The sequence below is a fragment of the Ictalurus punctatus genome, chromosome 12, assembly GCF_001660625.3.
Source record: "Ictalurus punctatus breed USDA103 chromosome 12, Coco_2.0, whole genome shotgun sequence".
Classification (NCBI taxonomy): Eukaryota; Metazoa; Chordata; class Actinopteri; order Siluriformes; family Ictaluridae; genus Ictalurus; species Ictalurus punctatus.
The window spans coordinates 11496635-11640813 of NC_030427.2; the positions used below are offsets into that span (position 1 = coordinate 11496635).

At 38.7% G+C, this 144179-nt stretch overlaps 3 protein-coding genes across 5 annotated transcripts; 1 reads left to right on the top strand and 2 right to left on the bottom strand.

The window, feature by feature from the left end:
- Positions 1 to 26524: 26524 nt before the first annotated feature.
- Positions 26525 to 48602, top strand: cyth4b (cytohesin 4b). Of its 2 annotated transcripts, XM_053684804.1 has the most exons (14): positions 26525 to 26696; positions 32005 to 32115; positions 32730 to 32812; positions 33752 to 33816; positions 34007 to 34073; positions 36388 to 36506; positions 40570 to 40650; positions 41010 to 41122; positions 41275 to 41423; positions 41882 to 41993; positions 42902 to 42978; positions 43073 to 43144; positions 44534 to 44688; positions 47168 to 48602. In XM_053684804.1, the coding sequence occupies exons 2-14, from the start codon at positions 32079 to 32081 to the stop codon at positions 47247 to 47249; spliced, it is 1212 nt and encodes a 403-aa protein (XP_053540779.1). In that variant the 5' UTR covers positions 26525 to 26696; positions 32005 to 32078; the 3' UTR covers positions 47250 to 48602. The 2 variants fall into 2 exon arrangements, with proteins under 2 accessions (XP_053540779.1, XP_017337980.1); XM_017482491.3 differs by lacking the exon at positions 32005 to 32115.
- Positions 48603 to 52978: 4376 nt separating this feature from the next.
- LOC108273086 (protein FAM83F) lies at positions 52979 to 69023 on the bottom strand. The gene is made up of 5 exons (XM_017482081.3): positions 68424 to 69023; positions 59949 to 60116; positions 59553 to 59674; positions 56719 to 57440; positions 52979 to 56085 (listed from the first exon to the last, which is right to left on the bottom strand). The coding sequence occupies exons 1-5, from the start codon at positions 68883 to 68885 to the stop codon at positions 56039 to 56041; spliced, it is 1521 nt and encodes a 506-aa protein (XP_017337570.1). The 5' UTR covers positions 68886 to 69023; the 3' UTR covers positions 52979 to 56038.
- Positions 69024 to 71007: 1984 nt separating this feature from the next.
- On the bottom strand, positions 71008 to 91603 carry grap2b (GRB2 related adaptor protein 2b). Of its 2 annotated transcripts, XM_017482082.3 has the most exons (11): positions 91444 to 91603; positions 88755 to 88853; positions 88142 to 88233; positions 86364 to 86483; positions 78586 to 78745; positions 76283 to 76357; positions 75139 to 75180; positions 74862 to 74936; positions 71913 to 71960; positions 71749 to 71826; positions 71008 to 71483 (listed from the first exon to the last, which is right to left on the bottom strand). In XM_017482082.3, the coding sequence occupies exons 2-11, from the start codon at positions 88830 to 88832 to the stop codon at positions 71307 to 71309; spliced, it is 945 nt and encodes a 314-aa protein (XP_017337571.1). In that variant the 5' UTR covers positions 88833 to 88853; positions 91444 to 91603; the 3' UTR covers positions 71008 to 71306. The 2 variants fall into 2 exon arrangements, with proteins under 2 accessions (XP_017337571.1, XP_017337572.1); XM_017482083.3 differs by lacking the exon at positions 71913 to 71960.
- Between the last annotated feature and the right edge of the window lie 52576 nt (positions 91604 to 144179).

Genomic DNA, 144179 nt, shown 5'->3' on the forward strand with positions numbered 1-144179 from the left:
AGTCATCACTGAGTGACACTGATTACTCTCAGAGGTTTCGTCCTTGAACAAAACCCCCGAATTTTCAGCCACCACTGAAACGGTTTCCTGTCATAGGATTAATCCTACGCATGTTGGGGATACAAACGCCCTTATCATTGTAGAATCCCTTATAACCCCTAGAAAAGTTGTCCTCTGCATGGAAGAAAGCATACTTTTCTTGAGGTTCAACCTGAGCCCCAAACTCTAAATGTGGGTGAGAATTATATATGCACATATTTCTATGTGCATATATGCATCTTTTAGATTAGAGTCCTTGAACTGAATCTGTGGAATGATAAGTTTGAGTGTCAGAATCTTGAACCTGTCTGAAGAGTATGGTTCAGATGATGCAGATCTAAAATTGGCCGCATACTCCCATCTTTTTGCGGACCAGGAAATAACGGTTGTTAAAAAAAAAAACATTCTGTTGGAGGGAAAGCATCAGATTTTTGTTGCCCTGTGACAGCTTGCTGACCAGAAAAGACTGAAAACTTGGGACGGCCTTGGCTAGGGGAGGCCCTTCAGTAGTACTGCCCTAACAACCTCATGTCCCATGATACGTCCCTCTTCTTGGTCTGCTGAGTGAGACCCATTGCCACATAGGCCTTGCCCACCAACGCCAAGGTGGCCTTACATGGCTTGGATGGCAAACGCCTCGTCCACCTTCGGCATAGACAAATAATCAGATGCCACAGGGTATAAATACGGCTAGTGTATGGTTTTCCCCAGAAACATGAAAGCTCATCATGCAGTTCTGGAAAAAGGAAGTTTTCTGCAGTATGAGGGGAATTTAACATGTAACATTTTAATTTTATTCTGCTGAAATGAATGAAATGACTCAAAAAATATTAGTTCATTTTCCTGAATGATTTCTGATCCGAGTCTGTAAAATGATCTAAACTTCCCATCACTAATTGTAAGGCGTTCACAATGCGCACTGTCAGACCTCTCGAGAGCTGCCCTGGCATGCTCCACCCATAGACACTTCACACAGAAAGTGTGTCCCAGCCCACCACACTCTCCATCAAACCCCCAACATGCCCCCCCCGAGAGGTGAAATGGGAGCAAGGCGTGACACACTTCCTGAATGCGCTCTCACTTGCAATTTTCTATCTTTTTTTAAAGGGTCAGAAAAGTAAAAAGATTTTTCTTTCTTTTTTATGAAAAGATAGCGAGGAAATGAAGAGTCTTTTTGCGAGCGTTACACAAACGACCGACATACACTCTCGCTGAAGATAATAAAGCTGACGGCTCGGTTCACCGGTGCCATTTCTATATCACGCGACACGCTTAACTTCCACGTCACCTGATCATGGCAGGCATGATGTTACACAATCATGATGTTTTCACAATACGTGACACTCACGCAACGTTCAATTACCTTTGAAAGGGAACAGACTAGACTAGTGGAACACAGTTCCTTTTTTAGCATATCACTTTTGATTCCTGGAAAAAAAACCCCCACAAAATTTCCTCCTTCTGTTCCTCTGTACAATAAGAGTCTATCAGACCTTTCTTCTGAGGCTTCTTTATCTTCTTTTAGCCCTTGTCATCTTTAATGAACTTGACATTTGTAACCTGCGCCTCTCTGTCCTCTCTGCTTCTCTTCATTAAGCAGAGCATGCGAGTACAAAGACCTGGCTGTAGAGTGGGCTACATTTGTTTGTTTCCCACTACTGCACACAACACTAAATCACTCGTACACACTCTGTTCCATTCTGATTATATATATATATATATATATATATATATATATATATATATATATATATATATATATATATATATATATATATATATATAATATATATATATATATATATATATATATATATATATATATATATATATATATATATATATATATACTCTCTGAATCTCTCATTTAGATCAGCATGCAACAGCTCTCATTCCATCTGCTCCGGGTTGCATGTGGATTTGATCCAGATTGGTCGGCTAATAACCTCGTCAAAGACATGCTACACAAAACACTTAAGATGTTTCAGGGACGCAGTATTGGGATTTTAGTACAAATAAATTGGTAGTGAACACATGTTGGTAGTGTGCACATAAATCTCTGATGCTGTGCCTATAGCACATTTGTAACTTCAAACATGTTTCAATTTGAAACAGGAAAATGAAAGATTTTCATGCCTTTATATTTTATGCTTATAGAAAAAAACCCTTGGAACAATAAGGGTTCAAAATGATTTTGAAATGGAGTTTGAATTAATGTAGCTGAAGTTGAGGAACTGTCTGAATCAGAATTCATACACCATGCTGATAGTTCTGCCATTTCTACAGCATACATTTTTCCAGTGCTTCCAATGACATAAGAGTAGGGGTCATATTTAATTAAAAAAATGTAGGGTTTAGGCCGCACCCACCTCAGGTTCAGCGCTGCATTCAAGCCATGTCGGAATTACCGTAATTACTAGATGACAACCTGGACGTTCTACTCGGAACTGTTCACGCCCTCAAACTCAGAATTGCACGTTTCTATTTGCCAAAGTGGATCCATGTGAAATTATGTCTTTGACAACATCAAAATACATAATTATTTTATTTTCAGATGAATCTTGCATTATTAAGACATTAATAATACTCAGTTATATTAATTAATACACAGAAATATTATGCGATAACTACTTAACTGTCACGTTACCTGGAAGGAGGCAAGCGCGGACCGAGGATAAGCAGATAGGAGAGCGAGTTATGAAGCGTGGAGCACAAAGTCCGAGGCAAACACAATAATCCAAAACGTAAATCCAGAATCGTAGTTGAGAACGAGGCGGAAGTTCCAAAACCAATGAAGATACAATGTTTCGTAGAGAGCGTGGTAACAAGCCAAGGTAGAGAAAGCTTTAGCGTTACTTTGTGCCGCGTTGTTGTTAATAGGGTCTTAAATACTCTTGGGCGGTGCGCAGGTGTTTGCACTCAGTATTCCGGCGAACTTGGGCGCGGGTGTGGCTGAGATGTGTAGTCTGCATCGGCACAGCGGCCGCGAGTTCGCCGTGGTGTAACAGAGCCCCCCCCAAAGGGCTCACTCCAGGAGCTGACTTCTTCCGAGGCCGTCCTCTCCACCGGGGTGCCGGTCTGTCTGGTTGAGCCGCGTGGAAGTTGTCACGCTGCGTGGATGGGATCCAGCATTGCTCCTCTGGGCGGTAACCTTCCCAATCTACCAGATACTCAAGCCCCCCTCTCCTGCGTCTGGAGTCCACGATCTCCTGCACATGGTAGGCTGGGTGACCTTCAATCTCTAACGGGTCAGGCGGGGTATTCTCCGGAACCACCATGGCTAAAGGGCCCGGTGTGACTGGCTTGAGGAGGGAGACATGGAATGAGGGGGCGATGCGGCTGTGTTTGGGGAGGTCTAGGTGGTACGTAACCTCAATTACCCATTTCAGGATCCGGAAAGGGCCGGCATACTTGGGTTCCAATTTGCTGCTTGAGAGAGGTGTTTTGAGGTTCCTTTGTAGAAAGCCATACCCTGTCCCCTGGCTGATAATCAGGGTGCGCTCCGCGATGCCTGTCCGCTTTCCGCTTGGCGATGCGAGAGGTTCATACCAGTTGTCGATGTGCGTGCTCCCAGATCTGCTCGCTGTGGCGAAACCACTCATCCACGGCCGGGGAGTCAGTGGTGGCGGGATTCCAGGGGAAGAGCGGCGGTTGGTAACGCAAGATGCACTGGAACGGGGTTAGTTGGGTGGCGGAGTGTCGCAACGAGTTCTGGGCATACTCCGCCCACGGGAGGAAGTGAGTCCAGTCCTCTGGGTTGGTGGCGCAGAACGTTCGGAGGAATCGGAGGATCTCCTGATTGGCCCTCTCTGCCTGGCCGTTGGCCTGTGGGTGGTAACTGGAGGTGAGGTTAACAGTGACCCCCAATTTCTCCATGAAGCTGGCCCAGACTCAAGACGTGAACTGGGGCCCCCTCTGGACTGATGACATACCCCAGAAACTTGATGTTGCGTCGATGAAATTCGCACTTCTCGGCCTTCACATACAGCTGGTGTTCCATCAGATGTGCCAGCACTGGCGGACCTGCTTAATGTGCTCCTTCAGGGACGTCGAGTAGATCAATATGTCATCGATATAAGCGACGACGCAGTGCCCCAGTAGATCCCTCAGGACGTTGTTGATCAGGTTTTGGAACACTGAGGGAGCGTTCGCAAGCCCATACAGCATGACCAAGTATTCGTAGTGCCCGGAAGTGGTGCTAAAGGCCGTCTTCCACTCGTCGCCCTCCCTGATGCGAATTAGGTTGTACGCACTGCGTAAGTCCAGCTTCATGAAGAAGGACGCAGATCTCAGCTGTTCAAGGGTGGTGGGCACTAGTGGCAGGGAGTAACGGTACCTGACGGTCACCTGGTTCAGCCCCCTATAATCAATACACGGTCGCAAGGCCCCCCCCCCTTTCTTCTCCACGAAGAAGAATCCAGCCGAAGCGGGTGACGTGGACGGCCAAATGTAGCCCTGCTGCAGTGCCTCTTGAATATAGGCATCCATGGCCCACTGTTCTGCCTGGGAGAGTGGGTACACCCGACCCCGTGGTGGGCTAGCGCCGGGGAGAAGGTCTATGGCACAATCATATGCCCGATGGGGAGGTAGACGGCTTGCATGCTCCTTGCTGAATACCGTGCGGAGGTCATGATAAGCAAGTGGCACGGTGACCGGGACTGAAGACAGGGGGCTTTCCACTGTAGTGGCAGCTACTGGAGCTGTGGGGCCCATCAGGCAGAAAGGAGACCACCTGGTTATCTGTTTGGTGGTCCAGGATATCTGGGGGTCATGCCGTTCGAGGCACGGTAAACCAAGAATGATGGGGTGACGGGTAGATACCGTGATATATAGGACAATGGTTTCCTGATGGAGGGCACTGGCTTGCATAGTGATTGGGGCCGTGCGACGGGAGATGACCCCGCCTCCTATGGGGGACCCGTCGATAGAATGCACCTCTCGTGGCTGGAGCAGGGCTTGACTGGGGAGGCCGAGGGTGCACGCTGTCTGCTAATCTACAAAGTTCTCCGCTGCCCCCGAATCGATGAGCGCTGAACGCACAAAAGATTTGTCTGACATAATTGGAATGCACTCACCCGTGGACAACGAGGTTGGTTGATGGGGCCCTCCTCCGTTGATCGTGCCTTCCGCTGTGGGCACTATCGAACGAAGTGAGAGCTCTCTCCGCAGTAGAAGCACCGTTCCTCTCAGCGTCGCTTCTCTCTCTCCTCCTCACGGATCCGTGCCCGGCCGAGCTGCATGGGCTCCGTGGGAAGAAGCAGCTCAGTGGGCGTGGGATTCCACATCGTGGGGCAATTAGTGCGGCGAAGGCGGTCCAGCCTTACCGCTAAGTTGATGAGCTCATCGAGGGTCAGTTGTTCACCCCGGCACGCTAGTTCCCGGACCAGCTCGGGGTTGAGACCTCGCCGAAAAGCGGTTTTAATTGCCGGCTCATTCCAACCACTCCGTGCAGCTACGGTGCGGAATTCCAGGGCATAATCCACCACATCGCGAGGACCCTGTGCGTGAGGAGCTCCTGCCCAGTCTCCCAGCCGTCTGGGGAATGATCAAATGCACGTTGGAAGCGCGCGAGAAACTCTGTGAGCGCTGGTCTGACCATTCCTCCTTGCACCCATTCTGCCGTGGCCCACTCCAGGGCGCGACCGGAGAGTAGTTCAATGAAGTGTGCTAACCGGCGCTCCTCCGGCATCTCCGGGTCATTTTCGAAGAACAAGTTACATTGCAACATGAAACCCTTACATCAGTCGGGCTCGCCGGCATAGCGCTCTGGTGTCGGCATGGGCGGATAGTGTACAACCGGCGGGGCTGGGGCGAATGCTGCGTGCGTAGCTGGAGCCTGTGCGCGGAAAAAAGCGGAACGAAAGCTGGCTGCAGCGGGAGCCACGGGTTGCCCCTCGGTGACGCGGAGCTGCTCCAGTTGTTGCGTGAGGCAGTCAATCTGTTCGTCCTTCACGCTTAGCAATAGGTCTTTCTCCCGACACACCTGTGCCCAATCTGGGCTGCCCTCTGCCTCCATGATAGGTGAAGTAATCTGTCACGTTACCTGGAAGGAGGCAAGCGCGGGCCGAGGATAAGCAGATAGGAGAGCGAATCGTGAAGCGTGGAGCACAAAGTCCGAGGCAAACACAATAATCCAAAACGTGAATCCAGAATCGTAGAGAAAGCTTTAGTGTTACTTCGCGCCACGTTGTTGTTAATAGGGTCTTAAATACCCTTGGGCGGCGCGCAGGTGTTTGCACTCAGTATTCCGGCGAACTTGGGCGCGGGTGTGGCTGGGATGTGTAGTCCGCGTCGGCACAGCGGCCACGAGCTCACCGTGGCGTAACACTTAACTACATTTTACTCCTGAAGCTGCCGCCATTTTGAGTGTTTCCGCATGGTGTTGCAGTGGTCAGGTAGTACAAATTGGAGCTCTCAAAAAATTCCTACTTTACAAGTTGTAATTACGAGTTTTATGAGGATGTGAATGGTTTTTACAAGTCAGACTCTCGTAATTATGCTGATTACAACATGTCATGGATGCAGCTTAAATCCAAATACAGATCCATATATGGGGCACTCAATAGATACAGATACATATATTAGAATATTTGTGCTCCTGATTCATTGCTATACTTCTCTACAAGTTTTCCAATTAAAGGCTGAATTTATTCCTTTAAAAAAAATTCAAGAGCTAAATTCCAATAACACAGTTCGAGCAGTTCAAGGAAATGATATATTTAGAACAGAGTTCCTTGAATTGAGGACAGAATTGCACAACTAATTCCCACATAGTTTTTGCAAAAGAAACATAACTCTATCACTGGTAGTTTTCATTTGAAGCACTGCACCTGTGTAAATTTTAACTTTTCTATTTGTTTTCATGTGTCAGTCGGGGAAACCTTCAGATGCTTTTTTTTTTCTTTCTTTCTTTTTTTCTTTTCTTTTCTTTTCTTTTTTCTTTTTTTTTCACATTTTCTTCTATTTGAAGTTTTGAAAATGAAGAATATGAAGTTCTATTTGGGGTGTAATACAATGCCAAAATGTGTTAATTTTTATCATATCGCTGTCCTAAACAGTTCCTCAACCTCAGCTATTTCACTCGAGTTTATAATTGATTTCAAATAGTGGGCTGTTTATTTATTTATTTTTTTATACGTGTCCCTGATATTACATTTAGTTATTAACAAACTTGTAGCTTGATTACAATTGCTGCAATATTCAGGTCCGAACTAAAGATGATCAAAATGGATGCTGTAAGGTCATGCTAATGAACATGTTTTTTCTCCAGCAAGCAATTAATCTGTGTGTTGTGGCGATGGGGGTGGGGGTGGGGAGGGGGTGCGATTGACACGAGTTGTATGCTTCCTTTCGTAAATGTTTTGTACCCAACAATATGTACTTAATTAAAATAATTTAATCTAATCTAATCCAATCTATCTATCTAGCTATCTATCTATCTATCTATCTATCTATATATATATATATCTATATATATATATATATATATATATATATATATATATATATATATATATATATATATATATATATATATGGCACATACTGGATGTACTTGCCTTGTGACAGGAGGTAACTTATTTTAAAAAGTGGGATTCCAAAATATTAAGTTGATTTTTTTTTTGTGTGTGTGCATGAGTTGTGTGTTCACACTGGAATTTAACAACGTGTAGTGCACTATTTTTACCAGGCTGAAGTGTTAGAGCTGTCAAAAAAAAAAAGTGTGGAACACTGGATACTTTTAGCACTCGGTGGTGACAGGCTGTTCTACATGGCTGAAAGTGAAGGAACCATTGGAGGATGCAACAATTTAACATTTCCAATCAAGATGTAAATTACAAATGAACATGAGGGCTTTTAATTTGCTGGGTGCTCTTGTGGAGGTACATTTCTTTACGTTTAGTGCAGGGTATAGGGTAGGGAGTAAGAATATAGGACCTGATTCAGATTTGAGTTTAGTATGTGTACTGAGTGAGTGATTTTTTGTAAACAAAAAAACAAACAAACAAACAAACAAAAAACCCTAATATTTAATCCTGAAATATACTGCATGTTTTGGGAAATAAACATAAAACAATGAAATACAATTTTAGGGTTATATGAAATGTATAGATATAACATGTAAGGAATAAAGCATAACGAGGCATGCTGTTATAGGAAAATAATCAGTGAAGGGGTGGTGTTGTGTAGCCCAGTGTGAAATGGAAGCACCCTGAAGAAGATTATTTTCCAGTAACAGCAAGTCCTGAAGTATTTTATTCATCTTATACCACAACATTTCCCAACAATTACAATTTATAATTATTAATGAATGACATATTGTACTTTAACCACTTATATTATGTCTAATGTTTTGCAATGTCTGCAGCATGTTAGGTCCTGTAATCACTTACATTATAGTAGTCATTCCCTCACCAGCCTCTCTTTTTTCTCTGTCTTAAAATAAATAAGAAAAAATACTCTTATATTACCATGAAACTGCAAGACTCTCCCACTGGAGTTTCCTTCCGTAAATGTTAGATAAGAGTCTCTTTACAGAAAGCTACTCCATATTTTCGCCAACATCTATAAAAATTTTTCTCGGCTACTGTATGTAACAACACATTTTTAACTGGTTTATTATTAATGAGCTTTGATTATTATGGATAGCCTTTGAATTAGCTGTATTAGAAAGATAAAGTAGTAGAACAAGTGCACTGTGATTAGAAATGCAGCTGGAACTGCTGTTATAGAAAATGAATCAACACCTTCTGAACAATCAGATTTAAGAATTCATCAGCTGAATTTGGTCCACTTGAACATAGAGTTCTCCCTGTGGCTGTCCTTCAGGTCCTGTTTGAGGTTCTACAGACTAGCTGAACAGATAACAGAAATTCTGGCAGTTGGGTAGTTTAATTTTAATCTTTCATCCACACGATCTATATTTTAAAATTTTTAAATAAGAGCCCAGAGTTATATTGCTTTATTTCCAGGATCATCCGGGTGCCAGGTTTTAACATGGCTAGGGCTGTTTGATATTTAAGCCACAATCTTATGTGGAATTAAATATGTGCCAAAGGTATAGAACATAACTTTTCAAGAAACAAGAAAAAATATACAATGAGACAGAAGCAAGACACTCTGAAACTGAAAACAATGAACTCAGTGGCATTTAACATGGTCGTCAAGTAAACAGATTTCTTTGTTTTCACTTTTCTAAGCTTCCGTTTTGCTAATCATGCTTTATGAATGCATTGCCAAAGTTTTCATTTACGCTTTCAAAGTTTTTGTTTATGTTCAACTGTCACAAAATGAGGTTTAGGACGGCTGCCATCGCAGTTAAGAACTTTGTTGAAGAGAGATATGCAGATAAATCCAAATTGTAAGACAGAGGCATGGTAACAGGCAGGGGTCAGGCGATCAACATACAGGCATAAGCGAGGCAAGGCAAAAATCAAAGATGAGTAACCAGAACAAGATCAAAAACCATGAGTAAATACGAGGAACAAGGTAACCGCTTGGTAAATGACTGAGACAATGGCAACTGCGCATATTACTTTGCAAACACATTGTGAATGAGCAGTCTATTTTAAAATGTGGTGTGATTGTGAGTGTGATTGGGAACAGGTGTGTCTGACTAGTTGTCCAGAGAAGGTGAACATGTGTGTGTGTGTGTGTGTGTGTGTGTGTGTGGGAAGTGTAGTCCATGTAGTCCATACACTCCCTCCCCCGGCGGTCCTGGTCCTTTGGGCAAAATGTCTTCACGTGAACCGGGAGATGGAGCGACGTCCTCAGCGGAGCTAGAAAGCAGAACAACGTCCTCAACGGAACAGGAAAGCAGAGTGACATCCTCAGCGGAACAGGTAAGCAGAGCGACGTCCTCAGCGGAACAGGTCCTCACCGGAACAGCAGAGCTTGGTTGTCCATGTCAGCAGACTCTGTCATGTGCGGAACTTGGTTGTTCGTGTCAACAGACTCAGACGTGAGCAGAACTTAACTTGAACGTAAGCTTCACTTGATTGGTCGTGACGTCGGGGTCAAGCGTGAGCAGAACCTGGTTGTCTGTATCAGCAGACTCCGGTGTGATCAGAGCTTGGTTGTTCGTGATGTCGGTGTCAAACATGAGCAGAACCTGGTTGTCTGTATCAGCAGACTCCGGTGTGATCAGAGCTTGGTTGTTTGTAACCTCAGCTTCAGGCATGAGCAAAACCTGGTTGTTAATGACTCCGGCATCGACCTAGGACAGGAACTTGGTGTGAGCAGAGCTTGGGTTGGCTGACTCTTCGACTTGGGATGGTAACTTGTCTTGGGAGGCCATCTATTCGACCTGGGACAGGAACGTGGCGTGAGCATACCTTAGGTTGGCCGTTTCTTCGACCTGGGACAATAACGTGTCTTTGGAGGCCGTCTCCTCGACCTGGAACAGGAACTTGGCGTGAGTAGAGCTTGGGTTGGCCGTCTCTTCAACTTGGGTCATGAACTTGACTTGGGAGGTCACCTTGTTGACCTCTAGCAGGAACTTGACCTTATGCTGGAGTTCAGGAGCTGAGACCCCCTCATGGGACTCAGGCTGAACTCGGGGCTGAGGTCGCCACGTTGACCTCTGGCTGGAGCTCTGAGGTCGCCACATTGCCCTCTGGCAGAAGCTCTGGAGCTGAGACCTTCTCATGGATCTCAGGCTGAAACTCTGGGGTTGAGGTTGCCACGTTGACCTCTGGCTGGAGCTCTGAGGTCATCATGTTGACCTCTGGCTGGAGCTCTGAGGTCGTCACGTTGACCTCTGGCTGGAGCTCAGCATGCGAGACCTCCTTGTGGGTCTCAAGCTGGAACTCTGAGGTTGCCACATTGACCTCTGGCTAGAGCTCAGCAGGGACTTTCTTGTGTTGCAGTTTGTGCTTACACTAGCTGCTCTTGAAGCATTCCTTTGAGCAGAAGAATGCTTCCTGGAGACCTAGTTTCTTGCATGTAGGACATTGTAGCGGAGTCTCTTTCCAGCAGCCGCAGTCATGCATCTCGGTGGAACCTCCACCATGTTGGCCGGAACCTGAAGCGGAGCTGTGGAGGCTGCCCTATCAATCCCCTCATAATAGATGTGGAATGGCAGGTCAGCCTTGTTCATCACATTGCAATCGCAGTTATTAACTTTATTGAAGAGAGATATGCACATAAATCCAAATTGTAAGACAGAGGCGTGGTCGAAATAACAGGCAGGGGCCAGGCGATCAACATACGGACATAAATGAGGCTAGGCAAAAATCAAAGACAAGTAACCAGAAACAAGATCAAAAACCATGAGTAAATACGAGGAACAAGGTAACTGCTTGGTAAATGACAGAGACAATGGAAACTGCGCATATTACTTTGCAAGCACATTGTGAATGAGCACTCTATTTTAAAGTGTGGGGTGATTGTGAGTCTGATTGGGAACAGATGTGTCTGATTAGTGGTCCGGAGAAGGTAAACATGTGTGTGTGTGTGTGTGTGTGTGTGTGTGTGTGTGTGTGTGTGTGTGTGTATGTGTGTGTGTAGGAAATGTAGTCTATGGCGGCCATGTTTGTAGGCCACAGTGCAGGATGGGAACTGTAGTCTGGTTTGCTGTGACATTACATCAACCAGTTTATGTTCCCCATTTTGGCACAAACCTCTCGTGTGGGCAGGCTTAAGAGCAAATTCGAGTTTACAAGCTGATGTGAAAATGTAAATAGTCAATCACCAAGCTGGCAAGCATCTCAGAAACAAAGAAAATGTGTTAATAATGAATTTCTTATTGGGCTAAATTAGTACTCAGGTGTCCTCAAGTAAACGTAATGGAGACATTAACATGACTGATTACTAAATGGTTTTATTGTAATGATGGGGATGTAGAGGATAAGCTTAATGTAGGTGTGCAATTAGACTGTACTCCATTCTTCTGTGACTGACTACAGCTTTTATAACAATCGGTAGAAAATCCTGTTTAATGTGTTACATTTTGTTACATGACACAAAAATTGATGCACATGTTCATGACGCATGTTCTATGATCAAACTCATCCTAATTCATAAGCTTTATTAAAAGATACAATTTCCCTGAATAGCTTTTTGACCAAGGTCCTAAAAGTGTCGTATTTTATTACATATTTTGTTATAGACTTTCCCACTCTTTGCCATAACTTCCTTACAAATTTTCTCATTTGTAAGTCGCTTTGGAGAAAAGCGTCTGCTAAATGAATAAATGTGTAAACGTAAAATAAATATGTATGAGGGGGAAGGGCAGTTTTTTGCATGTTGCCACATACATGGTGCTTAAAATGTGTGTTTAGGGTTGTAACCCAGTTTCTTAATATATCATAATACAAATCTTAATACAACTTAATATATCTGGCCATCAGTATAAAATAAAATACCCATAAACCTAAACGAGATTTGGAAATTTTGATAATGCTGTCCTTGAGATATAAGGAGGACTCTGTTGATGGACACAAGCTTCCATACTTGTCCCGAATAAGTATTTGCTTTTATTATGGAAAATAGGACTAGACAACTTAAAACAAACAAACATACAAACAAAAGCTGTTTGACTAGTAAAATTAATAGCAAGCAGGCAGCTCTAATTAATTTTTTTTCAAAATTATATATTTATTTATTTATTTTAGATTTTATTAAATCATTATTTTATTTAAGCCCTATTTCATAACTGACCATCCTCCAACCTCAGAGGAAACCCTGACTCCAACTACTCCCCACCCACCTAAGTTTTAGAATGCTACCTGTCTAATGAGACAACCTCTCAAAGTACACAGGTGACCAAGAGGCAAATCGTCTGTGGCTGTTTTTACTTTAATGTAAAGTGAGCTAGTCCTAATATCCATTAGAGCAGTGATTCAATCCCACCCTCCCACCCTCCTATGGAGAAGTGACGTTTGCTGAAGATATCAATTTGGAAAACAGCCATTCAATTCTGTTGCACTTATCATCTCTTTGCTAAGTCTATTTTCTGCTGGATTTTTCCATCTCCATCAAATTTTTCAGCCCCTTTCTCCCTCTTTCACATGCAGGCCCATTGATGCAGATTGCTTTCAACCAATTGAGCATAAATGTAATATTTCCCACTGATTGTGTTGAGTAGCAACAGATGGGAATGCAAAACAGCTGAATGTGTTTGAAATCTGTCCAGCCTGAATGCATGTCTGTGACTCTTTATGGTCCTGAATGGTTCTGTATGAGGAAATATCACTATAATCTTTAAGGCCAAGCTCCATGTCTGATATTTTGAGGTCTGTCCTTTGTGTGCTGGCACACACACACACACACACACACACACACACACACACACATATATATATATATATATATATATATATATATATATATATATATATATATATATATATATATATGTATGTATTTTTTACTGAAACTGGTCATAAGATTGGAAAAACTTTGCTGTTGTAGCCCATTGGCCGCAAGGTTCGATGTGTTGTGCATTACGAGATGCTTTTCTGCTCACCACGGTTGTAAAGAGTGGTTATGTGAGTCAATTTAAGATTTCTTGTCTGACCTCTCTCATAAACAAGGTGTTTCCACATAAGTACCTCTCATTGGATGTTTTTTGTTTTTCGCACCATGCTGTGTAATCCCTATAGACTTTTTTGTTCAATAATTGCATGAATGAGCAGGTGTACAGGTGATCCTATTAAAGTGGCTGGTCAATATCCATTTTCTGTTGACAAAACCATTTTACTGTATATTTAATAAAATAAAATTTATTTTATATTAATTATTTTATATTAATAACCGTTAATTAGACAAGACAAAAAGCCCTAATCAGTGAATACCTTTAACATCTAAACTGTCTCTGACTTGCAAGCTGTGGAAAATGTCACAGCAAAGGTTTGTCTTCCAAAATGTCACATTATACTTTAATGATTTTTGTCGATAACAGTCATAGTTTAATATGTAAACTATAAAATAAAGTTTATTCTAAACTTTGGCCATCATGAAGCTGAGTACAGAGCCCTGGAGAGGACACAAAAAGTTTTGTTTGTCCGTAGGAGAGCTTGAAAGACACTAGAACTGTGCATTACCTCCTCTAACACTAATTACTGCCATGCTGTACAGGACTCAGCAATTAAGCCACAGAGCTGGTAGCACTGAGAATTATTGGAAATATTGTGCCATACTTCACTAGGAGACAGTTGGAAGCTCTTAGTATGTGTTCACCCATGCATTAGGAGGTGCCCAAGTGGATGTCAATATCCAATGTTCACAGTAGGATACAAAATGCATTTATGAGGTCTGCTAACTGGGATATTTTTCACTATGACAAAACTTCCTAAGAACATTAAATAGGCATGACTTCTTCCATTTCTTCCATTTCCATTAAATAGGCATGACTTCTTCAATTCACTTCTTTGAATGTTCCAACAAAGAACATTTAAAGAAGATACACAGCAAAATCACCATTGTTGATTTAACACCCACAGTGTTGAATTCACACCCTATAGTGTTTATAGAAGTCCATTGGACTCATATAAACACTCTGGGTGTTAATTCATCACTAAGGATTTTACTGTGTGAAGTACACAGTAAGACAGATGCATCATTTGGATGTGTTAGACCAGGGCACAATATAAATCTACAATTCTTCTTTGTGTCCAGACAGTCAATCTGTAGCAACATGCCTGCCTTTATTTCTCACCAGATTTCTGAGAGTGGTAGGATTGAAAATGCAATCAGGTTAATACTGGCTCTCCACAGCCACTTGAATTTGTGCAGTGTCTCCTTCTTCACACCATGCAAGAATTCTCTCATGTCTTCTCAGGCATTTACACTTTCTCGACCCTAAAAAGAGCCTTGAGATGAACCTCAAGTCATTTTTCATCCAGGAGTGCTCCCGTTTTAACCCATTCACCGTTACCATGGCGACCACGCAAAACTATTACTAGAGAAAATGCACACAAAAAGCTTGCAGAAATAATGTGTGATTTGAGCTGCGTTGTTTGGGATGACATAAGTGGCTTGCTCAAACAGCTGAGTGTATCGAGGTTGCCTGATTACAAATGTGACTGCTTGATCATAATTTGCCACCACCCCCCCCAAAAAAAAAACAAAAAAAAAAAACGAGACTTTGATTACTGCAACTTTTCCATTTCATTAATCTTATATGCTTGCATGAAACACCATTTCAAGTGAGTGCAGATGTTGAAAAGCATGGCACACTTTCTAATCAGTCTTCATAAAAGACTAATTCAATCGTTTTGAATCTTTTTATCATTCAGGCTGCTTGCCTGTTTATGAAAAAAAAAAACTGGTGATTAAAATAAATAGGCATTAATGTAATACATCTGAATGAATAAATAAATAAATAAATAAATAAAAATAATTAATTTTGTAGGATTTTGCCTTCTGGATCATTACTGAAAGCTTTTACAAACTCTGCATATCAAGCCGCTTGACATTAGATTGAGAAATACAGACATTTAAGGTCTTCTTTCATTTCAGGTCTGTCAAGTGAGAGCAAAAAAAAAAACAACAACCATGAGGTCACAGTCCTGAAGTGTTTTTCTGTGTAAAGGACTTCAATGGATCTCTATCATGCTCTCAGAATCGGCATTGTTAAGATTGGGGTAATGGGTGGTAAGAGGGGTGGAAGGTGACAGGAGTGGCTATCCATCCATCCATCTTCAACCGTTTACTCCTTTTCAGGGTTACGGGGGAACCTGGAGCCTATCCCAGAAGCATCGGGCACAAGGCGGGGTACACCCTGGACAGGGTGCCAGTCCATCGCAGGGCACAATCACATACACACTCACACACCCATTCATACAATATGGACACTTTAGACACGCCAATCAGCCTACCATGCATGTCCTTGGACTTTGGGAGGAAACCCCCGCAGCACGGGGAGAACATGCAAACTCCGCACACACATGGCTCCGGCGGGAATCGAACCCCAGACCCTGGAGGTGTGAGGACCGTGCTAACCACTAAGCCACCATGCGCCCCCAGGAGTGGCTAGTAATTGTTGATTTGATGGTGCAGGAGGACTCACGATTAATTATGACAGCCTTAAAGCGCACCTATAATGGTTTTGAATTGTGCCTAATTTTGCTTTAAAAGTCTCATACAATAGATTTACAGGCATTCAAAATCAAAAAACACTTTAGTGTGCTCATAATTAAAATTACAGCATTACCTTTTTTTCCAATGTCAAAAACGACTCATTAAATGATCCATACTAAAGGATTCACTGTAAACTTTCAGAGAGCATACTCTGCTCTGATTAGTCAGTTGTCCCAGTCTGTTGTGATTTGTCTGCCGCTGTCAGCGTGTGTCAGAAAAAGGAAACAACCACTACAATGATGAGTTTCAGCTCCATCTGTTCGCAAGCAGCCAATAAAGACCAGAGGTGGGGTTTTTTGTTACAAACCTACGTAGGTTAGTACAGGAAGTAAGTCTGGAATTACTTACGACTCGTTTCAGCTGTTCAGAATCGCTTCCTTCTTTTGGGAGTCAATAACTCTGTTTGTTGTGCACTTTGATTTAGAAACTCTTCAGACTTTTTATATTCACAAACAGCTATATAGCACACTACATGAAAGGTAATATTTGAAAAAAACATAATAGGTGCACTTTTAAAAAATACAATAAAGTACTTTATAAAGTGAATCTAAGCAGTTGAGAGTCAACAAGACTTGAATGAACAAAGCAACTATGTGCAGCAATTTTCAAGGAGAGAACAGAAAGACATAGTCTGGTGTAAAAATCAATGCCATCCTACTTTTTAAATGGCTTCTTTAAACTAAAAATATAGCTCATCATTCTTTCAGATTCACTAATTTTATATCTTGGCTTTATTGAAATTGATGTTATAATTTTAGAAGCAACTGGTACAATTATGATGCTACATTAACAACCTAGCTAGTTATGTAGCTAGCTAGATTACAGTGTAGATTAAACTTCCTAATTACAGCCTTTCTAATTATCATGAAATCAAAGAAGGAACTCGAACTACAATTCCCAGCAGCCACTGCATCACAGTCACATGACCACCTGCACCTGAATCACGTTCCTGTTAATTGAGCACTCATTTATATAGCCACAGTTTGCATTGCATTCTTTGTCTCACGTTAGTCTTTCTTATCCTTTATCTCTGTAGCTGTGTGTTTGTTCATTAATTTATGTTTATCTTTGCCATAGTGTTTTGCCTCTAAGTTATAGTGTCTTTTGTATGTTGTTTGATTCTTTATTAAAATGTTGATATTCTGCACTTGCATCCGTCTCAACTTCCAAGTGTGACAATCATGGAAAAGACTGAAATATGTGGACTACAAGAATAATTTTAGTTCATTTTGATTGTAACTTATATTCAAATGTATTTAAAAAAAGAAATTCAACTGTATTCGATAAAGCGGGGTTGTTCTTGTCATCACCACAATGTGCAAGTGTAACATTTAGAAGTGGTAATATTTATTTAACTGTCTTGACTTTAGTCCCTCCCCTACTCAAAAAACCCCCCATTCGTATACCGAAGATGGGGCATGGTGATCCCTGCCACAAAGGGTCTCTATTAGTGCCTCTGTTAGTGCTGAGAATTTGATGGCTGATAGACATGTTTGGACTCCACCCCACCTGCTTCTATGGATAAGGTGCCATGGGGAGGACCCTTTTTTAAATTTTATTATTTATTTTTTATAAATATAGCTACTTTTTGATAACCTGCTACTGCCATTTTCCTCACAGGCCCAATATCAAAATGGCAACATAGTGTAATGGCATTTCTTTCACTTTGCCCTTAATATGTGTGTGAGAATCCTGGCCCAACTAATTGCCTTCCATCTATCATCACCCACATATCCTGACATAAATAAATGACATTCTGAGGGTCACTACACATGAATAAATTATGAACATTATATATATATATATATATATATATATATATATATATATATATATATATATATATATATATAAAATTACTGATCCTTAGTGAAAATGATCCCATCTGCAGCTATATGATTGATATAAAAAGGCTGACATTATCAAGGGTGGCTGGTATAAATGGGCTAGCAGGGCATTTCAATTTGACATCCAGATTAGAATTTTTGCTGTTAACAAATATGTTAAGGTGGATTTGCTTACATTTTTGTGAAAGATAGCGCAACAGTACCAACAATGATTGTAAGAAAAATACATAGAACAATGGTATGAAGAAGAGGGGCTGGGACTGATTTCTTTTTAGTCCAGAGTGTAGATTAATGTAGCCTGTCAGTGACAGTCACATCAGGTGATTATACTGAATGAAACACCTCATAGATTCAATCTCTATTTAGGCTGATGTTTTACAGCCTTCTTCGTTGACATACCATGTTTTCCCCAAAATCCATTTGGAGGAGAAATTAAAAGTAGACAGATTAATCACACATTGTTCAGTCACAGTATAAATGACAAAAAAGGACAGAGAAAATAGTTACAACTTTTTTTTTATTCAGATGAAACATGTAGCCAGTAGAGCATTATGTACTTGCAGCACTTAAAAAAAAAATAGAAATCTTGAACGCAATCATGAATCATGAAACATGAATACATGTGAATCACTTTACTCCTTTGGCCTAATTAATTCTTGAGAACAGTAAACAAGGATTCCTTGTCATGCATCTCTCCTAACTAGGTCTTATTTATAATAAGCTAATTTATGTCACTGATATCAGGCAGATTTAACTCTGCGGAGAGAAGAATATGCACTATATGTCCAATTTTATTCCCTCCTTTTGAGTGGTTTTGAAACTCTCCTGCTAGAGCATTTACTTCTGATTAAGTTTTATATCTCAAACCAAGGCCTTTTGTGGTTTTTAGAAGGCATCTAAAAATAGCATGCACAAGTGCAGGAAGAAAAGTGTGCACTTACACCGAGAGTGTAGCTCACTTGAGGTTGTTTAAAGATGACAAACAGGACGTTTTTTGGAACCTTTTCATGTGGTAAATGAGCATCTGCTCATGTTCAAATGTGAATTCAGCCTGATTTCAATAAAAAAACAAACATCTACAGGGAACATTCACTACTTTCTGAATAGGTCTCGAATGTAGGACTACAACCACATCTACTGGCAAAGAGTGGAACATACAGTATTCCTGCAGTACAATATACGAACACATGCACACACACACACACACACACACACACACACACACACACACACACACACACACACACACACACACACACACACACACACACACACAGTGTTGTGCACTAGAGTCACCTGACTTGGACTCGAGTCACAAATTTGCTGACTTTCAACTCAACTTGACAAAATCAAAGAAGAATTGACTTTGACAACAGTGACTTGTGACTTCACTTGAACTCTTGCCCTTTGACTTGGAAATACGATGCATTTTCAAATATTACATTTGAAAATTTAAAATTAAACATTTAAATGTGTGCACTGAATCAAATATGCTTTCTCCCAACAAACGATACATTTTCTGCATCAATCTTCATTTCCAATGTTTGACCAGTCGAAAAGCCAATCAACTAGCACTAAACAAGGACAAAGTTGAACAAGCACTCATTCCCCGATGACAGAGGCACTTTGCGATAGCCATACTCCCAAAGAGAGTAGCTTTCACCTACAAAGACTATGTTGTCTGCAACAACAAAAAGGTTTACATGTATAACATATGGTTCAAAAATATCAGAAGCAAAAGTAACAAATTCAAATTTTGTTCAACATTTTAAAGTGACACAAAGCAAATCCCCAAAGCAAACCAAACTGATCTGAGATAGATGGGTATGCTTAGTGAAAACAGACTACACCTGATCTCATGTGAAATTGAACTGAAATATTACATTTTATAACCAAAGTTATGCATCTCTCAAATATCCATATAGTGTATTTCCACTGTGTTCTAAAGTTTGTCTAGAAAGTGATGAACACCACTTAAAAAAGCCTACATGATTCCTGTAAATTTATTATACTAATTATTACTCAGGCATTAAAAAAAAAAAAAAAAAAAAAAAAAAAAAAAAATATATATATATATATATATATATATATATATATATATATATATATATGTGTGTGTGTGTATATATATATATATATATATATATATATATATATATATATATATATATATATTTTTTTTTAAAGCACATTATGACTTGTTTAGCACAAAAAACATAAAGATAATTGGTCAGTCCATCTCAAGTGGTCCAACAATTGTAAAGCTTGACCATTTTTAATTAAAAAATGTTTGTTTTGAGTGATTGCCTCGATGTATTGGCATTGCAAAACCAGAATTTATATATATTTTTTATTTCACTTGTTTTAACCATGATGGCCATATTTGTGTCATGGCACACAACAAATTTTGGTTATACAGCTGTTTATGGAAACCTCAATATCTTGCCTCTGGATGGTCTTATTGGTCTGATCTCTAGAGCACATTACAAGGTACATGAACAGATATAATCATTTTGCACATTCTTGTTTCTTAGACTCAAAATTGCTCACAGTTCCACTATTAGATTCAATTTACAATGGGAAGGGTTTGCGTCTGCATGCACACGATACATACCTAGGTACACCTAAAATAAGACTCGAACCCTTCTCATATTCACCTTCTGCTCTCAAACACAAATGTCTTCTGTCTACAGCAAAAACAAATGAATTAGCCTTGCCATTTTAATAGTTTTTAAGGGACTGTAAATATCAGAGACTTATGCATGTAGAGAAAATTAGCTGTTTAGATTGAGCTACCTGTATTCTCCACCAAATGTGTAGCAGAGACTAGCAGATCAGTTCAGAAGGGGAAATTTGGCCAATTTAGTATTTCTGATCAACCATTCGTCCAGCCATAAGTTGAAATTAGTGTATTTATTAATAATGCATTAGATATTACCTCTCTGGCCACCAGATATAATATCCTAAATATAGTGAAACATTATTTAAAGAGAATTGAAGCAAGATTGGCAATTCAAGGCAATAGACTTTAAACACATGTTGGCTCGAATTTAGCCTATTACCCAAAAACATTTAAAACTCAACTTAGAAGCCAATACTCACATCTACCTCTGAGCCCAGTTGGAGATAGAAAAAACACACCAGCCGTGAGTGAGAAGAAGCAAGGGTCCAGCTTTATTGTTCCATTCCACCACACGAGATCCACACCGATGAGAATTCTCAAAAGTGATCCCAATACCCTGAGCTTAAGCTCCAGTATTTATACTGTATTTACACACTAGATAACCCATAGGTTTCCAGAAAAGGCCTATTTCACTTACCCATAGAATTGAAACCAGGGGTTTTACTTTACACATAAAATCAGAACCCAGGCATTTCCAACAACCCAGGAAACAAAAACCCAGGGTTTCTAGTTACCTAGGTTGTCAAAAACCAAGATTCCCATTTACCTAGGTTTTCAAAAACCAGGATTCTCTTTTACCTAGGTTTTCAAAAACCAGGATTCTCTTTTACCTAGGTTTTCAAAACCCAGGATTCCTATTTCCCTAGGTTAAAAAAATGACGTAAGCAAGACGACTAAACAACCGGGAGGGACCTTGGTCTTATCGTTATCTCGAGAGGGGGGGGCAGCCACCCTTATAACTGGCTTTCTTCATGGTTCTCTAAAAATTAAGGCTTTCCTTGCGAGACGAGAATCTTCACCATCTGAATCATGAGTAAGTTATATTTTCCTTTTTTTCCTGTATTTCTCGTTTATAATTTATTTTCATATTTGCACTATATTTCTTAGTTTATATATATTTATACTACTTGAAAAGCGGTTTACTGTACTTCCAACTTCTTAATATCATTACAGTTCTACTGTCCTGCATATCCTACAATTCTGTTTTTCATAGAGTTTCTCTATTACTATAAGATTCTATTAAAGTTATTCATGTGTGTGTATGAGAAAGAGAGAGTGTGTGCGTATGTTGTGTCTACTTGCCCGCCCTTGACTGTACGAGCATGTGTGTGTGTGTGTGTGTGTGTTTTAGCACTCCTCAGCTCGTACACTTCTTTCGACTATTTCGACTAATAACCCATAAAGATCTTTAAAGTGTTTTACCAATTTATCCACTTATGACTAAAACCGCTTCTGTATGTCTAGGTGCCGGTGCCCGTCGTCAGTCCCTTCTCTCACCGTTACTGGACCTGGATCTGGATCTGGACCTCCCTTATGTTTATTTTATGACATTTTTTATCCACAACACACATAAGACACATATATTTGTGAACAGATGAGACAATCAAATTATTATACCACACAGAAACTAATCTAACACATAAACTCACACACATGCGCACACACACACACACACACACACACACACACACACACACACACTCACACGCACACATAAAAAGGGGTGAAATGGCTTTCAACAGAGTGAATGAACTTCTGAGTTTCTACAATTTCTAGCTAGAATGCTAGAGTTTCTAGCATCTGAGCACTGTATGCTATTTCGCAGACCTTGACCTGAACAAACCATCAACTTATGAAATTTACCTTCGCTTCTTTTAGAAGGGCTTTAAACTTATTACATGCACTAGTTTAGGTAGAGTCTGGAGGAACTGCGCTTGCCTGTTGAGGGGATTTACATTGTGGTGTTGCGGGGATTTCTGCAATTATTATTCGTCAGTGGTCTGGTCTGTGTTTGAGTGGCATCTTGGAAGACCAATCGGAATGAAATGGTGTCTAGTAGGCAGGATGTTTGAAGAACTGTGGAGGCTCTCAGTCTCTGAGCAGACGTGATCTCCCCGCATATGTTGATTGGGGACAGCTTTCCGGCTCTGGAGACTCTCCGCCGGCTTTGTCCCTGCGTTCTATGTTGTTGTTCTTTGGTGAATCTGAGATCTGAGACTGAGAATTTCTTCTATGCCCTAGGATTTGAACTCTTTCTGGCTAGTCCAACCCCAGGATGTTTCCTCCAAACAAATATCATCTTAGGGCAGGATGTAAGCCATATTCTCTGCCTATGATGTTAATCAGTCCATTGTATATTACAGATGGGTGGTTACACACTTTTCATGATGTGTGGATCAAACTTTGTTTTGAAATATAAACATATACGTATAATGACATGACATGACCTGTCACCGTAAAGTGGGCACACACAGAAGCAAGTGCAGGTTAATTAGTTTAATCCAATATGTTCAAAGGATCAGGCAGAACTCAAGGTAAATGGGCAGGCAAGGGACAATCGAACAGCCAACAGTCCAAACTAGGCAAGGCAAAAAGACAAGGTTGTAAACAAGAACAAGGTCAAAACCAGGATAAACAAACACGGTAACAAGGCTTGGTAATGACAGAGACAGAAGACAACCGAGCATATACTTCGCAAAGAGTGAAAGTTTAAAAGTCCTTTTAAATTGTGGTTGTGCTGTAAATTCGATGCAGGGAATTGCGGTCCATGGCGGCCATGTTTGAAGGCCACAGTGCAGTATGGGAAATGGAGTCACTGGTTTGATGTGAGGTCACCAAGTTGACCTCCAACTGGGGCTTTGGGGAGGAGGTCAGGAGTTCAGCAGGTGAGGCCACCTTGTGGGTCTCAGGTTGGAGCCCTGGAGATGAGGTCGCCATGTTGACCTCTGGCTGCAGCTCTGGGGAGGAGGTCATGTTGTAGTAGGTGCTGAACGGCCTCACAGGTTCATTCATGAGATTGGCCCTCCCCAAAAACTCATCCAGGTTGGGGGTGTACTCTGGACTCCCAAACTTCATTATCCATAACCCCACCTACTGAGTTACATTGTGAAGACCCTTGGATTCTGTACAGGACAGATGCTGTGCCCACTGGTGGGCTTGGCCAATGAGCTGGGAGAGTATGAACCCCAGCCACTGCCTCTGTGCCAGGCTCAATAAATATAATTGGCAGTCCAACAGAAAATACTCTGGGTAGCCGAAAAATCCATCATAAGGCTCTGGGGGATCCATGGCATCCCATTGAGGAAGCTTGATAGAGTTGAGTCTCGGTTGGGTGTTCCTAATTACTTTGGCATGATGTCTCCTTCGCTTTCATGCTGCTTCCATGTGATCGGTGAAGTATTCTGTCACGTAAAGGGGGCACAGACAGAAGCAAGTGCAGGTTAATTAGTTTAATCCAATAAGTTCAAGGATCAGACAGAAATCAAGGTACATAAGCAGGATGCAGGCCATGTTTGTAGGCCGTAGTGCAGGATAAGAAATGTAATCACTGGTTTGCTGTGATATGATGCTACCCGAATTTCCTTATCCTTCAGGAAATCACTCAATGAACCTAAGAGTTGCTTGTAGATATATACATTAATAAACCATAATGATTACAGTTTAGGATTATAGACATGGGCAATGCCAGTTTACAGATAATAATAAACAATTTGGAGGTATGTTGCATGAATACAGGCACACTACAGCCTGATTATTACAAATTTTGATTTATAACCCATGTATCAAAGCATGATACATTGAAGCAGGCTTCATGTAACAGAAATCAACTGTCTCTGTTCTGTGGTTTGGTGTGGAGATAAAGGAGGCCTGTGAAATTTCACACTCAGGGGTTCTCTTCTCACCCCAGCATTGACCCCCACCCCACCCCCTCTCCCCTTCTCTATGTTTTATGCCATAAGAGTTAACACAGATCGTGGTGAGCTAGCCTTTTTTCTGGCCATTTTGTCCTGGTGCTTTGTTTAATTTAGCATTGAGAGGGTACATAGTTAATCTAGGTTGTAGTAGGTGAGATAAAGAAATTAGGTCAGAAAAAGGTGTTCTCAGAGTCTGTGTCTTTTATGATGTTGAATGAACATAGAGTCTCTACCCTGTGGTCCAGGATAGGATTTGTTTCTCAACCTGTTTGTGGTATCTTATTGTCATTTATGGCTTTGCTGCAGCATCCTGGCCAGATGGACTCTCTGACAAAGACCGTTAGTGTTATTTTAAGATGGCACTTCTCTGCAACCACATTAGCTGGGCCCCATCCTGTGTCAAAGTCTTTGACGTATGGTTTGAATGTTTGAGGGTGTGGGTTTGGATTGCCCTCAGTCTAATGTGGCTCATTGGAGAGTTAGCCCAAGGCATGAGAAAACTAAGCAGCTGCTTAGGGCCCCGTGGCTGCCAGGGGGCCCCCAAGAACACATGAAATGACAGCTTTATTTATTTATTTATTTATTTATTTATTTAGGATATATTATATCAAACGCAATGTCACAGTTGAGCCTTTATAGACAGTGTTTCTCTTGAGTAATGAAAATGCTGTACTTATTCAAACAACCAGTTCTCTATTTACCCTTAAGATCAGTATTTGTGAGCTGTCTATGGTGTGTGCAGTAGTTCATTGAAGATGGAGGAGGGGTGACATTATGAGGTTTACTGACAGTTTGAGGATCCAACAGAGTTATGAGTCACAAGTTCTTTTAATAATTCTCATTGATTAAATATTTATAAAACCCAGAGACAGACAGAAAGGGTAATCAATAGCAATTGATTTATGAAAAAAAAAAAATATATATGACAAAATATGGAGATATGAGGTTTCTGTCCCAGCAAAAGAGCCATCTGAGGTTACAGTGGACACAGTTGAAACAGGAAACCACTGCTGCCAAATGATTGGTTGATTTGGATAATTGCATGAATATGCAGGTGTACAAGTGTTCCTATTAAAGTATTTGGTGAATGTATATCTGTACGTAACTTTTCCACCAGTAGATGGCAAACTAATCAGCTGCTAAATACACTCAAGATTAAACAAGTGGTTGTAGGAGAACAACACACAATTCTAAAACTCATCTTTCTAAATCTGTACCCACATCCATCCTCCTCCTCCTCCTCCTCCTCCTCTTCCTACTTACCATCTTCATCAATATACTTTTTCACAAATATGTAATATTGGATCATTTTCCTCAATAAATAAATGACCAAGTATAATATTCTTATCTCATTTGTTTAATTGTGATCTCTTTATCTACTTTTAGGACTGATGATGATGGTTTATGTCATATTTCTAAATATAGAAAATTCTAAAGGGTTCACAAACTTTCAAGCATCACAGTAGCAGCCATACACAGGCATCCACTCATCAGTTTCTCTCTTGACATTAATAAGACAAAGAAATGCAGCTTACCATGAAAAGATATTTTAGAAAAAAGTTTATTTAATTTTAGGAACACTGTGACGTTTTATATTAGATAAAAATGTCTATAAATGTTAATAGTTTATGTGCATGATGTTGTTGATGATGACGCTTCAAAATATAATATAGTTTTGATTCACAAATACTCCAAATATTCAGCTACTAGTGAAGTCTCCATTGAGAACAATAACGTCACCCCTGGATGGGGCATGCAGTTTTTTCATTATTAGAGTTGCCAGATAACTGGTTATTTAGTTCATTTTAATGATAATAAGAGGAATCTAGATATAATCTACACTAGATAACGTACATAATTATGGTTCATTCTGGTTGCTTGGGTGGATGTTATAATGAAAGTGGTATTGAAAATTTTCAATCTGGCAACCCAACAGCTTTCATAGAGGAACTAACAGACAGGCGTTTGCGGCAGTAATTCTCATCTTCTCACCCTCAGAGATGACTGAAGCATGCAGTGTTTTGATGTATCGCTAAAATCCTAGAGGATCTGAAATCAGAGTGCTAGGATATTTATATACACGTTTTATAGAAGAGAGCAGTGGGCTGAAAATGGAGAGCTGTCAACTGAGTGAGTAAAAGTTTAAATCTTTGTTTGAGGTTGTGGTAGTGTTTGTAGAGCTTAAACAGGAAATTGACATTATACAGTTGGCCCACCATAATGGTCTCAATCAGTGGAAAAGCTTGAGTAGATATCCATTCATCATGACTTTTTCTCAGCCAATCACACCATTGGATTTAAATGCCAGTGCTGGAGATCTCATGGACGACCAGATTCAGTGCATGAAGGATTTGGTAAAGTTCATATGACTTGTATTAGTCATATTGTATTAGATTTATTTCCTTAGAGAAAGCACAGCATTGTGAACTGCATGCCCAAGAGCTGTTAAAATGGACGACTGTGAGCTTTAAGGTTATTAGGTAATAAATATGTAATTATCTAATTAACTGGCAAATTAGTGTAGATTGTAGATGTTTAAGTGATGAAATCGTATTCAGTTGGTATAACCCTTAATAGGTCAAAATAAATGATCCTGATTACAATACATCATATCATCTAGACCTGCTACTATTTGACATCTGGAAGATACAGGGTAGAAATTAAGGCAAAGGTTATTGGAGCTTACAAGTTATTAGAGAATATCTGTATTTCACACTCAGAAAGACTGATGCAACTGTTATATGTTTGAATATCTTAACCTTTTCAAGTTTACTGTCCACTTTACTTTCAATTTAAGGTTATTATTTTTTTAGGAAAATAGATCACCTCACTTGAGACCACTACTTTAGACCATTATAGCTATTTAACTTAACATCATGATGCTAAGTACATCATGATGCTGATTTCTGGTGCTCAAGGCAATTATCCTTTCTAGTTTCCTTCTAGCTTATTATTTATTTATTTATTTATTTATTTTTACCTTTCTCAGTGCAGCATGTCTCTGGTATATCTCTAGAAACCTTATATACAAAACAACAAATTAAGTTAAAAAACAGTGTTAGATACCAATTAATTTTTTTTTTTTTTTTTGAAGAATAAAAAAAAGGTTTAAATATTTTCAATCATTTATGGTCATCAAAATTAAATGTTTTAAACAATAATGCCAAAATGTCTTGTTAATCAACACTTTGGAAGATTTTTTTATTTTCTGGTATACCATTTTATTGCTTTTTATTCATGGAATTCCTACACATAGAAAATCTATGTACTATATATAATAGAAAAGACATCTAAATAATCTAGTTACTGTATATTTTTAAATAATTTATGCATAAAAGGGTTTAATGTGTGATAATACTTTTGATAATGAACTTGAAATTTGAACTTTTTTATTTTATTATTTATTTATTTATTTATTTTTAGCCCTTTTCATTTTAGTAATTTGTCACTGGTTCTCTGGATAGTTAAGGTAAAGTTAAAGAAAGCAAATGGGTTTGGTGGTATAGTGGCACAGTGGCTATCATTGCTGCCTCTGTAGCTCCCTGGTTCAATTGAGAGGCTATGTTGTTTTATCTGTGTGGAGTTTTACATGTTATGTCCATATTAGTTTCCTCCAGGTTGGCTAGTTTCCCCCAACTTGTTGGTTGGCGACTAAACTTGCCCATAGTTGTGAATGAGTGTGTGAATGTGTGTTTGCAACGAATTGGCATACCATCCAGGGTGTATTCCCACCTCACACCCAGTGTTCCTGTGATAGGCTCCAGATCCACCGCAACCCTGACCAGAAATGTTGCCATATAGAGACATGGGAGTGTTTATTAAAACACAGAATCACTTGATTTAATGGCATGGTGCCTCAGTACTTGAGAATCTGAACTAGTGATCAGCTCAAATCCCAGATTTGCCAAGGAAATGCAGGACTCATGGATTTTTTTTACTGAGCCTTGTTAACCTCCAATGTTCCACTGGAAATGTATCACAAGATATAAGATCTCAAGTTGCTTGGATAAAGCATCTGTCAGATATAGTGCTTGAAGGGATTTTTTTGACTACATTGTCTGGATCCCTGATCAGCCTGATTAGTAGCTGATAAGGTGTATGTAAGCATTGTATGCATTATGACATGGTCCTGCACACTCTCAGAGAAAAGGGGTACGACAGTGTACCATTCCTTGTTTCTGGGGTGATTCCATCAACCATACACCTTTTAATATAGTTTTACTTAGAAAGATCCATAGTGTACCTTATAACGATTTACTGTAAAAGGTTGTTTAGTAATGGTCTAAACTTTTATACATCATATTCCAAAATATACATATCAAAGGTACAATAGGTAAGGGTATCAGCCCAATGATAAGGTAAGGTACAGTTTAGTTCCCATTTTCGGAGTGTACAGAATAGCATCTAGAGCAGGGGTATTCGTGGAGTATTCCAGGGTCCGGATAAACAACTACTATGCAGAATTCTCTAACAATTCTGTTTTTGTTTCAGATTTTTTTTTTCCCAAAACAAGCAATGTTGTTAGTTCAGACACTTTAGCTAAATAATTTAGACAAATCATTGTGATTAGCTGCAACAAGCCACAACAAAGAATTGTTACAGAAGACACAATGGTTAATGTTTTGAAAACTAGAATCATTGAATCTGGGTATTTTTTAAATGTTTATTGGCCAGTATTCAGCTGAAATACTTCCACCAGTTGAAGACCTCTAAACCACTATGCAAGACCTTAAAGCTCATGTACAGATAAAGGAAAAAAACTGCAGAATCTCAATATGGCTTACACTCCTTTGTCTCCTTTGTCTCCTGCACTCTGAATTTCCTAGCATGAATATCTTACTGTAGATCTTTTGCCACTGGTTTGTGGTCACTGACTTTATGGTATTCCAGTTTTGAAGCATACTGACAAAGGGGTGAAGGAATAACAAGTGGGTAAATAATGCAAATTATAATTTAAAAAATATTTGTTCCAAAAATTATTTATGTAAAAGGTTCATTTAAAAAAAAAAAAATCATTTTATTTATTATTTATTTTTTACATACTGTTCACACTCACCTGTTGTCTAAATAGTAGACAAGATACCTTGACAACATAACCACAACCATTTCCTGTTCCACATAATGATAGCTAGTCTGGGCTACAAATAACACAGATACAGTATGACCACAGAAAATATTCAAGAAGTGAATTTGAGTGCATTTATTAATTTTTTTTGCTGCCACATGGCTTTTGGTTGAATTCCTAGTTTGTGTTCTGCATCTTCAAAAAAATTGGCATGTCCAGGAACATAACTAGCTACATTAGAAGAGAAAATATAACGGACATACAGTACCAGCCAATCAGAAGCTGGTGATGTTACACAGCAAGCGAAATGCTTACTATTTATACTATTTGTTCATAAATAACAGGAGCATCAAATTTTGGGTTGGCCATTTCCCTTTTATAACACCAAATTCAGCTGATAAAGGCTTTGTTGAGTCAAATATGGTGTTTTAAATGAGGTAGAATTCTAACCTTTGCAGGACCAAGGATCTGAGGACTCAGGGAGCTAGGTACATAAAAAGATGCCATCTTGCTAACAGGCATATTTTTTTCCCAATAAGTGCTGATACACTGAAAGGACAAAAACATTGCCTTTTTTTGAGAAGACATTTGTCAGCTCCACCCTTTACACACACACACAAACCCAACACATGTGACCACATGCAAACATCTAAACATATTGAATACAGGAAGAGAAAAACATGTATTCGTATGTGTTGAAGATGACTTATTGAGTGTTTACAGACATATGAATCTACAGATATATAATTTTTGGGGCAGCTGATTTTTTTGGTTTAAGGTTCTGTTGTGCCCAAAATGATTAGTTGTGACTCCAAGGTTCCAGTGTTTATCTAGTCCAAAATCATTATTCAGCCATATGAGAGATGGGAAAGTTCCAGAGAACATTTTTATGCCTACATTTGCTAAAACGCTGGTGAAAGTAATAGCTCAGTGGTTAGTGGTTAAGTTTCTGTGGTTGGAAATGACAAAATCTAAGGATTTCCAGAGAACTACTGTTGAGGCTATAAACTTTATAGCTATAGACATGCTATATAACTATAGCTATACGATTTGCATTTGACTTATAAGGTGGATGCCTCGCATAAACAGATTTTCAAAAAGTGTGTTTAATTGTTGATATGGTGAAATTTTCAGTATTTTGACAGGCTTTTTTTTTATTATTATTTTTAGATAAAGCTGTAACTTTAAGATTTTCTGACATGGGAAACTCTTCAGTTTTGAAACTCTTCGACATTATGGTTTTTGCAAAAGAAGGAGAAAAGAGAATCTGTTGAGGGAATGATTGTTTATAGCAAATGTTTTTGTTATGATATTAAGATATGTCTTTCTTAAAAAAGTGCAATACTAAGAGATACCACCTCACATAAAATAAAGTCTTTACTGTCCTTTTGGGTCATTAAAGTACAGTGCTGTGAAAAAGTAGTTGCTCCATCCTGATTTCTTCTGTTTTAGTGTATATCTCATACTGAATAGTTTCAGAAATTAAAACAAAATATAAGATAAAACAAAGACAACCCGAGTAAACACAAAATAAAGTTTTTAAATGATAGTTATTTTTTGAAGCAAAAAAATAAAATTATCCAATACCGTACCATGTGAAAATGTATTTGCCTCTGTAGTTACTAATTCCCCAAATCTAAGAAACTACATTCATAATGAGTTTCAGCTGGACTAGACGCAACCAGGCTTGATTAATTCCAGCCCTATTCAATCAAATTAACACTTAAATATAACTTTTTCAATAGCATGAAGTTGGTTAAAAGGTCTTACCCAGTCATGCACGATGCCAAAATTAAAAGAAAATACAGAAATGATGAGGAAGAGGGTGATTGAAAAACATCAGTCTGGGAAACGTTACAAAGCTATTTCAAAGGCTCTGAGACTCAAAAGAACCACAGTGAGATCCATTATCTCCAAATGGAAAAACTCAGCACAGTAGTGAACCTTCCCACCAAGTCACAAAAGAAGAAGGGCCTACAGGCCCCTCTTGCACCAATAAAGGTCAATGGTGATGACTCCAGTATCAGAAAGACACTGGGCAAAAATGGCATTCAGTGGAAGAGTGGAGAGGCGAAAACCACTGCTAACCCAAAAGAACATTAAGGCTAATCTGAAATTTGCCAAAACACACATTGATGATCCTCAAACCTTTTGGGAGAATGTTCTGTGGGCTGATGAGTCGAAAGTGGAACTGTTTTGAAGACCGGGGTCCTATTATGTCTGGTGTAAACCAAACACAGATTTCCACTAAAAGAACATCATACCTATGGTCAAGCATGGTGGTAGAAGTGTGATGCGTTGGGATGCTTTGCTGCTTCAGGGCCTGAGAAACTTGCAATAATTGAGGGAAACATGAATTCTTCTCTCTACCAGAAAATCCTAAAGGAGAATGTCCGGTCTTCAGTCTGTAAGTTGAAACTCAAGTGACTGGATTCTGCAGCAAGACAATGATCCAAAGCATTGGAGTAAGGCCTAGTCCTAGAAGTAAGTGAAAGACTGATCTCCAGTTATCGGAAGTGTTTGGTTGCAGTTATTTTTGCTAAAGGTGGCACAACCAGATTTTAAGTTTAAGGGGGCAATTAGTTTTTCACATTGGTGATAGGTGTTGGATGACTTTTTATTTTCTTCAATAAAAAAACAAATCAAAACTGTATTGTGTTTACTCCAGTTGCCTCTGTTTTATGTTGTATTTCGTTTGAAGATCTAAAACTAGTTAGTATGGGATATAGACAAAAACAGAAGAAATCAGGATGGGACAAATACTTTTTCACAGCACTGAACCATATGTGTGACAGATTTCAGTACCAGTTACCAGTGCAGATGTTTTAACCAACCAAGAATGATTGCCATATCACAAAAATGAAATAAGTTGAGAAGAATAAATCCACTTGTAGTTTACAGTTTCAGTCTGATATTCAGTTTTCCCAATCATTTTTGGGCAATTAGGATACTCAGATTACATCAGACCTCATTTTAGCTTCAGAATAATACCTTGGAAGCTTAGCAGTGAAAATGGCATTAGCTATATGGCAATGAGGTAATGTATTTGGTGTGTGTGTGTGTGTGTGTGTGTGTGTGTGTCTGTGTGACTATTTTAGTGTCTGCTGATTTCTCGCCAGAGGAACAGCTTGAGATTGAAAACCTAAAGCTGCACAAGCAGGACCTTCTGGCTGACATTCAGGTACTAATGTAACTTGTGGCTTTACTGTTTGCTGGTGCAGTTGTTTCAAGCATAACTAATTACATTACCATAAATCACACGAAGAGAGTATTTGCTACTAATACTTTGGCTTCTATCATACATTGTTTTTCTATGTGTTGCATGAGGAACTACCAGCATTTACTAATAATTTGTTGATTTAAATAAGGCTATTAACTTGTTCATATTTTTGAAATATTTAAAAATATTGCAAGCATGTACAAACAAAAAATAATAAATGCGAGTGGGAAAATAAACCAGTCCCATGCACATGTCTCTAGTTGAGACCAATTATGAACTGGAGTGATGTAGCTGAGGTTGAGGAACTGTCATAGCTAGAATTCCCACACCATGTTGACTGTGGTGGTGTTTCTACTGTACATTTTAAACCTTCCAGTTTAGGGCATGCCCACTTCTGGTTTAAATCTGAATGCAGATACAAATACGGATATTTGGAGCACTAAACATATACATATAACATTGGTAATATCAGTATTTTACACCAGTAGTGTAAAAGTGCAGTGCACAATCACTTAGATGATTGTGTCACGCCACGCGCTTGCTACACCATGTTCATGACCAAACTTGCTGTACTTTCCCCTTGCTGTTTATTTTTTAACAACTGAATAAAAATGTAAAAAGAACATGTGGTTTTATGTCTAAATTGTCAACAAAACCTTTATTTTTGTTGACAATGTTTTTTTTTTCTTGACTTGATAGTTTCTTAAAATCTTTTGTGTTTATTTATTTGTTTATTTATTTATTTATTTTAGTTTTATTTGAGTCTTTTAGTCAGTTCTCATTTCCTCAGTTGCCACAATAACTTGTATCTTGGTATCAACGGTGCTGTTTCCATGCTGCATCTTGTGTGTGTAAGTGAGTGAGTAACAGTGTGTCAACTGTGGTGAAACGTTTTTGCAGAAGCTGAAGTGGGAGATCGAGAGTGTGATGGCCGAAATTCAGGACTTTGAGTCTACAGAAGAGAAGTGAGTGAACATCCAGCCTTCTCTTCTGACATGAAAAAAAAAGAACTCAGGACAAATGTGAATGTTACATCACATATCGTCATAAATAATTTTTGTTATTACATTATGCTTCTCTCACTCGTCAGTTTTTGACACAGTTGTAAATATTCTGAAAGCGGCTCATTTTTCAGTCATTTTTTTTTTATTACAGCAAAATCCACGAGAGAGGTAAGCAGATTTCTAGCGGCAAGAAGAAATTCAACATGGACCCAAAAAAGGTAAATTTTTATCACCACCTAATGTTGACCTTCATCAAGTATAATTGAATGACTGAATGCTTCAGTGACCTTGAGGTACAGATTATCGTAAATGTTACCTCCACTGGGTCTGCAGGGGAAACCAAAGAAATGTTCAACTTTCAGCTTTGACTAGATGACACTTTGATAATGATCTGAGCTTGCAGTCTTGTTTATTTTAAAACAAAAAAGGTTACTCACAAAGGCTTAAAATCCTGGAACATGTAGCCATGGCAAACCACTAGTGTTGATATTTAAAAATGAACTTGCTTTACAGCATGGGTAATAGTATGCTGATAGCAAAAAGGTAGCATCTGAAAGATAGAAACGGAAGAGCCACATCTTATGGTGATTTTTTTTTAATGGTGCTGTGGTTTTTCATTTTGAACAAGTGTGGTTTTCAGAAGGATGACTTTCGCAGCAAAGCTAACTCTGGCAAGCAGAAACAAACAAACTCTTTTTGTGTTATGATTCAATGGGCTAACAATAATTTGTTCAAATTTAAGCCAGAGAATTTAAGCACTGCTTTTTATGATCCTTAATTAGCATTTTTTTAATGTACATGCAGTTCTTCATATATAGTTCCTGAGCTTCTTGTTATTTTTGGAAACAAAGCCAGTGTTGTATCACCTCAAGCAATGGCCTGTGGGATTGTCTGTCTTATGTATTGGTAGCAAATTGCCAAAGACAATGCAGCAAATTTTCTGGACCTTTGAGAGACAACAGAATTCTGTGTCATCACATACACAAACTTCCACTTTTGCTGTATGTGTATGCATTTTTCCAGAGAACAATCAGAGTCACAGGGGACTTAAGAAGATTTAAGGAAGCATAACAGAGTACTTAATTACTGACTTACCAAATGCATAATGCTGGAGTTCCTAGACTCACATTATTATTATTATTATTTTTTTTACTGAATTACATGATTCAGGCTCAGCATGATTGTTGGTGCTACTTCATATGATTTCCTAAGCTTGATCATATGATACCAATCACTAAACATACAGTAAACTAAACCTAGAGTAAACTAAACAGGAAGTATATTATAGTGTGGACATCTAGTTCCTTCAGGATCTTTAAATGTGCTGACCGTGAACAACAGAATTAGTTAAATGATGAGTAGTTAAATCGGCATAAACTGTATGCTCAGAGGAGAAAATCCATCTCTGTTGTGTCCAAGACTTAGAAGATTGCAGAAATTAGGTAGACCACCAACATCTAACTAGGATAAGCAGAGATGGGGGCACACGACTCTAGAGCTTGGGACTCTAGACTTGACTTGGACTCATAGTATAGGACTTGTTACCTGACTCATTAAGAATCATTTTAAGCCCTACAAAATGATTTGTGCCTTTTTGGACTCAGATTCTACAGTCTGGGAATCTGTACTTCCCTCAGATTCTACTGCTTGGGACTCTAGACTCGACTGGACTCTACAATTTGGATTTTTGGACTTGATTCTGCGTGTGCAGCTTGGGGCAATAAACTCAACTTGGCACTACCACTTGGAAATTTTGGACTTGACCCAGACACTACGACTTGAGACTCTGATCTCAACACAGACTCTATGGCTTGAGACTCTGTACTCAATTTTGACTCTATGGCTTAGGACTGTAGATACAGCTCAAACTCTAAAGCTGGAGACTCTAGATTTGACTTGGCTCTACCACATGGAACTCTGGACTTGACCCAGACTTTATAGCTTAGTACTCTGGACTTGACTCAGACTCTACAGCTTGACACTCTGGACTCTGGACTCAACTCGTCTCTATGGCTTGATACTCTGCAGTAAACATGAACTGTACAGCTTGAAACTCTGTACTTAACTTGCATTTTACACTTTGGGACTCTGGACTTCTGAGGAGTTGGGGGTTTCTCTACATCCGACATTGGTTTTATGCAGTGACAGTCATTTCTTTACTCATTAGTATTTAAACTCAGGCCTCTGCAAATATGGTCAATGAGCCATTTTATGTTTTGTGTATCACCACTAATTTTAAAAGTGATCAGGCGGTTATGATCAGTATGTAGTCATTTTGGTTTAATCCAAATCCAATCCCAAACAAGGAGCCAAAAATGCTTTTTTTTTTTTTTTTGACTGGCCAGAAACAAGTGCAATGTAGTTACAGAGAGTGACAACAAAAACGAAGAGCCCAGAGACATCAAAGACAAATTGTACAGATGTTACATCATAGTTTTGGTTGTACAACATAATTTTTGTTGTGCAAAAACAAGCTCAGAGTCAGTATGTCTCAGCATGTTTCAGAACAGGCTTATCTGTCTATTATTGCAGGGGGTCAATTACCTGGTGGAAAATAACCTGCTGGAGTGGAAGCCCCAAAGCATTGCTGAGTTCCTCTATAAAGAAGAAGGTCTCAATAAGACTGCAATAGGAGACTTCCTGGGAGAAAGGTAATGCGTCAACCTTTTATTAATTACAGTATTCACTAGAAAGGCACAAAGAGTATGTTTTTAAATATTTTCCTGGTAGAACCTGTAGCCACATTTTTGTCAACTTCTACCATAAAAATAACTTTCTATAAATATTGTGACTCCTAGAGTTATTGAACATCAGACCTAGTTGTGAAATTAAATTTAGAAAGATTTGTATTTTTTCATAAATAATTGATATATTAAGGTCTGTTATCATCATCATCCTTTTCCGTATCTATAAAAGTACATCTACAAAGTGCATTTCATACATTTTTCCCCAAATGTATTTGATTTGCCCATACGTGTTTATGTCCAATTTTTCTTCTTCAGTTTTGCCCTGGTACTCTCATGGATATCAAACAACTGCAAAAAACAACAACACAGGTTTATCCAAAAAATATATCTTTGTTAAATATACAGTATCTCACAAAAGTGAGTACACCCCTCAAATGTTTGTAAATATTTGATTATATCTTTTCATGTGACAATACTGAAGAAATGACACTTTGCTACAATGTAAAGTAGTGAGTGTACAGCTTGTGTAACAGTGTAAACTTGCTGTCCCCTCAAAATAACTCAACACACAGCCATTAATGTCTAAACTGCTTGCAACAAAAGTGAGTACACCCCTAAGTGAAAATGTCCAAATTGTGCCCAAAGTGTCAATATTTTGTGTGGCCACCATTATTTTCCAGCACTGCCTTAACCCTCTTAGGCAGGGAGCTCACCAGAGCTTCACAGGTTGCCACTGGAGTCCTCTTCCACTCCTCCATGACGACATCACGGAGTTGGTGGATGTTAGAGACCTTGTGCTCCTCCACCTTCCGTTTGAGGATGCCCCACAGATGCTCAATAGGGTTTAGGTCTGGAGGCATGCTTGGCCAGTCCATCACCTTCACCCTCAGCTTCTTTAGCAAGGCAGTGGTCATCTTGGAGGTGTGTTTGGGGTCATTATCATGCTGGAATACATGCTGGGATCATGCTCTGCTTCAGTATGTCACAGTACATGTTGGCATTCATGGTTCCCTCAATGAACTGTAGCTCCCCAGTGCCGGCAGCACTCATGCAGCACCAGACCATGACACTCCCACCACCATGCTTGACTGTAGGCAAGACACACTTGTCTTTGTACTCTTCACCTGGTTGCTGCCACACATGCTTGACACTATCTGAACCAAATAAGTTTATCTTGGTCTCATCAGACCACAGGACATAGTTCCAGTAATCCATGTCCTTAGTCTGCTTGTCTTCAGCCAACTGTTTGCGGGCTTTCTTGTGAATCATCTTTAGAAGAGGCTTCCTTCTGGGATGACCGCCATGCAGACCAATTTGATGCAGTGTGCGGCGTATGGTCTGAGCACTGACAGGCTGACCCCCCACTCCTTCATCCTCTGCAGCAATGCTGGCAGCACTCATACGTCTATTTCCCAAAGGCAACCTCTGGATATGATGCTGAGCACGTGCACTCAACTTCTTTGGTCGACCATGGCGAGGCCTGTTCTGAGTGGAACCTGTCCTGTTAAACCGCTGTATGGTCTTGGCCACCGTGCTGCAGCTCAGTGTCAGGGTCTTGGCAATCTTCTTATAGCCTAGGCCATCTTTATGTAGAGCAACAATTCTTTTTTTCAGATCCTCAGAGAGTTCTTTGCCATGAGGTGCCATGTTGAACTTCCAGTGACCAGTATGAGGGAGTGTGAGAGCGATGACACCAAATTTAACACACCTGCTCCCCATTCACACCTGAGACCTTTTAACACTAACATGTCACATGACACCGGGGAGGGAAAATGGCTAATTGGGCCCAATTCGGAGTGTACTCACTTTCGTTGCAAGCGGTTTAGACATTAATGGCTGTGTGTTGAGTTATTTTGAGGGGAGAGCAAATTTACACTGTTATACAAGCTGTACACTCACTACTTTACATTGTAGCAAAGTGTCATTTCTTCAGTGTTGTCACATGAAAAGATATAATCAAATATTTACAAAAATGTGAGGGGTGCAAGAATTATTCACACCCTTTTAGACAATACTTTGTGCTACCTCCCTTTGCCAAGATAACAGCTCTGAGTCTTCTCCTATAATGCCTGATGAGGTTGGATAATACATGGCGAGGGGATCTGAGACAATTCCTCCATACAGAATCTCTCCAGATCATTCAAATTTCAAGTTCATGCTGGTGGCCTTTCCTCTTTGGTTAACCCCACATGGGGTTCAAATCAGGGGGCTGGGATGGCCATGGCAGGACCTTGATTTTGTGATCAGTAAACCATTTTTGTGTTGATTTTGTTGAATATTTTGGATCATTGTCCTGCTGGAAAATCCAACCATGGCCCATTTTAAGCTTTCTGGCAGAGGCAGTCAGGTTTTCACTTAATATCTGTTGATATTTGATGCCATGAATCCTAACAAAATGTTCAGGTCCTTTGGCAGAAAAACAGCCCCAAAACATTAAAGAGACACATTATATTTAACCGTGGGCATGGGGTACTTTTCCATATGGCTACGTCTCTGTGTGCGCCAAAACCACCTCTGGTGTTTATTACCAAAAATCGTTATTTTGGTTTCATCTGATAATAGAACCCGATCCTTTTTGAATTTCCTGTAGTGTCTAGCAAACTGAAGATGCTTAAGTTTGTTTTTGGATGAGAGTAGAGGCTTTTTTCTTGAAACCCTTCCAAAAAACTTGTGGTGATGTAAGTGACTTCGGATTGTAGTTTTGGAGACTTTCTGATCCCAAGACCTTTTTTGGCCACTCAACCCATCCTCTTCACAGTGTATTGAGACAATATAGACACAAGTCCAGTTTCAGGTTGATTCATAACATTCCCAGTTGACTGGGACTTCTTAATTATTGCCCTGATGGTGGAAATGGGCATTTTCAATGCTTCTGCTATTTTCTTATAGCCACTTCCCATTTTGTGAAGTTCAAAATCCTTTTGCTGAACATTACAGCTATATTCCTTGGTCTTGCCCATTGTTATGAATCACTAAGGGAATTTGGCCTTAAATATGTTGCCTCATATTTATACCCCTGTGAAAGAGGAAGTCATGGTTGAATAATTTCCTGTTTCTAATCACACAGGTATACTAAAAAATTGTAAATAATCATGGGAATATACTTCAAATACATTTTCCTCATATGAATTTACAGGGGTGCCAATAATTGTTGCACACCTATACTTATCAAAGTTTTTTTTTTTATATAAACCTGTGTTGTGCTTGCAATTCTTTGATATCCATGAGAGCAGAGTATTTTTGTGATTTTTTTTAAACAAAAGATTAAAAGGTTAAACAGTAAAGACAATTTTTCACACCATTGCTTGCTTGTATTTGCCAGTTGTGCCAATATTAGTGGAGGACACTGTACTTGCTTCATATGACATTTAGACAAGTCATTGTTTTGAAAAAACAAAAAACAAAACGACAACTATATTTACAAATCTCAAAGTAGTACTACAAGTTATCCCAAAATCTCCATAAATAGGGGACTAATAGCACTGTGCTGGTTGTGCCTTCGTCAGTGGATGTTCATGGATATCCACTTCTCAGTTGGTCAGCAACACTTCCAGTCTTTTTGAATGTGTTAATAAGTTTGGCAACAGTATTGTGTGTGATGTGCTTGCCATGTTTCCTGTTAAAGTCCATCACAACCTTGCGATGTCTTCCCGATCCAGCCATGAGAATGATTTCAATATGTTATTCATTTGTCAAAGGCATTCTTAAAGGCTGTCTGAAAAAATTATATAAACTAAATATGAAAAACGTTGGAAGACATTTTATTAATAATTGTTAATTTCCCTTATGTATGGAGCCTTTTGGCATACCCTGTATATTACAATCTGAGTTCCATTACTTTTTGGCTACATTAGCATCAAGCTCTAAGAACAAATAGAACATTGTTACATTACTACTAATGACAAGTTTCCTACTGTGTTAAGATTTTAGGATTTTTCATGAACTTTGTGTTTGATATTTTGATTTGTGATATGCACAATGTTGCTGGTATGGTGTAAATATGATACAATCTCTTCAACCTCCACAGAGAGGATATGCACCTCCAGATCCTAAAAGCTTTTGTGGAACTTCATGAGTTTTCAGACCTCAACCTTGTCCAAGCACTGAGGTTAGGATCGGATTTTTAATCATTTAAACATGTTGGTTGAATACATTTTATAATTAAAACAAATTATTAGCATTGGCAAATTGTTGTGATACGAGGAATAAAAGATGACAGGGAATGTTATAGGAAAATATTCAACCACTGGATGGTGTGATGTGGCCTGATGCAAAGCAGGTTTACTGTTACCACGCAGAAATAAATTATTTTCTAATAACAACACATCCCAAAGTTTTTCATAGCTCTTATACCTGAGCAATATGCCAAGATTTTACTTATAGTATACTGATAATATTCATATGTTGATATAAAGTCTAAACTTATAATTACATAAGAAACTTATAAAAGACTTCTGTGTCTTTCAGGCAATTCCTGTGGAGTTTCCGCCTTCCTGGTGAGGCGCAAAAGATTGACCGCATGATGGAGGCCTTTGCCACTCGCTACTGTGAATGTAATCCAGACGTCTTCCAGTCCACTGGTGAGCAAAAATCTTTTAAATTTATTTTATATAGGGAATGTGAGTGACAATAAAAGCCCCCGAAAGATCCCAGCATCCATTTTGCTCTAGAGTTTGTATAGTATACCAAAGCGGAAAAAAACTGATCACAAATGTATGTAATCTATTTTCAGACACCTGTTACATCCTCTCATTTGCCATTATCATGCTGAACACCAGCCTGCACAATCCCAACGTGAAGGACAAGACCACGCTAGAGCGCTTCATCAGTATGAACAGAGGCATCAACAATGGCGAAGATCTTCCCAATGAGCTTCTCACGGTCAGAGCCAATCACCCAACCACACTCAGCTCTGTCAGGCCACATACAACTTACATGTAAAAAAAAAAAAAGGAAATGAAAATGATTTAATGAGGAAATGGTAAGGGTGACGGATAACAAAAGATGCAGTTTTGACTAGCAGAAATACTACTTTACCAGTTGTACTCATATTACTGTCTGTGAGTTTTACATGTTCTCACTGTGTCTCCATGGGTTTTCTGACATCAGACTGCCACACGCCACACATATTGACAATATACAGTACTAGATTATTATCTTTTTCGAGATAAACAGCATATTAGTCCCTTATTTTGGTTTTTAACACAATATCATGATATTTTCAGAATGAAAATTTAAGTTCTCACTGAGCATTCAGATTAAGTATTGGAATGAATCTTTGGCATCAGAGAGTTTCTCCATACCCTCTTTTGTTCCTCTTTTGTCACCTCTCCCCACAGAAGCTGTACGAGAGCATACGAAATGAGCCATTCAAAATCCCAGAGGATGATGGGAACGATCTGACACACACTTTTTTCAACCCGGACCGGGAAGGTTGGCTTCTCAAACTGGGTAATTACGTCTAGCTTTTACTTAATATATTACAGGTGCATCTCAAAAAATGATAATATCATGGAAAAGTTTTTTTTCCCCCAATTTACATTTTTTATCTAAAAATAGTTTTTTCACATAATTTCATTCAAAAAGTGGAACTTTCATATATTCTGGATTCATTACACATAAAGTGAAATATTTCAAGCCGTTTTTGTTTTAATCTTGATGATTATGGCTAACAGCTCATGAAAATCAAAAATCCAGTCTCTCAAAATATTTGAATAAAGAATTTATAATACAGAAATCTTGACCTGAGAAGAGCTCTAATCAGCTAATTAAAAGGAGCCCTGACCAAGTATTGTGTGCATAAATTAACATACTTTTCAGAAGGTCGACATTTCTGTATTATAAATTCTTTATTTTTGATTTCCATGAGCTGTACACCGTAATCATCAAGATTAAAACAAAAAAAGGCTTGAAATATTTCACTTTATGTGTAATGAATCCAGAATATATGAAAGTTCCACTTTTTGAATTAAATTACTGGAAAAAATTAACTTTTCCACGATATTCTAATTTTTTGAGTTGCATCTGTATGCTGTAGTTTAGTATGAGTAAAGAAATAACTGTTTATGAGAGTGTATTATGATTATATTATACCACAGCACTGCTGAATTCTCTAATCTGACTGGTCATGTTATGATGTGTTATAAGAGGAATTCTGTAATTTTCCAGGATGACCCTGAAAAGTAATCTTCAGGGTGGAAACAGTAACTAAATTTTTAACATCAGACCACATCACATCACCCTATTGTTGATTATTTTCCTATAACAGAATGTTTACAGTATTTCTTACTTAGCTGTTACATACATACAGTCGAGTTGTGTTGAGCATACTGTGATATATGACTGTGCTTGGGCTGCAGGAGGAAGAGTGAAGACATGGAAGAGGAGATGGTTCATCTTGACTGATAACTGTCTCTACTATTTTGAATACACCGCAGTGAGTAAATATTCATATATGTTTGTTATGGTATCTTCAACATCATCTTAACCTTCATTAAATCCAGAAAACTCATCGAATGTTTGGCTTGTAGGACAAAGAACCGAGGGGGATCATTCCTCTAGAGAACCTCTGCGTCAGAGAAGTCAACTACACACGCAAACCGGTGAGGTCACAGGCAGTTTGAAAGAACAGATATGTTGACATCTTTGCAGTCATGCCTTGGAGGACAGAGAATACTTATGATTAATTGATGAGTCAATCAGTAGTAGTGGTGACTATTTGGGCAGTGCTAGCAAAGTGGTTAAGATGTTCAACTATTCACCAGAAGGTTGTGAGTTCAAATCTCAGCACTGCCAATCTACCACTGTTGTGTCCTTGGCCCAGGCCCTTAACCGTCAACTGCTCAGCTGTATAAATGAGATAAACCTAAGTTGTTTTGGGTAAGGGTGTCTGCCAAATGCTGTAAATGATTAATCAATGAATAATCAATTGCACTTGGAGGAGTGAAGACTCTAGATTCTGGAAACTATTGATGCTTCTGCTTTGTGCTGGAACTTTAGTTATTGCATAACTGTATTTCATGTGTTTGTGTTTCTGTGTGTCTGTAAGGGAAAGTACATCATTTACGTTGAACCTTTTGAGATCTGTGAATCAGACTTTTGCACATATGCCTCCTGTGAAAAATACTCAAAAACCATGGCAATGATTCTGCCAACAATGAAATTACGTTCTCACACTGATTGGTATGAGCCAATAAGCCCTTTTCGGATAGGTATGGAATAAAGCATGAGGAGGACATGATATTATAGGAAAATAGTGAACAACTGGGTAATGTGGTGCATCCTGAGTTGCATCAGAGTTACTGCTATTTTGCAAGTAACAGATTCACCTAAACGAGATAGTTGAATATTGGAAAAATGTGATCTTTTTCCATCCTTGAGGTCTAACTTTTCTTGAGTCTGTGCTTATAATAGCCTCAGATTTCTGTTCCCAGCTGACATGAGTGGAACCTGATGTGGTCTTCTGCTGTTGTAGCCTATCAGCCTCACAGTTTAGCATATTGTGTTCTGAGATGCTTTTCTGTTCACCACGGTTGTAAAGAGTGGTTATTTGAGTTACTGAACACAAGACACTTAGTTGATGTGTAGACAAGCATCAACAAGGCATTACCTGCCATAATGTAACTGTGTGGAACTGCTGCTCAGTGGGTGGTGTTTTTTTTCTGCTCTATTCTGAGCAAACTCGAGAGACTGTTGTGTGTGATTAATCCCAGGATATCAGCAGTTTCTGAATTACTCAAAACAGCCCTTCTGGTACCAACAAGCCACGGTCAAAGTCATGAAGGCCATGATTTCCTCCCACTCTGCTCTTTGACGTGAACAGTAATTGAAGATATAGAGCTGTATTTGCATGACTGTATGAATTGTGGTGCTGCCACATGATTGGATGTTTGGATAACTGCATAATTGAACAGGGATTATTGGTGTTCCTAATAAAATGGTCAGTGAGTGTATTTGTCTCACCATGTATATGTATGTGCATGTGTTTTCAGTACTGTCTGGAGCTGTATAACCCCAACAGTAAGGGACAGAAGATCAAAGCATGCAAGACAGAGACAGACGGAAGGGTGGTGGAAGGGAAACATCAGAGCTACATGATCTGTGCTTCAACAGCTGAAGAAAGAGACGACTGGATCGAAGCTATCAGGTCTCACACCACCTCGATTCATAGTCTTATGCCACTCCTACCTTTAAATTGTGTTATGTTTACTGTATTTACCAGAAGATTCTATTTAAATTGCTCTTTTGTGGAATTTGCGATTGCAGAAATTATGTGAACTCATAAATATGTTCATGAGTTGCGATACAAAGTTGACATTTTAGTTGTATGTAGCTCTCTCTTAGTAATTTACCATCACATCTGAGGAAATATTGGTATCCCTGATACTTTTAGCTAGCTATGTTCATGCTAGCTATCTAAAAAGTTTTGGTTATTAGCTAGCTTATGTGTAGCTTATAATTACTTTAAGGTTTCAAAAGTAAAAAAAAAAAAGTGGCAACAAAATATTCTCCTCAGATGTCACTTTTAGTCAAGAAATGGGGCTGTATCTACTGTATTTACACTGTATTTACAGGAAGCCTCCATTTAAATGGCTGTCCCTTGTGGTATTCAGGACTTCAAGAGTTGAAATTGTTCATGATTTGTGACACAATATTAACGTTTGTTGGTGATTGCTAAGTGGAATTTTAGTTGTATGTAGCATTTCCATAGTAATCTACCAACAAATCAGAGGAAAATATTGATATTCTTGATGCTGTCATGCATTGCTAGCCTTGGTATTAGCCTGCTTATACTCAGTGTAATTTACCTAAAGTATAGAACAATTTTGGTGAAGAATATAAACCTAATTATTATGTGAACATATGAACATTTGGTTTGTTCATTGCTCAGTAATTATAGTACAGTTTTAATTATATTTAATATTTTTAAAAATAATTTACCAACAAATCTGAGGAAAATATTGATATTTCTGATGTTATTAGCTAGCTGCCATGTATTGCTAGGCTCGGTGATTAGCTAGCTTATTCTCAGTAGCTGCGTTTACATGGACAACAATAATCCACTCTTAATCCGATTAAGACCATACTCTAATTAAGAAACTACCATGTAAACAGCAATTTTTATTTACCTTAATCTAATTAAGGTCATAATCGAAGTAAGCAATAATCTAATTAATACATGTGGAATACTCCTGTTTTAGTCGCATTATGGATGTGTAGTAGTGACATGTAAACACCTTAATCACATTATGAAGGTCGTGTGGGAGTTTTCACCGCATTTTGCGACAGGACACGATCACACACGGCAGTTTTATGTTTTACGGCGAACAAGAGAGTTCGGCTGTGTCCCAAATAGCATACTTTCCTACTATAGGCCTGAAGTGGGGAAAAATACATGTATCTCGGCTACTATATAGACGGTAACTACGCGATTTGGGACCCACCGCTTCAAGCAGTTGTCTATTAGCACGTACAGCATGACAAATAATTAACTGCACTTAAAGCGTTCGTAAAATAAATAAATAAATAAAAACACCCAAAACTGTATATGGTCCCATAACGAACACAAACTGTATGTTGATACGTGAAATTCTGGAGGGACGTCGGACGGCGTGGCGCGGTGACGTAATGACGCGGGCTGTTAATCTAATTATGTTCTAAAACATGTAAAACGGGAACATGACAGGAGTATTCTAAAAGCGACTCATGTAAACACCTTAATCACATTATTACCTTACTCAGATTAAGGTCAATAATTAGATTACTGCTGTCCATGTAAACGTAGTCAGTGTATAGTAAAGTACAGAACAACTTGGTTGAAAAATAGAAACCTATTAGTGTAAATCTGTGTGTATTTCACAGTATAGCTATGTATGTTTGGTGTTGGTGTTAGCTAAGCATAATTATAGTGTAATTTTAGTTGTATGTAGGCTTTTCTTAATAATTCACCAGTACATTTGATGTAAATATTGACATTTCTGATGTTTTTAGCTAGCTACATGCTCGCTAGATCTATCTTGAGTTGAAACTGTCCATGAGTTGTGACATAATGTTGATGTTTTTCAATATTTCTATGGATGTTTGGCTGGTTAGTAATTGCTAAGTGCAATTTTAATTCTGCATATCCATTCTTTTAGTAATTTACTAGCACACCTGAGGAAAATTTAGCAATTCCTGATACTTTTAGCTAGCTACATGGTAGCTAGCTAAATTGCGAACTTTGCAATAGTTAGTTAAAGCACAGAACAATTTGGTTGAATAATAGAAACTTATTATTGAGTGTATTCACTGATATGGTATAAACTAGGGTTCAAGTACAGTTTTATTAGTTATCAAAAGCTAATATACAAATTTGACTCAGCTGATACTTAATGTTTCAAAATACATCATTTAATATTGGGACACTTTTTTTTTTCAGCTGTTTGCATGATGCTGACCTTGTAGTTATAGGGATCCCTGAGCCTAGTTTTTAGCATTATTAGCCTTTTAGCTTCAGCCAAAAACTACAGTTGGGTTAAGCTGATGTGTTAAAATTATTTTGGTAATTGTTATTTTGGCTACACTCTGACTTTAATGAATAAAATACTGACACATTGATCTAAGTATTTTCTGTTAATAACCCACAGGGCGAGCATCACAAAGGATCCATTTTATGACCTGGTCTCAGTCAGAAAGAAGAAAGTCATACAGCAAACACCACAGGACTGACCACAACAGTGCATCATGGGATGTGGAATGAGAAGTGACAAACACTGCAGTCTGCATGTAGCAGGAACAGAATGACTAAATGTTTAGTCATTACTCACGTCACTGTGTATAACCAGGAACTGAAGAGAAGCAGTTCTTTTTGTCTCTGCTGTTTGTGTGGAACAAATAGTTTGTAGCATGACCAGCAGTTTTTTAAAGACCTACAATCAAATTGCTTAAAGAGGTCATTTAAAGGCCTTGGGAAAGCAGTTTTGAGATCGAAGTATTATTAATGTACTTTTATATTTTTGGTCTTATGGACCTGCATGGTGTCTTAAGATATTTTGGAATAATAGCCATATTGGATTTTTTGAAATGAATGCTTTCATTGTGGGAAATGAAGCCTCCTCAGCGAGACTGTCAGTGTAGGAAATGTGTTTTTTCTTTACACACACAAGCCAATCTGATGACTTTGTTGAATACTCCAGCACTTAACACTGGCTCATTTAATGGCTCGATGTTTGGATATCACCTCACTTGTCTTGTTGTTTCGGATTAAAAATCAAATTCCTAACAAATCAATGTAAATAGGTGTGATGGTATAGATGTTATTCAAATCATAACACTTATAGTAGGCTCCTAACACACAGACTTGAACTGATTTCATCACTTAGAGCCAAACCCAGAGTTAAGCGCACAGTGAGGATTTAATACAGAAATTACACACATCAGTTTTCAGACCTCAGATGTAACTACTAATGTACAGTAAGTGCTGTTCAGACGTTACACACATGGGGCGGAGTTTGCCTAAAACAGGTGTGTTTCAGTTGTGCCCAATTATGAATTTTAAGCTGAAATTTAAGCTTTAGGCTGTAAATACACTTAAAATGGAATGCCAGTTGAGGTCAATATTAAATACATATATTACATATGTAAATATTGACATAACCTTTGGACTTGTCTCCAGGTCAATCGATAAAAATTTATGAACAATTTCTGCTAGATTTATATTTGTAAAGAATGATAGATCATTTGACATATTGCATGTTTTAAATGTAAGCCAATGGGAAGCTGCCAGCAACGGGTTGAAATGTGGTCGCTTTTTTGGGTCACAGTGAGGAATCCAAATAGTTCAACTTTTTCTGGCCAATCAGGTTAAAAGTTGAGGGGGCAAGCAAGCAAAACAAACATGAAGGACAAACTGCTAGTGGAAAATGCTACGTGAGTTCTTATAAATAAAATTATGTCACGAATAGAAAATATTTCATTGCCAATATTCCAACATTGCAATGAAACATATAAATTAAAAAGAACAACATGTCTATGTTTGGGACATTCACCGGTTTCCAATGTGACATCCCACTTTATCTGTGGCTGCATACAATCAAGTCTTCTCTTGATTTTCCTTTATTTCATCTTTATTTCTTCTTTGTTGTTACTACTAATAATAATCTAATCTAGATAACAAGCTAGCCTAGTTAGTTAGTTGATACTAGCTAGGCCTGGAATGAGCATTGTTATGGTTACACGTCTTATAAACTGCTTTTTTCCGCCCCACAAAACATGCCAGGGCAAGCATTTTTTTGTTTTAAAGAACAAAAAAATGAGGGAAAGCCACCTTATAGTGTTATTTAGTGGACTAAACCTGTAGTGTGCAGAGGCAATAACAGGATTCCTGTGTTTACTCTTTGTTGTGTATATATAGGTTATAATTTATTCATATACACCATATGTGACGTGTATATTAAACCTGAATAAGAGTTTTATTATTTATCAGTAAACAAAGAATATAAATGTAAACTTCGCTGTACATGTACTATTTTATACATCAGATGTACAGTAGTTCTGATTTGCCTGATATATATATATATATATATATATATATATATATATATATATATATATATATATATATATATATATATATATATATATATATATATATATAATTTTATTGTACAACATCTGTAAATATGAGATCAAAGTATTATAGGGAATCACTTGATTATTACTTGTATTATTATTAATAAAGTCTTTGTTTTGTTTAATTGAATCAGTGTCAGTTTCTAGAAAAGTTCATAAAAATTTTGTGAAATGAATTTGACACTTCTTGTGTTTTGCAAAAAAAGGGGAAGTGTAACCTGAGTTCATTTTCCTTCCTCTCTCTCTCTCTCTCTCTCTCTCACTCACTCACTCACTCACTCACTCACTCACTCACACACACACACACACACACACACACACACACACACACACTCACACACACACACACACACACACACACACACACACACACACACACACACACACACACACACACACACACAGAGTTACCAGATTAATACTCTGTGTGTATGTTTATTTCTAATGGTGCTTGATAATGTCTTATAACCTGTAAACTCAGTGCATGTGCACACACTTCACACACCACATGCATTTTCCTCTCTCTCAGACACACACCAACACACACACCAACACACCCAGCTCATTCTCACGACAGTTTTATTTTTAGCCATGACACACTTATCTGTCGCCTCGACCAGTCGGCTTTTGTGTTAGCATTTCTGAAAGGAGTTTGTTTAACCTGAGATAAGCAGCATACTTCATACTACATGAACATCATGTAGATTTTGCCCAAATGTACCTTTTGTTTTGTGGAAGAAGCAAAAACCTGTGCCCCCTACCCAGGAAACCCACTGTTTCATTACCATGATGTACCTAATTAAATAGGTCAGTAGGGTGGCTCATAGCTCCAACATCCATAGTTCTGTCCTGAGCTTGTGTTACTGTCGGGGCAGAGTTTCACATGTACTTCATGTGTCTGCATGACTTTCCTCTGGGTTCTCCAGTTTCCTCCCACTTCCCAAAAATATGCCCGTAGGTGAACTCTTGGTAAACCATTAACTACTCAGCTGTAAAAACAAAAGCCATTCTGGATATCAATGTCTGCCAAATGCTGCGAATAAATAAATTAAGTCCTAAAACTATTCTGTACAGTGTAATATTCTACAGGGTGTCCCAAATGTCTATATACATGGGACTATGTTTGCCAGAACATCAGTGGATGTTCGTGGATGTCTATTGATTCCAGTCTTTCTGAATTTGTTAATAAGTATGGTAGCAGTGTCATGTGTGATGTGCTTGGCAAGTTTCCTGTTAAAGTCCATCAAAACCTTGTGACAGTTTCCCGATCCAGCCATGAGAATGTTTTCAATACATTCTTCTTTTGTCAAAGGCATTCTTAAAGACTATCTGAAAAACATATGTAATATAAACCAAGTATGAAAAGTTTGGAAGACATTTAGATATTTTTTTATTTTATTTTAATTTCCCCTATGTGTGGAGACTTTTGGGATACCCCGTACATATAATAATTTTAGAACTGAGAGTATCTTAACTCTCTTAACTTTTGAGTGCAACACAATGCCACTATGTGTATCTGTATTTGACAGTTCCTCGCCCTTGAGCTGCATCGCTCATGTTCATAACTGGTCTCCAATACAGATGTGTGCAGGAACTTTTTCTGCTTTAAATATTTTCTAACATATTTACTTGGTTCTATCCCCAAAATATCGCCAAACTAGTAGCCCAGTGTAGACTACTAAGGATGAATGAATAAACCTTGGATAACCATCTAGATTTCTGTAAAGCTAGTGTAAAGCAGTGTCTATTCGGTCAGATCTTAAGAATCATAGTGCTGCAAGAGGAAGTCTATACTATGATCAGGGGCTAACGTCTGGGGATAACTGAGTTCTTTATAAAATCTGACACAAAAACGAGAAGCCCTAACTCAATAGCAAAAAGTATTTGTAAAAAAAGTCTTGTTTTTTTTCTTTCTTTTTATGTATTTATTTAATTAATTAATTAATTTTTTTTTTTTTTTTTTGCAGAATTAGCCAAAAATTCAGGAAATAAACTGACATCATCTCTTTTGCTTGGTTTCAGGTTCCTGTTTCACAGACTAATTATATGCCTGTCAGTGCTCACTCTGCTGTTTATATGAAGAACTGCATGGTTATAAATGTCTGAATTGTCTTAGCGAGATACAGTATCTAGATGTAAATATTTGCTGATTCCATTCTGCACACCTAACATTTATAATATTACACAAATAATAAATAAAAGACTGGCATGTATGGTATTCTATACAGTTATGATTGACTCATAGCTTTTCCCTGGTAAATAATGTGAATTGAGTGGGCACGGAGGCTTAGTGGTTAACCTCGCACCACCAGGGTTGGGGATTCGAATCCCCAAATTGGGCCCAAAGTGTCAATATTTTGTGTGGCCACCATTATTTTCCAGCACTGCCTTAACCCTCTTGGGCATGGAGTTCACCAGAGCTTCACAGGTTGCCACTGGAGTCCTCTTCCACTCCTCCATGACGACATCACGGAGCTGGTGGATGTTAGAGACCTTGTGCTCCTCCACGTTCTGTTTGAGGATGCCCCACAGATGCTCAATAGGGTTTAGTCCATCACCTTCACCCTCAGCTTCTGTAGCAAGGCAATGGTCGTCTTGGAGGTGTGTTTGGGGTTGTTATCATGCTGGAATACGGCCCTGCGGCCCAGTCTCCGAAGGTTGAGGGGATCATGCTCTGCTTCAGTATGTCACAGTACATGTTGGCATTCATGGTTCCCTCAAAGAACTATAGCTTCCCAGTGCTGGCAGCACTCATGCAGCCCCAGACCATTACACTCCCACCAGCATGCTTGACTGTAGATAAGACACACATGTCTTTGTACTCCTCACCTGGTTGCTGCCCCACACGCTTGACACCATCTGAACCAAATAAGTTTATCTTGGTCTCATCAGACCACAGGACATGGTTCCAGTAATCCATGTCCTTAGTCTGCTTGCCTTCAGCAAACTGTTTGCGGGCTTTCTTGTACATCATCTTTAGAAGAGGCTTCCTTCTGGGACGACTCTTCACGATGGTCTTGGCCACCGTGCTGCAGCTCAGTACAGCTCTTGGCAATCTTCTTACAGCCTAGGCCATCTTTATGTAGAGCAACAATTGTTTTTTTCAGATCCTCAGAGAGTTCTTTGCCATGAGGTGCCATGTTGAACTTCCAGTGACCAGTATGAGGAAGTGTGAGAGCGATGACACCAAATTTAACACACCTGCTCCCCATTCACACCTGAGACCTTGTAACACTAACAAGTCACATGACACCGGGGAGGGAAAATGGCTAATTTGGCCCAATTTGGACGTTTTCACTTAGGGGTGTACTCACTTTTGTTGCCAATGGTTTTGACATTAATGGCTGTGTGTTGAGTTATTTTGAGGGGACGGCAATTTTACACTGTTACACAAGCTGTACACTCACTACTTTACATTGTAGCAGAGTGTCACTTCTTCAGTGTTGTCACATGAAAAGATATAATCAAATATTTACAAAAATCTGAGGGGTGTACTCACTTTTGTGAGATACTGTATGTCCTTGTGTCTTTTATGTTATTTTAAATATTTAATGTCTACAGGAAGTCAAATTACTTACATATATACTATAGTGCTCGTGGCCCAAAAAGCACGATTCTGATTCTGATCTTGTGCTTTCATGAGTCCTCCATTATAGGTCAGTTTAGTTCAACAACCTTGCATCATCCAAATTTCCTGAAGATCATGGGATGAAGAAAAGTACATTCTCAATTTTCTCATTCTTTACCTTCTGTGATATTGTGATTGATTGACAAGGTCCCTTTAAAAGTACAGCTCAACTTTAAAAAGATTATAGAGTGAAAGTAAATTATATTTAAAAAAATATTTATTTAAGTAAATCATAAGAATGTAGTTTGCATGTTCACCCCGTGCTTCAGGGGGTTCCTTTGGGACCTCCCCCAGTGCAAAGGCACGCGTTGTAGGCTGTAAGATTTAAAATAAAATAAAAATAAAAATAAAAGGCTAAATGGCACTGCAATCATGGAATCACCCTTTCCAAATATCTATAGTCCTTTAAGGCTCATTAAAGCTCACTTTTTCATATCTAATTTTTTTCTATCACTGTTAAATCAGTCATTAATAGCAACCACCCAGCCATTATGATCATGTGTTTTGTGGTTTAGCGAGGGTGCTATTTTACCACTGGGCCCTGTTTCCTGTGTTTCTCTGCTTCCTGTTAAAGAGTTGCTGCAGAATGTGTCCTTTACTCTTCCTTGAATTGCCGTTCCCTTCTGTGGTTAGCGCTGTTGCAACACACCCAGGATACACACGCACATGCCAGTAAACTCAAGAGGAGGAAGTAACACAGTAACACACTCATACTCTTGTTCAGTGTCATATTTTTTTTTTAGTCCACACACACACACACACACACACACACACACACACCCCTACATATATGCACAGACACAAAGTAATCACTAGATGGCAGTACAGCTCTATATCATTTACACAGCACCTTTTTGAACATTGCACCAATCGCATAAAATCTGTTTTAAACATATAATTTGTGTCTATAATAGTTCTTATAAAATACATTCAAATGTAAGTACACTTAGTCCAACAGACTTGCTGTTCCTGAGAATGTACAAGTTAAAAAAGAAAAAAGGAATCCATAACATTTTAGTAGAAGGATTCAGAATAAGAATGATATATATAATTTTTTTTTTATATTATATCACAAATCTTCCCTTAATCCAACTGCAGAAACGTAGCCAATACATGTTTGGTGTGCTATATCTGCTGTTTCATTTCTTATTTATTTATTTATTTTTATTAACAAATGGCTTTAAGTGGGAAGGGAGCAAAGTGGTTAAATGGTTAGCATGTTTGCCTCGCACCTCCTGTGCTGGGGGATCGAATCCCACCTTCGCCCTGTGTACGTGGAGCTTTGGGGGTTTCCTACAGGTACTCTGGTTTCCAACCCCAGTCCAAAGACATGTTGTTGGTTGATTGACATTTCCAAATTGTCTGTAGTGTATGACTGTGTGTGATTGTGCCCTATGATGGGTTGGCACCCCATCCAGGGTTTACCCTGCCTTGTACCTGAGTTTCCAGGGATAGACTCCAGGCGACCTTGTGTAGGACAAGCAATATGGGTGGATGGATTTCTTTAAATGGATTATTTTTTTTACTTTTGTGGAAACAAAAACTATAGCACCACCAACGGTCATAAGTAAAAATACACAGAATAGCTGGGACTTAGAATAATTGGAAAGCTGGGGCTTTCTTTCCAGCCCAGACTGCAGATTTATGTAGCCATTCAGTAAAGACTATGTCAAGTGATTATACTTGGTAAAATTAACAAAAGGCCTAACTAATAGCTAACATTCTTGGGTTTGTGTGCTGTAACCGCCTTCTTCAAAACCCACCAGAGATTTTCTACAGGGTGACTGTGATGGCCCTGTAGAATCTTTCAGGGCTTTTTCTGCAACCAAGCCTTGGTGGAATTTGAGGTATGCTTGGGATCATTGTACTGTTGGAAAGTCCAATAACGCCCAAGCTTCAGCTTCCTCACAGATGGCATGACATTTTCTCCTAGGATTGCCTGATACTTCAGTGAACCCATCTTGTCTCCCACACACTACAGGTTTCCAGTGCCAGAGGATGCAAAGCAGCCCCAGAGCATCACTGAGCCACCACCATGCTTGACTGTGGACAGAGTGTTCTTTCTTCATTCTTCTTCCTCCAGACATACCGCTGATCCATCGTGCTGAAAAGTACCAGTTTGTTTCATCGCTCCACAGAACAGAACCCCAAAACTCAAAACTTCTGTGGCTTATTTATATGATTTTGAGCCGACTTTTCTTGTATTTTTTGGTCAGTAGTGGTGTACGTCTTTGACTTCTGGCATGGAAACCTTCTGCGTTTAGTACGCACATTACTGTGCTCACTGAAAACTCTCTGCCTGTTGTCTCTAAGTCTTGCTATGTGACTTTTGCATTCACTCGAGTGTTTTTCACAACCTGCCTTCTCAGAAATCTGGTTGCAGCCGTTGATAGCTTCCTTTTTCTGAATGTCAAGTGTGGCAGTTCACACTGTCCTATAAGGGGTTTGCACATTGGTGTGATGTTAGCCCAGTTTGTGCTGCTCATATTGGGCCAATGCTGAGGTCAATGTTGCACAGGTATGCAAATAACCCTGGGCCAATATGAGATTTTATGGTTTAGCCCTGGCCCACATTACCCACGGCTTGCCTGTGAAGGACCAATGTGGGCATGCTTGCTGGGACAGCATGATCACGGACTATAAACCCTTTACTTAGCAATAGTACTCATTAGAATACAATTAAGCATTATTGTATTTGTTCTCTGGGAGGAAGGTATGGCCTTACTCTCCCGTGTTAATCATATTAAAGTTAACAAATCGCGGGTGTCTTCATGAGGGCATATTTAGTTCCTCCGTGTCTGTTCAGAAGCTTTATGTCATAGCATGAGCAGCAATTCGAAAGAGTTTCTGAGGCTTGCTTCATGCTTCTCAGGTTCTCTCTGGTTGGTACCTGTTGTGTGGTAAGGCAGAGCTAGCTAGTGGGTGGGAATTTTCAAATTATTTTTAGCCCTCACTCATCATAGTATTGCTAAAGGCCATGTAGGCAGCCATCTTGGACCACTAACATAACTTGGGGCCATTATGCTTTCTAGCACTGGTTGTATAGATGATCTATATAATACAATATTCTGTATTTGACCTAGAAGTGAGATTTGGGAATGTGATGTTTTTAAAACAAAGTTTTTGGGAGATTTGCTAAATTAGTTTGTAAAATGAAACTAGCAAATATTAGCTACACGTTGGCTGATTAGCCTCTGTTGGAGTGAGGGGAAACTTGGATTTCATTTCTTTTTCAAGTGTATTTGTTTCATTCAAGTCTTCAGGAGATGGCACAGCCCTTCTTGCTGTCTTTATGGCTTTCTGGACCTAAAAAAAGAAAAATCACAGTGAGGTTTTAAGGAGTAGAAGAGAGTTACAGTATATAAACATCACTAGTAGTGCTTCAGTGGTAGAGGTAGAGTGGTAGTGGTAGAGTGCTTCAGTGAGCTATCGTATGGTTTTGAGTTTTAATATTTGCCGCCAGAGAGCCATTGCTGGACTTAAAGTTCAGCCAAAAATGACATTTATACAATATAGCTTTCCTTAGCTTAAAAATATTTGCTTGGCCATGATATGGTTGGTGTCTAAAATGGATCAAATTATATTTATTTACAAAATGTACATGTACTATACACAAAATTACTTAGGTATACAATGACTTTTGAAGTGAACTTCATTCTGCTAAGCTGCCAGCAAAAAACTGCTGTTAGCAATATTAGCCAAAATCCAAAGAAGCAAAGTCAAAGAATGGTTGATGAACATCTATATATTTCTCTCTCTTTTTTCCCCCAAAATATCATAATATATGCCAATTTTAATTAATTTTGGAAAATGAATGTCAATTAATTTGGAAATATTAACAGTTTTCAAACATCATGATTAAGCAAAAGTCTAGGCTGAAAGAAAGTACATTAACACAACTCTGAGACTCAATCAGTAACAGTAAATGATTAAATATACCCTGATCTTCACTTTGTGATGACTTGTTCTTTTTATTCTTTGTCTTCTTTTTACGCTTTGTTTTTTCAGACATTGATGTTTCAGCAGTAGGTTCCTCTGGGCTCTCTGCGATGTCCTCTATGGTATTAGTGGGTGGTGTCAGTTTTGTTGTAGCGGATGGACCAGGATCTTCCTTACCCACTTCTCCCCCCACATCCTTACCAGTTCCTTTTTGTTTAGATTTTCGCTGGAAAGTAAATTTTTTCCTTTTCGAAGGTACACATGACAATTTGATACCTTTATTGCCCTTCAGAGACGAGGATGGGGTCTGCTCTTGCAGCATCTCACTGTCTTCTTCCACTGGATTCCCCTCTGCTGCATACTTTTTATTAGATTCTACCATTTTATTGATTAGATCGTCTGGAGAGCTGATGTCATCAGGAAGGTTGCCAAGTGCTAGCAGGTATTTGGGGTTGTGGTACTTGTGGGCAGGCACTTTCAGAGTCCCCTTGTCTCCCAGACTCACTTGGAAGCGGGAGGTGGCTGGCAGCGCGGGCCGTGTCGGTACAGTCACCCGGGTTGATGCTGCTGTATTACGTTTACTGATGCTGAACTCCTTGAAGAGGTTTAGCTCCCGTGAGATGGCATAAAGCTCCCTAAAGTCCCGGTCGAAGAAGTCGACAATTTGTCCTGACATGACGGTGATTATGTTTCTGTCCATACGTGATGAACTCCATGAGAAGCTGGACAATACAAGAGACAGAAAGGACTTAACCATCATGCTGTGTTTATTACTTAGTAATAAGTGTCCCATTGCATGGAACGTGCCCCATTGCATGGTTTTAATTCTGTAACAATGGATTGTAATAGAATCAGTGATGATGTGGTGTGCTATGGCCTGATACAAAGCACCCACTATTACACCACAAAGTGAATTATTTTCCTACAACAGCACATCTGTTTCATTCATATTATTAGGCGCTGACATTACATGTAATCTTCCACTGCAAGGACGATCAGCTGTCCTTCCTGTCTCCCTGTAGTACTGACTTAGGAATCTTACATTACAGACATTGCAGTTTATTGCTCTGGCCACATCTGCAGTCCTAATGCCTCCTTGCAACAGGCCTATGGCATGTTCACGCAGGTGAGCAGGAACCCTAGGCATCTTTCTTCTGCTGTTTTTCAGAGTCAGTAGAAAGGTCTCTTTAGTGTCCTAACTTATTGTAACTGTGATCTTAATTGCCTACCGTCTATAAACTGTTAGTGTCTTAAGGACTGTTACACAGGTACATGTGCAATAATTGTTTAGGATTCATTGAACAAGAATGAAAAACCTTGTTTAAACCCTTCCCAATAATGATCTGTAAAGCTTATTTCGATTTTACAAAATTATCTTTAAAAGACAGTCTCCTGAAAAAGGGATGTTTCTTTTTTTTGCTGAGTATATAATCAGTCTCATCAGCCTATCTTTGTTTCTCACTTTTGAAGTTAATGTTGCTGTAACCCACCTCGTTCAGCCCTTGAATAATAATTAGTTGATTTCCAAGTAGATTCAAAGCAGGAAAAGCAGTTGGTGTTCAGCCTGGAAATGTATTTCTACACATTACCAATAACATGTGCAACACCGAGCAAGGCATTTTATTAATTAACTACTAACTACTAATTAACTACTAATAATCCATGATTTGAATTAATTACTGTTGTGAATGAGCAAAATCATTTAAATAAACCATATAGATTGTTATAATAGATTCTTTCTAAGTTTCTACTGTATTTCCAGGAGAGAGTTGTGCATGCTACATGCCATTTATTTCAGGACATCTTGTGGTACTTAGACATTTATTTAATATGTAAATGCTTCCAGCGTTAATAGGAGGCACACTTGATAGTTGATTGGCGACCAAGCTAAAGTGATTAAACAAGTGGAATCAGGTGTGGCTCCTACTTGGCTGGAATGAAAACCTGCAGCCAGACTAGTTCAGTGTGGATAAGATTGAAAACTTCTGTGCTACAGAATTTCTACCCTTTAGGATAGATATTTACTTTTCATTTCATGAAATTAATGTCTTTCTGTGTGTGTGATTAATTAATGGTAAGACATGTTTGACTGAAGACTGTCAAATAAAATTGACGTTTGCTCATTCCCGTCACTTACCAAATCTGAAAAAGCAATATGGTCCTCTCACATATAAATAGTTCATTCTTGCATTAAAATCATGAAATTGGAAATGGCGTTTCTTGTTTACATTACATATATGATTGTGTTATTTCATGATTGAATGATTCAAAATGTTTACTGAATATTACGCTTTAGGATGAAGAACGTGGAAAAATTTGATGTTTTTTTACATGTATTAATATTATTAACCTCAAAAATAACGATAACCCACACCACATTTAACCACACCCAGCGTTCCAGTAAATATAAACCAAAATTTGCATTCGTAACTCTGCATTAGTGTAAATAAACAAGCCCTTGTGTTGGGTGGTTGACTGCTGGGGGATGCTGTCAACCAACAATATGGTAGAAATCTACCATATAACTGCACTTCTTTCAGGTATAAAGTAACTGTCTATAGTCCAGCTGTATCACTGCACAATTTGTCAGACCCTTCTATTCAGTAGGAACAGAACATCATGGGACAACCACCTTGTTGCTTCACCTTTCAGGAGGACAATTATTTGCAGACTACAGCTCATTTCCATGCACAGCTTGTGTTAACTGCCATTAAGCCCTCATCTGATCATAACGTCACTGTTGGCTGGATATTTTTGTTTGGTGGACTGATTCCTAGCAAACAGAGAGTTGGGTTCTAATGTTTGTAAGGGTTCAACAGAACCAGTTCACTCACCTGTAAGATCCGAACATCACTTTTTCTCCATCTATAAGCATGTATTTGTTGCTCAAACTCCCAGGGACTCTACCAAAGGACAGGTCAAGTCCTACACCTCTCAGCATGCGGGTACGGATATTCTGTAAAGGCAGAGTGGTTTACTTTCTAAATTAATTTGCTCTTAAAGGAAAAGGATCCACTTTGAGGTGGTAACAATAACTGCTTCATCACGTCATCCCATCAGTGATTATTTTCCTAAGACAGCATGCCCTCAGGTGTTTTATAATTTATATATAACATACTGAATCAGTTTCAGGTGTTCACTCATAAGTGACAACAATAATTAACACTACGTTAGAATTAAATATCGGAATTTCAGATTAAAAGATGCTCTTCTGTGCGTATTCTGCTCACCTGGATATGGTGAGGGCTGACCTCCAGCCTTCTGCACATGTCGAGGAAATGTGGCCCTCCCTTACTGTCTAGAATAATGTAGACAGCAACGTTACGCATGGAAGCTGCATCCAGCAGATCTTGTAGGATCTGAAGATCTGTGAGAAGGTCCATCACAATAGCCACAACCTGAGAAATACATGTATACAATAAAAAAAACCCTAAACTTCACAGTTCCTGGGATTTAATAGACCATCTAAGAAATGCACAGAAGTAAGTATTGTAAGTATTTTTTTAGCTCATTAGTTAGCCAAGAAAACATAAAACTGATCAAAATCCCCACTTAACACCTGATAAAACTGCAGCAGCTGGTATTATAACCATAAATGTCCACCATAAAGTTCTGCAAAAAAGGATAATGCAACACATGACTCTACTACCACAGAATTTTAAAATTGTTGGCATAATAAACACACCACAGCTGAGGGTAAAATGGTTAAAAAAAAAAAAAAAAAAAAAATTCTTGTACATCTGTAATCATATACCTTATTATGACAGTGCTTACAACTCTACATTTTCAATAGAATACTACAGAAATGCAAGTCATATATTGTTTAACTTGGGAAACTGCTAGAAGAATGAAGATGAATGAATGAATGTATCAAGAATGTACATCTACACTAACCATCAACCCCAGCACATCACATGACCAAGTCACATGTCTCCCACTTCCGCCCTGTGTGTACGGGAGTTTGCATGTTCTCCATGTGCTTCAGGGGCTTCCTCCAGGTACTCTGGTTTCCTCCCCCAGTCCAAAGTCATGCATTGTAGGCTGATTGGCATCTCTATATTGTTTGCAGTATGTGAATGGGTATGTGATTGTGCTCTGCGATGGGTTGGCACCCCATCCACCTTGTGCCCCGAGTACCTGGGATAGGCTCCAGGCACCCTTGCAACCCTATGTACGATAAGTGGTATAGAAAATGGATGGATGGATTTTTTTTGTTGTGTTTCCTGTAATAAAACCAGCTGCGTGAATGAATGAATAGAAACTACTAGAATAGAGAAATGCATGCCTTGTTGTTTCTGGTTGAAAAACTAGCCAGAATCCAAGTAGAATCAATAGGCTGGTAATTTTTTTTTCAATGATTATTATCTGTGGATATCCTAGTATGTTGGTTAAACGCGGTTTCTGCTTAAATAAAAGTTTAAGAGTTATTTTGCGTGGCAGAATGATAAGCCAACCAACACTCATTCACAGTGAAAGTATTCATGACCTTTCAAACAGAAAGCAAATCAAGTCTGATGAAATCTGATAAGGTTGATCTGATAGGGTAATCTTTTAGCTGAAGTTCTAGTGTTGAGTAACACATCTACACATTAAAAAGAACATAAGGCCACTCAAAAATAAAGCAAAACCTTGACAAGGCTGCAGTTAAGTAGGGAATTGAAAACAACAGGGTGTGCTGTTATGGAAAAGTAATCAGTGACAGGGTGGTGTTTTGTGGCCAACCTCTAAATTCCAATAACAGCACATCTCAAAGTGTTTTGTTCCTCTTACACCACAGAAATATTTATTAATTAAAGAATTATGTCATGCTATCAGATCTGTTTGTAGTCATGATTAATGTTGTGGAACGTCTGTGCAACAAGTTCCTGTTAATACTTCTCATTTGAACAGGGGTTCCCTTTAATCAGCTTTACTTGGACACACAGTAAAAGCACAGTGGTTAAATGCTGTCTTTATATGCTGCCTAATTATCCATTAATTATCTGGCAGATGCTTCAATTTTAGGGCTGTAGAGCTTCGGTCCGGTCTTAGACTCTAGTCTGGTCTCAAACTTTTTTGTACTGAGTTGGACTTGGACTTTGTCTCAGTCAGACTCACTAGATATGTTCTTGGTCTTGACCAAGAGTTTGTAAATAATAACGTTTGTGTTGTCGTTTCTTTGTCTTGGCCTCAAATAGGATTCAATGGTTTTTGGTTCCGATCTTGACTCAGTCTTGCTTTCATTTAGACTTGACTTGATTTTGTGGTGAACCCCTTGACTCAGTTTTGACTATCTTTTTTTAGTCCTGGTCTTGAAAATGGAAGTCTTGACTAAAGTCATACTCAATCAGAGTGAAAAAACATTAATGTAAACACCTCAATTGTAAACCGATTAAGGCCAATAAGATTTAAATTTATGTCTGACTGAACAAGGTAGGTATAACTGTTGTGTATACCATAACTGTTGTGTTTGATTATGTTACCCTATCATAATGTGCATTTGCCTCTCAATGCGCTCCTTTAAAATGATTCACTAAGAAAACACAGTGCATATTACTGATTTTAATATATTTAAATAAATATAAGCTTAGATAGATAGATTGATAAGAGAGCTGAGAGGAGAATAGATAGGCTGGTTCGAGCGGACAGGAAGGCTAACTATTACGATACTAATAACCACTCTTTACAACAATGGTGAGCAGAAAAGCATCTCAGAACACACAACATTGAACCTTGAGGTGCATGGGCTACAACAGCAGACGACCACACAGGGTTCCACTCCTGTGAACCAAAAACAGGAATCTGAGGCTACAGAACAGGAATCTGGGCAACTGAAGATTGGAAAAAATGTCACCTGGTCTAGAATTAGCAAATATATTGGTGTTCTTATTAAAGAGGCCAGTGAGTAAATATTTTTGTTTAAAAATGCGTGGTATACTACAGTACTTGCTGCTACAACTACAAGTACAACTGCTAGTGAAAGAGTGAAAGTACTAGGCAGAAATAATAGTTCATTTCTTCATAAAAATGTATGCTTATTTTTCAGTAAATATAACAGTATTTATGATTTGAAAACTAAAATGAAGTATTATGTAAGCGCATTAATGTATACATCAGCAGAATTTACAACATATACACACAGTTGAAATACTTTTTTTTTTTTAAACATTAAAAAATGTTCTAGTGTGTTTGCTCTTTGACTTTGAATACAAACTTTTATACTTCTACCTTATTTTTTTGCTAGTCAGCTCCCGAGGCAATGTCATTGTATGCACAAATTCGAAGTGTCTAACAGTCTCGACTCATTGATGGCGCTCACACTCTTTTGGACTCGGAATAAACCGGCAAATTATCTATCCCGAAACGATGCTGATTGACAGAACAACGTCTAGTTTCCATCACTCCAAAATAGATGATGACAACTCATCATCTTAAGGCACCATCATAAGGCACTGACTTAAAGTCAGTCAGCTGCAGAAAAGTTGCATTATTGCATTTTGTTCAACGTACCCTATCTCTTTATACATTCAGAGGGTGGGACCCACTTTGAAACGGTAATATTAATTGGTTTCACTACAACTGAATGACAATTCATCTATATCCAAAGGACAAACTTTTCGATTCATTTGTAAGTTATATTTCAGATCAATCAAATAATTCTAAGTTTTAAATCTGTTGTCAATATGTAAATAATATCTAGGTAATAACTCTTCCTTATTCATGGTTGGTAAAGTTTATATGAGCCACAGCAGCAGAATGATTCAGAATCACTTAGAATGACTCATGACAGCACCCAAACTGATATATGAGTATGAATTGTGTTATCAAGGACAACCCAAACAAACAATCTACCCATGCTATTATCTTTCGCACAACAGAAATCTGGCATTTATCACAGGTACCAGGTTCTAACTAGGGTGAGTGCTATCACAAGAAATATCATATTTCTGTGTATCACGAGATGTGTGTGTGTGTGTGTATATATATATATATATATATATACATACATACACACACACACATAGTTTGCTAACAAACTGCTAGCAATACACCAGTGCTATATTTCATAAATTAAAAACCTGTTTGAATGTACAATGTCGCTATCTCAAAAAAGCCTATTATAAAAGCGTATGTTTAAAAGTGAATGTACTTTGATATGGTTTGTGTTGTTCAGTGACATCAATACACCACACACATGCTTTAAACTAAATGGAACTGACATTCCTCTCTGCTGACTAAAACTTGAACTACTTCTTACACTGCTTGTTGATGGACCTGTTTTTTTTTTTTTTCCATGGTAGCGCTGTCAGACAGAAAAATGCCCTGGAGCATGCCAGAATTCGAGCTCACAAACTGTCAAGTCAGTTCATGTCCACATAACACAAGTCCAATTACTTGGTAAGCAGCTACAAGACTACGACTACAACTACAACTACAACCAAAACTACCCTACTATGTTGTTTATTACAAAATTGTACAAAAGCCTCTTTGCGCATACTTGTATATACATATAACAAAAAAACAAAATGAAACAAACAGATCTTTCTGAGAACGACTTTTCCACAAAATCTCTAATATTATCATGTTATTGTTTCAAGTGGAAAAATAGTGGCTGGGAAGTGAAGTTGACGCACGTAGCTGAAAAACAGACAGCTCCTTCATTTAGTCACAGAAATGTCCTGTTCTTCTGTGCATTTGATAGCCATTGTGCATGATAAAGTTACGAACATGCAAAGAGTTGCAGCAGAGATAACAATGTAGCATGTTTAAAACAGTAGCAGATTACACAGGCAAAGCATTTTCAGTGCAGTCGAGCCCATTGAACCAAGAAATGGAGGTAGCTGTAGTATGATTTAGGGCAAGTCCACTGACACCATAACAACACTACTGAGCAGCTGGTTAAGGGTGTTGTTCAAAGGGTTCTTGTCACAAATCAACCACACCCTTAAGACACTTCAGTGCATCAGAACGAGGAAGCACAAGTGCTTTTCTCTTTAGGCTTTTCCAATAAAACTTATTTAAGGCAGACATTCTTAACATCAGCCACGACTGAGTTGCGTTTTGTTTTTTGTTAGACTCCAGTGCCTCTGAATTTGAGTAAAAATTTAACTTACAGTTACATTTCCCTCCAAAAATATTGGAACGGCAAGGCCAATTTTTTTTTTTTTTTTGCTGTAGACTACATTTGGGTTTGATCATGGAAATATGATTATGAGAAGAGAGTTTAGAATTTCATCTCTTATTTCCTGGTATTTATATGTAGATGTGTTAAACGGCATAGAACATAATACATTTTGTATTAGACCACTCAATTTGTGAGCAAAAATACAGGAACATGTGACTGACAGGAGTTTCTTGTTACCCACGTGTATCCTCTTAGATTGTTTGTTTAAATAATAAATAGCTCTGAACATTTGCTCTTGGTTTTAGCCTTCAGTTTCACAACCTCCACAGGGCATCACAATCCACTGTTTGAAGAAGACTTTGAGAGCGGAAATATAGAAGACAAACCACAAGATGCAAACCACTCATCAGCAGTAAGAATCCGAAAGCCAGATTGGAATTCGCAAAGAAATACACAGATGAGCCACAAAAGTTCTGGAACAATGATTAACCTCAAACAAAGAGAGGGAAAGGCCAAGTGTGGAGAAAGAAAGGATCTGCTCATGATCCAAAACATACAAGCTCATCTGTGAAACATGGTGAAGGTAGTGTCATGGCATGGGCTTGCATGATTGCTTCTGGACTCATTAATCTTTATTGATGATGTAACTAATGATGGTTGCAGGTGAATGAATTCAGAAGTTTACAGGAACATTTTGTCTCCCAATTTACAGAGAAATACATCCAAATTAATGAGGTGGGATTTTATCATGCAGCATGACAATGATCCAAAACATACTGCCAACTCAACAAAGGACTTAATCGGGTGGAAAACATGGAAGGTTTTAGATTGGGCAAGTCAATCAGCAGACCTTAATTCAATAGAGAAGCATTTCACATCCTGAAGAGGAGAAAATCTTCCCAAATCTCCCCCCACAAACAAGCTGCGGTAAAAGCCTTGAAAAGCACAATAAAAGAAGAAACCAACATTTTGGTGATGTCAGTGAGTTGCAAGCTTGATGCAATTATTGCAAGCAAGGGATATACAACCAAATATTAAGTGTTATTTTAGCTTGCCTAAAAATTGGGTAGTCTGATACAAAAAGTTCTATGTTTTATGTTGTTTAACACCTCTAGATGTAAATACCAAGAAACAAAAACTGAAGCCCTATATGCTTGTCTCATATCATCTTTTCAGCTCAAACTCAAATGTCATTGGTGTATACACTAAAAAATGCTGGGTTATTTTTTCTACCCAAATGCTAGGTTGAGCCGTTTGGGTCATTTAATTGGGTTATTTTCTCAGTCTTGGGTAGTTTTTGACTAGTTTTGTGTAACCCAACCACTGGGTTAGTGGCTGGGTCATTTTTACTGACAGTTGAATCAATGCACCCTTCTCCCACCCCGATGCATGAGCCTAGCTCCTTGGGTCAAATCAGCTCAGTACAGACTGTTTGAATTCGCCTCAGGTGGCTGTAACAGTTTTCACAAGGACAGACTGTTAGATTTATTTGGAGAAACAAGGTTCATATCAATATAATTATCCATACGACCATTACTGTACACTAGAAAAAGCAAAAATGTGTGACAACAGCCCAGTTTACAGACATTAAAAACACTGCTATGTTCATTAGCTTTGGCTTACTTTGTTTGTAATGCCCACTGGACCGTAAGTTGGTTACTCAGTTTTTTTTGGATGTTTTAAACATCTCCTTTGATCAACATCTGATGTTTTCATCTTAAATATGTGACTTTGAGTAATTTAATTCAACGTCTTTAAATAAACACCACTTTACCAGCTCTAGCAATACATTCTGAATACCTTCTTGTGTCTAAATAAAACAGATACCATGTTGATATATTTGTTTATAATGTAGTATATTTGACATTTTCACAGGGTGAAAATAACCCTGAAATTATGAGCCCATTTATGAAATAAAATTAAATCAGCGTTTTCGTAAGAAGGAACCCATCCTTTGGGTTGAAAAACAACCCATTTGCGGGGTTAAAATTAACAACCCAACTATTGCTCTGTCCTATATTTACCCAGCCGTTGGGCTACAAATAACCCAATTTGGGTTGTTTTTATCCCAGTGTTTTTTAGACTGTAGTACAAACAAATGAATTGGCTTTGCTGTTCCAATAGTTTCGGGCAGGACTGCATATTTCTATATAACACATACAACACAGAATATATCTGATGGCAGTGACTTCATAAGCAATGCCAAAGGCATTTGCTAGCTAGTCCAGAATTCAGACAAGTAAAAGCTCAAATTTGCTAGTTTAAAAAAGCATGGTAGCTAATGAAATGTAACGATGCACAACCAGCTAGCTAGCTAGTTAAGTTTATAAGTACAGACTAAAGTAAATAAACAAGTATAAGAATTCCTGTGCAGGGAGATGATTTTAGATTTCCATAGTCCTCATCTTCGCCTGAAAGTAGATAAGGATCAGTTTTGATGAAGCACATCGACAAAAATGCACCAAGTTGTTGGCAAACATTTAAGCTATAAGCTCACATCGCAAATAAAAATATTATTCAAGTCTGGCTAAAGTGGTTTTATTTTCTCTGAATGGCGGTGCAGGTGCAGCACCACCTTGCTGGTTTTATATTTGTTGGCCTTACATTTGCTGGTTTTGGTTGTTACATCAGAAAGTAAGATTTTTATTGAACAATTTAGGCGATAGCTAGGCAAAGATAAACAACTCTGGCAAAAAAAGATAGGCCTTTGATTTATATGAAATTGTATGAGCCACTTTCAACACACACATTTCGCATGAGATCGGGATGAAGAGTTTGTCAGATGAGTGTTCCATTAATACTGAGGTGATATACTAAAAACTACAGCTACAACTACACCACAATCTATCAGCAAACAAAGGATCCAAGCATTTGTTAACAGACAACCAAAATCCAGGTACTAGATACTCTATAGATGTATAATGTACAACACGGCTTCTTAAGCACTTTATATACACGGATCTCTATAAATTTAAAATCAATTCCACTCAGCACAGATTTATTTATGGCCATTACTTGTCTGTTTCAAGGGAAATCTAGGAATCTGTGAAGCATATCCAGAGGGAATGTGATTTTCTAATTTTGTTACAGTGCTGAAAACCACAAACCACCATTAAGCCTAAACAATGACAAGTGAAATATAATGACAATTTTTGATAAACGAAAAGCTCTCTGGCTTCCAAAATCCAAAGTATTACTGTTTAAATAACGGGCCTACATTTTTGAATGCTTTGTATGTAAAATAAATCTGTAGTGATTTTGTGTCCGTGATTTTTGGTTAATAAAAACCTTTTCTTCTACAGTAAAAGGTTCCCTGACTATAAAATATTTACTGATTTATAGACCAACTTGTTTTTGAGTTATTGAGGTTTGGATTAAACCAGATCAAATCAATACAATATTTTTTGATATTTTGTGATTTATACCACTGAAAAAAAAAGAAGAAAAAAAAATTAAAACCCACACCATAGCTTTGCATCACCCCACTTTGAGAAGCAGTGGTGTAAGAATTGAGTGTACTGTATAGTATTATGTATTCTGAGATGCAGTTCTGTGTTTTCTATTTTGTTTCGTTTTGAAAACACTTCTTGTTTTAACAAACCTTGTGTGCTTCTTGGATCAGCCTACGGACAACTTCTTTAATATGTGGCCCATTGTCTTTGGGCGGGTGTGTGTACACCATTCCACGCGTGACCCCTTTAAAGAAGCCACTGTTCGGCCAGCCGATGTCCAGCAGCGGCACTTCGGTGTCGGACATCTCAGGCCAGTAGGTCGAGCGTAAAGACGTCGAGTCGTCTGCATGCTTTCGAGCCGTTGCTGCTCCGCTGTCATCGGGCGTGCTGTATGTTTCGACAGTGCTGTGGATCACTTTGATCTCGCTCGCCGACAGGAAGTTCTTGGCGTTGTCCTTATCCAGGCACGTCTTGAACGCACCGTCTCCGTTCTTCAGCAGTTCCTCGAGCGCCACGCGCTGCGTCTCGCTGTAGTAAAACTCCGGCCTGGACTCGGGGATGTTCTCACCAATCCGGCCGTCTTCCATGCACTCTAGCTGGGACTCAGCCATGGCTGCTCTCGGTCTCTCATAAACAGGAGACCTTCTCTTCTCTTCTCTTCTCTTGACACTAACTTTAACTCACAAGTTCTCACGAGCGCGAAAGTAGCGTAGTGGAGCTCACCTTTGTTCACGCGCCAAAGGTGAGCGCACAGGTGGGCGTGGATTAATGCCAAACATTCCACGCTGATTGGTCCCTCAAAACCTGGGAAATACCTTCACTTTTAAACTGGGAAATCCCTACACTGTTATATATATATATATATATATATATATATATATATATATATATATATATATATATATATATATATATATATATATACACACACACACATATATATGTTTAAAAATGAAGGGATTTCCCAGGTTTTGAGGAGGAGGAGGAAGAAGGAGGAGGAAGATTCCTGAGCTGAAATGTTTCTCTTTTGTATGTACACCAATCAGCCATAACATTAAAACCACTGACAGGTGAAGTACATTGATTATCTCATGACTAGGCACCTGTCAAGGGGTGAGATATATTAGGCAGTAAGTTAACAGTCAGTTCTTGAAGTTGTTGGAAGTTGGAAGCAGGAAAAATGGGCAAGCGTAGAGTTTCGGCAGGGTAATGCACCCTGAGTTCAAAGTGTTGACTATCGCAATCTGATCGAGCATCTGTGTGCTCAACAAACAAGTCTGATCCATGGAGGCCCCACCTCACAATTTACAAGATTTAAAGGATCTGCTGCTAACATCTTGGTGCCAAATACCAAAGCAAACCTTGTTGTCTTGTGGAGTCCATGCCTTGACGGGTCAGAGATGTTTTGGGGGCACAAGGTGGGCCTACACAATATTAGGCAGGTGCTTTCAATGTTATGGCTGATGGGCATATCTCAACCACAGGTAAATTTATATCGATGAAAATAATTTATTTCGGGTTGGTAATGGCACTCTGCTTAGTGGCCACACCACCTGTTTGGATTATTTTCATAAAACTGCACGGCCTGCAGTGTGTTATTCTGCTTTTATCACAACGATTTGCTAACAATTACAATGTACAATGTTATTAATGCACATGACACTGTGCATTTTAACGGTTTATAGACAGATTTGATGTTGTGGAAGGCACGAGAGAGAAGTTAGTTCCTGTTAACACTTACAGTATGTTACAGCCGTGACAAATAGTTGTTTCCTCACCAAGATCTTTCTCTGTTGCTCTCTCTGTCTCTCTCTCAGTCTCATAAACACTGTTGGTCATTTTACAGGAATCCAGAACGCATAAACTCCTCCGTTTTAAAGATTTACAAAGATTTACAAAGAAACATTACAAAGCACTGTGTTTCCAAGCGTTCATACTTGAGATGGCTTCCATATGTGCTAAATAAATGTCTTCTAACAAAATAGCCACCACATCGATTATACGTTTTACTTTGTTAAACAACACAGGTTTTTTATCCATTCATTATTAGTCTCAGATTACAGTATGTTGCGCGTTGGCCATACAAGTCTCTATGTACGAGTTGTCACTACAGAAACAATGACTATGTTTACATGGACAGCAGTAATCTAATTACTGACCTTATTCTGAATAAGACAATACTGTGATTAAGGTGTTTACATGAGTTGCTTATAGAATATTCCTTTCATGTTCCTGTTTTACATGTTATAGGACATAAATCGATTAATGGCACACGTCATTACGTCCCCATGCCACGCCGTCCGACGTTCCCTCCAGAATTTCACATTTCAAAATATAGTTCGTCTTCATTATGGTATTGTATACATTGGGTGTTTCAATTTTAATTTCATGAAAGCTTCAAGTGCGGTTAATTATTTGTCATGCTATACATGCAAATAGATGACTGCTTGAAGTCATGGGCTGCATCCGAAAGCGCATACTTACCTACTATATAGTAGCCGAAATACGTGTATTTCGCCTACTATAAATTAGGTAAGTATGCGGGTTTGGATGCAGCCATGCACTCTTGTTTGCCGTCAAATGGTTACATATATACTGCCAAAATGCGGTAAAAACTCCCACACAAGGTTAATAGTGTGATTAAGGTGTTTACATTATTGGATTTTATATTGAACTTCATAGTTAGTTTTAAGTTTTCCAGTTTGAAACATTAATTAAATAAAGATTAATCAATACTATTCTTTGTGTTTTATTGGAGTACATCGCTCAAAAGTTAATCAACAAAGGTGGGGCATGACAACAGGAATAAATGACAGTTGCAGTACAGTCATCGAGTGTGTATGTGTCATCTGTGTTATTCTCTGAAACATTGCAGTTATAAGAAGGTCTAAAATTATGAAACTGTTTATTTGGAAGGCAGGACAACTAACACAAAATCTCTGAATTCTGTGTAAAAGTAACACTCAAGAAAGACACCAGGGATAAATTAAATAAACACAAATAGCCACACAATTGATTCTGACTGTATGCACTCATAAAGGAGTGATGTAGTTGGTGGGAAAGAGTCCGGTCCTCCCTCGTAGCTGTCCAACCCACCAGAAGGATTCTGGTTGGTCCACAACTTCTATAATATCGCCGGCACTGAAGTTCAGCTCATCCTGCTCCTCGGCTATGAAGTCATACAGAGCCTTAACCTTCATCAGTGATGCCTGCACAAACATTATATAATACATTATCTAAATTATTTATATATCATTAAAATTGCAATTGTAATTATGTAAATTTCAAACATGTGACAATATTCATATTTGGTTGCATCCTTTATCTATTATAAGAATGTAGAATTGTATATTTTTTTAAAATTTGATTATTTTTGTTATTGCATTATATGCAAATCACCCCCATATCCTCCTGTGGTTTAAAATAACTACCCCGTTTGTGTGTGCGTGTGTGTGCAAGTGTGTTTGTTGTCACCTGTGGAGGTGGAAGCATTTCTGCAGGACGAGGAGGTGGGCCCGGTGGCCCTGATGGTCCACTCTGATGCCTTCTCTCCTTCAATAGTGACCACACACACACAATCATCTTTTGAACTTCCTGATAAATTCACTCAAACTACATTTATCTACACTAAAACTTACAGAACATTTAAGAGCAGCCAACTTAGAATCTGCAGTGTCCAAGTGTCTCTGGATGACATCAGGAGAAATACAAGTGTTTTTGTGTAAACATGGATACAATATATAAAAATAAATAAGTAAATAAAATAATATGTAAATAAAGAATGATAATGATATAATCCAACTGCTAAAAATGGCATAGGTAAATCACTAATCTCTACACTTTCACCCTTATAAGGCATGACCGGATCTACGAATATGTATGATATGCAAATTGGAATCATTCCCATATCATCTGGGGTTTCACTGTAACCACCAGGTGCTTGGAGGGAGAATGTTTTAGTTCAGATGTAAACAATAAAAAGGTTTAGATGCAGAAGAAAAAATTTAATCACTCTTTAATTCTTCTTCTAATACTTCTTCCTCTTAGTAGTAGTAGAAGTAGTAGTGTTAGTATTATTATTATTTTTATTGTGTTCACATGTTAGATGGACCAAGAAGAGGGCACAACAACTAGGAAAAACAAAACAAAACAAAATAAAAAAGACCATTAACAAAGAAAAAAAAGGAGATAGTATACAACAATTTGAGGTAAGGGAGCATCAAGATAGGACACAACGTCACCATTTCACCACTTTCTAATGATCATTAAAGGAGTCATATCATGATTTTTAAGGTTTTCCTTTTGTTTGGGAGTGTAATGTATCTGTTTGTGCATGTATAAGATCTGCAAAGTCACAAAGCTCATAGTCTCCCCCAAAGGGATTTATTTTATCTAACAGAGAACATTGCTCCAGACCTGAAGATCAGCATAATCCCGCCCAGAGTCAGCCACGAAGAAATAAGGCGAGGCTTCAGTGAATTCAGGCGCCATGTCGTGGAGACACTGCGTGTTTCGGTGCAAAAGCAAAACCTGTTTGTTTAGCCTTCCGAAAACTGACAAAATTAGGAATCAGTGGTTAATGTTTATTTATAACGCTGTTCCTGAGCAGTACAATCCAAACACTTGCTTGTGCACAGAGCATTTTACAGAGTACAGCTTCTTTAACCTGGGCGAGTACAAGGCAGGCTACACACAAAGACTACTCCTGAAAAGTGGGGGCGATTCGCACTTTTCTCAGACAATCTTGTGCTTCTGAATCAGAACCTGCAAGTATGTTTGATAATTTAATGAAGTACTTGCTATTGACTGTTCAAATGCGGAGTTTTGTGTTGTGGCCCAGGGCTCAGTTGAAGACCTCTGCTAACGTGCTAGCTAAAGTTTGCAAAGTTGCCTCAGTGTTTGTTTATATGTTGTTGGTCTGACAGAGACATTGATTGTAGCTGCTGTTGTGATTGTGTCTTGAAATGGTTTATGTTGATCAAATCACAGGAATCTTAGCTTTCCAAAGATATATTGCACGAGTACCTATGTACACACAGAAACTGTGTACATAGCATAGTTAGGCCTTACAGTAGGCGTTGGAATTGACATTGTATCTCAAATGTAAGAGAGTTACAAAATAAAAACTTACCACTGTGAAATGTTCTGCTCAAGTCGTGTTTGCAAAGTTAGTTCTGTTTGATAATTCGCGTCAAACTACTACGGTAAAACCAACGACGTGTTGCTTAGGAGCTTAAAATTGCTTTAGAATCCTTGGAGGCTGAAGCTAACCCAAGGGGCGTTAAATTTTCAACGCACACTTGAAGTTTTTGGCCAATCACAATGCAATGGGTCCGCTGGCCAATCAGAGCACTCTGGGCTTTTCGGAAAGAGGGGCTTTGGAGAAATTGGAGTGTTTCAGGGAGCCTGGGAATAGAGGCACTGCAATAATGTACATTATGTGACACATAATGCGTTTTTGAACATAAAGCATGTTAACCTATTCTATTACATAAAATAAACAAAATAATTAATATTTAATAATCATGATATGACATCTCGTATGAGCATTTGGTAGACGCCCTTATCCAGAGTGACTTACATTTATCTCATTTATACATCTGAACAATTGAGTGTTAAGGACCTTGCTCAAGGGCCCAAGGATGGTCGCTTGGCAGTGCTGGGGTTCGAACTCATGACCTTCCAATCAGTAGTCTAACATCTTAACCAATGAGCTACCACTGCCATCTTATCATGAACATTAACATAATTTGTACAATGTTAGATTTGACGAGGCATTGTATGACTATGTGTTGTGATGGGTTGGCATCCCATCCCCCACCTCATGCCCTGAGTTCCCTGGGATAGGATCCAGGCTCCCTGCGACCCTATGTAGCATAAGCGGTACAGAAAATGGATGGATGGATGAATCTCAAAACATTCTTCATTTATCCCAACAGAAAGTAGGGACACATCTTTAAAGTGAGACAAGAGATTACTAATGCAAGATGGTGGGAAGTGGGCGGGGCTTCCAGGAGTGTCAGTTAATATTGGAAACTTCAAAACACCCATAAAACTAACAGTCATTCCAGATTCACATGTCTATTGGCTTGTGTGTTATTTTAAGTGAGGAAAAAAAGAAAACTGCTCTTTTTGCTTATTTTTGAGTGCTAGTTTACTCCGAGTTCTTACGCAATATGCGTAAAGGTTAACGTGCAGGTCTGCAATTTGAGCTGTCATATCCCAAAAATATATTTAACACTACCCAAACCTGTGAAATACGGTATGTATTACAACAAACCCATTAGCTAAGTTACATTAGCTAAGTGAACTAGTTGGATAGTGTAACACATAGGTTCTCTGGCTTCAGCGTCATCATTTAATAATTTGCTTATTATATGTTTATCAGAATTCCAGACATGATAGACTAAGAGCTTGCAAAATAAATTGTAAATGTAATTAATAATTAATAATGCGCAAATTAGACGCAAATGGTAACTATATAATGGAATTGATTGCAGGGTTACTTTAATAAGAGATACTTATGGAAATGAGTGGAGTGGTGTGTGTGTCTGTGTGTATGTGTGTGAGGGTGTGTGTGCTGTTACCTGTGGAGTTGGAAGAGGCTGTGCAGGACAAGGGAGAGGTCTGCTCTGCACCTTTTCTATTTTATTTCTTCTCTCCTTTAAGTGACCACACACCCACACACACACACACACACACACACACACACACACACACACACACACACACACACACACACACACACACTTAAACACATTCATCTTTTACACTTCCAGTCAAGTCAAGAATAACTTCACTGAAGACTTCTTCATCTAAACTAAACCTTTTGGATTAGAACAAATTAAAGCAACAGTACAGTACCTGATGAACCGGCCAGGGATCTGAAGCAGAGTTTAAGTGATTCTGAAATATGAGAGTTTTTGTGTAAATATAAATAGAGACTATTGAGGCATGATAAGCATCACACTCTAATGGTTCAGCCACACCCTTATTGAGGACTGTTCTGAGATTCACACTATTCTTGTTGCTATAACAGTATAGGGAAATGTGAAATAGCTCTATGACAACACACACACACACGCACACACGCACACACACACACACACACATACTCAAGTGGTAAAGAATACACATTTAAAACAGATATGTTTAAATGTTTTGCTACAGATTCTCTAAACATGATGTACTGTGTTATTTGGTCATATAAAACCATTCCAGGTCTAGTCTAAAATACCTTGCCTATCATTTTAAGCTGAGGTAAATATGGCTATAACAACAAATTTAATTCTAACAGTCTTAGGATTCTGTCCCTAAATCCCTGCTCAAATCTTCATACTTGAATTTCCTATAATACATTATTGTATCTATAGTAGCAACTTTTATGGAGGACACTCAATATAAACAAACTGAAAACTTGTATAATAGTTGATATGGTTACATTTCTGTGAGGAAATGGAAGGAGTCTCTAATGTCAGTGCTTTGTTACTGCCAGAGGGAAAGCTGTAAGTATTTTTTATGCTGTGGTATAAGAGGAATAAAACACTTCAGAAAATAATCACCTACTCATTCATGCAATTATCGAATCAGCCAATTGTGTGGCTGCAATGCAATGCAATGCAAAAAAATATCATGCTGATACAGGCCAGCAACTTTGGGTAATGTTCATATCAACCATCAGAATAGGTTGAAAAAATGTGATCTCAGTGATTTGGTCTATGGCATGATTGTTGGTGCAGACTGGCTGGTTTGAGTATTTCTATAACTGCTGATCTCCTGTGATTTCCATGCACAAAAGTCTTTAGAGTTTACTGTTTAGATACTCGGAAAGTTTAATATATATATATATATATATATATATATATATATATATATATATATATATATATAAATAGAGGCAAATGGTAACTATATAATGGAATTGGTTGTAGGGTTACTTTAACAAAACATGGTTATGGAAATAGGTGTTTTTATGTGTGTGCGTGTGTGTGTAAGGGTGTGTTGTTACATGTGGAGTTGGAAGAGGCTCTGCAGGACGAGGGAGAGGTCTGCTCTGCATGTCTTCTACCTTTTGTCTTCTCTCCTGTAAGTGACCACACACACACACACACACACACATTGAAACACATTCTTATTTTACACTGCCAGTCAAGTCAAGAATAACTTCACTCAAGGCTTCTTCATCTACATTAACCCCTTTAGATTAGAACAATTTAAGAGCAAAGGCTTTGAAATAAAATCATGTAGATACGGGTCAGCAGCTTCATGTAATGTTCATATCAACCATCAGTATGAGGAAAAATTGTGATCTCAGTGATTTGGACTGTGGTGTGGTTGTTGGTGCTAGACAGGCTGGTTTGAGTATTTCTATAACTGCTGATCTCCTGGGATTTTCACATGCAACAGTTTCTGGAGTGTACTCAGAATGGTATGAAAAACAAAACCAAAAAACATCAAGTAAATGACAGTTCTATGGGTGGAAATGCCTTGTTGATGAGAGAGGTCAGAGGAAAATGCCCAGATTGGTTCAAGCCAACAGGAATGTTACAGTAACTCAAATAATAGCTCTTTAAAACTGTGGTGAGCAAAAATGCACCTCAGAACATATAAAAAAAACATTCAACCTTGAGGTGGATGGGCCACAACAGCAGAAGACCACATAGGATTCCACTTCTATTCCTCTCCTGTCAGCCAAGAACAGAAATCTGAGGCTACAGTGGACATGGACTCACTAAAATGGGTCCCTTGTCATCAACTGTCAAGTTTCAGTGAACCTGTTCCCTCTGTGCAATCAGTGAACCTGTGCAAATGCAGTTGACAGTTTTATTAAAGAGAGACACAGGCAGGTAAATCTGAATCATTATCCAAAAACGTAATCCAGAAACATGCAAAGGTCAGGCGATCGGCAAACAGGCATAAACGGGGGAAAGCAGGAATCAAGGTCGTGGTCACGGAAAACAGGGTCGAGAAACAAAACAAGAAACATAGAACTGGGAGCGGAAAAACCAACGTGGACTAAATCTAAAGTTTAACCTAAATAACTCTAACATGGACTATGACTATGACTGTCTATCGTATCGTATCTAATCTAACCTATTTTAATCTAATACTCTGCGCCGTGTGCTGGGAGGCACGCGGTATATATACAAACATCATCAGTGTGTAGATGCTGACGGCTGACACCAATCTAGACACACGCTTAAACAATAGCCAATGACAGAACAGAGAAGAGACATAACAGAAACATAACAAAAGCACGTGTCCATTGTAAACAATGTCATGGTTGTCAACATACGAAGAGCGGGCGCTCGCGCACCTTGCTCGTGCACGCGTGCCCACATGCTCTCCAGCGCACTGCTTAAAGGGGAAACCGTGACAATGTGGCATTTTAAACAAATATTTTCGGAAACAAAGTGTTTTAAAAATATTTTAAAATATATTGTTGCAACTTTCACACAACTGTTGATCTATTGTGTTTCTTTTTCCTTTACTGTGAACAATATTGTTCTTTATCATTGCTATACAGCTAAAGGTCACAGATACTCCTCATGTAGATTCTGCTGACTTAGGACTTGAGACTTGATTTGGACTCTAGGGTAAAGACTCAAAACTTGACTTGGACTCGAAGGTAAAGACTCGAGACTTGAGTTGGACTTGCATTTTATTACTTGTGAACATCTCTGTAGGATGGTAACAGTGACTCTACTCTGCACTGATCCACATCACACAGCTTGTTGTTAATTATTTTCCTATAACCATCCACTCTATTGCAGCTTATTCCTTATTTATTCATGTTGTTGCTGATACAGGTGTCTACTATTGATGGTGACATGTCCAGCAAAAATAAAATTCTCTCTATTCTTTCTAGTATAGTAGCAGTGGTGGCTTGGGGGGCAGTGGTGGCTTGGTGGTTAAGGCTCTGGGTTACTGATCGGAAGCTCAGCACTGCTAAGCTGCCACTGCTGGGCCTTTGAGCAAGGCCCTTAACCCTCTCTGCTCCAGGGGCTCTGTATCATGGCTGATGCTGCGCTCTGACTCCAGCTTCCTAACATGCTGGGGTGTGTGAAGAAAAGAATTTCACGGTGCTGTAGTGTATACGTGACCAATAAAGTCTCATTATCATTAAATTTGATTTTCAAAGTATAGTGTTGTCTATCTGATCAAGTACGTTGATTTATCTCTTTACATTATTAAAAACTTGAATAATTGTCACATTATTTAGCTTTTCACATTGTCTGTAATATCCTCAGTATTGTTTACTGTGCATGTGCAGGGAATAAAATCCCAACCAGAGTTTCTACGTCCACTCACCAGCTGCTCAGAGAGGAGGCGTATGGAGCTCTGTTTGGAAATAGAATTGACTGTGTAGTAGTCCACCAGTTCATTTAGAGAGCTGAATTTCTCAGTCCATAGATAATACTGCCCTCTGGTGTCCTGGAGCACCTTAAAATGCTGCACGTCTGCCTCATGCCTACAAGATTACGAAGAAAACTTTAAAACAAACAAACAAAAAAATTCTGACAGGTAAAGCAGACAATATAAATGCTGTATAAGCAGGACGAACATTTAAATGACAACTCCATGACATGTTGGGCTACTTTCACTTTGCTCAACAATTTCCTACCCACAATGCTGTCCAGTGCATAGTCGTGAAGAGGGATTTAGCCTTCCTTTATCTTTACATAAAGAGAGTGATACAGCAGCACTTTACTTTATTTAGTCTGTCCAGCTCTCTTACCTCCTAATCTGTACACTCTGCTCAGCATCCAAAGCATTAAGTTTCATGTGTCGCACTTGGTATCTCGAGATCGCTACGTAGCCAAGCCGAGCCTCTGTTTTAACTCAGAGTCATATAGTTGCATTGCGTTCTGGAACTTTGAGTCCAACATTTGCACAGTTAAACATACTTCTATGTTTAATATTAATATGACGATGAACATCACTGGAAAATGGTGAGCAAGAATTGAAAATGTGATTGTTATCCCTGATGTACTGTATGTTTAAGTTTTGTTGAAATTTGTTCATATATTAAATGCCATTGTAACTGTGCAAGTATTAACAATGTCCTCCAGTAATGCTAGCGCAGCAGAGAACAACCATTATCTTTTTACAGGATTACAGGAAATACACCACCAACTGACAAATTAGCACCGGAATCGGTAAAAACATCACAGTAGCACATTTAAAATGTGCTTCAGGGTGGAGTTTTCCTGTGCTGAAGTACTATATTAATAATTAAATGTTGACATGACCACAGCACAGACCTGAACAATATGAGCAGAAGAATAAAGTATGAATAAAAATTTACTGAGAAAGAAACATTTGCTATAATACGCAGCAATAATAACAAATCAGTGAGTAGAGCCAAGGCTGCGTATATTGGAGAAACGATTCAAGTTATTTAGTTGACCTGAACCTAAATAATCTACTTAAGCCTGTAAAAAGGAAAAGATTACTGATGCCTTTAATTTTGTTGTGACTCAGTCTGGTGTGGACTCAATAGTGAAAGTTTGTCGACATGCACAAAAACAAAGAGGAAGCTGGTCTATCTGGCTCAGCTGCTAAAATAGCAAGGAGGATGAAGCAATTTTTCTTTTTTCTTTTTTAACAATTGTACTTTCCCAGGATATGCTTATCTATCTCTGCTAGCTCGTATTTGAAGGATTTATATGTGAATTTATGGTTGATTCACTTCAAAGGAATGCTGCAGTGGATTTAATGGAAGTGGATTTAAATAGGATTGACAATACCTGAGAGTGTACCTCGATGCTACAGGGGGTAATGTGAAAGGAAAAAAATTAACTACATTAGATATCTTAATCATAATGCAAAAAAACTTAAAGCCGATCACAAAATTAGTATATATTTTAAACCTCTGTCTGGGTGTGAAGAATGTTAAAGGAGCAATAGTCAAGTTTTAAATTTTCTTTCTAGTATAAATAACCTGGAACAATATGTAGAACATAATAACACAATGATTGAAGCCATAAACTGTTGTTTGTGTTGGATAAGTAAAAACAATCACCCTGTGCTTCAAAAAAATTAATGGCAAGAAACACAATGAAGCCAGAATAAACACTTTTCCACAACAGAGTAATTTATTACTGAAACTGGACGTAGAATTATTGACGTTGCTCCTAGAAAGGTATGTAAAACACAACAAATGAAGTAGAAATGGTTTATTTTCATTACAGTGATGGTAGTCCTGACTATCCCCATAAAAAGGTGAACTGTGTGTTTATAGTAATGCTGCACTCATGGTGCCTTGTAAGTGGTCATTTGCAAGTTATAATAATGTCATTTCCTACCTCAGCACATTTGAAGTGAAAAAACAAACAAACATGGATTCCTTCACGAAAGAGTGCCTTTTGTTTGCTCTGTCAAGAGTGCATAAGGTCATAAAAATCTACTGTAACCACTTTTACAGTTACAGGCCTGAGTGGGTACTGGTTATGTTTTACAATAGTGAACGTCAAACATTTATGCAACATTTAGGACTGATATTGCAGTACAGAAAGAACAGCGGACACTAGCAAGTAGTTTAGCAACAATCTAGCCAGCTAACATAAATGATAATTCTAATGTTAGTGATTATCTTCTCAAAACTTCAATAGTTAATGTTATAGATTTAACTAAGTATTATATCTTTATGCTAATTTATCTAAAGCCAAATACTGCTATAAACTCATTTAAACTAGAGAAGTGGTGCTTCAGACTATTCACAGTGTGAACGGCCATGTTGATTTGATGTCATCTAGTAGTTGAGAAGACAAGCCCAAGTTGACAAGTTGAAATTTCACATTCAGAGGGTTCCCTTTCAAAAGGAACTTTGACGTTTCAGTTAGCATAACAGTATGGAGCGCGCCTTGCGCGTGACTGGTATCTGACGCTTGTGTAAAATCATGCCTCTACTTATAGGCCTGCCATGATCGGGTGACATGGCAATTGAGCACGTCACATGATATGGCACCTGTGAACCACGCCGCCAGCCTTATTATCCTCAGCGAGTCTGCATGTCTTTGTCTGTGTGACAAAAAAAAAAAAAAAAAAAGAAAGAAAAAAACAACAACAAAAAAAAACGCTTCATTTCTACTCGGTATTTTCTCAAAATCTCTTAACTTTTCTATCCCTTTTTCAGAGAAAAACAAAAGAAAAGAGAGGGAAGTAATGAGCGAGAAAGAATTCAGGAAGTGTGTTACGGCTTGCTCCCGTTTCATCACGGGGGTAGTGCACACTTTCTGGGTGAAGTTTTTAGGAGTGTAGCATGCGATGGCAGCCTCGAGAGGCTGCGCATGGTAATGCCTACATTAAGCAGCACGGCTCGCGACTCACGCTATTCCCGGAAGCCGAAGCGAGTTGGGTTTCAGAGCTTCGCGGATCTGGATCCAGATCTCTTATGGATCCGGAAGAGGAGCCGGAGACGAGCGCTGCTCTATCTCTTGCTCTGTCTTTCGGGTTCGGCTCTCCGCTGGATTTTGGAGCTCGCGTCACGACTCCTCCTTCCACTATGGAAAGCCAAAAGGGGAAGAAAACACACACACGCACACACACACACACACACACACACACACACACACACACACACACACACACACACAGACAAAAAAAAAAAAAAAAAAAAAAAAAATAGTAATAATTTCTCTCTGACTCCGTGGAGCCAGAAGGATGTGCTAAATACTGAGCAGCATATAGCAGCATATAAAGGGCTGCTTGAAGTGATTACTAAGGCTGGATGAGCCTTTTTCTCCCCAGTGAAAGTAAATCCCTCACACTGCAGAAACTCCCCTGTCTTCCAGAAGTACATGACAAAATATCAGGCTTCTGGGGGAAAACCATGCATAAGCCATATTTATAACCCCACAATGTTGGATTATTCAGCCATTGTGGGGTTTAACTGTATGGCTATTTAGCTATGCTGAAGGTGGAGGAGGCGCTTGCGAGCTACCTCTTTCCATAGACGGCAGGTAATTAGGGGGGCCAGCTTTGCATCCAAACCACCGCATAAGGACGCCGTGGCATTGGTGGGCAAGCCTATCCAGTAGTAGTCTTGCTTGTGGGTCACTGCAGACAATGACAGTGTTGCAGGCCTACCAAGCAGACCTGCTGAGTAAGCTCGACATATGGCGGCATTCAAAAAAGCCAGTTCCTTCCCTGTTGTCTCGAGCTCACCCGGGCATCCACGAGTGGAGCCCGGGGCAGCACTAGTGCAAGGGAGACCCAGAAGGCAAGTATGGCAGCCCACCAACCCCCGCAGACAGCCAGGGGAACCGGGCGGCCACAGTCGCGGTCTGCTACTAGGCCTGATCTGAGAATGGTCATAAAGGCCAAGCAGGCAAAGAAGGGTAGGGCGGGTAGCCCTCAGTGCTACTGTAGGGCCTCCCCTAGCCAAGGCGGTCCCATGTTTTTAGTGTTCTCTGGTCAGCGAGCTGTCACAGGGCAATGAAAATTTGATGCTTTCCTTCTAATAGAATGTGGAATAATTAACGTCACTAAAAGACCATCGGGCAGCGTGGAAACTACTGCCAAATGTATCTCCCTAGGTTCTGTCTACTGTAGAAAAGGGTTACCAGGTCCAGTTTATAGCTTGACCCCCCCGGTTCAGAGGTGTGCTCACCACAGTAGTCAGCACAGACCAGAGCCTGACGTTAGCGCAGTAAAAGTAAGTTCCCTTTTGGACAATGGGGCCATAGAAAATGTACCCCATTCCCTAAGGGAGGGAGCTTTTTACAGCCATTATTTCCTGGTCCACAAAAAAGATGGAAGTATGCGGCCAATTTTAGATCTGCGTCATCTGAACCGTACTCTTTGGACATACAGGATCAAGATGCAGATGCTCAACTTATCGTGCCACAGATTCAGTTCGAGGACTGGTTTGTGGCGATAGATCTAAAAGGTGCATATTTCCACATAGAAATATCCCCTCGCACCTTCACAAAGTGCATGGATGTCACTCTGGCTCCATTGTGACTCCAGGGCATCTGTGTACCAAACTACCTGGATGACTGGTTAATTCTAGCATGATCCAGGGAACTGGCGGTTCAACATCGAGATGTTGTTCTTGCCCACATGAAGAGCTTGGGGCTCAGGTTGAATCTCAGAAAAGTATGCTTTTCCCAGTGCAGTGGACAACTTTTCTAGGGGTTATAAGGATTCTACTATGATGCAGGCTTGTCTATCACCAACATGCGTAGGGTCAATCCAATCAACGCTGAGCAAGATAAAGCTGGATCTTGGGAGACTATTGGCATATATGGGCCTATTGCACAGGAGACCGTTCAGTGGTAGCTGAGAAGTTGGGGGTTTCGTCCAAGGATAAAACCTCTGAGAATAATCAGTGTCACGCGGCGATGCCTACGTGCTCTGAGAATTTGAGTGTCCCCGGTTTCTAGCCTTGGGTCACACTCTAGGAGTGTCTCCTTAGCGCAAGACGGTAATGAGAGACACCTCCCTCACGGGCCGGAGCGCAGTCCTAGACAGCTCTCCAGCTCACGGTCTCTGGTGGCTCCATCCACAAGTGGTGGAGTCCATACGGCAAGGTTTGGCCAAGCAGGATGGCATGTGTTCGCCTCCGAGGAGACAACACATGGCCCACTGTGGTTTGCCCTTACTCCTCCTGCACAATTAGAGCTGGACGCCAAGGCGCACATGTGTCCGAGGTCACATCTGTACGCTGTTCCCCCCATCGCTCTGCTCCCACAAGTTCTAGCGAGAGTTCGGCAAGACAGTCTGTCTGCTGCTAGTAGAACCTTATTGGCCAGCTCGAACATGGTTCTGAGAGATAATATCCCTGCGAGATGGCACTCCTTGGGAGTTTCCCATCCGCAGGGATCCACTGTAGACCCAGTGAACTACACAATAGCTACAGTCCTGGAGTTCTTACAAGAACATTTCTCAGCGGGGTGGGCTCCTTCTACAATCAGGGTTTACGTGGCCGCCATTTTGGCCAGCCACGCCCCTGTTGATGGGGCCTCTGTGGGGCAACAATCTCTAACTTCGAGGTTTATGCATGGTCTCAGGCGGCTGAGACCCATCTGCAGGCCACGCATACCTTCCTGGGAACTTCTGTGGTCCTGGAAGGTTTGTCAGGTGCCGCATTTGAGCCCTTATAGTGGATCTACTGTCTCAAACCGGAGGGCTGATTTATCACCCTCGGCCAGAACTATGGAAACTGTGGGTCCGGCCCCTGAGGGGCACCAGCTCATAGATTCTGGTCTCACAACTGAGGTTGTACAGACCATGTTAAACGCTAGAGCACTGTCCACAAGGAAATTGTATGCGCTCAAGTGGTGGCTTTTTGTCTTGTGGTGTGAGGAATGTCAGCTAGACACAGTGAACTGCACAATAGCTACAGTCCTGGAGTTCTTACAAGAAGTTTTCTCAGCAAGGTGGGCTCCTTCTACAATCAGGGTTACGTGGCCAGCCACGCCCCGGTTGATGGAGCATCTGTGGGGCAACATCCTCTAACTTCGAGGTTCATGCGTGGTGTCAGACGGCTGAGACCCATCTGCAGGCCACGCATACCTTCCTGGGACCTTTCTGTGGTCGTGGAAGGTCTGTCAGGGGCCCCATTTGAACCCTTAGAGTCAGCCTCTGAGAAGTTTCTGATTCTAAAGGTAGCTCTCCTACTGGCCCTGACATCTCTCAAGCGAGTGGGAGATCTACAAGCTCTCTCTGTTGCCCCTTCCTGCCTTAACTTTGCCCCTGAATTAGCCAAGTCCTTCCTGTATCCTAGGCCGGATTATATTCCTAAAGTGCCTACATCGGCTGCCCACCCTGTGGTGTTGCAGGCTTTCTGCCCTCCTCCATTCCTCACACCGGAACAAGAGAGGATGCACCTGCTGTGTCCAGTAAGGGCTCTCTGTACTTACGTCCACCGCTCTGGCCATGCTGTGTCAAAGCAGCACATCTCGAATTGGATAGTGGAAGCAATCTCTATGGCTTACGAGGCACGCGGTCTCGCCACACCTCTGGGCATAAGAGCTCATTCCACTAGGGCGGTCGCCTCCTCTAAGGCTTTCTCCAAATGGGTATCCTTGCAGAATGTGTGTGCGGCTACAGGGTGGTCTATGCCACACACATTCATTCGTTATTACAGCCTGGATATTCATTCCACCCCGGGCTCGAGTGTCTTGCAGTGACCCTTGGGCTTGGGTATTTTTGACCAGGCTGTACCCTCGGTATGACGGAGTGGGTATTCCCATTCCAATACTTTTATGCTAAATGCAACATCAAAGTTCCCTTTGAAAAGGAACGTCGGGGTTATGCATGTAACCCTGTTCCCCGAGAAGGGAACAAGACATTGCATAGCACTGTCATACCAGGGCAGGCCTGTGAATTGCGTCTTCGCTTCAGATAATAGAGGCTGGTGGCATGGTTCACAGGTGCCATATATATATCATGTGATGCGCTTAATTGCCACGTCACCTGATCATGGCAGGCCTATAAGTAGAGGCATGATTTTACACAAGCTTCAGATACCAGTCACGTGTGCAAGGCGCTCCCCATACTGTTATGCTAAATGCAACATCTCATTCCCTTCTCAGGGAACAGGGTTACATGCGTAACCCCGACGTTTTCTGTGGTTTTTACCAGTTGTAGGTGGGGAATTACAAGTTGCAACTTCGCCTCAAATGCAGCATAATATAACTTGGTTCTAGGGGCAGAGCTTTATGTACATGGGCAGGAATAGGGGCGGGCTCAATGAGTAAAAGGAAGCTCTTCTTAATCTCTTCTAATTTATGCATTATGTTATCATTTCTAATTTTATTATTAGCATGGTTATTTGTATGTTGAATTTTATGCCAAACGGACTGTATTTTATTTATAAGTTTTTGAAATTGTAGCATCTTTAGACTAAACTACCTCTGTACAGTATTTTGTTGATAAAAAGTTGCCTTTAAATGTGCTATATATTAGTTTATTGATTTATTATACCTTTTTTCATTACTTCACTTTTTTTTTACTTCACTGACTTAACTATATGCAATTCAAGTTTCTAAATAATGAATATTTTCTTTATGCTATTCCTCTATACAAGTAAAAGAGATTTTTTTTTTATTTGTGCAGTGTTCAGTGTTAGACTATACTACCTGACAGAGATGGAGAAATTTCCCGGAGAGCTCTGGCTGCCACGGATGATAAACGATCCTATTGGTTGGGGCATGAGAGCGCTCTCAGATGCTCGACGACTCATGTCCTCCTGATACCAGCTACAGGGAAAGACCTGACCTTAGAATACCAGGATCAATAAATACACTGTAGATACATAATTTCTGTGCTGTGACTGCTGTCAATTTGGGTCATATTTTATCTTATATCTAGCAGCTTCATTAATAATTCATTAATGACATAAATGAAGGGCAAAGCAGTACAAATGAAATTTTGCATATTCATAAGAAAATTCATTCTCATTCAGAAAATGTATGACTATTAAGCTATCTCAAGACAGTGATACTAGTAATTTGCCAACATGATATTCGTGTAGATTCCTAAATAACAACAATAAAAAAGTACCACAAGCACTTATCTCCTTAGAAATATGGACTATTACAATCATTGCAATCATTTCAGAAGTGCTGATGTAAAATGGATTAAAGCCATTATTACAGTATATTCCATACAATCATATCCTAATGCTTATTATTCAGCAAGGAGTATGGTGAGGAATTTAAATCAGTACCCTGAATTTAAGGAGGTTGGTTGGAAGTTGATTTGAATATCATTTCAACATAGTCTGTTCTGGACTCCACAATTTTAAACCATTTTAAAAAAATCTTAAAAAAAAAAAAAAAAAAAGGTTACATTTTATAGCATATCTGCAACAGACTCCATGTCGCAGTATGCATCAGGCCAACAGCGACAGCCACATGCTCTGTTGTGTCTGAGTATTAATTAATACCTGAACCTTGTATCCCAGCCAATCAAGAACTCTTTAAAAGAAGGCCACAATCACTATGTTTACATGCACATCAAATTTCTTTTAAGGTCTATATTCTGTTCAGGCTATATTCGGATTGCAGCCATATTCCGAATATGATGTTTATATGATGTTTATATGATGTTTATATACAGGCATCAGAATATTCCTGTATACATGGTTTTTGTAAGTATGCCTGAGATGCCATTCCTAAATACCTTGCCTACAGCTAAGCATCTGTTAGCACCCACAGTTCCTTGCGGACTAAGCATGCGTGTGTATCTCCTTTCAGTGGATTTTCTGAATAAGATGTTTACATGCAACAAATTTCGGATTAAAACAGGCATATTCCAGGAGTAGGAATCAGAATTTGGGGAATCAGAAGATTGTCTCAATCTGAATATGGTAATCGGATTGCAGCATTTACATGACTCAATACTAATTTGAATATTGCCAAATTCCAATTTATATTGATGTGTATGTAGACATAGTCGATATCGTTCATCTGTTGACAATTTTTAAGGAATGTGTATTGCAAAACAGCTGTAGATGTGCATACATTATCTCTTTAGAAAATATATCTTTGATCTGTAGTTTTCCCATAATCTGATTATCTATTTTTTTATGTGCTTGTAAACATATTGAGTAAATTATTGCCAAAATATAGGTTTTTGTATTTGGATATTTGACTCTACAACCCTAAAAGTCTTGTAGCATACTTAAGTTTATATATCTGTAAACTGGACTTTCAATGTTGTTTTGTTTTAAATTATTTGTGTAAAACTTCTATCTGTATGTGGAACTGTTTTTATTTTACATATGTCCATGCACTCATGTTTTCTATCCTCTACTCTATAACAGCCATGAGTAAATCACTTTTGTTACAGCAAATCCAAATCTCTCTCCCTCAAACCCCCTCTCATTCCTCCCTCATAAAGCCATCATAATAACCTGGGGATGTCGAGGGTAATGTAATTTCTTGGAACGAAGCCCTGCAGACCATGTCTTTCAGCTCTGAACCAGTTATCCTTAGTTCCCAAAACCTGCAGAGAAATGCACCATACATGCTAATTACAAAATTTAGCTTACACACACACACACACACACACACACACACACACACACACACACACACACACACTTACACACTTATATATATATATATATATATATATATATATATATATATATATATATATATATATATATATATATATATATATATATATAAAAGACATTTCAGATTAGTTTCAGTGAGGGTATTATGGCTACTTTTACTGCACTTCTGACCCCAATTAGTCCAAAATTCAGAGATGAGTTGCTCATCTTTGGAAAGTACATAGTTCAGGTTTTGCTCAGGATAGCAAAAAGTATCACTGATACAAAACACCCTGGTACACACAGCACATGACTCTCCACCTATAATTTTTTTTTATTTTTTATTTTTTATTTTTTTATTTTTTAGGTTTTATCTTTATACACATCTATGGACTGTCCTGGGTAAGCAGCGCAAATTTTTTAAAGATTGGGTAAATGTTTGGCTCATAAGGACATTTAGCCTTGCCTTAATTACGTCTCCTTTCTTGAAGCTCATTTCATCATCGGCCGTGGCGGTGAAGTCGAACTTGCCGATTGCCTCCATGATGGAGCCAGCTCATGGATTCTGAGAAAGAGAGAAAGGAAAAGAGTGAGAATCATACACACATAGGGAAAGAGAGAGAGAGAACAAGAGAGAGAGCTCATTAGAGATGGCATTGTTTTGCCCTTTTCAACTTGCTTTTGTTAATATTTTCTGAAAGTACAGCATTAGAAGTAGGCTTTCCAGTCTGCAAATATCCATGCAATTCATAGGAGATAGTTACGTAACAAAAACATTACTGATGACTGATGACAAGTCCCTTGGCATAAAATAAGAATTTCCCTTCTTGCTTTACATTGACCAGTTGATATCTGATTTTAAGGCTATTGTAGTCAACAAACAATTTTAAAAAGTTAACAATCGACCCCCCCCCCCCTTTTTTTCCCCAATTCCCTAGCTAACTCTAACACCTATCACATAACAACCTACAACCTAACAACTACCAACTAGGGAGAATGAAGGCTATCACGTTCTTCCTCCGATACACCTGAAGCCAGCTAACCACATAACAGACATAACATACATGGAGGAGAACGCTATCCACCCCTTTCTGCGTACATGAGCTCACAGACACTCATGATTGGCTTGTGTAACCCATGATTGATAAGAGACAGAGTGTATGCCATCCTTCCTATATAGAGAGAACAGCCAATTTTGCTCTCATGGACTCCTGGCCATGGATGGCTGTGACACTGACCGGCATTCAAACATTTTATACATAATCTTATTTTTTTAAAATAATAATCCTATTAAAATAGCACGGACACATTCTGGTTGTCCATGCCCATTCATGTAACATCCAGTTACACCGTCATACTGTCTTAAACCACATCAGCATTTCCACGTGAGCCTAGATGTCTTTTTATTTAAATTATTATTATTAGCAACATTATCATTATAGCTACCTGCTAAATAAGCAAACCTTGGACACCAAAAATGTTTTAGAAACATTTGAGATAAGTGAAAAATGATTAGAACAATTGTTGTTATTAAACCAGATGGAGTTTAGAGCTACTTTCCACATCGCTTTTATTTTTTCTATCTGAATAGTCAGAAGTTGCTGATTTAATTTTCTATTTTTGTTCTTTACACAAGAACTTCTGCGGCAGTTGCTCCATATAAATAGATTAAAAAAATAAAAGTGAGTAATTGTTGATATGGTGAAGTTTTCTGTCTTTTTAAGGAGATTTCTGGAGTTTTATGCTTTGTGGTTTCTCACAAAGCAATATCACAAGTAGAGTGTTTCTTGTCTTATTAACATCGAGAGAGAGAGAGAGAGAGAGAGAGAGAGAGAGAGAGAGAGAGAGAGAGAGAGAGAGAGAGGGTAAAGGAGAAAACTGACTGGTTATAGCTGCTATAATGTAAGTGATAACAGGAACTTGTTTCATAGACATTCCACAACATTTAATGCAACTGTACGTGGATAAATAAAACATTGTTAGGAATCAAACAATTCAGGATGTGCTGTTATAGGAACATAATTAACTTTGGCATGGTAACACATCACACAACCCTAGCATTGATTAATTTCCTAGAAGAGTGATTGATTCATTTTATACTACAATAGTGCCTTTTGTCCATTTATAGTTATGTCTTTATCAAAATTCAAGTTCCCCTTGTTTATTGAGAGTTCTCCTTCCAGGTTGAATGTGTCTGGACTTGGTCACTAGAGAGGAACTTGAGATGACTACACCATTTAAGCATTAACTTTTGGCCTCCTCTTCACATAGCACACAACTACACACCCACACACACAACTGAAAGGACAGATGATTCAGTCTATAATGAATGTCAAGCCTTTGCATAAATTACTTGTGGGCAGTGTAGTAGTATGGCAGTGATCACACACCAGAGGAAACTACATTTAATCATCAGCTCTAAATGAATAGCTGTCATAAATGCCCATTTTATTTTGGCAGCGCTGAACACGGACATGCGCATCAGTCTAAATTAAAGTGTGCTCTCCTTGGCTATGTAAAACCACAGTGTCATTTTGAAGGCACATTGCTTGAGATATGGGCTGTATTTCAAACCCTGTGCTTTAGATGACTCAAGCAAAAGAACAATGTAGATTTTTTCGAGCATCCAAACATGCAATATGTGTTTCATGTTATGTGTTTGTGCTTTTGCGGTAACACTATTATATGGTCCAGAAATAAGCATGTAGTATATTAATACATGTACTAATGCTTTCATAATGATGGTTTAATGCAAGCACTAATCATTAGCACATAAAGAAATATGACTCAGTTTTAATAAAGATAATTTTATTACGAGTTGTTATTTCCTGATGCACTAATTATTAATGCAAGTGTTCATTCATCATCATGAAAGCATTACTATATGTCTACACATGATAGTATTTTTCTAGCAAAACAAACAGTCTTCTTTTGTGTTCTTGATAAGAAATCATTGACCTCTGCATTCTTACTCAAACTAAGAACATTTCCTATGTGTCCTAAAAGCCTCCTGAAAAGCAATTCACATTATACAACAAACATTTGGTTGTCCTGCTTTCATACAGTAAATCATTAACCATGCTCGAATACATAAAGCATAAAGAGGTTACAGGGTTGTTTTCCTCTATTTCCTATCTCTTTGCATTGCTACTTACTTTTTAACCACCCAGATCTCACCCAAGCAGGCTTCAGCCTCCAATAAACTGTCTATTTGTAGGCAGCCTCAGACTTAATTCTAGAAGTCTTCAGAATCTCAGATCTACACAGAGCAGCTACTCAGGCTTCCATCGAGTGCTTGGCTGGTTCGTAGTCTGCAGAAAGAGGAAGAATGAGAGGAAAATAATCTCCTCCTCCCCTTGACAACATGTGTTGGTGACCTCAGTTTCAATGCTGACCGTTATTCTCACAAGGTGAATGTGTGAAAGTAACAGTCTAATCTAATAATGAACCTTTAACCAACGTGTTTCATTTAATGTATATCCTATTGTTGGCCATGAAGAAATTAAATTCTATAGCAATACTCAATATATATACACACACACACACACACACACACACACACACGCACACGCACACACACACACACACGCACACACACACACACACACATACACACACACACACACACACACACACATACATATATACATATGAATTATTGGCTAATTATACCACAGCACTATTATATGCTCAATTCTGATTGGTCAAAATTTGCATGGCAAATTAAATTAATTTTAATCCATGATCATTATCTACCATACCAACTTACATCAGGATCTTGTGTGTTAAATACTCCATCTGAACTTTTTGTGTAATTGTTGATATGATGATATATAAGTTTTCTTTCAGGAGTCTCCAGTTTCAGAGCTTGCTAAGCTTTCTTCAGCTTGCAGGTAACTGGTAAATGGAGAAATAAAAAGAAAGGATGCTTCTATAACATAAGTGATAACAGGAAAAGACTTGTTTTGTGGACATTCCACAACATTTAACGTGATTATAAATGGATAAAAAGTTCTTTAATAAATGGAAAATTATTAGTGATGGAAAATTGCTTTGATATAAGAGGAATAATTAGCGGAAGCAGATTTACAGTTACCAAGGACAGCACATCCCAACTGACCCAATACTAACCTTTTTTAATGAACAAACCTGTCATACTTTTGATCCATTTAGAATTACATTTAATTCTTGTATTTTGCATGGACTTAATGAGATAGGCCTAAACCACCATTCCTTGCTTGATGTCTAGTGTATGTGTATGCAGTAATGATGATGAAGAGTTTACGTTTCATATTTGCAAAGTCATTTGTCATACTTATTTTTTCGGTTCATCTCTGGTCAAAAAATATATGCTGACATAAGGAGTGAAATGATCTGCCAATTAACTAAGCAGAACTACATTGTGACATGTGCAACTTCACATATACTAACACAGACATTAAATCACCCATGCATTCTGCATGGCAATACTTACGAACAGGAAGTGGTTTGAGGCAAGTCTGTGGCTATGTATTGAAAAACAAAAAGGTCAGCTGATTTATTAGTTGAGCACCAGAAGAATAATCTTAAAATAAACCTAAATATAACGACAACACAATAGACACGATAATGAGCATAATTTGTACATGTATGTAAATTACAGGGATTTTTTAAATAGAGAAATTAGCGATAGTTAAGGCAGAAAAAATATAGCAAATATTTTCATGTCAGAGATGATTTTGCTTCTGTGACACTTTATGTCTTGAAAGGGCTTCCAACTGTTACAATGTGCACTTCCTGTTCAAGTGTGTGTGGAAGTTCAAAAGTGGCAATCACAATGATAGGTCAAGTTAAGAAGTGTGTACCAGTATGTGTGAGTGTTGCAAAAGAAAAACAGAGAGACTGTGTGTGTGTGTGTGTGTGTGTGTGTGTGTGTGTGCGTGTATGTGCGTGCGTGCGTGTGTGTGTGCGAGTGTGTGGACATGTTTTTTTATTTGTTGGGGACCTAATGTCCTAATATTTGACAGTTCTGTCCTATTTGACAGTTCTGACGTTTTGGCTGGTCCCAAGGAAACTTTGTTTTCTCTTAAATTTATTTATTTATTTATTTATTTATTTAAAACCTGCAGCCAAAAAGGTTTCCTGTTGGTTACTGAGGTCATGAGATTATGGTTAGGTGTTGGTTAAGTGTTGCCTTAATATAGAATTAAGAATTATGTTAGTAGGATGTCCTCAGATGAATAGTAAGATGAAAATGTGTGTGTGTGTGTGTGTGTGTGTGTGTGTGTGTGTGTGTGTGTGTGTGTGTGTGTTTTCCATATGTTCATGAAATCCATGCTAGACAACACATTTCTTTTGGGTGAGCTTCAACTGAACCAAAAATCTGTGAAAATATATTAATATGACGAACAGACCCCTTTATAGGAATTGCCAAGTCACCTATTTCACACACATTCGTCCATTTGCTGAGCCTGAATCAAAGCAAAATTGATAGTTGTTTGCTAATTACTTTGGTTAGGTTTCACACTGAACCTTACTAAATGAACTAAGAAAAACAACAACAATAACAACAAACTCTGCCTCAGGGGCATGTAGGTCTGAAAAGCTATTTGGAAAGATTCTTTCATTCATTGGTCAGGAATATGGTGTGTGATTATAAAGTATGTATGAAATCACACACAAAAAATCACCCAAGCATCTAGAACATTTAGCTGGCACTAAATAAATAATTTAATAACTACTATGCTTTTTTTAGTTGCTATAAAACATTTTGCATTTATTCTCTGGTTTTTGTCACATTTCTGCAGCTCTGCTGGCTCAAACCGCACTTTGTGGCTCAGTTAAAAAAAATGCACAAAATGCACGACATGCAAGATTCACTTCCTGGAGTCGAGTCGATACAGAGTCTAATACATTTCTCACTGCAATCAAACCCTAATAGAGTTCACTTGGAACCAGAATTAATACACATACATGGATATTCCATGTATGAGGAAGTGATGTAGAAAAGATGGATAGATGGATGGAGAGGGAGAGAGGAAAGGAAGATGGCTAAATGGAAAAAGAAAGTAGAGTTGATGGGTATTTCCCTTTAGTTCACTTTTGTCACAGCCCAGTTTCACTGCAGAGGGTGCTGACCATAGCACACTGGGAAAGAGTGACAGACAGAAAGTGGAAGTGTGAGAGAGAGAGAGAGTGAGTGAGAGAGAGAGAGCGAGAGAGAGAGAGAGAGATAAATGAACTAACTAAAGTTCAAGTAACTCTCACTCTCTCTCTCTGAGAATGTGTGTGTGTGTGTGTGTGTGTGTGTGTGTGTGTGTGTGTGTGTGTGTGTGTGTGTGTGTGTGTGTGTGTGTGTGGAAACCTGACATGACATTTCAATAAAACAGTACTTCACTTTATGTAACAAATGTTTTTTTTTGATGAGAATATTAAGACAATGATGGCATTTTACAGTGAAAACCTGAGGCAAAGTGAACATACTGGCCTGTCAGAACGGTTTTATGATGCATGAGCCCTGTCAGACCTTACTGTTCATGTCAATCAATCCCGTGGTCATGGAAATGCAAATGAAGGCTGATTTATCATTGGTCAGGTGTAAAGCTATAAACAAGCTATAGAGAGGAATCCCGCTGCATGAGTTTTAAATTTCAGTTTAAAAATAAAAATCATAGTAAAGAATTTCTAAATGCTACTCAGGAGAGGCTGAAAATTGTCTTTCTGCAAGTCCCAAAGTTCTGGAACAAGGGCATAAATAGAAGATGAATCCTTGACCATAGGTAAGTAGAAGTAAATAAATATTTAATACTAAAAAAATTCAATATATCCATCCATCCATCTTATATATTGCTTATCCTTCCAGGTCATGGGGAACCTGGAGCCTATCCCAGGGAGCATTGAAGACAATGCAGGGTACACCCTGGACATGGTGCCAATCCATCGCAGGGCACAGTCACCTACACATTCACACACCCATTCATACACTACAGACAATTTGGACATGCCAATCAGCCTACCATGCATATCTTTGGACTGGGGGAGGAAACTGGAGTACCCGGAGAAAGCACGGGGAGAACATGCACATCCACAGGGCAGCAGCGGGAATCAAACCCCCAGCCCTGGCGGTGTGAGGCGAACATGCTAACCACTAAGCCACCGTGTGTCCTAGATGGAAAATAACTAATTAATTAAAAATAAAATGATTAAAATGTCCTCGTAACATTAGCATAGATTCTAGTTAACCACATTTTGTGTATTTACGAAAACTCTGTGCTGAAAAATACAATGTTGTTATACATTTAAGAGGCAAATGCAGCCATTATCAGCAAATAAAAATTTGTAAAAATGTGAATATTGTATCCGGAGATATGTTAACACTTTATTTGGATTTTAAAATGCATGTTTTCTTTAATTCACTGATGATAAATGATGAAAAATAAAGTTAAATGGAATCCCAATTATGGAATCACCTGTCTGTTCTTAGTATGTGATCATCAAATTTTCATTATGTGCATGGTTATGAGTGATTATTTGTCATCTGTGATTTATTTGTCATCATCTCTCTAAACAGTGTTCAGAATGATTAATGTTGCCAGAGACAAGGTGGTCTTCAAACACTCGTCATTACAAACCAGTTAGTACTTCTTTCTTCCAACAGGGGGCAGAAATGAACTGTAGGTTAAAGGGCCTACTGTGCACCAATTTAAGTGCATTTCTCAGCATGAGGATCATTTATCCATTTATTTTTGTTTAATCTATTATTCATAGACCTGCTAGAGAAATTGGACAATGTTTTGGAGAAACTGAACCTCATTTGATCCTCAATGTTGAACCATTGACAGTTCAGATGATAACCATATAAACTTGCAAACTGATTAGCTGTGCCTTAATGTTTGATAAATCCACCTCATACATGTTTACTGAAGTAGCAAAAAGTGTTATTGATCATTCACACTATATAAGAATTCTTTTAAGAATTTAATGAGGAATTTTTTATAAATTGAATGTCTAGAATTTTCCATTCCGTTCAATGAATCCACTCCAAAAAATCCCCAAAACACATTGTCCCAGTGATTTAGTCAGGTGATTTTTCTGCTGTGGTTGGGAAATTTGGGACCAAATTTCTGCATAATGTAAACATGAATAGAGGTGAAAGATGATTTAAATTATTCATCTTACTTTGGAAGATAACAAATAGTATTTCAACAAAGCTAACAAAATAAACTATGATCCTTATGTACTTCCCCTAAAATGCTGATTTATTATACAGTGAGGGAAAGAAGTATTTGATCCCCTGCTGATTTTGTACGTTTGCCCACTGACAAAGAAATGATCAGTCTATAATTTTAATGGTAGGTTTATTTGAACAGTGAGAGACAGAATAACAACAAGAAAATCCAGAAAAACGCATGTCAGAAATGTTATAAATTGATTTGCATTTTAATGAGGGAAATAAGTATTTGACCCCCTCTCAATCAGAAAGATTTCTGGCTCCCAGGTGTCTTTTATACAGGTAATGAGCTGAGATTAGGAGCACACTCTTAAAGGGAGTGCTCCTAATCTCAGTTTGTTACCTGTATAAAAGACACCTGTCCACAGAAGCAATCAATCAATCAGATTCCAAACTCTCCACCATGGCCAAGACCAAAGAGCTCTCCAAGGATGTCAGGGACAAGACTGTAGACCTACACAAGTCTGGAATGGGCTACAAGACCATTGCCAAGCAGCTTGGTGAGAAGGTGACAACAGTTGGTGCGATTATTCGCAAATGGAAGAAACACAAAAGAACTGTCAATCTCCCTCGGCCTGGGGCTCCATGCAAGATCTCACCTCGTGGAGTTGCAATGATCATGAGAACAGTGAGGAATCAGCCCAGAACTACACGGGAGGATCTTGTCAATGATCTCAAGGCAGCTGGGACCACAGTCACCAAGAAAACAATTGGTAACACACTACGCCATGAAGGACGGAAATCCTGCAGCGCCCGCAAGGTCCCCCTGCTCAAGAAAGCACATATACATGCCCGTCTGAAGTTTGCCAATGAACATCTGAATGATTCAGAGGACAACTGGGTGAAAGTGTTGTGGTCAGATGAGACCAAAATGGAGCTCTTTGGCATCAACTCAACTCGCTGTGTTTGGAGGAAGAGGAATGCTGCCTATGACCCCAAGAACACCATCCCCACCGTCAAACATGGAGGTGGAAACATTATGCTCTGGGGGTGTTTTTCTGCTAAGGGGACAGGACAACTTCACCGCATCAAAGGGACGATGGACCAGGCCATGTACCATCAAATCTTGGGTGAGAACCTCCTTCCCTCAGCCAGGACATTGAAAATGGGTTGTGGATGGGTATTCCAGCATGACAGTGACCCAAAACACACTGCCAAGGCAACAAAGGAGTGGCTGAAGAAGAAGCACATTAAGGTCCTGGAGTGGCCTAGCCAGTCTCCAGACCTTAATCCCATAGAAAATCTGTGGAGGGAGCTGAAGGTTTGAGTTGCCAAAAGTCAGCCTCGAAACCTTAATGACCTGGAGAAGATCTGCAAAGAGGAGTGGGACAAAATCCCTCCTGAGATGTGTGCAAACCTGGTGGCCAACTACAAGAAACGTCTGACCTCTGTGATTGCCAACAAGGGTTTTGCCACCAAGTACTAAGTCATGTTTTGCAGAGGGGTCAAATACATATTTCCCTCATTAAAATGCAAATCAATTTATAACATTTTTGACATGCATTTTTCTGGATTTTTTTGTTGTTATTCTGTCTCTCACTGTTCAAATAAATCTACCATTAAAATTATAGAATGATCATTTCTTTGTCAGTGGATAAACGTACAAAATCAGCAGGGGATCAAATACTTTTTTCCCTCACTGTACATGGGGGCACGGTGGCTTAGTGGTTAGCAGATTCCCGCCTCTGCCCTGTGTGTGTGGAGTTGCATGTTCTCCCTGTTCTTCGGGGGTTTCCTCCAGGTACTCTGGTTTCCTCCCCCAGTCCAGAGACACTTGTAGATTGATTGGCATCTCTAAATTGCCGGCACATATCTACAAGGCAGTATGACATGGATGATCCACTTCACTGCTGTCATTCCCCTATGATCCTCAAAATACCAGCAATTCTACAGGTACACAAAGATAAAGGATAATTTTGCGATACACACAACATGTGTAGCATTCTGGGAAAAACTTTCAGACATTGTGACTGAATTTTGGAAATCATAAATAAATTTCAATGTGACGTAGAAAGGTTTTTATTTACTTTATAACCTTGCAAACATCACTTAAGGTAAATAATGAGCCAGTTTAAGAAACACGGCTGTGAAAACATTCCTACTGCTCAAAGATGTTCCCTTTCAAAGGGAACTTCGACGTTGCATTTAGCATAACAGTATGGTACTGGTATCTGAAGCTTGTGTAAAATCATGCCTCTACTTATAGGCCTGCCATGAGCAGGTGACGTGGCAATTAAGCGAGTCGCATGATATATATATATATATATATATATATATATATATATATATATATGGCACCTGTGAACCACCACCAGCCTTATTATTTTCAGTGTGACTGCATGTTTGTCGTTTGTGTGACAAAAAAACGCTGCATTTCTACTCTAAACTTTTCTATCCCTTTTTTTTAGAAAAGAAAAGAAAAGAGAGGGAAGTAATGAGCGAGAAAGAATTCAGGAAGTGTGTTATGGCTTGCTCCCATTTCATCACGGGAATAGTGCACACTTTCTGGGTGAAGTGTCTAGGAGTGTAGCATGCGATGGCAACCTCGAGACGCTGTGCATGGTAACGCCTACATTAAGCAGCTCGGCTCGCGACTCCCGCTCTTCTCGGAAGCCAAAGCGAGTTGGGTCTCAGAGCTGAGGTCACGTCTATATGCCTTACCCCGATTGCTCTGCTCCTACAAGTTCTAGCGAGAGTTCGCCAAGACCGTCTACGTCTGCTGCTAGTAGCACCTTATTGGCCAGCTCAAATATGGTTCTCGGAGATAATTTCCCTGCTCGACGGTACTCCTTGAGAGATTCCCATCCGCAGGGATCTACTGTCTCAAGCCGGAGGGCTGATTTATCACCCTTGCCAGAACTATGAAAACTGTGGGTCTGGCCCCTGAGGGGCACCAGCTCATAAATTCTGGTCTCACAGCTGAGGTTGTAGAGACCATGTTGAATGCTAGAGCACCATCAACAAGGAAATTGTATGCGCTCAAGTGGCGGCTTTTTGTCTTGTGGTGTGAGGAACGTCAGCTAGACCCAGTGAACTGCGCAATAACTACAGTCCTGGAGTTCTTACAAGAACGTTTCTCAGCAGGGTTGGCTCCTTCTACTATCAGGGTTACGTGGCCGCTGTTTTGGCCAGCCACGCCCCGGCCTCTGTGGGGCAACATCCTCTAACTTCAAGGTTCATGCATGGTGTCAGACGGCTGAGGCAAATCTGCAGGCCACGCATACCTTCTTGGGACCTTTCTGTGGTCGTGGAAGGTCTGTCAGGGGCCCCATTTGAACCCTTAGAGTGAGCCTCTGAGAAGCTTCTGACTCTAAAGGTAGCTCTTCTACTGGCCTGACATCTCTCAAGCGAGTGGGAGGTCTACAAGCTCTCTCTGTTGCCCCTTCCTGGCTTGACTTTGCCCCTGGATTAGCCAAGTCCTTCCTGTATCCTAGGCCGCATTATATTCCTAAAGTGCCTACATCGGCTACCCACCCTGTGGTGATGCAGGTTTTCTGCCCTCCTCCGTTCCTCACACCGGAACAAGAGAGGATGCACCTGCTGTGTCCAGTAAGGGCTCTCTGTACTTACGTCCACCGGTCCGGCCAGTGGCGTAAGTCGGAGCAGCTTCTGGTCTGCTTTGACGGTGACAGTAAAGGTGATGCAGTGTCAAAGCAGCGCATCTATGGATAGTGGAAGCAATCTCTATGGCTTACGAGGCGCACGGTCTCGCTACGCCTCTGGGCATAAGAGCTCATTCCACTAGGGCGGTCACCTCCTTGAAGGCTTTCTCCAAAGGGGTATCCTTGCAGGATGTGTGTGCTGCTGGAGGATGGTCTATGCCACACACATTCATTCGTTATTACAGCCTGGATATTCATTCCACCCCGGGCTCGAGTGTCTTGCATTGACCCTCGGGCTTGGGTCTTTTTGAACAGGCCGTACCCTCGGTATGACGGAGTGGGTATTCCTGTTCCTATACTATTATGCTAAATGTAACGTCGAAGTTCCCTTTGAAAGGGAACGTCGGGGTTACGCATGTAACCCTGTTCCCTGAGAAGGGAACGAGACGTTGCATAGCTCTGTCATACCAAGGCAGGCCTGTGAATTGCGTCTTCGCTTCAGATAATAGAGGCTGGCGGCGTGGTTCACAGGTGCCATATATATATCATGCGACGCGCTTAATTGCCATGTCACCTGATCATGGCAGGCCTATAAGTAGAGGCATGATTTTACACAAGCTTCAGATACCAGTCACGCACGCAAGGTGCTTCCCATACTGTTATGCTAAATGCAACGTCTCTTTCCCTTCTCAGGGAACAGGGTTACATGCGTAACCCCAACGTTTCATTGCTAGCTTGCTGGCTAAGTGTGCTTTAGAAAAACAGAATGCCATTCTTTGATCATGTTGTTGGCTACGTACCATAAAGCCTGTGAGACATAAATCTAATAGTCAGTTTGCAAACAGTCTAAATACCGGATACCAGATGCACTGATGTCATCACTGACAGTGTAGACATGGTAGTGGTTAATGCTGTAAAGTTACTTATTGAATTAATTACTGAATATTTCACCAGTGATATGATTGTGAACAATGAGTTACGAATAGGGAGGATTTCTTTCATTAGATGTTGTAATTGACATTTTCCTCAGGAAATGAGACTAGAGAGACTGATCAGGCTGTCATAGGTCACACTGTTATGGGATGAATTTCTTCCAAAACTTTCTCTGAAAGAATTTTGAAGTCTTGATGGCATCTTCATTCAAAACATCAAGCTTTGGATTGAAAAACAAAACAAAACAAAAAAACATCTGTCTACTCCAATGTACAGAAACGAGACAAACACCATAGGTTTATATAATTTTTAATATGCTGTATAATTTTATAGTATAGGAAATGAAGGAAATTAGGAAAAGCAATAACACATACACAAGATCAAAAGACATGAAATGTGTGAAATAATTAAAATCATGGAAATATGAACTGACCTGAGGTTAGATCTGATCAAACACTTTCGTGTAGAAAACGTTGGGTTAGTACTCATTGAGTGGATAATTACTAATCCAAAAGCACTTTGGAGAAGTGTGGATTACATGTCTCCGCTTAACTTTGCTCATTACATCTCCGCTAGCAAGAAGGTTAATGGCGTGCTTCTCAGATCATCCTCTTTGCACGAATGTTCTTTGTAACTCTCAGCACGGAGTGTTCCTGTAAAAAAAAAAAAAAGAAAAGAGAGAAAAAACGACAGGTGACTATATAAGTTTGAGCGAACGGACAGTTTTCATTTACCATGGGCACACTAAAGAATAACATTCATCTCAGGAGAATAGAAAAGTCATGAAAAGATGAAAAGACGAGCATCAGGTGGCCTCAGAAAGGGGAAAATGGCAAAACACATCGGGGGGTTACACAAGAAAATAGTGCCAAGGTGGTTTATTCAATTCAGACACTTATAAAGTGAGAGGCTTAGAGAGTGATCCGGTGACCTAAGGATAAAAAAAGGATTACACTTTATAACCAGGATAAAATTAGCTTATGGAGCCAATGGTAGAAGAAGTGCAATGCTAATTCATCTATTACATTTTACTCTTTATATTTAACATGTCCAAGATTGATTTTGTAATGAAATTCGGACTTCTTACATTATGCACAATGCTGTTCGATTGTCTCCTGATAGTGGTGCAGTAAGATTTAGCCCTTGATTCATCTTTATTTCATCTAAGAGACCAATAAAGCAACACTTTAGCACTTTAGTTTGTCTAGCTCAAACTAATCAAGTTCCAAAGCTTCAAATTTCATGCTAATGCAGCCATCAACTCCATCACACTTATCATTTCATAGATCGTTAGCTAGCCATGCAGAGTCTCTGCAGCAACTCAGCCTTGTATACAGTAGTTGCATCGCATCTCCAATTCTTCTACGCTGGATTTCTCATTCATATGACATTGAATGTCACTGAAAAATAGTGAGTGACACAAGAAACCCTTGGTGCTTTGTTTTTAGGAGCTAACAGCGAAATCTGACCATTAAACTACATTGTAACTGCATTAGCCTTGTCTCCCTGTGATCACCAACCAAATAAATAGCACCTGAATCACTAAACACACCACCATTCACCCTTTGCTATTAAATCTCAGCTTTCCATCTTTATACTTGGACTGGATTTAGTCCCATTTGTAAATAGCTTTTTTAACAATCAATGCATGATGGGAAATTTTCACATGGGAGTTTTTTGATATTCTGTGACCTTTGGCTTGCCACCAGGGCATGACACAGATGTTTGTGTCCACTGGAATGAAACATTAGACAGAAATATTTTCCCAGGGATGTCTGGAAACAGCAAGTTACATTTCAAAATAGTGTTATAAACTGAAAAAGCATCCCAAAGTATCTGTGATGTTCACATGTCATTTATATACACTAATGGCATTTTAACTTGTGAAGCCCACTGATCTAACAACCTTCAAGAACCTTCAAGAACCTTCAAGAAATCCAACTATTCCAAGTAGTGATGCCAATATGCTGGCTTTGAGTGAGGCATTTATTTTGTAACCTGTATAGAAAGAGCATGAGGCAAAGGAAACAGTCTCCTGTTTGTATGTTTTGGCTGTGCCTCTTCATAAAATATTGAAAGAAAACACAAAGAGAACTAAAAATGGGATTACACTTTATTCCTTTGCCAAGGTTTGATCATTAATAACACACTCCATGGATAAGGTCTAGTAAAAAATAAAAAAGAAACAAAATAAATGTATTACAAAATAAAATAGCATTTTATATCTAACAACAACAAGAACAATAACAACAATAATAGTAATCATCATCATTATCATCATCATCATCATCATAATAATAATAATACTATAGTTCACATATATTCCTCTCCACCCTCATGTTTAGCTGTAACACTCTAGATTTTTCTTTTTAATACAAAGATCTCACACTGATTTGTGATCGTACACTCTTGTATCACTGCTTTATGATTGTATTATGGATTGTATCACCTGTATGTGGATAACAAATATCTTAGTTTCTTAAACTTCTTCATTTCATTGATAGTGTTAGTATAGATACTGTAGTTAGCAGACCTGCCAACCCTAAAGAAACATAATGCATCATCTAGTTGAAGGGGATGGGCTTAATAATGGTAATTATCAGTACCATTTAAATTATTTGTAGTGTCAGATTTGACACTTTGCTGTTGGTCTATTTTGTCTTACTTTCTGTCAAAATTTATTTTCGCAGTGCAGTTTTTCTACCATTTTTACCCCATTTTGTTCACCTGCCAATAGCCTCCCACCAGCCACATCTTCCTCTATCAAATACCAAATGGTAGAGAGGATGATGGCTAACATGTGCTTGCTCTGAAGCCATCTTTTTAAATTGCTGCTCGTGTTGCATCAATGGGCACCCCAACACACTCAGAGCAAAGCGTTATGTAATCTCTTCTACATACAGGAACTCACAGACACTCAGGATTGGCTAGTGTCACTGTGATTGACATGGGAGAGAGAGGACACCATCCCTCCCATCCAGAGAGTACAGCCAATTTTGCTTCATTGGCTCTTGGCTAAGGATGGCTGTGCCAATGTCGGGATTCAAGAAACGGAGGTCAGTCACAAACCAGACAAGATGATGAGTGCACAGCAAGATGGAGAGGAATTTTGATTAAAGAGGAAAGGTGTTATTGAAAGAAAAATAACATGTGTATGAGTACAGAGAAAGATGGTGTGTGTAGAATAGAATAATTTCTTTTTGTATTTTTTCTTACATAATCCCACACACACAGATCCAAACTCATTATTCATTATCCTAATAGCCTAAGTCCATGATATAGTTCCTCAGCCTTATTATTACAGCCACTGTGAATTCACTGTCACTCTCTCTTTCCTTTTTTCTGTCTCTCTCTCTCTCATTAGCTGATGAAAGCCTGACTAGGGTGCTGACCGAGCTGTGGAGTGTTATTTCTCACTACACAAAACTCTTTGCAGCCAAAGAACACAGAATTAAAATACAGAGATTAGAAACTCATGGCTCTGCTCATACCAGTGTTTAGCTTATTAATTTATTATTATTATTATTATTATTATTATTATTATTATTATTATTATTTTACAAACAATACATATTAATTTAGCAGAATCATCAATTCAAAAACATTTACAAGTGTGGAAGACTCCAATCTGGAGCAGAGAGTTGAGTGATTGAGAATTAAGAGTTTTATTGAAGGGCTCTCTTACAGTTTCAACATGATACGTTGTGTGTGTGTGTGTGTGTGTGTGTGTGTGTGTGTGTGTGTGTGTGTGTGTGTGTGTGTGTGTGTGTGTGTGTGTGTGTGTGTGTGTGTGTGTGTGTGTGTGTGTGTGTCACACCTTTCACATTGTCTACCTGATGCAAGCAAATAGCTAGAGAAGACAATATGGCAGATTGAGTCCATAGTGTAGTACAACATAATGGCAATTTCCAAGCTATACATTATGAAAGGCTACGCTAAGAACAAACAACAAACAACATAATTTATTAATTAATTTTAATTAACTGCTTTATTGTGGGTAGCCTCAAATAGATATAGAGCCTATCCCAGGAACACTGGACGCAAGTCAAATAGGACCCCAGCCTATCACTGAGATAGTCCTTGATGTAGAACCAAAAGTTCAAGGGGTCCCAGCCCACTACTATAACCCTAACCGTAACCCCAATTCCCGAGACACTTTACAAAACAGAACAACACACTTTTCCAGTGAGAGACACACAGGGTTGTGTCTGTCTCTGCCCGGGAAGGCAGAGCTTGATCAGGACCTTCTGGACCTTTCGTTCTGCATCAAGGGGTACTTACTATCACAAAGCATCATGCACAAACACATTCACACCTTGGGGCAATTTAGCATAGGCAGTCCACCTACTGGACTAGTCTTTAAGAGATAGGATGGAAACCCAAGTGGACATGGAGAAAACATACGAAACTCCACACCAGCAGTAAACTCAGGATCAAACCTGGGACCCTTGAGCTGTGAGGCGTCAAGACTACTTACTGAGCCACCATGTCACCCCCAACACGAAACAGCTAAACTAGACAGGCAACAATAAAGATCAAAGAGAATAGGAGATGAGAAAAAAATTACCAGAAAATAAAAAGACAGGAAAAAGAATATGTACTGAGGCAAAAGATTCATCATAGAGATTTTATACTGCCATCATAGCAAATGCAATTGTGTTTACTTGAAGCCAATTCAAAACAAACCTAGAAGTTGCTTTTGACAAATTCCCTCCATGTTTACATTAAAAAAAAAAAAAAACATTGACATGTACCTTTGCTTTGATTTGACTCTTGTCTCCGCCCTGTTCTCTCATTGGTATGTTTTTATCATTTGATTAGTTTGTCTATTTATACCCCCTCCTGTGACTTTGTCTCATTGAGGTTATCATATGTTTCTGACTGTTGTTTACCCATGTTTCCTCATTTCTAGTTATGCTTCCTGGTTTTGCCCCTTGCCTGTTTTCATGTTTACATGATTATGGATTGTCCTGGTTTGATTACTCCAAATAAAGACCAGGCTCATTTTATACACTTACAACTTGTAATACCTTACTTACTTACAATCGCTCCCACACACTGTACATCTGATATCAAACTGTGGTAACAAACATAATTTGGCAAACCGATACTGTATATCCAGGTGAAATTCAGTCAAATCAGGAGTTTCATATGCCCAACAGTGGGACCTCACTAGATCTGAGATTTGTGATTATTTGGTGTGCTACACGAAAAATGGTTGACTTCCGGCTTATCTTATTATCCGTGTTAGTGCCATTTCATGCTTGAGTGCATTATTTCATCAACACAGCAATCCACTTCTAGTAAGACACGATTACTACCATGAGACAAACCCCATTAGACCAGAAATCATTAATGCACTTTGCTTAGTCCTTATTAATGCTTATACCACAGTGCTGTTGAATTCTAAAATCAGATTTTTTAGAAGGTGTTGATTAATTTTCTAGAACATCAACCTTGACAGCAGCTGCAAGGTTTATGCATATTAATATGCTCGTTGTAATATGTTATCACTTCTAGAGTACCAGTTTGTTCATTCAGAGGGGCTTGCGTGGCAGACTCTCTACATAATCAAAGGCTAATAATAATACAAATAATTATGTTAAAGAAGACGTGTGAAGAAGTGGGTTTTTGGTCTTCATTTAACCCTTTCCTGCAGGTGGAATGGAAATTGACTTATCTGACATTTTCAATAAGTGTAAACAAGTTAATTACTTTATTGCTGCAAGTCTGTTGTAAGATTAGTCAGGACACTGTTGGGTTTCTGTGTGTAGAGTATCGTAACGCTACGTTTAACTGCTGATGAGCAGGGTGATGGGAACGGGGAGGGGTTTGAGCCCCTGCTGGGCGAACAATTCACACCTCGCCACAATAACATTGGTACAGAGATAAAACAGACAGCACAACTAAAGCTTTTTGATAGTAAAACACTGTATACAACTGCCACCATTAAAGTATAACATTTAAACCTAGTAGGCTAGGTGAAAAAAAAATATTTATGAAAAACTGCAAGTGTCTACTTTTACCACCACTACTGTGGAGTGTGACATCCAACAATAAATTCAATGCTGAACACGAGAGCCCCCAAAACAGTCGGAAATTTTGGGCCTCTGGTAAAAACCGTTAAATCCAGCTGTACACACAGAAACACGTCTTCCTTGGTGGATAAATTCGACTCATGCTTGCTCCTTGACAGGAACTTACCATATAGCTGAGTTTGATAAGTGCCTTCGGGTAGGTGGAGCCTGGTCAGCATTTTAGCAGCTACAAGAAGCCAGCGGAGGGTCTCACTATCATTTTCAACCTTATTAGGACTTTAATTTTTATGACTAAGCTTATAGCTCTACAAACAAATTGGCTCATGTGAATTATTATGACTCTGGCACTTATTTGCTGAAGGTTTTTCATCTGCTAATATCTTCACTGCTCTGTTCTGGTTGTGAAGAAATGTTTCCAAAAGACAATTTCAAAGATGATTATTTCGCCTGAGACTATTAAATTTAAGTATGTTCCTTGGTGAAATTCACACTTTATTTATTTATTTTTCTCATTTATCTGACATTCTGAGGCCTAAAAATGGAAACAGTAGCAGACTTCTGCACATGCAATATAAGTATATATATTTTTTAAGTTGTTATTTTCTGAAAGTCTAAGTTTGTTTGTACATTTGCATTTTTTTTGCAGGTACATTGGTACATTTTGTACCAATCAATTAAATAATGTTTTTTAAAATTCATTTATTAATATGCTTAGTTTAACTTATGTCTCTTTGCTATAGAAATGATATCATCTTAATACAAACCTGTGATTTGCAGCCAGAAATACTCTGAGCTTCTGTTATAGAAAATTAATCAACACCATCTGACCAATCAGAATCAAGAATTCAATAACGCTGTGGTATAAGAGTTTATATATGCTGTCTGAGATTGTTTTAACCACTGCTTTGGTTGCGGTATTGTATTTTTTCCTCTGAACATTCACAAGGACCTTGGATGTCTCTCCCTTCTTGCACAGCAATCTGTTTCATTCTTTCTCTTCTCCTCTCCAAAACCAGTCTGAGAATATTGGAAAGCACTTTCTAATAGACAACATGATCTTAATGCAGCGCTGCAGGGTTTTTAACAGGTTTCCCATAAACTCTGGTCTGTTTGACAAATTACACAAGTGTTAAATTTGACAACTGTCCAGCTGAATTTTGGTTGAAAACAAATATTAAAATTGGAACCCAAATAATGAGCAGCAGTAGAAATCATTAATCATAGTTATCATTAGCATTTTGTCTGTACTTGAAGCTCACCAATAAAAAAAGAAGTAATGATGAATATTAATGAGAATAAGAATGGGTGATAGGAAAGATTACACTGCCTTAGGCCCGGAAGGTTATATGTTCAAATCCCAGACTGACACAGAGCTACAGTTGGGCCCTTGAGCAAGACCCATAAATCTGCATAGATTAGATTCTGTCTTGTATGGTCTCTGTGTTTGACTAAAGCACTTACACCTGTTTACAAAATGAATTTCAATTAGACCAAACATGTTCCTTGTTTCATGATCTTAATATTATCTGGTAATTTATCTTCACTCATGTACAGTAATACTACATTTAATATAACATTATATAATCACAACACTCCCAAATTCCCATTTCTGACTGGTCAGAAGTTGTTGATTAATTCTCAGTTACAGCAGCACTTGAAGTAGTTCCAGCTTCAAGGTTTATATTAATGCACACTTTCTAATACATTATATTTTCTATAGTAACAACTTACACAGATACTTCCGCTACAGTAGACGCTTCACATAAATAAATTTACAAATAACGTGCAATCGTTGATTTTTATTTGTGTTTCCTGTGAGGATATGTCCATTTAGCACTTTTTGGAAGGAGTCTCCAGTGTCAGTGCTTTGTAAATGTCAGAGGTAAAGTCGTTCAGATTTTCCTCCATGGGAAAGCCTTCAGGACAAGAAAAAGGAAAAAAGAGAGGCTGGGGTGGGAATGAAAGTTTATATTTGCTATATTGCCACACTATTGTTGATTATTTTCCTATAAGGATGCCATTTTGTGTTTTATTCCTTACATAGTAATCTGCTGTTCTGCATAGACACAGTAATTGGTTGATTGGTTCAGTCAACAAAAGATGGTCTAGACATAGCTAATGCCAGCTGTACCTGGAGTTTCTCAGTCACGACGACTTTTCTGGAGGGAGTTGCTAGTATTAGCGCTGTAGTGTTATATGCAAGAGGAGAAGAGAAATAACACACCCACATACACTAGGACCTCAAGTGCAACACATCACAATACAGAAGCACAGCACAAAGGTGTAGATGAAGTGCTTTTTGATATGCATAGCTCAGCTCAGCTCAGTTCAGTTCAGTTGATTTGGTTTTGGTGGCAGTCGGGTGATGAGGAGCCTGACTGCCTTGGGGAAGAAGCTGTTACAGAGTGTGGCAGGAGTGACCGGGATTCTACAGTACCATCTGCCAGATGGCTGGGGGATGACAAGGATGGATGCAGTCAACCACAATGCCAGTGGCTTTGCAGATACAGCATTCATGGTGAGGATCTTTGATGGATCTTAATCATATTCAAAGTTCTCACTATTTACTGTATTGTAACTCTATTGTGTATTGTATACGGTACTGTGTCCTGGTAGCAGACCCAGACATGATTCACATCCTCAGGATGCTATCTGTAGTCCCCCTGTAGAATATAATGAGTTAGGCTTCAGGGCATTCTGTTATAGGAATCGCATCACAACACCTTGTTGATGATAATTTTCCAATAATAGCATAGCCAGAAGTGTTTCATAGACTTTCATATTACAGCAGTTTGCCAGTGCTTACGAAAAACAACACTAAACTTTTTATACATTGATAGTTATAGTTATATATTCATGTCCACAAAAACAAGTTAGCTCCTGTTATCACTTACGTTATAGCAGCGTTCCCTTACCCTGTGCCCATGCAAAGAAAATGTTACGTGCTGACACTGGAGACTCTTTCCATAAATGTTAAATAAATCCTCACAGAAATTTTTATGTTATGTTTTTGGGTTGTCCATCCAAATGATGTTCCTCCATTTGTGTCTCAAGCCTAGATACTGGTTAGCACAACAACTGGTTGAATGTTTGTGGTATTTCTGTAATTCCTTAATTCCTTACATTTATAGAGAGCTTTTCTATTCACTCAAAGCGCTTTACATAGTATGGGTGGGGTGATCTCCACAACCACCACTAGTGTGTAGCATCCACCTGGATGATGTAACGGCAGCAGTAGTATACCAGAACGCCCACCACACACCAGCTATTAGTGGAAAGGATAGAGTGATGTAGCCAATTCAGAGATGAAGATTATTAGGGGGCCATGATGGAGAAGAACCAATGGGGGAATTTCGCCAGTACACAAGTGTTATACCCCTACTCTTTACGATAAATGTCCTGGGATTTTTAATGACCACAGAGAGTCAGGACCAGTAGAATTATCATTGAAACCAGGAGATGAACTGTTTATATTTTGTTGTGGTCAAGGTCACAACAAGATCAAAAGTCTAAAAATGACTTTTTGGAGATGGAAGCATCCCTGTCTACTTGTTCTACTTGTTTCATGTTTATGTGGAACATCCTCCATACAAGTCCTCATTTATTAGTTGTTACTATACAAACGACAATGTATTAGAATGAGCGCATTAATATGAACCTATGATTTTTCTTGCAGAAAATTAATCAACATCTTTGGACCAATCAAGAATTCAACAGTTCTATGATATAAAAATATGAATATTCTGATTGCACATATTTACTTATAATAATTTCATGTCATACAATGACATCCATTTCATCCAAGATCTTTTCCATAAATCCCGACAAATTGAATTTCATTTGTAATGACAAATTTAACAAGTGCAAATACACACTTTCATTTACTCCTGGACTTCACTTTATACACACACTTAAAATCATAGTCTGTCAGTTCTCTTTTCATTTCTCTCTCATGGGGTTCCCTGTCTCTTGCTGGACTAAATCATCTTCATAATTGCAGACATTTCTCTTTTTCCTTTACTCACATGATTCTTTTTCTTCTGTGAGCATTTTATTATCCTTTAAACACCTATTCTTTAAGCTTTTTTCACATCTTTATAGAGGAGAGGATGAAGATGTGTGTGTGTGTGGACGGTGAGAGACTGAAATGGTGTGAATCATTTTTCCACTTTCATTATTGTGGTGAAGGTATGTGTATAGAAAGTGATGCCGCAGTCACAACGCTGTATTCTATCTCTCGCTCTCTCTTTCTCTCTCTCTCTCACACACACACACACACACACACACACACACACACACACACACATGCACACACTGTCTCTCTGTCAGTGTGTCAGATTCTTGATGGAAGATTGTAGAGGAAAGAGCAGACAGTCAGACAAGCCAGACGGAAATGAGTGTGTGTGATTAAGTTTTGACTGAGCTAAAGCAGTATGTTCTTTCCTGAAAGGTGCAATCAGTCAGCAAGTCAACAATTACGAAAACAGCTTAAACTGCAAATCTGAACACAATTTTCTCACGTGTGGTGGGTGTATGGGTGTGTTTCCTCTGGTTGAGATAATTTGATGCTTATTCATGATCGGTTATGGGAGGTATGATGGATATTAATACAATGTGATGCAGTGTGATTCTCTGTTGGGTAAACAGTTTGCACAAGTTGTAGCATTGAAAGACTTTTCCGTTACGTAACCTTCACTTGGTCTGGTAGAGATGGTGGCCATGTCTTTTTCAATGGGACTGACAGTTACGTAGGCCATGTTTCTCTATTGGGACTGACTTGGACAGAGGCCGCATCTCCTTCACAGGGAATTATAGACACATTGGCAACATCTCCTTCAATGCACTTGGCAGTTACGTAGGCCACACCTCATTCACCGGGACTGATTGTTACATAGGCCATGTCTCTTCCACTGGAACTGACAGACACAGCGGCCACACCTCCTTCTCTATGACCTGCATACAGAGGTTACACCTTCTTCACTGGGACTGACTTGTGCAGAGGCCACATCTAGGACTGACTGTTTCAAAGCCATGCCTCCTTCACTGAGACTGACAGACACATAGGCCACACCTCCTTTAATGCATCTGGTAGTTACATAAGCCAAGCCTCCTTCACTGGGACTTATTGTCACAGAGGCAACACCTTCTTCACTGTGACTAGTAGACAGAGGCTACACCTTCTTCATTAGTACTGACTTACTGACTGTTACAGAGGCCAGGGCCCTTTTCTCTGGGACTCTGGTAGACACATAGGCCACACCTCCTTTCCTGGAACTGGTAGACACATAGGCTACACCTCCTTCATTGGAAGTGACAAACAGGAAAACCATGCTACCTTCACTGAGACTGTTACAGCATCCATGACTCCTTCACTGGGACTGACAGCCACATAGGCCACGCCTCCTTCACTCGTCACAGATGCCCAAATCTGCGCTCGCTGTCTGTGGTGCTGAACCAGGAACTATCCAGACTGCTTTGGCTTGTTTTTTGTTCAGCTCGTACAAAAAAAGGCTCCTGAAGGGTTCTGCGCATGGCTAATGGTTCTAGATTCCTTAATGGGTTCTATTTGGATTATTTTGCACATGAGAAATCCTGTGCTGTAGGGTTCTCCATGGAACAAATCATGATTCTAGACTAAAAATCTTGAGTGTGAGTTGAGTGCTATAGACGCATCTCTCTCTCTCTCTCTCTCTCTCTCTCTCTCTCTCTCTCTCTCTCACACACACACACACACACGCATACTCTCTCACTTCGCGCACACGGAGAGCCGCGGGCGCTCGTAGCTCCTTTCTTCGTTTCTCTTTTCAGCACTCAGTGTGGGGTAAAAGCGAGGACCGGACAGATGTTCCCACGGCTGAGGGCGCGCAATCTGTTTTTTAGGAACGCTACCTGATGCTTGCGGCTGCGTGAACTCGGGAGTCCCCTTAGCGCGGCGCAAGGAAAGGAAAAAAAAGATTCCGTTCGCGCGCGCAAACCACCTTCCGTGTGCGTGCGCGCTCAGGGCACAGTAGGCAAATGCAACAGCTATAGGTACGCATCATGAGAGATGCTCGGCTCCTTGAACGTGATGAGTTGATGTTGGATCACTTCTCCGTGCAAAATTGCGCAGAACATCGGGGAAACAATATTTAATAATAGTAATAATAATAAAATCTATATTTCTGCAAGTGGAAAAGTGAGGATGACGCCACTTGATGATGTTCTGATGGTCAAATGCGTGCCACAGCCTCCGAGGTTTATATAAACATTTTCAAAGAACTGCAGTGAAGAATAAACGAGGAAGCATGCGGATCTCTGAATCTTCTAGGATTTTTGTCTCATGAACTTCTGCATTATGTATAAACTTATACCCATCATTTTGGGCCCCCTGGACTGTTGCTATATTTATCCCTAGTAATAGAGAAATAAAGGGGGATCAGGAAAAAAAATAAAAAATAAAAATAACAAGGAAAAAACGCAAAGATTTCCCTATTCTCCATTTTTCATGCCAGGATAGGTAAGTGCAGCATTTATTGTCTTTGGGAACTTTGAACTCACTTGAATGTTACATGATAAATCTCACTTTGGTGAAATGGGGTGTTTTCTGGGATGGTGTTTTCTGCTAAGATGTGTGCATGAATGAAAGTCGTGGGTGTGAAGGGGCATGCTCTGTACCCATCACTCACCTTGGCATGAGGCTGATTAGACAGGTGGTGTGTGTCAGCAGCTCATAGGAGCCTTTCTGAGTGAGTTATAAGCTGTATCTTAAATTGCTTCCTATTGAAGTAGGGTGCACTGTGATGAGCCAATATTTCCTACTCTAGTTATTGGATCTATAAAAGGAGTAGGTTTAGAATTCAGCCAGTCACAGGTTACTAAAAGAATCTACTGATTTTATTGTTTGCACCAAAGCAGGAATGCATTTAATGTCTTAGCATATTATTCAGTTATTCACTCAAAACTAAGTTCGATGAACTACAATAACACTAATAATAAAATAGTATGTAGTTACAAGAGTGAAGAAAGTCCAAACCCACCTCCTTGAAATGAAATGACTTAACTTCTATATTGTAGTTAAACCTGTTGAACTTTAATTTTTTTTTTTTTATCTGATCACATTCTGGTTTTCAGGCAAAGTCTAATGTCCTCCATTTCCATGCACAGTTTAGATGCTATAACAGCACATCACACTATAAAATGCACAAATCTAATTTGCTGCTATTTCTTTACATGTCTGCAGGTGTAGAGAACTAATTTTGTAATCCTGTGAAGCTGTGAAGAATCACGCATGAAAGAATGCAAATGAAATGCATGAATCTCATCCCCCTGCCCATCCACATCCCCTTCCCAGAGCTGAACTGAAAGCTGTAACCATAAGAGGGCACTGTAATGTAATTCAAAGGTGCTTTATCGATTATGATGATGCATTGACATGGCACAGTGCTATTTATATCTCAGTCTTAATTCCTAGGAAGTGAAACCCCTTCATGAGAATGCTGGGTGCATTAAACAAGCTGTGTTGAGTCATGATGTGCCTCCAGTGGTGGAGATTTCCTACATGGAGAAAATGAACGGGAGAGGAACAGATATAGTTTTCACCAACAGAAGGGGTCCGTGATGCTATACTGTTATCTTTTGAAGGTGTCCATGATGCTATGCTGTTATAGCATACATTAGAGTTAAGTAGTCCAAAATCAGAGGAAAAAAAGACAGAGTTCCATCAAAAAAAGTCTAATCTTAAAAGACTGATAAAATGCACCTACCCATGATAATAGCACTGTGCTCTTTTGGTAAATCTAATAATCTAATCTAAGACTTCTCCTTTGTAATTGTGACTATCACCCTAGAGCAGCATACCTATGGAGGACAACATGTTCTCTCATTAACCCATAATCCCCATCTGCCTTATCCTTCTCCATAGATGTACAGATGAAATGAAGCCTCATCTTTCAGCCTTGATGAGTACAAGGAACCTTGAATATATCCACTCCAAGGGCAGTGCATAGACTTGACCTAACATGATGTGTCTATCCAAGTCAGAGGCCCCAAAACAAAATCTCACAACCAAATGATCCAAAATTAGCCATCTTTATTGAGGAGGAAAAAACCTGAAAATTTATATATATATATATATATATATATATATATATATATATATATATATATATATATATAACAACTTTCAAAAACACATACAAACAACAAGGTTTACAAAGTGTTTAGCGAGCGTTTCAAGGAGATGGGCTTTAATCTCTCTGTGAATTTAGATAAATTATAATAATTACAGCTAAAAAAAAAAAAAAGCCACAATAAGCTTGCGGAGCTGCTGTCTATCCACCTTGATCGATGACCGCTGTGGGCCCCAGAACATAAACAGGTGCACTCTGAGAGGACAGTTTCCTTACAAGTGACTTGCATAAACACATTCTGATCCACTTTGAAATGTTGCCTTGTGAAAGTGAACTGAGCCAAGGAGAAAATGCAACAAAGCACAGATCTACAGGTCTGAAAATGCCTTAGATTGTATTAAGAATTACACACAATTTTAAAAGTCTAAAATTGAATTTGTTGCTATAGAAATTATATACATTTGTGTTTCACCTTGCAGCAGGAACTACTGTCAGAATCCAACAGCCAGCTAATGTTTGATAAATGCTGAGGAATTGGTTAAATACAGAGAGATAGTGTATAGACAATAGAACAATACTGCTTTTCTGTCCAAATGAGAGGAAAATGTCTGCATGGTCTGTGTTGTATGTGCTGCAAATTCTGATATTATGCAATTAAAGCTGACAGTAAAACCTTAACTTTGCATATTCGTTGTCAAATTCCACCAAAGTGCCGAGTTAAAAAGCTCGCATGCCAAGTGAACAGTGTGAGTACTAGTGGAGAAAATCATTTGTGCACCGAAATGACTAAACGCATCCCACAAATCCTCATCATTCTTTTAGAGCGTGCCACCACATGCTACACTAAATTGCTCCTTTGTGTAGCAGAGAAGGTTAACATTTCTGGGTTTGCAGAGATTGCAGAGAAATGAAGAAGCTACTGAATTTATGCTATTTAGTTTACATATGTTCATCTGGAACAAGTTGCTGTAAAGAAGGAAAGCATATTTGCTCTTTTATAAATTTTGAAAAGCTCAATCACCTTGTCTATGGTGGCTTCGATTGATGGGTCATATAATCTAGCCATCTGACCCTGACCTAAATCACACATGCTGCACACACTGGCACAAAGGGGTTTTACAAACACACACACACACACACACACACACACACACACACACACACACACACACACACACACACACACACACACACACACACACACACACACGCTAGACTGCCTGGTTGCACTCCATTAGACACACATAGCAATCAGGTTATTTCTTACTAAATTGGTAAACCTGTCTGCTACAGTGTGACCCTTACTGATCCGCTATGAATCGGCAGTTATTGAAGACCAGGATGCATTTATGCCTCAAAGTGACTACAGTATAAATAGGGTATTTAAGAACAGATCAGCAAGTCAAAAATCTGTATAGTATACTTAGTATGCTAGAACCCATGGATCTTATAGTCTACTGGTGCAATTATCTGCAGACCTTCAGTGCAAATGTCACTTTTACACAGTAACACCAGCAGTGATGACATTTTCCCACATGTGCCAGTTATATTGTTGACCACATGCATAAACTTTATCATTGCAAAATCTTAATGCAAAACCTTCTTCATAAAAAACTTCTTAGCCTTACACCCATTAAGGCTGAAAATTGTCTGGCTCCTAGCATACTCCATCACAGTATTGACTTGCTGATCTGTTCTTAGATACCACGGCTGTGCTGTTCCTAGTCACTATGAGACAAAAAAGCATCCCGGTCCTCAATTACAGCCAATTCATAGAGGATCAGTAGGGGGCACACAGTGACACACTGTGATGCATGCATCCAGAACAACAGTTCTAGTTGTGCTGCTAATTTAGCTTAATTAGCAGCAGTGGTGTCTGCAACCAGGGGAATAATTAGAACAGCTACCCATCCAGGCAGGAATAAAAAAGGCTTTTGTAAAGAAAAGGAAGGGACTTTCATAATGAGACAAGAAGTCTTCAGAACTTTTTTCCCCCTGTAAATGCAAGGCTGCATCATCTGTCATAACACTGTCATACAGTGACAAGCTTGTGAAAGTGGCTGATTATGTAACGCTGAACATGGGACTGAGAAGCACAATCTGGGAAATTTACATAGATCAAACTTCAATATGTATCCACAGACGTGCACTCTGGTGTTCATCTGATTTTTTGTTGAATATTTATTATGTAATATCAAGTGACAGATAATGGATTGGCCACATGGGTTTAGCTAATAAGACTTTTCAGATCGAATCTGGATTCAGCTGGTTTAACACCATACAGTCTTTTTTTTTTTTTTCCTTAAATGATTATAATTTGATCAAACTGAGCTACAGATGTCACACTGTATGAGATCCCAATAAAATCTTGGCCAAATTCTTTAACAGAATGTGTCCTCTAACAATAGACCTTCAATAAAAGAAAATGACTCAATTCACAACCAGAGAATTCGTTTACAATGTGATTTTTGTCTGCAATAGAAAAAAATCTGGCTGAAAGTCTTACACTGTAAACTTGGCTTAAGTGAAAAATAATGGCTGGTGAAACAAAAATCAGCAACATAATTCACACTCTAATTCACACAATTTCACAAAAAAAATATTTCCATAAATACCTGCCCAAATCTTAATACTTGCTTCATTTAACATCAACAAAGCAACAAACTCTCACTCGTAACTAACCCATTTAATGACCTCATCATAATGACTTACACTTGATACACTTGATACTTGACTCATTTAGCCTGTATTATGCTTTAAAAAAACACAGCAGTCTTGAATTCTCAGTTCTGATTGGCCAAAAGGTTTGTATTAATATGCTTCTTCTAATACTTCATATTATCTACAATAATGGCTCATTCACATGGACTTGTGCCCTTTTATACTCCACATACATGTCCATGATCAGTAAGTTTTTTCCACCATGGGAAAGTCTTCAGGACAGAGCACTTTGTGTTTTCACATTAACACAACAAGCTGCAGTTTTTATGTCTTATTAAAAAAAAACAAAGGCTGTTGAGGGAGTGACTATTTATAGCTAATACAACATAAGTCCTAACAGGATCTAGCTTGTTTCATGAACCAAAAACTGTAACTGGTCAAAATATGTCTTTAATACATAAAAACTTGTAATGGTTGGCAAATTGTTTCAATCACTTCAAGACATGCTGCTGTAGGAAAATAATCAATCTCAACTTACATTGTGTTTTATTCCTTACTTCTCTCTACATCTACTTTTTCCACAGCTGACGAAAAATATATTGTTGAACATATAATGCATCCTGGGGTTTTTAGGAGACTGTCTTTTTTATTTCCAAGATCTCCTTCCCTGAAGAATAGAAATGTTCTGTTATGTTATCTGAGAGATTTGCAGTGCTCAGGTACAAGGCCAGGTTCCTGTAGTACCGATCACATTCACATACTAATTTACATTTGACATTTTATTCATCTGGAATGGGAGGCAGAATTTAATCCAAATGCATAGTTAAGCAGTTTTGGGTCTTGCTTTTGGGCCCCAACAGTGACTTTCTGCTTGTCCTGGGATTTAAACTTGCAAATCTGAAGGAATATTCAGGTACAAAGGAAACTGACATGAAATTGACAAAATCTCCTTAGCACAAATGGAGTCAATAAGCCAAGACATATTCTGTCTGATGTTTACATCAAAGTTAATGTTGCTAACAACTGACATCAAGGGTATTCATCTAATTGTTAAATAAAATGCCTTGCTTAGGTTTGAATAAGCAGACAACGTGACTGAATGGTGGCAACAGTTACCTTTTATTGCTTAATTATTAGTTTATAGCTATAAATAAGACAAACAACTGTATTTATTTATTCTTTAAAATTTTATTTAGGCTTAGTTTCATAGTGACACTTCATGTTACCGCCATTGAATAGCGCCATCTAACTGGACAGGAGTATACAGTAAATGTATACTCTTTCTGCTTTTGTGAACACCTTTTCTATAAAATTGCCATGTACTCAGTTCGCTAATCAGATGGTAAATTACAAACTGTGACACCTCTGCCTTTTCTGACCTAATGTCTCTAGCTAGTGTTAAGGTAATCTCTGGTCTGATGCCTTCAGCTAAGTAATTTACATAACTGTATGTGATTAAATAAACTGCTACAGAAGCTAAGCTGGTGCATGTTTAGAAAACTAGTCACTGAATGACAAGTAATTTATCAGTTCTATGACAATATTTCTTCAAGTACTTGCACATAAACGTCTTCATAAAATAGCAGAATAGGAAGTATATTGTAATATGAAAAACTTTAGATCACACCTCCTCTCTGAATTTGTGGACTGAAAACCAAGCGGCTTCAAGATGGCTGCCACCATTGCGATTTCAAGATGCCCACCACTGCACCCTTTAGATGGTTGTGTCGCACCCTTTAGTCCATTTTAGGTTCTAGATAACTGTGAAAGATGGTTTTCGAGACAACAAATATGTTAGCAACTTAACACAATTTAGCTAAGTGTGTTAGGTGAATTAGGTATGCAGTAGACCTTTTTTACTTGATAGCAACATTAGCTTTATAGATCCAGTGCAGAACTAATGACTGTCTACATTTGGAGTAAGCAGGAAAATTTATTTGTGTACATTTTATTTTTGTTCAAATGACTGTTTTAATGACCGTGAAATAAGATAAGTGCCTTTAGCTAAAACTCTAGCATATACATCATCTCAGTGCAGCACCGTACTTCCCATTGTTAAGCATCATAAAAAGCCGACAGCACTTCATTTATCATTGTAATCCTTTGCTCTAATTTTATCTCTCATTCTCTGTCTCAGAGAGGAAAAGATGAGGATAGTGTAAACAAGGTCAGTTTTGGCAGAGCCGTTAAAGTTACAAATATAGTACAAACACTCCATAAAAGACATGATATCTGGAAGCACATAGAAACAGCTAGAAAGAACCAGGGGTTCCTGTTGTGTCATGGCAACCATTAGACTGTCATATAATAAAGTCAGAACATTGTGGTCTTATTATCTTTATATTTTGTACAAAGTGTTGTTTGTGTGCTGTCCTCTCCAACCCTCAAAAATATGTGTGTGTGTGTGTGTGTGTGTGTGTGTGTGTGTGTGTGTGTGTGTGTGTGTGTGTGTGTGGAGTGTTTACTTAATAACATAAGCTTATCTCAGGGGATAAGCTGATCAGTCAGGTGTCGAGACGTAAATCGATCGTGCATAGAAACCCGCGGTTCAATTTGCACAAAGCAACATTTGAAGGTTGAGGGATCTAGCACTAGGTCCACATCCCTGATCTGCGTGCTTAGGAGTTTGAGTTCAGCTTTCGTAGTCAAGCAGTAATTTCACAGTGGAATTAAAGTCTGGTTTAATTTCAGCATGTGTGTGTGTGTGTGTGTGTGTGTGTGTGTGTGTGTGTGTGTGTTCTTTACTGCTACACTCTACAATCAGCTAGTGATAAAGTCTCTAATGATCTCAAACCAGTTTGAGGTGGACTTTTCCTCTTAATGAATTGTGTGTGTGTGTGTGTGTGTGTGTGTGCGTGTTAGGGGTGTAATGCAATGCCACTATCTGTATCTGTTATCTGTTTAATGCCCTAAATGTCCATATTTGTATTCAGATTTAAACCTGAATTGGGCATGACCAAACCAGCAGTTTTTAACCTGTTTTTTTTTTTGTTTAGTTTTTTTTTTTTTACCTGCCTGACATATTTTCTAATAAATTTATTTATTTCTATTTCCCAAAATATAACTAGTAGTACTAGTAGCCTAATTTAAAGCAATGCAACCCTGACCAGGCAGTTATTAAAGATGAATAAATTAACTAAGTTGATGTTAAAGAATATGTGGTCTTTATTTGAGTTTCGTGTCTGACTGCTCGGTCATGCCTTAGCTGCATGCACATACCTGAAATGATCCAAGTTTAATCTATTTTGAATGCCCTTATTCATCTTACTTTATTTTCTCTATCACAGATTGCTATGTATTATATCCACAGTTATGTTAGCCTTGTTTGTTTTGTTCCACACATAATTCATGAGTGTTTTTCATTAACCTTTCATGTGCCTGTATTGATACTCAAGAAAGCATATTGTTTTGAGAAGGCATGCAATATGTGTAATGTTATTATAGATTATAGAGCCATTTATATGTTTATATTTAAATTATATTTACACTCCACTCATCTGAAAGAACCCCCCCCAAAACAACAACAACAATAACAACAACAGTAAAACAAACTCCCTGTCATGATTTTCCCTCGAGCAAAGTGCTGGAGCATGCAGTGTGCTCTGAAGCCCGAAGCACGAGGTGCAGGTCCGGGTTTGCATTTCACATTGACATTGTTTACTTGATACACGTGTATCTGTTATGGTTTATGTCATGACTCCACCCCTGTAATGTTATTGGATGTTTCCCTCATGTGTTCTCATTAATCACAGCTGTCTTGTGCTTCACCCTTGATTACGTTTGCTATTTAAACCCCCCCCATGTGTCTTTGTTTAGTTGTGAAGTATTAAGTGTTTACTGAATACCAAACTTGTTCCGTGGTTTTGTTTCATGGTGATGATCCTGTTCTTGTTCTCGTTCTTTGATTCCTGTCTTAGCCTAGTTCATCCTGTTTGCCGTTCGCCTGACCTTTTGCCTGTTTTGACCATACTATTGATTCATGTTTTGGATTTGTTTGCTTATTTCCTTTTAATAAAACCCTTTGGAGAACCTATGAAATACTGGGAGAGTGTAGTCTGGTCAGACGAGAGCAAAATGTAACTTTTTGGCAGTCATACTACACACCATGTTTGGAGAAGAAATGGCACTGCACATCACCCTAAAAACATTATAATAACAGTGAAGGTGGAAGCATCATGGTGTGGGCTGTTTTTCATCATATTGGCATCATCATACTGGCAGACTTCATATAATTGAAGGAACGATGATTGGAGCCCATTACCGGGAGATTCTTGAGAAGAATCTGCTCCCATCCACCAGGATGATGAAGATGAGACGTGGGTGGACCTTCCAGCAGGACAGCGATCCAAAGCATACAGCAAAGAAAACTCTCAACTGGTTTCAGAGAAAAATAATCAAGGTGTTAGAATGGCCCAGTCAATCACCTGACTTGACTTCATTTATGGACTATAATGTTTGGATTTATTTATATGTGTATTTCTGGAGTTAATACCAAAGTCTGGTGAAATTTCATGTGAATAGCCTCATTGGGAATATATTTACTGAAAAAAAATGTTGATGCGTTCAATACTTATTTCCCCCATGGCATGTAGTGTTTAGTTTGTTTGAATGGATCCCAGTCAGTGTGGTTCTTAAACCAAACAGAATAACAAACAAACACAAAGTATTGATTTTGCCCTAATTCAGACTAATAGGAATGAAAGCACATAACAATTCAGACTCAAATGCATGTATTTGACTTGGCATGTCACCTAATGAACATGTCTCGACACTTACTGAGATAGAATAGCATGGATTTGTGTGTGTATGTGTGTCTGTGGGGGTGGATGTGTGTTTAGCTCCACTTTTGCTCACCCAGTGGCTGTAGCTTTCTTTTTCTTCTTTTCAGCTCACACTGGCTGTGCATCCTGGATAGAGTAAATGAGTATTAATATTCTTAGACTGCTTACTGATGATAAGCCACAAACATTCTCCTATATCGAGAGCTGTGTCGCTTTACCCAGAGGCAGTGCTATCTTGGGCTTTGTGCACCGCTTGGCTTAATCAAATTCAACTCTGATTTGACCTTTCTACCTGCAACTGATGTGATAAAATGCTGCACATGACACAGTAGCAAGGGACTCATTGTACACAGGCATGGTGGAGATACCGATTAATACCTCAGAGTCATTCCACACAATTTTAAATGTTTATCAGGAGAAAAACACAACTTTAATAATTTAACATGACATTGGAGAAGAAATACTAACTGGAGATGTCTCCATCTAGAGTTGGGGTACTCGATCCCAGACTTGGACTTGAGTCCAATTAAAACTCGGACTTGTCACGCACTCAGGTACATTTGTACTCAAACTTGACATGGACTCAGACATTTTGGACAATTTTTCAAAGTACAATCAAGTCTGCGTCATGTATAACATGAAAAGAAAGCTAAAAAATAAATGAAAACACACTTGAAACACATGCATAGAAAGCCTCCTCATCTTGAGAGTACCAAATTGAGTTCTCTTTAGCAGCTTATCACACTTGGACGGTCACATATCATGTCAAAATGAAGGTCTGGCCGAGTATTCATGCAAAAACTGTGGGTTATGTCTTAAGTGAATGCAAACAGTTGGGAAAAAAATTGGAGGTGTGTCAATACAGTATACTGGATCTGTGCATAAGGTCTTAAAGTGACAGCAGTCTAATAAACCTGCTGCTGTCTGTGTCATTAATGTTAATCAAACAACAAAAGACAAAGAGAAAATCACTCACCCACTCATTTGATTGAATAACTTTAACAAGAATCACAGTATATGCCATATAGTGAAGTTTAATTAATTTTAATTTTATATAATTGCTTTATTCAATTTCCATAGTTTTTATTACTTATTAACTACTACTAATAGACCTACCTGAGAAAACGTATCGTTATTGTGAAATAATATTGCAGTCATATCGCCCACCCGTAAAGTCTAGCATTTGCCAAGAAAATAATTTCACTGTGCACATGTATATGTGACCAATAAAGACTCATTATTATTCATTATCATTTGGTGATTCCAGTCTTGAATTTCATGTAAAATGTGAAATGTACTTCTTAATGTAGTAAATATCATAAACCCTGCTGATATGGATTTATTTTTTCATTTTAGGAATTAAAATGAAAAAAGTTACAAGAACAGAGCTGTGTTGATAAATGAGTTTGTTGTCATTCATAGACAGATTAAAAGCAGTAATGAAGCTTGTTGTTATGACATGCTGCTATGTAACTCTACTCTGTACTCTCTCTCTCTCTGCCAATATAACTGGGGGGGAGCTATCAAAAAATGTAAATATTAACTCGAACTGGAGGACAAAATATAGTGTGATACAATAACAAAACAGGTTCATTTGTATTTTCATACACTTGTAATATAATAAAAGTTCTGCATATATCTCTATAGCCCTTTTTCCCCTTTGAAACTATTTTTTGATAGGAAACTAGTTGAGGTACTGGTGACATGAAATAAAAATATTAAATGGCAATGGCAAGATGTAAAAGTTTTTTTGTTACATTTATATTGCCATTGGTTTGTGAAGGATAAAATATTAATTTAACAGCTCAGTGTTGAGTTTACAATTACAATTTCAAATCTTTTTTCAATTTAATTACTTTCTGGACTCGGCCAGACTTGACTCGGACTCAGCCATTAAGGACTCGGACTTGAGTCCAACTAGGCCCCTTTTGGACTTGGACTCAATTGATTAAGGACTTGGTCCCGACTCGAACTGCACAAAGGTGGACTCGGATCCAACACTATGTCCACCATCTGTGAGATAGAGCTACACACATAGCTAGGAGATGTTGTGTTGTGTAGTTCTACAATTTTTTGTCCCTAAAATGAGAAACATTTTTGCCAACTGCATCCAGATGGATTCCATGAAGCAGATGTGTATTCATTTATTACATTGCAGATATAGCATTTTCATGTACACACAAGTGTACTTTGTTAGTATAAAACCAGCATATTGCTAATTTGATTGGATGTAAGCAATTGTTCATCATACAAACAAGGGGTGTGACTTTCAAATATCACAAGCACTTTGTCTCAGAGTAGTGCTAATGTAACTGCTGCCTAAGATACCATCTTAGAACAAACACAATCCAAAACATTATTCATAAACAGACTATTTCACCCAACTACAAACTAAAAACATGATTTATTTTAGATTTAAGAATTAAAAACATAGAATACATCCATTCCACCATCCATTTTCTGTACATCTTATCCTACACAGGGTCACAGGGAGCCTGAAACCTATATCAGTGGATTCAGGGCACAAGGTGGCATTGGCACACCCTGGATGGGGTGCCAATGTATCGCAGGGCACATTCGCACACATACCCATTCACACACTACAGACAATATAGAGATGCCAATCAGGCTACAACTCATGTCGTTGGACTGGGGGAGAAAACCAGTGTAACTGGAGGAAATCCCCAAAGCATAGGGAAAACATGCAAACTCCATGGCACACAGGGCGGAAGTGGGAATTCAATCCCCAGTCACTGAGATGCAAGGCAAACATGCTAACCACTAAGCCACAGTTTAGTTATTTTAAAAGAACTCCCAATCTTTGGACATCCTGCTGGGCATCATTAAAGCCACTAATAAAGGAGACTGTCCATCAAAATTCATTGACCAGGTAAAGATGGGATTAGTCAGAGAAGCAAGCAAGAGGACAAGGGTAATGATGCTACCACCACCATGCTTCACTGTAGGGATTGTGTTCTCTGGTGTCCTCATACTGATGCAGTCACAAGTTTTACATTTGTATTTGTAAATAACTTTGCAAACTGTGTATATTTTCCCTCCCACTTCAATATTATGTGCTACTTTGTGTACATTTTTATTTTTAAAAAAAAATATAATCCCAATTAAGTAAATTTCACTTCCATGTTGTCTAAAGGGAGTGAATATTTATGCAAGCCACTGCAAACCTGAATATGTGCCAATTCCCGCACAATAAATTTTGATGAATCTTTTGGAATTAAGTTGCTGACTCAGAATATGGCCCAATGAGAGAGGCTGATTTGAAGGATATCACAGTATAACACCTAACCATGTTTCTTTATAATGCGTTTATTCAAACTTAGTGCTGCTTAGTGTTTATATCAACATAAGGAAGAAGGAAAGATGTGATTTGTGTGTGTGGATAGTATGAGCCAGTGAAATGGCAGTGTGAGGGAGAAACAGAATCTGGCAGTGACCAACAGTAAACAGTTGGAGAGCCCTGAAATATGCATTCTTTTGTTGTGTGTGTGTGTGTGTGTGTGTGTGTGTGTGTGTGTGTGTGTGTGTGTGTGTGTGTGTGTGTTTGTACATCTCAAAGTGTTGCTTGGTGAATTTATTGCCACTTAAAGACTTCACTAATATGAATTTCTGTGTGTTCTACTTCTCCCAGTGCACACTCTCTTTTTTATGACTACTTTTATGTGTTGTGCTATGTGTTATGTGATATTTTTGGAGAGCTACATAGTGTGCATCTTTTCTTGCCAGCACTCTTAAAAGTAATGGTGCCTCTTTTGCTCATTCTCAAAGGAGAAGTGTCTTTCGCTTGGCACATATCACTCGCAGAAGGAAAGACGAACAACATAAACTAGTGTTTATGGCTGAAATATGTTTTTTGGGAGGTCAGTTCATTTGCACATTTGGTCCACAGCACGTTGACACCGCTAGCACTGTGTTAATGGTGAGTCTGAAGATGAACGAGTCTGGTGGCTCAAGATATGCAGCGGATTCTTATCGGTGTGACTGGATCAATGGGGCTGCACTTACATGGGTGGAGTGTATCAAATCCAGATAACAGGGAAAAGCACATAATACAAGTTGTAATCAGATAAGAGAAGTTACTGACAGAGAAAAAAACAGCTCTCGGATGCTTGTTGGCTTCCCTGCAGGTGGTTTCCATTTTTAAACCTCGCTGATTATATCTCATAGAAGGGGCGTAACTTGAGTTTGTAATGAGAACAGTCTATCTCTAGTTAATGATCATTTCCTTACCTGTGTGTGTGCTCTGTAAGAGCCAAATCTAATGGCCTCTCGATGTGTTTTTAATGGAGATGGATTAACACCCAGGCAGCAGGTAACTCATGCAGGCTTTAGCAAAGCAGGAGGAGCTACATGGGACCAGTGGGGGGTTCAGATGTCATGGGGTGACCACAAAGCAGATCTTGGATACAGTTACTGGAGGGGGGTCTGAGTAATTGTCCTGCTCAGACTATAGGCATCAGCTTGGACATTAAAGTCTGCACAGTGTGGGGCATAATAATGTGGATCTAAATATAAATGAATCAAAGTTATTTAAAAAAAAAATTGACACAGCTTTAAAAATGTCATTGGAGAAAAAAACAGTAGTTATAACACCATAAGAGCTAACTTATGAAATTCTGATATGATGATGAATTGATAACTTATGAAATAACTAATTTCAGTGTAAAGTTTTCCATATGTCAAATGTGCATATGAGAAATAAATGACTGACTTTGACTGTAAGTTAGTTTGAATTAGTTTTATGGTATTAAAGAGGGCAAAGTAGTAGATGGCAGTTCATTGGCAAAGTTTTTCTCACATTCTGGTAGCTGTCAATTAAATATCTGTTTCAACAAGAGATTCCAGTCTCTGTGAAGCCTCAAGGTCTCTAAATAGGGAAAGAAAATAAATGATGTAGACCACCAACATCCATCCAGTCAGGGCAAAGAAGCATATTCTACTTATCATCAATTTAGAAAGCTGTCTGTCTTGCACTAGCATTGATGCATGCTAGCTTAGACAGCAAGGATGTATGTATTTTGGGGATGTGGCTTTTTTTTTCATTTTTTTTTTCAAGGAAAAGCTGTATTTGTTTTAATTTAGAATTTTTAGCTAATTTCAACCATAATCAATTATTAGGAATCAGTATATGCAAATAGCATGTATTATTCTATGAAATGATAAGAAAATATAAACAAATTAATTAATAAACATTTCTTACACATTTTCTCTGTGAATTAAAATTGACAAAAAATATGGAAAAGTTAGATCATCAAAAGTTGTTCCATTAAAAAAAAAAAAAAAGGATTCTCATCCTTCCTTGAGAAAAAAATTCCAGAACTTTTTATAATGTATTTCATGTTGATTTTTAAACTTTGCACCCAATTTATTTTCAGTTTCCATATTAATTTTAACAGGTTGTTTACTGTATCATGAAAAGCGAAAACATATAAAATGTGTACTAGGTATTAAATCAGTAAGTAGCATATTTTTCCCTCCATCCTTTTATAGTTACATTTTACATTTCATTGTTACAAATAGTCATTTGCTTATCAGCCTCTCTCTTTTTACAGCCTCCCTCTCCTCTTTTCTCTTCTTTCTTGAAGTTAGTAAAAAAAAAAAACATCATGACGTTATAACCTTAGAAACCTGAACACATACAAGAACAGTTTTACCACTGTTACAAAGTACTGACACTAGAGACTCCTTTCAAAAAATTGTTGCCAGATTTATTCTTTCAATGGTTGTTATTATTATTATTATTATTCCTATGATAGCTAATAATCTGCTTATGCTGGGCACCCAGACAAAAGAAATCCCTGAATGCATCATGTGTTTTCTTACAAGAGTTTTTATGTCTTCTTCGCCTTTAAAGTAAGTAACATGGAAGCCTAAAAACTCCAGACAAAGTTTGATTGGGTTTCTGTTTGAACCTATAGGGCATGATGGTGTAGATGAGCTGTCAGAAATGTATCAGAGGGCACATTACTCAGCTGTCCCTGAGGACATCTTCCTTCTGCCGTTAGCATTCACAAGTGAACTACAAGGTCTCACACTTCTTTTCAGACTTGCAAAATTAAAACACAAGCTTATCTTTAGGTTTAAAAGGCCACACTGTAATTCACTCTCTTTGATGGGTACATCTCTGTCCCAGAGGACAATGCACATCTGCTTCTCCACTTCATACATTCTACATCGTTCACTGTCCCAGATTACTTTGCACATCCTTTTCTCACTTCACGCATTGTGTTCTTACCATTCCTCTGGGTGCCTCAGGGTCTCACATTCCTCTGCTGCAGCAATCCCAAGTCTCATCCACTTAAAAGCCTTTTGTTCCTCAAGGATTGCACAGTTAACTCAACTGTGCAAGCACCAGTTATCATCATTAACAACTGAGATTGTGAATCAGGTGCGTTACTAATTGGTTGAAACAAGAACATGGATCTGTACAGGTCCTTTGTGTATACGATTTGCACCACTAATCCTTCAGGACTGAATTAACGCAAATTAAATAAAATGATTTATGTTGTGTTGTGTTTGTTAGTACACAGGTCTTAAATGTTAAGTAATGGTTGCTGATGAGTGGTAATTGAATCAGAGTATGGAAAATTTGCAAAAAAAAATTAATTATTGTACCAATCATCAAACGTCAATGACAATTTGATAACAACTGTTTTGGATGCCAACTTGACAGCTGTATCCTGTACTGTATAGGTACTCCTAAAATGGCATACTCCTGAAATTCTATTATGACATTGTAGACTATGAACTGATAGTTCCTGACTGCACATTACTTGATCTTTAAAATTAAGAAAGTTAAAATAATTTAAGTTTGGAAAAAGACCATAACTGAAGTCCCACTGTTCAACAACTCCTATCCAATAATTTTTAGTGTGAGGTCTGGTTGTCTAGTGCAAAGCAGAAGCAGTCTAGCACCCCATACCAGGTCCTCAGAGTTCTATTCACATTTTGCGGTTCCACAATCCCTCCCTCATTCTCCACTAATGACATTGTTGCTTAACCCACCACCTCCCCATCTTCTCTGTAGTATCCAATGACTCCTCCCCAAAAGTCTTTAGTGGTAGGTCTGGTTGTCTAGCACAAAGCAGAAGCCATCTAGAATTCCAGTCCAGGTTCTTAGTTCTACTCACTTTTTACAGTCACGTTCTCCACTAGTGAAAACGTTTCCATACCCACCACCTCCCTGTCTTGTCCCTACTCTTAAACAACTTCCACCCAGGAGTATTTAATGGGGGTTCTTGCTATGTACTGCAGTGCAGAAGCTGTCCAGAACCTCAGCCCAGCTTCTGAGAGTTCTCCCCACTTTTTACATTTGCACAATCCCTCTCTCGTTTTCCACTAGTGATAAAGATTCCATACCCACCACCTCCCTGTCTCCTCCCTACTTTCAACAACTCCTACCCAAGAGTTATTAATGGGGGGCGGGGGGTCCAGCTACGTTTTACAGTTCCACAATCCCACTCATATTCTCTGTTCTCCACTAGTGACAACAGTTCTATACCCACCACCTCCCTGTCTCTTTCAACAACTCCTACTCAAGAGTCTTTAATGGGGGTTCAGAGTTTTCCCCCATGATTTACAGTTCCAGTTCCAGTTCTTTCTCTCATTCTCCACTAGTGGGGAGGTTTCTGCACCCACCTCCTCCACATGTTCTCCCTACTATTTAACAACTCAAGACTCTTTAGTGTGGGGTTATTGCAGCTCAGGTACTCAGAGTTCTACTGACTTTTTACTTACTTTAGATCTCTTTGTTCATTGCTGGATGATTCTCTGGAAGGTGCCCTGCCGTAATCATTTCTATGCTGTGAGGAATCTTGAAGGCATGAGTGTTCACCCATTTAATTTGGGTCAGGAGTTTACTTCCTCATGTTCATCATTTTGTCTGGTATACCTACTGAATTCACAAACTTGATGTATAGACAAATTGTTGTTTTGCTGGCCTTTATTGCTCTGTGTCTGTGCTTTGACGGACACGGATCGTTAACATATTCATGTGTCTTTGGTTTCACATCAAGTGGGGAGTGTTCTATGTCAAACTTCAGCTGAAATTTTATTTCATGTTCTGCTGCAGTTACGAACACTGCTTCTTCGGCTGATGCTGCAACCACAGTCTTATTTTGTTGTAATACATGTAATTTGCTGATAATTCTCTTTGTTGCACCATCAGCTTTGCTTCCTCTTGTGCATGGTGATTGTGCAGCTTCTGTCTTTGCTTTTGCTTTTATTGAAATGGTGGTACAGTAGCTGACAATATACTAGACACAACCACTCTTCATGTCATTTAGATGAGTGTGTCATCTGCAGTTGCAAACAATTGCATTTAAGTAAGTTTGTTTGGGGGGAGGCTTAGTGGTTAGCACATTTTCCACGCACCTCCAGGGTTTGGGGTACAATACTCGCCCTGTGTGCACGAAGTTTGCATGTTCGCCCCATGCTTCAGGGGTTTCCGCCAGGTACTCTGGTTTCCTCCCCAAGTCCAAACACATGTTGTAGACTGACTGGGATTTCCAATGTAGTGTATGGATGGGTGTGTGAATGTGTGTGCAATTGTGGCCTGTGATGGTTTGGCACCCTGTCTAGGGTGTCCCCCGCCTTGTGCTCCCCATCACCCTGTATAGTATAAGCGGTACAGAAAATGGAAGCATGGATGGATGGATGGATTGAGGGGATGGATGCTGGTGGTTTGTAAGTATGGATGCAAAGATTTGAACAAATTTACTCCCTTGGTTTATTTAAAATTAGAAGTCCATCTATTTAAAATGCCACATTGGCATTTGGATTCCAAACAGTACTCATCTAGTTGACTGTGTATCTAGTGTAGGTTTGAGTGACATTACTGTCATTTGGGGTCACATCTGTGTGTTGTTGTGTCTACATGATGCACTTAGTGAAACAACAACAAGTCATACTTGACATATTTCCTTGACTTTTAAAAAAAAAACCAACCATGTGTTCTGCAGGAAACGAAGACATCATTTGGCAGGAACCATGAGCTGGAACTGTTGCTGTCGGGTCACGTTAACTCACTTGCTGGGTGGCTTTTTGTCATCAGCTGTTGTATTGTCAACACTGGGTCGTGCAGGAACAGCGTCTCACTAGGAGAGCTAGCGCAGATGACAGGCATCCAGTGAATGAACTGTGTCATGTAATTTATTTACTGATGACTGCAATTATCTAGCCCTGACTCACCGTATACGCACACTGGGGTTTATGCGCAAGGGGAAATAAATAAAACACAATCCGAGCCTGTCTTTGCATGAAAATGGAAGTGATAATTTGGCACTGGATGGACTGAACTGTGTGGATGAATAAAGATGTGTAATGGCAAGTGTGTGCTTCCATGGATGTGAGCGTGTTCAATTTGTCTCTATGAACTTTTCGTTTATAAGGAGCTTGTCATAAAATCTATTGAAAGCTCTAAATGGGATGTTGGTACAAAGATCACAAAGTGAGTTTAATTTACAAAAATTTGCAATAATTGAAGCAGAGTAAACAGTTGGACACAGGTGTTCATATGCATAGTCAAAACAGATTGAACAAAAGTTAATGACGCTAATCAAAGGCTTTCTAATGAAATGAAGGTTTTCCTGCAGAATCAAGATACTTTTGACTTGCTGTTTTTTTTTGTTTGTTTTTTTTGCATTCATTATATCAATGTTTTGCTCAGCTGGAAGTCTGAAATTTCAGTTTATTTCAATTACACAAAAGAAAACTCATTTCATATCATTTCAGATTAAAGACTTGAAAGAAAGCAATCCAAAACAATTCCATAAATTGAGACAAGGAATACTTATTCAAACAGGACAATAGAAATTACTCTATAAAAGGAGGATGAGTTAGTGCGTCTACTTTTGCTGCACTGGCTGAGTTGCATTAGTGGAAAATTTAGCACAGGACATGCTTAGGGGGCACTCTTTCAATAGTTTAGTTGTCATTTAGTCATTTTCAGCTCTGTAAATTTAGCCTTTTGTGGGGTTTTGTGGGTGTCACACAATGTACATCAGCTGTGCCTTGGTAATTTATGGGTGCTTGGTATTTATGATGAAAATCAGGTAAATTTTGTGAATCTAACAGAAATGTTTAGTTTTGTTTGACCTATGACTACATTTGCACACAGCTTTTTTATATTGAGGCTCATGAAATACAAATTAAGTGTTCTTTTATGTTTTATTACTGACTATTTATTACATTATGAATACACTATGATAGTACCCAATTTGTGGTAAAAAAAAAAAAAAAACAACAACAAAAAACTAAAACAAAACATTAAAAAAAAAGACTTAAGGATTAGTGTTGGTGATACAGCCAGTTTGGATGTACCATTAAATTAACAGTGATATGGATATTTTTCAGGATGAAAACTTGGTCTGTAAACATGTAGTCTGGTCTCAATAAGTTTTTTTGACTTGGACTTGTTTGATTTATTGGAGTTTTGCTTGGAGTACTTGCTTCTTCTAGAAAACAGCCTAATAATTGGTGCAATGCACAAATGAAGCCAACTAGTTGAAGTAAACTAAGCATCAATAAGAACTTGATGGTTTTCAGGCTCAAGCTTCATTTGGGTCTCACTTTCATTCGGACACAATCTTGACTTGGACTCAAGACCCTTCAGACTCGGTCTTGACTTGAGCTTGGCTAGTCCTGGTCTTGGTCTTGACTACAGCCCTGTACACAAATAATAGCATTATCAGTCTAATCATTTCCGTCTTCCTGGTTTTCCCTTCCATTTACTGACAGAAAGCCAATCTATGGTGTATCATCTTATCATATAAGTAGCTCTATTATGTATTCAATAGCTCTAATCTGACCCTAATGAGTGTCTGTATAGAATAAAGTGACCAGATTGCCAGACTGCTGTCTTTTTATCAGTCTGGTGGATTTATCCTCCTGGAGCTCTTATGAATTCAGCATTTGTAACCTTATATCAATCTTGAGAATGCGTTTCCTGAATTTCATCTATAGAGCTGGAGCTGAAAGTGACTGAGCAAAGTGCAGGGCCTTGAGTCGTCCTGCTCCTGTGTTATTGTGTTTACAAGCAGGGAAAATGGGACAAATTCTCTGCCCAGGCCACGGGCTGAGTTATTGGAGCCATTATTCCATAATTCACCACGCTTGTGGGGGAATGAAGAAGTCCCTGCAGTGGTCACAGATGCGCCCAAAGCACATTCCTCTCTATCTGGATGGAAAGGCTTTAAAGGATGGAATGTTGAATGAATAATGATCAGTGTGACGGGAAAGCTAACAAGAGAAAGAGAGATTGAAAAAAGATGTGGTGGTTTAAAGAAAACAAGACTGTCTTCGAAAAAGAAATAGATTGAGGGAATCAAGTAAGAGGATGATGAGAAAAGGAAAGGGCAAAAAGAAAAACAGCTTGTTGAGAGATGATAATGGAAAAAAAAAATCACAAAAAATACTCCGCTCTCATGGATATCAAACAATTGCAAACACAACACAGGTTTAGCAAAAAATATCTTTGTTAAATATAGGTGTGCAACAATTATTAGCACCTCTATGAATTCATATGAGAAAAATATGTTTGAAGTTTATTCCCATTGATATTTAAAAAAAAAATTAGTACACTTGGGTGACTAGGAACAGGAAATTGTTCAACAATGACTTCCTGTTTCACAGGGGTATAAATATGAGTTAACACATAGGCCAAATTCCCTTAGTCATTCATAACAATGTGTAAGACCAAATAATATAGCTGTGGTGTGTGCCAAAAGGTTGTTGAGCATCACAAAATAGGAAGTGGCTATAAGAAAATAGCACAAGCATTGGAAATGCCCATTTCCACCATCAGGGCAATAATTAAGAAGTTCCAATCAACTGGAAATGTTATGAATCAACCTGGAATTGGACATGTGTCTATATTGTCTCAACAAACTGTGAAGAGGATGGTTCAAGTGGCCAAAAAATCTCCAAGGATCACAGCTGGAGAATTGTTAAAGTTAGTTGCATTTTGGGGTTAGAAAGTCTCCAAAACTATTGTTTGGAAGGGTTTCAAGAAAAAAAGCCTCTATACTCATCCAAAAACAAACTCAAGCATCTTCAGTTTGCCAGACACTACTGGAACATAAAATGGGATCGGGTTCTATGGTCAGATGAAACCAAAATAGAGCTTTTTGGCAATAAACACCAGAGGTGGCTTTAGCACACACAGAGAGGTAGCCATATGGAAAAGTACCTCATGCCCACGGTAAAATATGGTGGTGGCTCTTTAATGTTCTGGGGCTGTTTTTCTGCCATAGGACCGGGACATTGTGTTAAGATACATGGCACTATGGACTCTATCAAATATCAACAGATATTAAATGAAAACCTGACTTCCTCTTCCAGAAAGCTTAAAATGGGCCATGGTTGGATCTTCCAGCAGGACAATGATCCAAAACATACATCAAAATCAACACAAAAGTGGTTTACTGACCACAAAATTAAGGTCCTGCCATGGCCATCCCAGCCCCCTGACTGAAAGAAACCTGTGGGGTGAACCGAAGAGGAGAGTCCACCAGCGTGGACCTTGAAATTGGAAGGATCTGGAGATATTCTGTATGGAGGAATGGTCTCGGATCCCTTGCCATGTGTTCTCCAACCTCATCAGGCATTATAGTAGAAGTCTCAGAGCTGTTATCTTGGCAAAGGGAGGTAGCACAAAGTATTGACTAAAAGGGGTGCCAATAATTGTTGCACACCTATATTTAACAAATATATATTTTTGGATAAACCTGTGTTTTATTTGCAATTGTTTGATATCCATGAGAGCAGAATATTTTGTGATTTTTTTTTTAAGCAAAAGATTCAAATTAAAATATTTTTTTTTCTTTGCTCATATTTACCAAGGGTGCCAATATTAATGAGGGCACTGTCAACATGTACACATGAATGATTTCAAAACCAAAGATAACCAGGTGATGTAATACTGAAAATTTAACAACTAATTGGTTATCTTGATGTACAATATCTGTCAATGTAACACAGTCATTTCATTTTGAAATAAAAACCTGCCATGTTTCCATTCAAGTTGTGAATTAAACTTATGGAAAAAACTGGAATATCACATGAAATATTTGCAAACAAAGCACCATTTCCTTTCCATGGTAAACCGGCACTACAAACTACCCCAACTGGCGCATCTCGGTCCCCACCATTTTTACTTTTCTGAGCCAGTTATCCAATCACATGATTTGTTAAGGAAAAGTCATATTACTTTTTTGATGTGCATCAAGGAATTTATTCTTTAAATGTGTTTCCATCATAGTTTATGCACATGTCTTCTTATTGAAAAAAACAACAACAAAAAATTATTCACCTCAATTGAGCGCATTGATGTTTTTTATGTGCACTTTGGAGATTTTATTTGCATTTGGGGTTTCCATCCAGTGGTTTTTTTATATGATGTCCCAAAATTTGCAAAAACCCCACCCAAAAAAAAAACAAAAACATGTGGATGGAAAAATGACATTTGCATGATTTCTATAGTTATCCAGGGACTACTAATAACCAGATGGAAAAAACAAGAAGAACACATTTTTGGAGTCTCCAATGTCAGCTTTTTGTAAAAGTCAGAGGTAACTTCTCTTACTTTTCTGAGATGTGAAAGACTTCAGAACAGTGGACTGCTTTTTTTGTTGCTTTTACTCAATTCAATGTTGACTTTTCGCAGATGTTCCACAACACTATCTATAAAAGGATAAAGGTCCATTCCATTTCCATAAAAGTTTTTTTAGTTTTGCTACTAATTGCTGTTGTTTAAGAGGAATAAAACTGCTGTTAGAGGAAAATAATCAAGATCAAGGTGGCACAATAACTCTGATTTGCATCGTGCTGCATCACACCACCTCATCGTTGATTTTTTTTTTTTTACCATAACAGAACACTAATCATGTTGTACAGAACACTAATTGTGTTGTTTTCTTTATTCCTCACTTTTCACTATCCATTCAATACTAATCATCAGTCTTGTTTAATTAAATTTTTTTAGTTTTATTTTGCAATGGATAATGGTTGTTGCATACATTTTTGCTTTAATCTTTTTGAAAAACACAATATCTGTTTTAAAAAATCACTGAGAGGTCACATGCCCCACTATAATGCATACTACTACAAGGAATAGTGCTCATTATATACAAGTGTACAAGCGCAGTATGCTGTATACAGTTTACAGGCCTATGTTTATCTGTGTGTGTGTGTGTGTGTGTGTGTGTGTGTGTGTCTGTGTGTGTGTGTGTATGTGCGTGCGTGTGTGTGTGTGTGTGTGTGTGTGTGTGTGTGTCTAACAGTAGCAGGTGAGGACAGCAGCTCCTGATTGATTGATGCGCCTGCTTTATTTCAAGCAGAAACTGTGATTCATTGCCTCGCCCACACACACACACACACACACACACACACACACACACACACACACACACACACACACACACACAGATCTCAGGGTTGTTGATCTTTGTGATTATGCCCTCCTATTCAATCATCCCACTAGCCACAATCCACCATCTTCCCTCTGCCCTCCTCCTCTCCATGACCTCCATATCAGAAGTCATATCACACATGAGAACAGGCATACTGTATATTTATGGACAAGCTCAGAAAGAGTGGATGATATCACACATGGGGGAGCAATACAGTATTATTGTTCTGCCTCACCTCCCAATTTTTGACTATTTTTAACACATACTGTACTCAAGTTGTGATTTTTAAACAGTTAATTGATTCTCATCATCAAAATTGACTCAAATTTGTTCAAATTCTTTAACAAGCATTTAAATGAATACATTTTTTTTGCAAATAAATGAAAAGATACATCGAGCTCAGATGTAATCCCACTAAAAAGTCTCTATCATTGTATCATAAACTTATAATAGAAAGATATTTAGCTACCAAGGTAAATGGTCTGCACTTATATAACACTTTTCACTGTGTCTCATTCACACACATCAATGGTAGCTGAGCTGCCATGCAAGGTGCTAACTTGCCATCAGGAGCAACTTGGGGTTCAGTGTCTTGCTCAAGGACACTTCAGAATGTGGAATCACGTGGGCCGGGACTCGAACCGCCAGCCCTACGCTTAGTGGACGACCCACTCTACCACCTGAACCACAGCCACAATGTACAATGTACAAAGAACTTCGCTAGCTAAACAAGCTAAGTTTAGTAATTAACAAAGTGTAGTTTGTTATGCTATATTTTATAGGATATAAAATTCATTGCATTCGGGGAAAATGAAATAAAGACAAAATTGGATTTTCACCTAAATTTAGTTTTCCTGCCAGTAGCATATTTTGACAATTTGAATTCTGCGTTCGACTTGGAATTTCCAAACTCTGACTAGAAAAACAAACAAACAAGCAAATAAACAAGCAAAAAAAAAAAAAAAACATGCCATGTCAATATGTCCGCTCACATTTTGAACAGTAACTAAACAATCACTTCACTGGTATTTACTTTCAATCAATCTACATGGACACACTAGGTAACTTTATATAAATTTATATAAAATTTATCATACATTTCACTGTTTTGAGAAAGTAAATACTAACTATCTGGCTTGTAAAACAGCTAGCTAGTAAAACATGCACTTTTATGGAAATAACTTTCTAGCACAAACATGTCCTGCTAAAAAATAATGATCTTTTGAGTTTAGAGTACAGTGTTATTGAATTTTCGAATCTGATTGGTTAATTTTCTACAATAGTAGCTCTGACAGTAGCTCCAGCTGCAAGGTTTCTACAGTAATAGCTCATTCACTGGGACTTGCATGGCAGATATAACATGGCAGATATTGAAAGTATATTGTCTGCCAAGATGGGGTATTCAGGACTGGGGACTTTATGCTTAGTTTCTTGGTAACATGACAAGGTGTATTTTTTTTGGTCTTAACTTCAAGAGGGCAGAGAAGAGCTTCTATAATGTGCATGATAACAGGAAATAACTTGTCTAATGGACATTCCACAACATTAAATGTAAATAGTTACAAAATCATGATGTTAAACACTACAGCAGGTACTTTTATATGAAAATAATCAACTTTACATGTTGTAAAGCACAGTGTGTTTGGTTTTTCATAAAAAAAGACAGCCCTTGCTTGAAGTAAATGTTACACTGAGAAGTACTGATTGAGAAACTGCTTCCTTTTTTATAAATGTTAAGTTTTTAATCCAACTGCTTTCAAACAGAGCATGATTTAAACCGACTTTACACTCTGAGTTATGATCAATCATAAATTCAACTGGCACATCTGGTTGCTGATTGTTTAGTAGTAAGTCCATACAAGATTTCACTGAGTTTTTTTGTGATTGTTGTGGCCAAAAATTTTTGATTTTTTAAATTGTGGAAAACTGTTTGAATTGGCGAAATTGCATTTGTGCGAAATTGTTTTGTACTGTCTTTTGCGGTGATGTTTGTTGGTAAATGAGACCTTTTAGCTGTACTCATGTTCGATACACATGAATCGCAGAAGGCTTTGGGGAATGCGCATTGCGATGATGTCAGATGATACATCTTGGTCCAAATCTACAACTATGAGGAAATCTTATACAGAGTCACAAGCATCCTAAGAGCTACAGCGGGGCTAAGATAAAGCAGGTAGGCAACATCATTGTGAATAAGCATGATGAATAACATTCATGACATTTATCACATGCGATAGCTAGTTAATGAGCAAAGCAGTCAATGAGGATGTGATTTAATCTGTGTGTATGCGTGTGTGTCAGAGATTTCCCCTCACGCAGAGCGCTGAAGCACGCAGCGCGCTCTGAAGACCGAAACGCAACAGCGTGTATTTCCGGGTTCACTGACATTGACTATGTTTACTTTCCACACATGTGTTTGTTATGGTTTATGTCATATCTCTGCCCCTGTTATGTCACTGGTTGTCTATTAATGTGTCCCAGGTGTTTTTTTGTTTCCCCCTTGATTACATTTGTTATTTCAACCCCTTGTGTGTCTATTTTCGGCACAAAGTATTGTGAGTGTTTTTCTCCGTACCAAGCCTTTGTCCTGTGTTCACGTTTCTAGTGTTTTGATCCTGTGTCTAGTTTCTCGTTTTGTCCTTTTGCCTTGCCTGAGTTACAACCATTTGCAGATCGCCTGAACTTGGCCTGTTTTCGACCACGTTACTGATTCACGTTTGTATTTGTCTGCTTGATTTCCTTAATAAAGCTCTTTACTGCACATGCATCCTGCATCTCCTCCTCACCAACCATGACAGTGTGTGTGTGTGTGTGTGTGTGTGTGTGTGTGTGTGTGTGTGTATGTGTGGGATGGGTTGAACGAAGTACTCCCACACAAGGCCATCAAATACGGCTCTGTCAGACCCACAGAGCAAGCTACTCATAGCACCAGCTCAGAAATAGACTCATTAACTGTCTTTTCCACACACTGGAGCCATTTAAAACTGGATCATTACTAAATTCCTCCCCAAGAAGCCTTTCAGACAAAGTTCATTTTGGTTAATTAAAAACTCCTTAAGCGTTTAACAACTATTAAGCATCAAATCGCAAAAAGAGAAGTAGTTCAAGTACAAGCAATAAGAATGAAATGAAACTTGCGTTAAAACGTTTACTCTCTTTATTAATTCATTTATTTGTTTGTTTATTTATTTAATTTTAAAATAATGATACATGTTATCTAGCTAGCTAGATGCCTGCTCAACAAACTGTGCCATCCTTCTTAAGAAAATTCTGTGCTTTTAATTCCGTGAGGTGTACAGTAGATCTACATAAATCTGATTTTACAAAATGGACAGGAAGTGATGTTCCTTTTTTAAATCGCAGATTTTCTCTCGTTATTTATTTCAAGCCAATTCCAAACTGATAGCTCACTCTCCCATCTGGGAGGATAAAGGCTAACATGCTTTTTTGAGACACCTAAAGATCACTGCATCTTTTCTAAGTGTTGCTCATGCAGATGGCTGCAGTTGGCTAACACTTTACTGATTGACAGGAAGGTACGAAACACAATCCTTCCCCTCTAGTTTGCTTTTAATTGGACCTGCATTTTGTTGGGATCTGAACTAACGATATAGACACTTGCGCCACAGACTGTTTAAGGAAAAACCCATTTGCATATTAACCATTTTTAAAAATCTGTCATCAACATGTTGGTCTATCTTCAAATTAGTTAAGGATTTCCTAACATAACCCACAATGCTAATAGTGGTGCTAGTAGGATTTAGCTCTCGCTTCATCTCTACCTAAAGAGAGTGATGCAGTGGTGCTTTATTACCTTCATCTGTCCAGCTCTCTCACTACTTTATCTGTAAACTCTACTCAAACAGATCAGCTTCCAAAGCATCCAAAGCATCCAAAGCAACTATTATGCTAATACCACAGTCAACTTCATGTTCTACAGTACATTGGATTTTTCATTAATATGATATTGAACATATATATATATATATATATATATATATGTGTGTGTGTGTGTGTGTGTGTGTGTGTGTGTGTGTGTGTGTATATGTATATATATATATATATATATATATATATATATATATATATATATATATATATATATATATATATATATAATTGGTTTCACTCTGCCCACATTGACATTCGTCCTACATTCTTTTGAATGTACACTGAATACATTGAAAAAATAAAATATAGGTGCCACGAGTGTACCTTCTCCCATCATTTACACATTTGAATGACCATGTAATATGAACCAATGTGATGTTAAATTAAAAAATTAAAATGACCTTGTATGGTCATGGGCATTATTTCGACTCTGTCAGCTGTCATTTGCTGCTATTGGCAAGCAAATGTTTGACGGCGTACACAACAGCGCTATACCTTCATATTGTTTGCTGAGAGTAGGCTAATGGTTGAGTGGTAGAATTTGGCCAATAGTTTCTGCAAGCCTTTTATAATCGACCAATTGGCGTGCAAGAAGGCGGGAATTATAGAAAGGGGTTAAAGCAATGCAAATATGCACACACATGATGCAGTATTAGACCATTAGCACATCATAATGAAACTAAAGCCAAATCCCAGACATTTTCTCAAACTTAGAAATCCCGGCTGCACGTTTTTAACGTCTGAAAAGAGGTCATGTCTGAGAAAAAGAGGACACATGGTCACCCTAAGCAAAGAAGGCCTTGTTCATTTTGCTTTGCGGAGCTAAGAGCGATTGTTAATACTCAACTAACTTTTTTCTTCTCACAGGAATAACAGAAATACAACACCAACCGACAAATTAGCATCAGAATCCCAAAATATAAACATATTTAATGTGTTTCACAATGGAGTTTCCCTTTATGATCTCAGCTGTATGCTGGGACTGGATTCTGGCTTGCTTATAAAGAAATAAAATTGGATACATTGAACTGTCACCTCTAAAGCTAAATCCAATGTTTCAGCTGAACATTGTGTGCTTTGTTCTACTTGGCTATATTACTGTGTCTCTGTATGTTTTTGTCATATTTGTCGTTTTTCTTTGGTGCTATATGGTGTCAGTTTTTGTTTTGATGCTGTGTGTTAAAGAGCATATTGCAGGAATTTGGATAGTGTGTCTATTGGTGACAGTCATGGTTACAGCCAGTTACCGTCTTTCTCTCTCTTTCTTTATTTCTCTTCGCCTGTTAAATCCTCTAACTGAGGCCTGTGTGGGTGTGTGACACACTTATATAAACCTTCACATTATGCAATGGGAGGATTCTGTGTTTGTGTGTGTGTGTGTGTGTGTGTGTGTGTGTGTGTGTGGTTGCTGTGTAACTACAGTAGGAAGGAGGAAACTTCTATCAAGGCTTAATTTAGAAACACACACCATTCATAGGTTCATTTTGTGTGCATGCGCTTCCTTCTTTCTTTCTTTCTTTCTCTTCCTCACTTCTGTCATTATCTGATACTTATATGCTTTACGCATGAAATATGAGTTATTTGAATATTAGTATGATTATGTAGTCACTCTGTGTGGGTTTGTGTGGGTCTGTGTCAGAGGGCAAAGACAAATATTCTACTATTTATTGCTGCTATTTATTCCAATAATTTTTCTTCTCTTTGTTATAATAGTAGAATCCTCTTCATTCTGTCTTTTTCTTCATCTCTCTCTTTCCCATAGACAGAGGTTAATGAATGCATGAGAGGGAAACAAAGAGAGGGAGAGAGAGGGAGAGATAGAGAGACAGAGTGATAGCGTGAGAGAGAGAAAGAAAGAGAGAGAAAGAGAGCAGATGGTGGATTAAGCTGGTGAATTACTTTCAATTATATGTTACTGTTTCCTCCCTTAGGTGTTTGACACTACATTTCAGAGTGCGTAGTTCAATAAGGACGGATGGACGAGTTGGTTGCAGTCGTGTAGTCCAGTCTATAGTAGTGAGTGTGCTGTTAATAAAGCTGAGACTTTTAAAAGCGGCACATGTATCAAGAGAAAATAATAACTTGCCGTAACATAGTATGGGATATTTAAACAGAATATTCATTTTAGTCAGCGTTATTGTTTATAACAGAAAAATATTCATTAAAAAAGTCTTATTACTTGTTAGCTCAAACCTATGGCTGTTTCTCAATTGTAATAACGCAAAGAACAGACTTGCGTTCTCATGAAAACCTCTTGAAAAAGTCTTGCCAGGCTTCTTTGGAAGAATGAACTCGGAAGGACAGGAAGATCTATTGTACATTCAAGTCCTCCTGGGAAGTTCATATTTATGAGTTGGGAAGTCGTAATTACGACATCGGGTGTGTTCAAGTCACTTTACTTCAAGCAAGATGGCGGTGTACCTTGAATACAGCAAGGTTTTTTTTCTGCTTCTACAAAATGAAGAACAATGAAGAACAAAGAATGCACATCAGGTGTGTTTTGCTTTTTTATATTTACAATCAATTGAAGCCACTGTGGACTTTATCGTTACATATTATATTGTAATTATACAATGCTATCGTATTTTGTACAGACCTGACAAAAAGCCTGACAATAACTTGCTGTATATAGACTACCAAACACATAATAACTGAAATCAGCTTCTGAATCAAGCAAACATTCAATTTCAACAAATTTACCTTCAACGTTGCATTCATTGATTCTACCGTGGTTTCTTACTGACACGCCGTGAAATTCGGAAACTCAGAGCTCAACGAAAATCCTGTTTCCCCACTCGTAATTACGACTTTGTGGTGACATTCTTGTGTGTTCAACTCCTAAATACGATCTTTCCGATATGACTTGAATAAGTAATATGTTTCAGTTGGTTAATAGATTTACTGTTAAATGGCTGATTAAGCAAAAGTTAATTAGGCATGTTTTAATATAGTAAGCTCTTTGTTTGCTCTGTTTCCCTGGGTGGAAAATTCAGTTCACCCTGTACTATATTGAAAAAACATTTTTAACACATTATTTGATGTTTTACTTTGTGAAGTTCATTTATTTTTGAAAATATAAAATCATTTCAAATCTGATGACTGCAACACGCTCCAAAAAATTTGGGACAGTCGACTGTTTACCACTGTGTAACATCACCTTTTCTTTTAATAACACTTATTAAGCATTTGGACACTGAAGACTGAAGCCGCTGTTTACGGCGGAGTGTTTTTTCCATGCTTGC

Coding starts and splice junctions, on each gene's coding strand:
- grap2b (XM_017482082.3), bottom strand. CDS start 88,832: ATGGAGGCAATCGGCAAGTTCGACTTCACCGCCACGGCCGATGATGAA. Junction 78,746..86,363: donor AATTTCTCCATCTCTGTCAG/GTAGTATAGTCT, acceptor GTAATCTTGTAG/GCATGAGGCAGACGTGCAGC. Junction 75,181..76,282: donor AGCCTCTTCCAACTCCACAT/GTAACAACACAC, acceptor CTCATATTTCAG/AATCACTTAAACTCTGCTTC.
- cyth4b (XM_053684804.1), top strand. CDS start 32,079: ATGATCCAAAGCATTGGAGTAAGGCCTAGTCCTAGAA. Junction 41,424..41,881: donor TTCCCAATGAGCTTCTCACG/GTCAGAGCCAAT, acceptor CTCTCCCCACAG/AAGCTGTACGAGAGCATACG. Junction 44,689..47,167: donor GACTGGATCGAAGCTATCAG/GTCTCACACCAC, acceptor AATAACCCACAG/GGCGAGCATCACAAAGGATC.
- LOC108273086 (XM_017482081.3), bottom strand. CDS start 68,885: ATGGCTGAGTCCCAGCTAGAGTGCATGGAAGACGGCCGGATTGGTGAG. Junction 59,675..59,948: donor TCAGCCCTCACCATATCCAG/GTGAGCAGAATA, acceptor CTGCCTTTACAG/AATATCCGTACCCGCATGCT. Junction 57,441..59,552: donor GTGATGTTCGGATCTTACAG/GTGAGTGAACTG, acceptor TGTATTGTCCAG/CTTCTCATGGAGTTCATCAC.